The 112,120-nt window shown below is 39.0% G+C and overlaps 2 protein-coding genes across 2 annotated transcripts; both read left to right on the top strand.

The window, feature by feature from the left end:
- Positions 1–45,341: 45,341 nt before the first annotated feature.
- Positions 45,342–107,256, top strand: LOC120867543 (serine/threonine-protein kinase MRCK alpha-like). Its single transcript, XM_040245949.1, has 11 exons — positions 45,342–45,412; positions 52,907–53,000; positions 53,375–53,505; positions 55,112–55,176; positions 59,826–59,902; positions 70,853–70,963; positions 85,432–85,515; positions 86,841–86,946; positions 88,506–88,642; positions 89,302–89,438; positions 107,199–107,256. Exons 1-11 carry the CDS (start codon positions 45,342–45,344, stop codon positions 107,254–107,256), a joined length of 1,071 nt encoding a protein of 356 aa, XP_040101883.1.
- On the top strand, positions 94,864–96,201 carry LOC120867559 (60S ribosomal protein L4-like). Its single transcript, XM_040245950.1, has one exon. The coding sequence runs from the start codon at positions 95,275–95,277 to the stop codon at positions 96,121–96,123; it is 849 nt and encodes a 282-aa protein (XP_040101884.1). The 5' UTR covers positions 94,864–95,274; the 3' UTR covers positions 96,124–96,201.
- Positions 107,257–112,120: the final 4,864 nt, after the last annotated feature.

Genomic DNA, 112,120 nt, shown 5'->3' with positions numbered 1-112,120 from the left:
CAGAAATAGATGTTTTTCTGGAACTCTCTTGATTTTTCCATGATCCAGGGGATGTTAGCAATTTGATCTCTGGTTCCTCTGCCTTTTCTAAAACCAGCTTGAACATCTGGAAGTTCACGGTTCACGTATTGCTGAAGCCTAGTTTGGAGAATTTTGAGCATTACTTTACTAGCATGTGAGATGAGTGCAATTGTGCAGTAGTTTGAGCATTCTTTGACATTGCCTTTCTTTGGGATTGGAATGAAAACTGACCTCTTCCAGTCCTGTGGCCACTGCTGAGGTTTCCAAATTTGCTGGCATATTGAGTGCAGCACTTTCACAGCATCATCTTTCAGGATTTGAAATAGCTCAGCTGGAATTCTATCACCTCCACTAGCTTTGTTCATAGTGTTTCTCTAAGGCCCACTTGACTTCTCATTCCAGGATATCTGGCTCTAGGTAAGTGATCACACCATCGTGATTATCTTGGTCATGAAGATCTTTTTTGTACAGTTCTTCTGTGTATTCTTGCCACCTCTTCTTAATATCTTCTGCTTCTGTTAGGTCCATACCATTTTTGTCCTTTATCGAGCCCATCTTTACATGAAATGTTCCCTTGGTATCTCTAATTTTCTTGAAGAGATCTCTAGTCTTTCCCATTCTGTTGTTTTCCTCTATTTCTTTGCATTGATTGCTGAAGAAGGCTTTCTTATCTCTCCTTGCTATTCTTTGGAACTCTGCATTTAGATGCTTATATCTTTCTTTTTCTCCTTTGCTTTTTGCTTCTCTTCTTTTCACAGCTATTTGCAAGGCCTACTCAGACAGCCATTTTGCTTTTTTGCATTTCTTTTTCTTGGGGATGGTCTTGATCCCTGTCTCCTATACAATGTCAAGGACCTCCGTCTAGCAAATCTAATTTAGTAGGGAAGGAAAAAAGAGTGAAGAGTTCATGTGAGGTCTGAGGAATCAAATTTAACAAAGAAGCTGCTTGTAGGAAACTTGAAAATGAATATGAACCACTAAAATGAATATGCTCAAGAAAAAAATCCCTGTTGATAGTATCTGTTGCACTCTGGTGTTGTGTCTTTGTGTTGAGTGGTGGGAAATGTGTTGCTTAGAGGGAAGTCCCAGGAACACTGACTTCTCAGCTCTGCTGCTCATAAAAACAGACCCCTGAGCTTAAAACCACCAGGGGCCTTAGGCTTGGACAAAAAGAAGTTCTATTTTAGATGCAAACTATGGTGACTGCAGCCATGAAATTAAAAGACGCTTACTCTTTGGAAGAAAAGTTATGACCAACCTAGATAGCATATTCAAAAGCAGAGATATTACTTTACCAGCAAAGGTCCATCTAGTCAGGCTATGATTTTTCCAGTGGTCATGTATAGATGTGAGAGTTGGACTGTGAAGAAAGCTGAGCGCCGAAGAATTGATGCTTTTGAACTTCTGTGCTGGAGAAGACTCTTGAGAGTCCCTTGGACTGCAAGGAGATCCAAACAGTCCATTCTAAAGGAGATCAGTCCTGGGTGTTCTTTGGAAGGAATGGTGCTAAAGCTGAAACTCCAGTACTTTGGCCACCTCATGCGAAGAGTTGACTCATTGGAAAAGACTGTGATGCTGGGAGGGATTGGGGGCAGGAGGAGAAGGGGACGACAGAGGATGAGATGGCTGGATGGCATCACTGACTCGATGGATGTGAGTTTGAATGAACTCCGGGAGTTGGTGATGGACAGGGAGGCCTGGCGTGCTGCGATTCATTGGGTCACAAAGAGTCAGACATGACTGAGCGACTGAACTGAACTGAACTGATTATATCTAAGATGGATAAACAACAAAATCCTACTTTTAGCACAGGGAACTTGGGTTGACCAGAGAAGTTGTTTTGAGTTTTCTATGTTACAGGAAAATCCGAACAAACTTTTGGCCAACCCAGGATACGTACTGTCCTATGATAAACTATAATGGAAAAGAATATGCAAAAGAATATTTATATGTATAACTGAGTCACTTTGCTGTACAGCAGAAATTAAAGTTTGGGGGGAAAAGGAAGCTTACCCAACACTGTAAATCAACAAAATTTTAAAAAATATTTTTAAAAAGAAGAGGCTATTTTGCAAATGAGGCTTCTGACCTTTTAAGATCTATGCTTAGTGTTGGGGAGAGAAAAAGGGTGCAGGGTGGTTAGGAGAAGGAGTTAAGCCCCACATATACCCTTCCTAGCTGTGTGCCTCACTTTCTTATCTGTCAAGCTGGGATGATGGTGGAAATCATTTCCATGGGTGACAATGGAATAATAAACAGTACAGAACAAGACCAAACATGCTAAGTGCTCAGAACTGTGCCTGGCACATAACCTAAGTTCACTTAGACCCTTACGGTCACTCTGCAACAGTAACAGTTTTTGAGTACCTGTCATGTTTTAGACTTAGTGCTGGGAGCTTACCTCCAAACTCCTCATAGCAACCTCAACAGTAACAGTAGAGAAGAGCTCATTGTATAGAGTTTCAGACAAGAGAAGAATAGTGAGGCTTGTGTTGATCAGGGAAAATATTCCTGGAGTAGGAAGACTTAAGCTGGGCCACTTAATGAGAAAGAGGATGAACTGAGGGGTTGAGTAGGGAGTTGGTGATGAGGTTTTCAGGAAATGGGAACACCATGGGCAGCGGCACAGGGACTGGGATAGGGCACTTCCCACCCAGCACAGTTAGAGACATTCCTTGATGACAGGAAAGAAGAGAAGTCAGAGCTACTCAGATCCCACCAGGTGGTCACAGGATGCACAAGCATCCTCTCTTCCAGTTCTACTGGTTGAGATGGATGACTTACATTTGTCATTCAGGAAGCATCTTTTCACATGCATTTAGTTTCAGTGACTCACAATCATGTACAACCAATCCTTACCAGTTTTATACATTAGAAACAAATATATATATTCAGTTCAGTTCAGTTCAGTCTCTCAGTCGTGTCCGACTCTTTGCGACGCCATGAATCGCAGCTCGCCAGGCCTCCCTGTTCATCACCATCTCCCGGAGTTCACTCAGACTCACGTCCATCGAGTCCGTATTGTCATCCAGCCGTCTCATCCTTGGTCATCCCCTTCTCCTCCTGCCCCCAATCCCTCCCAGCTTCAGAGTTTTTTCCAATGAGTCAACTCTTCTCATGAGGTGGCCAAAGTACTTCAGTTTCAGCTTTAGCATCATTCCTTCCAAAGAAATCCCAGGGTTGATCTCCTTCTACCACACAGTTGCACTCATCTCACATGCTAATAAATTAATGCTCAAAATTCTCCAAGCCAGGCTTCAGCAATACGTGAACCGTGAACTTCCAGATGTTCAGGCTGGTTTTACAAAAGGCAGAGGAACCAGAGATCAAATTGCCAACATCCCCTGGATCATGGAAAAAGCAAGAGAGTTCCAGAAAAACATCTACTTCTGCTTTATTCACTATGCCAAAGCCTTTGACTGTGTGGATCACAATAAACTGTGGAAAATTCTGAAAGAGATGGGAATACCAGACCACCTGACCTGCCTCTTGAGAAACCTGTATGCAGGTCAGGAGGCAACAGTTAGAACTGGACATGGAACAACAGACTGGTTCCAAATAGGAAAAGGAGTCCGTCAAGGCTGTATATTGTCACCCTGCTTATTTAACTTATATGCATAGTACATCATGAGAAACGCTGGACTGGAAGAAACACAAGGTGGAATCAAGATTGCCGGGAGAAATCTCAATCACCTCAGATATACAGATGACACCACCCTTATGGCAGAAAGTGAAGAGGAACTAAAAAGCCTCTTGATGAAAGTGAAAGAGGAGAGCGAAAAAGTTGGCTTAAAGCTCAACATTCAGAAAACGAAGATCATGGCATGTGGTCCCATCACTTCATGGGAAATAGATGGGGAAACAGTGGAAACAATGTCAGGCTTTATTTTTTGGGGCTCCAAAATCACTGCAGATGGTGATTGCAGCCATGAAATTAAAAGACACTTACTCCTTGGAAGAAAAGTTATGACCAACCTGGATAGTATATTCAAAAGCAGAGACATTACTTTGCCGACTAAGGTCCATCTAGTCAAGACTATGATTTTTCCTGTGGTCATGTATGGATGTGAGAGTTGGACTGTGAAGAAGGCTGAGCACCGAAGAATTGATGCATCTGAACTGTGGTGTTGGAGAAGACTCTTGAGAGTCCCTTGGACTGCAAGGAGATCCAACCAGTCCATTCTGAAGGAGATCAGCCCTGGGATTTCTTTGGAAGGAATGATGCTAAAGCTGAAGCTCCAGTACTTTGGCCACCTCCTGCAAAGAGTTCACTCATTGGAAAAGACTCTGATGCTGGGAGGGATTGGGGGCAGGAGGAGAAGGGGACAACCGAGGATGAGATGGCTGGATGACATCACGGACTCGATGGACGTGAGTCTGAGTGAACTCCGGGAGATGGTGATGGACAGGGAGGCCTGGCGTGCTGTGATTCATGGGGTCGCAAAGAGTCGGACATGACTGAGTGACTGAACTGAACTGAAACTATATATTTATGTCTGCACAGCCCTGCATATATACATTCATTTGTGTGTATGTGTGTGTGTATGCATGTATATATCGATCCACTACTTTGCGTTACTTTGAATACCCCCAGGGTAGTGAGATAAGCAGTGTAGTATCTTTCTCTCTCCCTTCCTCACTTCTTTCTTCTGTTTTTCATCTATTACATTCTTTTATTAGATGAAGACTTGGAACCAAGAAATCATATCAGTCCTCTCTATTAGACAGTCAAGGATCCTTAGGCTGTGAATCCAGCTTGGGTTTCATGTGTGATGTGTTCATTGAATAAAAAATGATTTAAGTTTGATTCTTTGGGAGGGCTGCAGGCACATGTTTGAGAACTGGAATGGGGACAGGAAGTGACAGTCCACAGAATAGGGGAATGACTAAGTACCCAGCCCAGTTGAATGGATCTGGTCTCCTGTCTTAGCTTTCACGCTCTCAGCACATTGAAACAAATTCCTCTGCTTTCTTAATTTTCTTATCTGTACCATGGGGATAGTAATTTCCTCTTAGATTGTCAGAAAGATAAGACGGTTTCATAAATATGAATCATCTAGCATAGTAATAGACAGTAATAACTGACATTTGCTATCATCACTGAGGAAGTTCCAGTTTCAGTGGGGACAGAGGGGACCCTTTACCAGGAAGTTGAAGTCTACATTCAGAGCCAATTTAGAGAGCGACCAGGTGACTTGCCAGGATTCCCAGCTGAGATGGACCAAACACATATACCTATAGCTTCATCTGGGTCATCTAGGGTGAAAAAAGCATTCACATGTACCCTGAACAAAAATATAATCAGGGCATAAGGCAAACAGACTCTCCAAGCCATGCTTATGATTTCACCTCCTTTCTTCCTCCCACGTCAACCACCAAAGTTAAAGGAAAGAGTCAGAGAATTGACACAATTCATCTTGGCACAGTGAACAAGGGTGACCTATTGGTGACTGACCTCCATTCTGTTCAGTTCAGTTCAGTCACTCAGTCGTGTCCTACTCTGCGACTCCATGGACTGCAGCACGCCAGGCTTCCCTGTCCATCACCAGCTCCTGGAGCTTGCTCAAACTCATGTCCATCAAAGTCAGTGATGCCTTCCAACCATCTCATCCTCTGTCGTCCCCTTCTCCTCCTGCCTTCAATCTTTCCCAGCATAGGGTCTTTTCCAGTGAGTTAGTTCTTTGCATCAGGTGGCCAAAGTACTGGAGTTTCAGCTTCAGCATCAGTCCTTCCAATGAATACTCAGGACTGATTTCCTTTAGGATGAACTGGTTGGATCTCCTTACAGTCCAAGGGACTCTCAAGAGTCTTCTCCAACACCATTTCCAACAACATTCCCTTCTGTACTTGCCACTTATTCACTTGATGTCCTCAGGTGAGTCATTCTGCCTTTCCTGACCTCAGTTTCCTAATATGTACGCAAAAGGGTTTGACAAGGTGCTTACTATGATTGCTGGGGTCAATGGAAATAATGAATAAACAAATTTATGATAAGAATAGAGAAGAGTTTTATTCAACTCAAACTGGGACAATAGCTCAGAAGACATTTTCTCAAATTGCTCTGAGCAAATCCTCCACGGAAACGTAGTTTTCAGGACAGTTTTATATTTTGTCAGAACAAAACATCAGGCATGACGGGGGTATATTTCCTCAAGGTTTCAAAAAAGGCTGGCACATACACAGTGAGTCAGTATGACCTCAGCGTCTGGGAAGGGAGAGCCCATCATGAGCTGCCATTGGTCCATGTGCTAGGGACTCAGAGAGGAGCTCACAAAGGAGATGGTGAAATCAGGGCAGTGCCAAGTGGAGGCCAAGGGGGGCGCTAAACTCCTTAGAGTCCCTATTCCCCTCACTTCTCATCATTACTTGATTTGAAAGTCAGCTAGTTCTCCACCTTGTACAAAGTGCCCTCCAAATTTATGGTCCAGAACCTCCTAGGTGGAACACGAAACCCTTCCTTCACCCAAATTCTGGACCAAGTTAGGTTTAGTTAGATTTTTAAGATGAAATCCTATTGTGCTTTTTGTCTGCAACTTCAAGCTCTCAAACTGAGTTTGTTTGTTTTTTAATGTCACAGACTGGAGACCATTAATAACCACTCTTTCTTTATTTTAAACATATAAGAGTTCAAGTGTATGGTAATGCTAATCCTGAGCCCAGAGTGCATCTTGTTTTGGTGGAAAATGGTGACAGCCAAGGAAAGTAGGCATGTTCTGTGTCTTCCTGAAAATCTTGATTAAAATTAAGTGCCAGGTTTCTGGAGTCAAGCATTCAGGATCCACAAGAAGTAGGACAAGTTTGACAACATGTTGATCTCCTTTGCTGGATTTCTCTTAGCTGGATTTCTCAATGATAGGCTTGCACAATAGCATATCAGAGGTATACCAGGCTACCCACTTTAATGCTGTGTTCCTTTTTATTTCTGTGATTAAATGTGGATTTAAGTCCTAAAACTATTTTGATGAAGAGAAAGTAGGTTTCCCAATGAGTTATAAAATCCCAAGGGAATGAGCAGGTGGTTAGAAATTTATTAATATATCTAAAACACGTCTTCATTCTCTATAAGGAAAATCAGCAATGTAATCACCATACAGATAACAGCAGAACACTGTTGTTCATGTCTTTGCTACTTATGTGGTTGTTTTTGTTTGTTTTTTCAAGGAATACGCTATTTTTTAGAGTAGTTTTAGGTTCACAGCAAAACTGAGCAGAAAGTACAGAAATTTCACATTTACTCTCTACCCATACAAGGCACAGTCTACTCCACTGTAAAAATCGACTATTAACACCCCCACCAGATAGATATGTTTGTTGTAATGAATGAACCTACGTGGATATATCCTTATCACACAAAGCCAACAGGCTATATTAGGGTTCATTTTTTATGTTGTACATTCTATGGGTTTTGACAAATTTATAATGACATGTATACAGCATTATAGTATCATATAGAATAGCTTTACTGCTCTAAAAGTCTCTTGTGCTCAAAACTGTTCATCCCTTGCTCTCTTCTAACCTTGGGCAGTTCCAGTTCAGTCGCTCAACTCCCAGAGTCCACCCAAACCCATGTCCATTGAGTTGATGATGCCATCCAACTACCTCATCCTCTGTCATCCCCTTCTCCTGCTGCCCTCAATCTTTCCCAGCATCAGGGTCTTTTCAAATGAGTCAGCTCTTTGCATCAGGTAGCCAAAGTACTGGAGTTTCAGCTCCATAGTTTTACATTTCCAGAATGTCATAAAGTTGGAATCGTCGGGTTTGTAGCCTTTTCAGATTGCCTCCTTTCATTCAGTGATACGCATTCAGGGTTCCTCCCCATCTTTTCATAGCTTCATACTTCATTTGTCTTTAGTGATGAATAATATTCCATTATCTGGATGTATCACAGTTTATTTATCTGTTCTCTTTCTTGAGGATGTCTTCATTGCTTCCACGTTTCGGCAATTATGAATGACGGCCTTAGAAAGCATCACTACGAACAAAGCTAGTGGAGGTGATGGAATTCCAGTTGAGCTGTTTCAAATCCTGAAAGATGATGCTGTGAAAGTGCTCCACTCAATATGCCAACAAATTTGGAAACCTCAGCAGTGGCCACAGGACTGGAAAAGGTCAGTTTTCATTCCAATCCCAAAGAAAGGCAATGTCAAAGAATGCTCAAACTACCACACAATTGCACTCATCTCACACGCTAGTAAACTAATGCTCAAAATTCTCCAAGCCAGGCTTCAGCAATACGTGAACCGAGAACTCCCTGATGTTCAAGCTGGTTTTAGAAAAGGCAGAGGAACCAGAGATCAAATTGCCAACATCCCCTGGATCATGGAAAAAGCAAGAGAGTTCCAGAAAAACATCTACTTCTGCTTTATTGACTATGCCAAAGCCTTTGACTGTGTGGATCACATAAACTGTAGAAAATTCTGAAAGGGATGGGAATAACAGACCACCTGACCTGCCTCTTGAGAAATCTGTATGCAGGTTAGGAAGCAACAGTTAGAACTGGACATGAAATAACAAACTGGTTCCAAATAGGGAAAGGAGTCCGTCAAGTCTGTATATTGTCACTCTGCTTATTTAACTTATATGCAAAGTACATCATGAGAAATGCTGGGCTGGATGAAGCACAAAGTGAAATCAAGATTGCCGGGAGAAATATCAATAACCTCAAATATGCAGATGACACCACCCTTATGGCAGAAAGAAAAGAAGAACTAAAGAGCCTCTTGATGAAACTGAAAGAGGAGAGTGAACAAGTTGCCTAAAGTTCAACATTCAGAAAACTAAGATCTTGGCATCTGGTCCCATCACTTTATGGCAAATAGATAGGGAAACAGTGGAAACCGTGTCAGACTTTATTTTGGGGGCTCCAAAGTCACTGCAGATGGTGACTGCAGCCATGAAATTAAAAGATGCTTACTCTTTGAAAGAAAAGCTATGACCAACCTAGATAGCATATTAAAAAGCAGAGACATTACTTTGCCAACAAAGGTCTGTCTAGTCAAGGCTATGATTTTTCCAGTGGTCGTGTATGGATATGAGAGTTGGACTTTGAAGAAAGCTGAGTGCCAAAGAATTGATGCTTTTGAACTGTGGTGTTGGAGAAGACTCTTGAGAGTCCCTTGGACTGCAAGGAGATCCAACCAGTCCATCCTAAAGGAAATCAGTCCTGAGTGTTCATTGGAAGGACTGATTTTGAAGCTGAAACTCCAATATTTTGGCCACTTGATGTGAAGAAGTGATTCATTGAAAAAGACCCTGATGCTGGGAAAGATTGAAGGTGCGAGGAGAAGTGGATGATAGAGGATGAGATGATTGGATGACATCACTGATTCAATGGACATGAGTTTGAGTAAACTCTGGGAGTTGCTGATGAACAGGGAGACCTGGCATGCTGCAGTCCATTGGGTCGCAAAGAGCTGGACACAACTGAGCGGCTGAACTGAACTGAGATGATATGTGGTAGGAAAAAGCTAAGGTCTGTCTAAAGGGGAATGATTGTGAATGATGCTGTAGCAAAGGCTGTTTGTACCTCCTCCCCACTCCACAACACCCCTGCACTTACCATTTCTCTGCCAGCACCTGTGGGACTTCATCTGGTCTGCTTTGCCTGTGTTCAGGGCAGGCAAGAAGTGCCACAGAAGGAACTGATTTGGCAACATGCCCTTCACCAACTTCCTTCTCTCCCTTGCAATCTTCCCCACTGCAATCAGGGGTTTATAGGGGTCATCTCCTAAATGAGCCACTTGAACCCTCATTCTGAGATGCAATCACACCTCAGGGTCTCCCTTGCAGGGATCTTCAATAAGACAGATGCATACTAGAATCTCACTTGTGAGAGGGTAACAGGCAGGAAGGCCAGGGGTCTCCAAACGGAGGAAATAGCCTGCAAGTGTCAGACATTTTTATTTCTCTTAAGCTGCAGGAGGAAACAAAAGCGGCAGGAGGAAACCTAGCGATATTTTTTCCGTATCTATACAAATTTAAAAGAAAGTTTCTCTTAAAATTCTGTGTTGCCATAGTGACACCTGGTTTCACCTGAAGTTAACCAATGGCTTTTTCTTATGGAAATGTTTATCTTAAGCTAGGCTAATGTACTACAGATTTACCCCAAACTCTGTCTTCAAGTCAGTTCCACCTTTTGGCTCAGAACCTACTTGATAAACCAGTATGTTATACTCAGATATTGTTCCTCTAATCTATGTAAATGAAACTATTTGTATGGTGATCTGCCCTTCTTCAAGATTCAAGTTAATCATTTTATGGCCCAAGATAAATCATTTGGTGCCAAGATTATCCCAAAATGCATCTTATGGGTGAGGGGCCTGGTGCCATTCTGAGTTTTAAGACATTCCTTTCTTTCATTACCAGACTGCTGGTGACTATATAACATCCAGCTGAAGACTAGCAGGGAGGTACTCCTTCTGCCCCCTTCTGATGCCTATGTCAGAAGCTTTCTCTCTCTCCTTTATACTTTAATAAAACCTTATTACACAAAAGCTTTGAGCGATCAAGCCTCGTCTCTGGCCCCAGATTGAATTCTTCTCCTCTGGGGGCCAAGAATCCCGGCATCGTTATTCAACAACAACCATTCACTTGGTTGCTAAAATATCCCCCCTCCACACACACTCAACATGGATATAACTTTAAAACTAAGTACTAGATGGTAAAAGTAGGACATAAAACAAACTTTAGAAGCACATGCCATTTGTATAAACAAAAAAAAAATCTTACAGGTAAAACTAAAAAATAGGATATACTTTTTGAGACTACATATATAAATAACTGCGAAGAGTCGGACACGACTGAGCGACTTTCACTTTTCACTTTCATGCATTGGAGAAGGAAATGGCAACCCACTCCAGTGTTTTTGCCTGGAGAATCCCTGGGACGGGGGAGCCTGGTGAGCTGCCGTCTATGGGGTCGCACAGAGTCGGACACAACTGAAGCGACTTAGCAGCAACAGTAGCAGCATATAACCAAAGACTTATACTAAACACATTATAGAAAGAAACAGGAGTAAGCTATCAGGAATGAAATTTAAACACCATGCTGTGAACTGAAATTTACACACACACACACATATACATATTTCTGTAAATATAAGTTTCATATAGGGCTTCCTGGTGGTACAGTGGTAAAGAATCCACCTGCCAATGAGGAGACACAAAAGACACAGGTTTGATCCCTGGGTCGAGAAGATCTCCTGGAGAAGAAAATAGCAATCCACTCCAATATTCTTGCCTGGAAAATTTCAGGGACAGAGGAGCCTAGTGGGCTACAGTCCATGGGATCACAAAGAGTTGGACACAACTGAGCTACACACACACACGTTTTATATAATACATATATTTATATTTTCTGCAACAAGGGAGGTGTCATCTGCATATCTGAGGAGATTGAGATTTCTCCCGGCAATCTTGATTCCAGCTTGTGTTTCTTCCAGTCCAGCATTTCTCATGATGTACTCTGCATATAAGTTAAATAAGCAGGGTGACAATATACAGCCTTGACGGACTCCTTTTCCTATTTGAAACCAGTCTGTTGTTCCATGTCCAGTTCTAACTGTTGCCTCCTCACCTGCATACAGATTTCTCAGGAGGCAGGTCAGGTGGTCTGGTATTCCCATTTCTTGAAGAATTTTCCACAGTTTATTGTGATCCACTCAGTCAGAGGCTTTGGCATAGTCAATAAAGCAGAAATAGATGTTTTTCTGGAACTCTCTTGCTTTTTCCATGATCCAGGGGATGTTGGCAATTTGATCTCTGGTTCCTCTGCCTTTTCTAAAACCAGCTTGAACATCAGGGAGTTCTCGGTTCACGTATTGCTGAAGCCTGGCTTGGAGAATTTTGAGCATTACTTTACTAGCATGTGAGATGAGTGCAATTGTGCAGTAGTTTGAGCATTCTTTGACATTGCCTTTCTTTGGGATTGGAATGAAAACTGACCTCTTCCAGTCCTGTGGCCACTGCTGAGTTTTCCAAATTTGTTGGCATATTGAGTGCAGCACTTTCACAGCATCATCTTCCAGGATTTGAAATAGCTCAACTGGAATTCCATCACCTCCACTAGCTTTGTTCGTAGTGATGCTTTCTAAGGCCCACTTGACTTCACTTTCCAAGATGTCTGGCTCTAGATTAGTGATCACATCATCATGATTATCTGGGTCATGAAGATCTTTTTTGTACAGTTCTTCTATGTATTCTTGCTACCTCTTCGTAATATCTTCTGCTTCTGTTAGGTCCATACCATTTCTGTCCTTTATTGAGCCCATCTTTGCATGAAATGTTCCCTTGGTATCTCTAATTTTCTTGAAGAGATCTCTAGTCTTTCCCATTCTGTTGTTTTCCTCTATTTCTTTGCATTGATCACTGAAGAAGGCTTTCTTATCTCTTCTTGCTATTCTTTGAAACTCTGCATTCAGATGCTTATATCTTTCCTTTTCTCCTTTGCTTTTTGCTTCTCTTCTTTTCACAGCTATTTGTAAGGCCTCCCCAGACAGCCATTTTGCTTTTTTGCATTTCTTTACCGTGGGAATGGTCTTGATCCCTGTCTCACGAACCTCATTCTATAGTTCATCAGGCACTCTATCTATCATATCTAGGCCCTTAAATCTATTTCTCACTTCCACTGTAAAATCATAAGGGATTTGATTTAGGTCATACCTGAATGATCTAGTGGGAGAAATATCAATAACCTCAGATATGCAGATGACACCACCCTTATGGCAGAAAGTGAAGAGGAACTAAAAAGCCTCTTGATGAAAGTGGAAGAGGAGAATGAAAAGGTTGGCTTAAAGCTCAACATTCAGAAAACGAAGATCATGGCATCCGGTCCCATCACTTCATGGCAAATAGATGGGGAAACAGTGGAAACAGTGTCAGACTTTATTTTGGGGGGCTCCAAAATCACTGCAGATGGTGATTGCAGCCATGAAATTAAAAGACACTTACTCCTTGGAAGAAAAGTTATGACCAACCTAGATAGCATATTCAAAAGCAGAGACATTACTTTGCCAACTAAGGTCCGTCTAGTCAAGGCTATGATTTTTCCTGTGGTCATGTATGGATGTGAGAGTTGGACTGTGAAGAAGGCTGAGCACAAAGAATTGATGCTTTTGAACTGTGGTGTTGGAGAAGACTCTTGAGAGTCCCTTGGACTGCAAGGAGATCCAACCAGTCCATTCTGAAGGAGATCAACCTTGGGATTTCTTTAGAAGGAATGATGCTAAAGCTGAAGCTCTAGTACTTTGGCCACCTCATGGGAAGAGTTGACTCATTGGAAAAGACTGTTATGCTGGGAGGGATTGGGGGCAGGAGGAGAAGGGGACGACTGAGGATGAGATGACTGGATGGCATCACTGACTCCACGGACGTGAGTCTGAGTGAACTCCAGGAGATGGTGATGAACAGGGAGGCCTGGCATGCTGCGATTCATGGGGTCGCAAAGAGTCGGACACAACTGAGCAACTGAACTGAACTGAACTGAACTGATATTTATATTTTATATTAATATACATTTATATACCATATTATATTTACATAATACAAACTATTGTACATTTATATATAATATAAATGTATTTGTGGCTTCGTTGATAGCTCAGTTGGTAAAGAATCTGCCTGCAATGCAGGAGACCCTGGTTCAATTCTTGGATTTCCCTTGTTGGCTCAGCTGGTAAAGAATCTGCCTGCAATGCAGGAGACCCTGGTTCAATTCCTGGGTTGGGAAGATCCCCTGGAGAAGGAAAAGGCTACCCGCTTCAGTATTCTGGCTTGGAGAATTCCATATACTGTATAGTCCATGGGGTTGCAGAGTCAGACACGACTGAGCGACTTTCACTTTCATAAATTTATTCATATAAAACATATTTTATGTTATGGATTGGTATATTATATACATTTGCATTTATGTATATTATGTATTCCCACATAAATAAACTTTTAATTTTTCAAGGGCTAAAGAAAAGATAAAATGCAAAACATATATCCTTTCTCTAGTTTCGTGGTCTCTTTGGTGATCAGCCTACTCTGCTGCTCTGACCCTTAATGCCCGTGTCTCAGACACATATTCCAAACATGCAGCTTAGCACACAGCATAATTGCTTTAGTTCTGACTTAGGAGCCTGAGGGCTTCCCTGGTGGCTTGGATGGTAAAGAATCTGCCTGCAGTGCAGGAGACCTGGGTTCAGTCCCTGAGTTAGGAAGATTGCCTGGAGAAGGGAATGGCTACCCACTCCAGTATTCTTGCCTGGAGAATTCCATGGACAGAAGAGCCTGGCGGGCTACAATTTATGGGGTTGCAAAAGAGTCGGACATGACTGAGCGACTTGTGCTTTCACTTTGGAAGCCTGTGGGCTGTGTTGTTTCACCATCCCTCCTTGGCTCCTTGGATCTGCTTTACATGGCAGGTCACACTAACATTTTAGGGCTCCAGGGATCTAGTCCTCCAGCTCATCCTGCCATGTTATGCATGACAAAATTGGGGTTCTGGTCTCCCCCATGTTGCCAACTCTGGGCAAATGGAGGGTTGGAGGAGACTTTGGATGCAGTTTCCCGAGTGGCCTGTGTAAGTTCAAGTCCTGATTCCACCTCTTTCTAGTTGAACAGATGTGGTTAGCTAATTAACCCTGTGTCCCTTAGAAGATCTGGGGAGTCTGTATGTTCTACTACCCAGGGTAGCTGTGGGGATAGAACAAAACTAGCCTTGTAAAGGGTTTCCTGGTGCATGATACATGCTCAATAATACTCACCTCTTAGCCCAGGGCTTCTGAGATGTTCGCACTGCTCTAGCCAATGCTTGGCCTGGGCCCTGATCTGTTCTTGTTCTAACAAAGGTTTGCCTCAGTTTTTGTTACATGCACTCTGTAAGGAAAGGCTGAAAATGCTAACAGTGCCATAAACTGGTTAGGCCAGTGGGTACAGAACATTCTTTCATCCATTTTGGCTTCAGTTTGGAAAATCACAGTGGAAGTCCTAGGTTTTCTTTCTTTCTTTCTTTCTTTTTTCAGGTTCCTAGTTTTTAAAATGGGAAATTAAGGATCTGCCTTCTTCCCAGAGTGACTGTGAGGTCCAAGCAAAATCATCCATGTGAAAGCACACAGAAGAATACACTCCAGAGTGCACACTTCCCAGCTCTGAAGCTTGCGCAGTCCCATCACCCACACACCTATTTTCAGGAACTCAGCTACTCCCCTGCCCCTTTTTCATTATGGTAAAATGCACATTATATAATTTTTGCCATCTTAGCCATTTTTGAAGTGTACCGCAGTCCAAAACTCTTTTCATCTTGCAAAATCAAAACTCTGTACCTACTAAACAATAACTCCTCATTCCTCCTTTGTCTCAGGCCCCAAAGAACCCCATTCTACCTTCTGTTTTTATGAATTTGACTGCTCTAGATACTTCGTATGAGTGGAATCACACAGAATTTGTCTTTTTGTGGCTGGTTTATTTCACTTAGAATAATGTCCTCCAGGTTCATCTATGTTGGAGCCTGTGTTAATATTTCCTTTTTAAGGCTGAAGAATTCCATTGTACGCAAATACTGTGTTTTGTTTATCCATTCATCTTTCAGTGATCACAGTTGTGTTTCTTTCATGTTCTGTTTTCTTTGTGATTACCATGGTGATTATACTTTAAACCCTCACATTAAATCACTCTAATTTGAATTTGCATGTGTGCCTGCCAAGTCACTTCAGTTGTGTCCAACTCTTTGTGACCCTGTGGACCTTAGCCCACCAGACTCCTCTGTCTATAGTATTCTCCAAGAAGACTGGAGTAGGTTGCCATGCCCTCCTCCAGGGGATCTTCTCCACTCAGGGATCAAATGGTTCTTTACCATTAGTACCACCTGGGAACGCTTAATTTGAATTTGTCAGCTTTAATTCAATAGCATAAAATAACTCTACTCCTTTACAGCTCTGTCCCCACTATTTTCAGTTACTGATGTGAAAAAAATGTGTTAAAATACTTGTGATGTAAAATTTACCATCTTGACTACTTTTAAATGTACAGAGAAGTGGTATTAAATCACATTCACACTGATGTGTAACCATCACATTATCCATTCCCACAAATCTTACAAATCTGAAACTCTGTGCCTATTAAATAACAGCTCCCTCTTTTCCCTTCCCTCTAGCCCCTGCCAACCACTATTCTACTTTCTCTATGATTTTGATGACTTTTATGTACTTCATATGGGCTTCCCTGGTAGCTCAGCAGTAAAGAATCCACCTGCCAATGCAGGAGACCCAGACTGGGATTTCCATAAATCCCAGTTGTCTGCTATTACTTTTGTTGCCTGTTCCTTTGGATCCCTAGGTCAGGAAGATACCCTGGAGAAGGCAGTGGCAACCCACTCCAGTATTCTTGCATGGGAAATCCCACTGGACAGAGGAGCCTGGTGGGCTACAGTCCATGGGGTTGCATAAGAGTTGGACATGACTTTAGTGACTAAATAACAACTACCTTATGTAGGTGGAATTCTATGTTTAATTTTTTGTGACTGGCTTATTTCACTTAGCATAATATCCTTAACGTTCATCCATGTTGTAGCATATTGCAGAAGTTTCTTCCTTTTTAAGGCTGAAAAATATTTCACTGCATGTATATACCACATTTTGCTTATCTATTCATTGGTAATGGACATTTGAATTTCTTCCATATTTTAGCTATTGTGAATGGCGCTGCTGTGTACATGGATGTAAAAATATTCCTTTGAGACTCTGCTTTCATTTCTTTGGGGTATATACCCAAATGTGGTATTACCAGATCATATGCTAATTCTATTTTTAATTTTTTGAAGTACCCCCATAGTGTTTTCCACAGTAACTTTACGATTTTGCCCTCCCAGCAACACTGCATATGGCTATAACTTTTCTACTTCACCACCAAAGTGTTGTCATTGTTGTTTTAGATCGTAGCCATCTTAATGAGTGTGGGGTGGCATCTTGTTGCAGTTTTTACTTGCATTTCCTGAATGATTAGTGAAGTTGATCACGTTTTCAGATGCTTATTGACCTTTTGTATAGCTTCTTCAGAGAAATATCTGTTAAAGTCCTTTGCCCATTTTAAAATCACGTTTGTTTTTAGTTGTTGAGTTTTAAGAGTTATACATGTATTCTGGATAATTATCCCTTATCAGATATATAATTTGCAAATATTTTCTCGGAATCTGTAGGCTGCCTTTTTACTCTGTGAATAGTGTCTCTTGATATACAAATAAAAATAATTTAACATTTTCATAAATCCCAGTTGTCTGCTATTACTTGTGTTGCCTGTGCCTTTGGTGTCATATCCAAGAAATCATTGACAAATCTAATGTTGTGAAGCTTTTATGCTATATATTTTTTCAGAGTTTCATTGTTTTGGGTCTTATATTAAATGTTTGATCCATTTGGAACTAATTTTTATATATGGTGTTGAGTAAGGATCCAACTTTCCAACTTTATTCTTTTGCACATGGATATCCAGTTTTCCCAGGACTTTTAGTTGAAAAGACTTTCCTTTATTGGATGATTGGCACCATGGTCAAAAATCATTTGGCCAAATATACAAGAGCTTATTTCTGGGTCGTTATTCTATTACATTGACCTGTATGTCTGTGTTTATGACAGTGTCACAGTGTTTGATTACCACAGCTTTGTCGTAAGTATTGAAATTAGGATGTGTGAGTTCTCTAGTTTTGTTGTTTTTTTCAATATTGTTTTTTGGTTATTTGGGCTCCGTTGAAATTCGATATGAATTTTAGGGTGAGTTTATCTAATTCTATGAACAATATCTTTGGAATTTAAATAGGGATTGCATTGAATTTGGGGAATACTGACATTTTAAAAATATTAAGTCTTCTAATCCATGAACATAGAATGGGTTTCCATTTATTTTGTCATCTTCATTTCTATTAGCAATATTTTGCAGTTTTTCTCATATAAGTTTTTCACTTCCTTGGTGAAGATAGTTCCTAAGTATTTAATTCTTTTTGATGTTAGTATAAATTTGCCTTTGTAATTTCCTTTTCATATTATTCCTTCTTTGTATGTAGAGATGCAGTTAATTTTGTGTGTTGACTTTGTATCACTTTATTGAATTCATTTATTCTAACAACTTTTTAGGAGAATCTTTAGGATTTTCTACATAAGATCATATCATCTGCAAACAGAGATAATTTTAATTTTCCCATTCCAATTTAGATGTCTTTTCTTTCTTTTTCTTGCCTATTTGCTCTAGCTAGAACTTCTAGTACTCTGTTGAATAGAAGTGGTGAAAGAGGGTGTCTTTGTCTTGTTTCTGATCTTGGAGAGAGCTTTCAGTCTTTAACCACATGTTTGCTGTGAGTTTTTCATATGTGGCTTTTATCATGTGGAGGTAGTTTCCTTATTTTGTTGAGGGTTTTTTTAATCACAAAAGAATGTTCAATTATTTCCAAATAAATTTTCTGCATCAAATTAAATGATCATGTTTTTTCCTTCATTTTGTAATGTGGCATATTACATTGATTGATTTTCATGTTTTGAGCCATTCTTTTATTCCAGGGATAAATTTTGCCTGGTTAAGGTGTATAATCCATTTAGTGTGCTGCTGAATTGTGTTTGGTAGTATTTTGTTGACGATTTTCCATCAAGTTTCATAAGGGATATTGGTCTATATTTTTCTCTTCTTGTAGTATGTTTGTCTTGCTTTTGTGTCAAAGTTATGTTGTCCTCATAGAATGAGTTAGGAATTGTTCCCTCCTCTTTAATATTCCAATAAATTTGAGAAGGATTGGTATTAGTGCTTTCTTAAATGTTTGGCAGAATTCACAGTGGAGCCATAAGATCCAGGGCTTTTATTTATTGGGAGATTTTTGTTGCAGTCTCCTTACTAGTTACAGGTCTAATCTATTTCTATTACTTTGTGATTCAGTCTTGGTAGATTTTGTGTTTCTAGGAATTTTTATTTTAGGTTATTCAGTATTTTGGGGTATAATCATTCACAATACAATCTTTTTTATTTCTATAGAATTGGTAGTGATGTCTATATTTTCACTTCTGATTTTAGTAATTTGAGTTTTTTCTCTTTTTTAGTGGCCCATATAGTTAGATCTTGCCAATTTTGTTGCTCTTGTCAAAGAATCAACTTTTCGTTTTATTAATTTTCTTCATTGTTTATATGTACTATATTTCATTTCTCTCACCTAATCTTTATTATTTCCTTCCTTCTGTTAGCTTTAATTTCAGCTTGTTCTGTTGATCTTAGATCTTTCTTGTTTTTAATGTAAGAACTTATAGCTATACATTTCCCCCTTAACACCACTTTTGTTGGGAACTATAAGTTTAAGTATGTTATGTTTCTGTTTTCATCTACCTCTAATTATTTTTGAATATCTCTTGTGATTTCTTATTTTATCCACTGGTTGTTTAAAAGCTTGTTTAATTTCCAGAGTTTTGTGAATTTTCCAACTTTGTTATTGATTTCTAACTTCATCCTTTTGCATTAGTCTCTAAATGTATAGAAAACAAAAAGTAAAGTTACAAACCAATGTTACAATAATACTAGCTTTTATATTTGTCCTTGTATTTTATGTTTATTCATACAGCTTTGTGTTATGGTCTTTGTCCTTTCATTTTACCTCGCAGGACTCCCTTGACCATTTCTTGCAGGGCAGGTCCTGTGGTCACAAACTTGCTAAGCTTTACTTTCTCTGGGAAGGTCTTGATTGTCCTCTCATTCATGAAGAACATTGTGCTTGAGAGATTTTTTTGGGTCCCCCCCCCCTTTTAACCCACTTTCTTCGGGCCTCCAGAGTTTCTGATGGGAAATCTGCTTATAAACTTATTGAGGATGACTTGGAACTGATGCTTCATTTCTCTGTTGCTGCTTTCAAGAGTTGCTTTTTATTTTTAGCTCTTGAAAATTTGGTTATCGTATATCTTGGTGCAGGTCTCTTTGTGTTCATATTAGTTGTAGTTTAGCATATTCTTGCCTTTCCTCAAATTTGAGATCTCAGTGATTCTTTCTTCAAGAATTCTCTGTTCATTTCTCTCTATTCTACTTCTTCCTCTAAGACTTCCCTGATATTAACATTTGTTATTTTGATGATGTTCCTATTTCTCCTAGGCTCTGTTTAATCTTTTTTTCTTTTTCTCCTCAGTCTTGATAATTTCCATTGTTCTGTTTTTAAGTTTACTGATTCTTTTTTCTGCCTGATCAAAACTGTCTTTGAATCCTTCTAGTAAATTTTTAAATTTTAATTTTTGTACTGTTCATTTCCAGAATTTCTTTTTGGTTTCTTTTAGATTTTCTCTTTATTAATATTTTTATTTTGTTCATACTTTGTTTTCTTGACTTTCTCCACATTTTCCTTTAGTTTTTTAAGCATCTTTAAAACTATTATTCTGAGGTCTTTGTCTAGTGTATCTTCTGTTAAATCTTTTTCAGGGACAAATTTTCTTGAACTTTTTTTTTTGAAGGGGCCATACTTTCTCATTTCTTTGTATGCTTTGTGGTTTTTTTTCAACACTGGACATTTGAATTTGCTCTGGAAATCATGGTTTCCACATTTCCCCAGAGTTTGCTATTTTTGTCATTGTTTTCATCTATTGGTTTTGTTTTCATTGACTATTGTAGCCTCTCTGCTGAGCATCAGCCTATGGTGTAAACTTAATGCATTCTGTCTTTTCTATCTTTGGGCATCCGCAGCTACTTTCTAATTTTTTCCTGTATGTACACTTGTTTTCAAATGTTCTAGTCTTTAATGTCTGACTTCTGATTGAGGAAAAGCAAAATATGTAGGGGTAGTAAAATGGCACCTGCCTTTGAAATCTCCTGAAAATCACATTAGTCAAAGGAGGGTTTTGCAACAATGGGAAGAGGTACAACAATGATGACTTGTGCCTATTCATCTGTGCCTATGTGATCAGAAGCAGCAATCAATAATCAGAGCACAAATTACCCTATATTTGGAGAATATAAACCTTTTTGCACATCCCATATCCCACAAGCTATGTTCAGGTTGCTCAAAGAATACCTGCACAGCTGCCTGCCACATGGCTGGAGTTGGGGGGATGGGTAACTGCTACTGTGTTAAAAGCTGAAATTGGCCCAAATTGACTGCAATTTACTGTCCAAGACTTTCCATGGAAGTTGCAAGCCTTCAATAGTCTCCAGATTTCCAAAATAGTTACATCAGACAGATTCTGTCAGTGTAATTTTTGTCTAGATAGAGAGACAGATTCCTGGCACACCCTAATTCTCTGTGTTCCCTGAAATCCCTCCTGCCAGAATTTTTTCTCCGGCTGCACCATTGCATATCCCCACCAGCAATGTATGAAGGTTCCAGTTTCTTCACATCCTTGCCAACACTTGTTATTGTCTCTCTCAACAAATGTCTTTTGGTAAATGACCAAGTGATGGGGGGAACTAGAGAAACAGAAAAGAACTGTTGAGAAGAAAAAGGGTTGAGTGAAAATTCTGAAAAAATTGAGCAGGGGAAATAGGGAGAAGTGCTAGAGACTGGGTAGGAAAAAGGTTGGAGGAAACCTAGTATGAACCCACTCCCACAAATATGAAGTAAGGAGAAAGACAAAAGCAAATATGTGGGCTGGAAAAGGCCACAAAAGTGGGAATCACTGGGCAGATGTGAGTGTATGGGGTGCCAGCTGGGGGACTATGAGGACAGAGGCCAAGGCTGTAGCTGAATTTAGCTGTAGCTACACTGGCAATGGTTTGGGACTTTATTAAGGAAACTCGAACCTGCTCTGTGTTCAATTCCTTGGAAAATACCTCTTTACAGGACAAGATTTTTGGCCATTTGTGATGTAACAATTCTTTTATTACTGAAAAGATAGCTCTGCTAAGCTGTCAGTTGAGAATTCCATGAGGCTGGACCATTGTTTTCCCCAAAGGCAATTTACATGAGTTGCAAGAGGGAATAAAACCATAAGAGGCCTGATGAAGCCTGTGTATCTGTTCTATGCTCTGTAAACTTTTATATGCTTCATTCAGTTCAGTTCAGTCGCTCAGTCATGTCCAACTCTTTGTGACCCAATGGACTGCAGTATGCCAGGCTTCCCTGTTAATCACCAACTCCTGGAGCCAACTCAAACTCATGTCCATAGCATCGGTGATGCCATCCAACCATCTCATCCTCTGTCATCCACTTCTCCTCCAGCCTTCAATTTTTCCCAGCATCAGGGTCTTTTCCAATGAGTCTGTTCTTCAGGTGGCCAAAGTATTGGAGTTTCAGCTTCAGCATCAGTCCTTCCAATGAATATTCAGGACTGATTTCCTTTAGGATGGGCTGGTTGGGTCATGAAGATATTTTTTGTATAGTTCTTCTGTGTATTCTTGCCACCTCTTCTTAATATTTTCTGCTGCTGTTAGGTCCATACCATTTCTGTCTTTTATTGTGCTCTTTTTTGCATGAAATGTGCCCTTGGTATCTCTAACTTTCTTGAAGAGATCTCCAGTCTTTCCCATTCTATTGTTTTCCTCTATTTCTTTGCATTGATCACTGAGGAAGGCTTTCTTATCTCTCCTTTCTATTCTTTGGGACTCTGCATTCAAATGGGTTTATCTTTCCTTTTCTCCTTTACCTTTCACTTCTCTTCTTTTCTCAGCTATTTATAAGGCCTCCTCAGACAACCATTTTGCCTTTTTGCATTTCTTCTTCTTAGGGATGATCGCGATCTCTGCCTCCTGTGCAATGTCACGAACCTCCACCCATGGTTCTTCAGGCACTCTGTCTATCAGATCTAATCTCTTGAGTCTATTTGTCACTTCCACTGTATAATCATAAGGGATTTGATTTAGGTCATACCTGAATGGTATAGTGGTTTTCCCTACTTTCTTAAATTTAAGTCTGAATTTGGTAATAAGGAATTCATGATCTGAGCCCCAATAAGCTCCCAGTCTTGTTTTTGCTGTCTGTATAAAGCTTCTCCATCTTTGGCTGGAAAGAATATAATCAATCTGATTTTGGTATTGACCATCTGGTGATGCTTCCTACTTGGTGATATTTCTTTAATAGATGGCCCACTTTCCTGAGTGCCAAATGAGAAAGGAGTTAGAATCAGATGTCATTACTGTTTGTCATCTCAGACATGAATGAGTGAGGCAAGGGCCTGGTCTCCTCATCATGCTTACAAAGTTGTGTCAACACAGTCTGCCTCTTTGCCTGTCTCAGGATAGGTGAGTGGTGACTTTTACCATAAACCATTCAAAGGAGGAAATATCACCAATAGACTATCTGATGATTACTAATGTTGAGTTGAAAATTAAAGAAAGTTTACTGAAAAATTCTTGTGACACTGCCTGTCCTTTGCTGTACTTCATCTTTCACTCCTTATCTTACCGGGAGAAATGAAACTCTCTTACATATAGTCAGTTGATCTCGAACCTTCTGGTACAGTTGGATTGCAGCGAAAGGCTCTGAGAGACCTTAGCACCTTAGCTCTGGGACTGGCCCTTCTATAAGTTGATGTTAGTGTGTAAAATACGGTGAGTGCACAGGTTAGTATGTTTCTTTTTTCTCCTTTCTTGTATTTAGTTTTCTTTTAGCATAGTAAAAATGTAAGACATTGGACAAGGTGAAAAGGAAAGTCCAATGAGAATTTTCTAGTGGTCATTATGAGATTGTTCACTGAAACAGAAATGAGCCAAAAGGAGAAAGATTCCTAGTTTACTCACAAGTGTAGGGATATTTCTTTTTAAAGAATTCAGAGAAGGACCAGGACAAAACATACCCTATCAATTGAAAAGTCTTCAAAGAATCCTTGTACTTCTTGGCTACAACTGCATTTGCATTATTTATTTTAATTTATGCTATTAAAAAATTTACATATAGTAAGTTAACTTTCTTTTGTGTACAGTTGTATGAGTTTGAATACTTGTAGAGTACAGTAAAAATGGAATCATATAGTATGTGATTTTTTGATGTTGGATTTTTGCACTCAGTGTAATGTCCTTAAGCTTTATCAAAGTTCTTTTTTTAATATAAATTCATTTAATTTTAATTGGAGGCTAATTACTTTACAATATTGTATTGGTTTTGCCATACATCAACATGAATCCGTCACGGGTGTACATGTGTTCCCCATCCTGAACCCCCCTCCCACCTCCCTCCCCATATCATCCCTCTGGGTCATCCCAGTGCACCAGCCCCGAGCATCCTGTATCATGCATCGAACCTGGACTGGCGATTCGTTTCACATATGATAATATACATGTTTCTATGCCATTCTCCCAAATCATCCCACCCTCGCCCTCTCCCACAGAGTCCAAAAGACTGTTCTATACATCTATGTCTCTGTCTCTTTTGCTGTCTCATATACAGGGTTATCATTACCATCTTTCTAAATTCCATATATATGCATTAGTATACTGTATTGGTGTTTTTCTTTTTGGCTTACTTCACTCTGTGTAATAGGCTCCAGTTTCATCCACCTCATTAGAACTGATTCAAATGTATTCTTTTTAATGGCTGAGTAATACTCCATTGTGTATATGTACCACAGCTTTCTTATCTATTCGCCTGCTGATGGACATCTAGGTTGTTTCCATGTCCTGGCTATTATAAACAGTGCTCTGATGAACATTGTGGTACACGTGTCTCTTTCAATTCTGGTTTCCTCAGTGTGTATGCCTAGCAGTGGGATTGCTGGGTCATATGACGGTTCTATTTCCAGTGTTTTAAGGAATCTCCACACTGTTCTCCACAGTGGCTGTACTAGTTTGCATTCCCACCAACAGTGTAAGAGGGTTCCCTTTTCTCCACATCCTCTCCAGCATTTATTGCTTGTAGACTTTTGGATCGCAGCCATTCCGACTGGTGTGAAATGGTACCTCATTGTGGTTTTGATTTGCAATTCTCTGATAATGAGTAATGTTGAGCATCTTTTCATGTGTTTGTTAGCCATCTGTATGTCTTTGGAGAAATGTCTGCTTAGTTCTTTGGCCCATTTTTTGATTGGGTTGTTTATTTTTCTGGAATTGAGCTGCAGGAGTTGCTTGTATATTTTTGAGATTAATTCCTTGTCAATTGCTTCATTTGCTATTATTTTCTCCAATTCTGACGGCTGTCTTTTCACCTTGCTTATAGTTTCCTTTGTTGTGCAGAAGCTTTTCATTTTAATTAGATCCCATTTGTTTATTTTTGCTTTTATTTCCAATATTCTGGGAGGTGCGTCATAGAGGATTCTGCTGTGATTTATGTCAGAGAATGTTTTGCCTATGTTCTCCTCTAGGAGTTTTATAGTTTCTGGCCTTAGGTTTAGATCTTTAATCCATTTTGAGTTTATTTTTGTGTATGGTGTTAGAAAGTGTTCTAGTTTCATTCTTTTACAAGTGGTTGACCAGTTTTCCCTGGTTAAAAAGATTGCCTTTTCTCCATTGTATATTCTTGCCTCCTTTGTCAAAGATAAGGTGTTCATAGGTGTGTGGGTTTATCTCTGGGCTTTCTATTTTGTTCCACTGATCTATATTACTGTCTTTGTGCCAGTACCATACTGTCTTGATGACTGTGGCTTTGTAGTAGAGCCTGAAGTCAGGCAAGTTGATTCCTCCAGTTCCATTTTTCTTTCTCAAGATTGCCTTGGCTATTCGAGTTTTTTGTATTTCCATACAAATTGTGAAATTATTTGTTCTAGCTCTGTGAAAAATAGCTTGATAGGGATTGCGTTGAATCTATAGATTGCTTGGGTAGTATACTCATTTTCACTATATTGATTCTTCCGATCCATGAACACGGTATATTTTTCCATCTATTAGTGTCCTTTTTGATTTCTTTCACCAGTGTTTTATAGTTTCCTCTATAGGTCTTTTGTTTCTTTAGGTAGATATATTCCTAAGTATTTATTCTTTTTGTTGCAATGGTGAATAGAATTGTTTCCTTAATTTCTCTATTTTCTCATTATTAGTGTATAGGAATGCAATGGATTTCTGTGTGTTGATTTTATATCCTGCAACTTTACTATGTTCATTGATAAGCTCTAGTAATTTTCTGGTGGAGTCTTTAGGGTTTTCTATAGCTAGGCTATAGATAGGCTAGGAGCCACTAGGCTCCTTTATCCCTGGGATTCTCCAGGCAAGAACACTGGAGTGGGTTGCCATTGCCTTCTCCAATGCATGAAAGTGAAAAGTGAAAGTGAAGTCACTTAGTTGTGCCCGACTCTTAGCAACACCATGGACTGAAGCCTACCAGGCTCCTCCATCCATGGGATTTTCCAGGCAAGAGTACTGGAGTGGGTTGCCATTGACTTAGCAGCAATAGCAGAGGATCATGTCATCTGCAAACAGTGAGTTTTACTTCTTATTTTCCAATTTGGATTCCTTTTATTTCTTTTTCTGCTCTGATAGCTGTGGCCAAAACTTCCAAAACTATGTTGAATAGTAGTGGTGAAAGTGGGCACCCTTGCCCTGTTCTTGACTTTAGGGGAAATGCTTTCAGTTTTTCACCACTGAGGATAATGTTTGCTGTGGGTTTGTCATATATAGCTTTTTTTATGTTGAGGTATGTTCCTTCTATTCCTGCTTTCTGGAGAGTTTTGACCATAAATGGATGTTGAATTTTGTCAAAGGCTTTCTCTGCATCTATTGATATAATCATATGGCTTTTATTTTTCAATTTGTTAATGTGGTGTATTACATTGACTGATTTGTGGATATTGAAGAATCCTTGCATCCCTGGGATAAAGCCCACTTGGTCATGATGTATGATCTTTTTAATGCGTTGTTGGATTCTGATTGCTAGAATTTTGTTAAGGTTTTTTGCATCTATGTTCATCAGTGATATTGGCCTGTAGTTTTCTTTTTTTGTGGCATCTTTGTCAGGTTTTGGTATTAGGGTGATGGTGGCCTCATAGAATGAGTTTGGAAGTTTACCTTCCTTTGCAATTTTCTGGAAGAGTTTGAGTAGGATAGGTGTTAGCTCTTCTCTAAATTTTTGGTAGAATTCAGCTGTGAAGCCGTCTGGACCTGGGCTTTTGTTTGCTGGAAGATTTTTGATTACAGTTTCAATTTCCGTGCTTGTGATGAGTCTGTTAAGATTTTCTATTTTTTCCTGGTTCAGTTTTGGAAAGTTGTACTTTTCTAGGAATTTGTCCATTTCTTCCATGTTGTCCATTTTATTGGCATATAATTGCTGATAGTAGTCTCTTATGATCCTTTGTATTTCTGTGTTGTCTGTTGTGATCTCTCCATTTTCATTTCTAATTTTATTGATTTGGTTTTTCTCCCTTTGTTTCTTGACGAGTCTGGCTAATGGTTTGTCAATTTTATTTATCCTTTCAAAGAACCAGCTTTTGGCTTTGTTGATTTTTGCTATGGTCTCTTTTGCATTTATTTCTGCCCTAATTTTTAAGATTTCTTTCCTTCTACTAACTCTGGGGTTCCTCATTTCTTCCTTTTCTAGTTGCTTTAGGTGTAGAGTTAGGTTATTTATCTGACTTTTTTCTTGTTTCTTGAGGTATGCCTGTATTGCTATGAACCTTCCCCTTAGCACTGTCCCACAGGTTTTGGGTTGTTGTGTTTTCATTTTCATTCATTTCTATGCATATTTTGATTTCTTTTTTGATTTCTTCTGTGATTTGTTGGTTATTCAGCAGCGTGTTGTTCAGCCTCCCTATGTTGGAATTTTTAATAGTTTTTATCCTGTTCAGTTCAGTTGCTTAGTTGTGTCCGATCCTTTGTGACCCCATGAATCGCAGCACACCAGTCCTCCCTGTCCATCACCAACTCCCAGAGTTCACTCAAACTCATGTCCATCGAGTTGGTGATGCCATCCAGCCATCTCATCCTCTGTCATCCCCTTTTCCTCCTGCCCCCAATCCCTCTTGGCATCAGAGTCCTTTCCAATGAGTCAACTCTTCACATGAGGTGGCCAGAGTACTGGAGTTTCAGCTTTAGCATCATTCCTTCCAAAGAAATCCCAGGGCTGATCTCCTTTAGGATGGACTGGTTGGATCTTCTTGGAGTCCAAGGGACGCTCAAGAGTCTTCTCCAACACCACAGTTCAAAAGCATCAATTCTTCAGCACTCAGCTTTCTTCACAGTCCAACTCTCACATCCATACATGACCACAGGAAAAACCATAGCCTTGACTAGACAGACCTTTGTTGGCAAAGTAATGTCTCTACACTGTGGTCAGAAAAGATGCTTGGAATGATTTCAATTTTTTTGAATTTACCAAGGCTAGATTTATGGTCCAGGATGTGATCTATCCTTGAGAAGGTCTGTGTGCACTTGAGAAAAAGGTGAAATTCATTGTTTTGGGGTGAAATGTACTATAGATATCAATTAGGTCTAACTGGTCTATTGTATCATTTAAAGTTTGTGTTTCCTTGTTAATTTTCTGTTTAGTTGATCTATCCATAGGTGTGAGTGGGGTATCAAAATCTCCCACTATTATTGTGTTATTGTTAATTTCCCCTTTCATACTTGTTAGCATTTGTCTTACATAATGCGGAGCTCCTATGTTGGGTGCGTATACATTTATAATTGTTATATCTTCTTGGATTGATCCTTTGATCATTATGTAGTGTCCTTCTTTGTCTCTTTTGCCAGCCTTTGTTTTAAAGTCTATTTTATCTGATATGAGTATAGCTACTCCTGCTTTCTTTTGGTCTCTATTTGCATGGAATATCTTTTACCAGCTCTTCACTTTCAGTCTGTATGCATCCCTTGTTTTGAGGTGGGTCTCTTGTAGACAACATGTTATAGGGGTCTTGTTTTTGTATCTATTCAGCCAGTCTTTGTCTTTTGGTTGGGGCATTCAACCCATTTACGTTTAAGGTAATTATTGATAAGTACAATCCCATTGCCATTTACTTTATTGTTTTGAGTTCGAGTTTATACTTCCTTTTTGTGTTTCCTCTCTAGAGAAGATCCTTTAGCATTTGTTGGAGAGCTGGTTTGGTGGTGCTGAATTCTCTCAGCTTTTGCTTGTCTGTAAACCTTTTTATTTCTCCTTCATATTTAAATGAGATCCTTGCTGGGTACAGTAATCTGGGCTGTAGGTTATTTTCTTTCATCACTTTAAGTATGTCCTGCCATTCCCTCCTGGCCTGAAGAGTTTCTATTGAAAGATCAGCTGTTATCCTTATGGGAATCCCCTTGTGTCTTATTTGTTGTTTTTCCCTTGCTGCTTTTAATATTTGTTCTTTGTGTTTGATCTTTGTTAATTTGATTAATATGTGTCTTGAGGTGTTTCGCCTTGGGTTTATCCTGTTTGGGACTCTCTGTGTTTCTCGGACTTGGGTGATTATTTCCTTCCCCATTTTAGGTAAGTTTTCAACTATTATCTCCTTAAGTCTTTTCTCATGGTCTTTCTTTTTGTCTTCTTCTGGGACTACTATGATTCAAATGTTGGGGTATTTAACATTGTCCCAGAGGTCTCTGAGATTGTCCTCATTTCTTTTAATTCATTTTTCTTTTTTCCTCTCTGATTCATTTATTTCTACCATTCTATCTTCTACCTCACTAATCTTATCTTCTTCCTCCCTTATTCTACTATTTGTTCCCTCCAGAGTGTTTTTGATCTCATTTATTGCATTATTCCTTATATATTGACTCTTTTTTATTTCTTCTAGGTCTTTGTTAAACCTTTCTTGCATCTTCTCAATCCTTGTCTCCAGGCTATTTATCTGTGATTCCATTTTGTTTTCAAGATTTTGGATCATTTTCACTATCATTATTTGGAATTCTTTATCAGGTAGATTCCCTATCTCTTCCTTTTTTGTTTGGTTTGGTGGGCATTTACCCTGTTCCTTTACCTGCTTGGTATTCCTCTGTCTCTTCATCCTGTTTATATTGCTGTTTGGTGTGGCCTTTCCGCATTCTGGCAGTTTGTGGAGTTCTCTTTATTGTGGAGTTTCCTCATTGTGGGTGGGGTTGTGTGGGTGGCTTGTCAAGGTTTCCTGGTTAGGGAACCTTGTGTCAGTGTTCTGGTGGGTGGAGCTGGATTTCTTCTCTCTGGAATGCAATGAAGTGTCCAGTAATGAGTTATGAGATGTCAGTGGGTTTGGAGTGACTTTGGGCAGCCTTATATTGAAGCTCAGGGCTATGTTCCTGTGTTGCTGGAGAATTTGCATGGTATGTCTTGCTCTGGAACTTGTTGGCCCTTGGGTGGTGCTTGATTTCAGTGTAGGTAAGGAGGCTTTTGATGAGCTCCTGTCAATTAATGTTCCCTGGAGTCAGGAGTTCTCTGGTGTTCTCAGGATTTGGACTTAAGCCTCCTGCTTCTGGTTTTCAGTCTTATTTTTACAGTCGTCTCAAGACTTCTCCATCTATACAGCACCGTTGATAAAACATCTAGGTTAAAGATGAAAAGTTTCTCCACAGTGAGGGACACCCAGAGAGGGTCACAGAGTTACATGGAGATGAGAAGAGGGAGGAGGGAGATAGAGGTGGCCAGGATGAGATGAGGTGGAATCAAAAGAGGAGAGAGCAAGCTAGCCAGTAATCACTTCCTTATGTGGGCTCCACAGTCTGGACCGCTCAGAGATGTTCACGGAGTTATACAGAGAAGAGAATAGGGAGGAAGGAAACAGAGGTGGCCAGGAAGATAAAGTGGGGAATCAAAACGAGAGAGACAGATCCAGCCAGTAATTAGTTCCCTAAGTGTTCTCCACCATCTGGAACACACAAAGAGATTCACAGAGTTGGGCAGAGAAGAGAAGGGGGAGGGAGGAGATAGAGGTGACCTGGTGGAGAAAAAGGAGAGTCCAAAGGAAGAGAGAGCAATCAGGCCAGTAATCTCGCTCCCAAGTAAAAGTGGGTACTGAAGATTGGGTTCTTAAAGGTACAAAATTGATAACAAATACCAAAAAGCAAAGATTAAAAATCTAGAGTAGAGGTTGAATTTTCAAAAATTCAATATTAAATGAAAAAAAGTCACAAAATTAGCAAAAATATATATATATATATATATATGAAGTTTGCTTTAAAAAATAGGGTCTCCCGCTCTCTCTCTCTCTTTTTTTTTTTGTGTGCAAAGTAATAGTATGTTATAAAAATGAAAATTAAAGGAGCAATAGAGGACTTGAAATTTTTTAAAAAGATTTAAAAAAAAGAATGATAGTAAAAATAGTAAAAATATATCTAGGACTTTCTCTGGTGGTGTTGTGGACAGTGTGGTGTCAGTTCATTTTCGGATAGTTCCTTGATTTGGCTTATATTTCTCAAGATCTATAGGCCCCTTCCTATGTAGTCAGTACTAACTACAGGATTTTAATCTATTGCACCTGTCACTTCCAAGGAGGTTCCCTCTGATTTGGCTTCTTCTGTGTGCTGGTCTCTTCAGTGTCTAATTTCCGCCCTGACACAAGGGGGTGGTGGTAGACACTTTTTAAGGCTCACTTGTTCAGTCTTGCTGTGGGGAGGGAGGGACGCTGCAAACAAATAACACTGGCATGTGTTCGCACTGTCTCAGCCACACTGGGCCTGTCCCCGCTCATGGCATGTGTGTTTTCCCTGTCTACACTGCTTAGGCTCTAGGTTGCTCTGCTGGGGCCAGCCCTGGGTTGTATGCACTTCCCACTTCTAAGCTGCTCAGGTTCAGGTACTCAGGTACTCCTCAAGGGCACAGACTCGGTTGGGCCTGCGTTTTGTGCCCTTCCCAGGTCCAAGTGGCTCAGGTGACCTAGTGTTTGGCGAGCGCAGTCGCTGCGACTTATCGCATCCCCTATCCCTGCTGCTCGGTTTCCTGGGTATACAACCGGCACACCTTCTCAGGCGGATGTTGACCGTCCAGAATCCCAAGAAGTCTTGGTTAGCAACGAAGCCTGCCTGCAGTTTGGTAAATAATGCCTCTCTGGGGCCGTGATTGCCCTCTTCCAACTCTGGCTGCCCTCACCTGCCTGTCACTGGAGGGGGATGGGCTGGCCTGCAGCCGGCTAGCTCTGCTCAATCCTTTGCTCTGTAAGCGGCCCTGGTGGTGTCTTAGGTTAAGGCTTTTCACGTGATACTATCCCACAGTCTGGTTTGCTATCCCACAGTCTGGTTTGCTATCCCAAGTTAGTTTCCTCAAATTGCCCTTGGGGCATTCAGGCCTGGTTCCTACTCTAAGCAATGCAGCCCTTGCCTCTCTGCCCAGCTCCCACTTGCTAGTGGCGGATGCAGGCGTCTGTGCTGCTTCTCTGCTGGGGGAGTTACCGTTGGGCAGGTAATCTGTGGGTTTTAATTATTTATTTACTTTTCCTCCCAGCAGTGAGAGTGTTTCCCGGTGTTTGGAAACTTCTCTCTTTTGTAAGACTTCCTTCCCGGGATGGAGATCCGTCCCTATCTCTTTTGTCTCTCTTTTTATCTTTTATATTTTTTCCTACCTCCTTTCAAAGACAATGGCCTGCTTTTCTGGGTGCCTGATGTCCTCTGCCAGCATTCAGAAGTTGTTTTGTGGAATTTACTCAGCGTTCAAATGTTCTTTTGATGAATTTGTGGGGGAGAAAGTGGTCTCCCTGTCCTATTCCTCCACCATCTTAGGACCGCCTCTATCAAAGTTCTATATTTTATAGCTTGTTTTCTTATCGCTATGCAATATTATATTATATGAATGTACCAGAATTTACTGAATAACCCATTAAAGGATATTTTACTAGTTGACAGCTTTTGATGATTTATAAAGAGTCCTGTTATAGACAACTGCGTGTAGATTTTCTGTCAACATGAATTTATTTATCAAGAGCGAATACATAGGAGTAGGATTATCAGGTCATATGGTGTGTGTATATTTAATTTCTTGAACTTGCCCAGCGATTTTCCACTGTGGTTGCACTATTTTTCATTCTTGCTAACAATGTATGAGAGTTCCAGTTACTCAGTATTCTTGCCAGACAAGGTACTGACTATTAAAAATATTTAAGCTATTATAATGTGTGAAATTGTATCTCATTATGATTCTAATTTGCATTTCCCAAATAGCTAATGGCTAATGCATTGAGCATCTTTTCATGAGCTTATTTGACAACAATACATCTTCTTTGGTGAAATGTCTGTTCAAATGTTTTTCCATTTTAAAAAGTTCCTTTGTTTTCTTACTGTTGAGATTTGGGGATTCTGGATACAAGTTCATTGTCAGATAAGTGTTTTGCAAATGTTTATCCCAGCCTGTACCTTGTTTCTTCATTCTCTTAATAGTGTCTTTAACAGGTTTTAATTTTGATGAAGTCGAGCTTATTTTTTTTCTTTTGAAACATGCCAGGTATACTTTGCTTAACCAAGGTAATTAAAATTTATCCTGTTTTCTTCTGTAAGTTTTATAATTTTATACCTTACAGTTAAATCTGTGTTGCATTTTTTAGTTAATTTTGTATAAGGTGTGAAGTTTAGTTTGAGTCTTTTTTCTTTTGCATACAGATAAGGAATTGCTTTGGAACCATTTATTTATAAAGATGTGTTTCTTCATTAACGATTTGATAGAATTTTCCAGTGAAATTATTGGGACCTGCAGTTTTCTTTGGGGATATTTTTAAAGTATACTTTTAACTTCCTTGCTAGATATAGTACTCTTTGACTTGTTTATTTTTTCTTGGATAATCTTTGGTATAGTTTATGGCTTTCAGGGAATTGGTCCATTTTATCTAAGTCTAATTTATGTGTCTAGAATTGTTATAGTTCTCTCTTATTATCCTTTTAATGTCTGTGAGGTCTGAGGTGATATCTTTTTTTTTTTTTTCCATTTCTGATATTGGTAATTTATGTCTTTGTTTTTCTGGCTAGAGTTTTATGAAGTTATTAATTTGAGATTTTACTTCTTTTCTTATATAAGCAGTTAAATCTATAAATTTCTCTCTACTGCTTTAGATCACAAATATTGATGAGCTATATTTTCATCTTCATTCAGTTCAAAATATTTTCTAATTTCCCTTGAGACTTCCTTTTTGGCACATATCTATTTGAAAGTATGGCTTTTGTTTCTAAGTATTTAGGTATTTTTAATTTATCTTTTTGTAAGTGATTTCTAGTTTAGTTTCACTATGGTCAAAGAACACATTCTGTTTGAATTTATTCTTTTTAAATTTGTCAAGGCTTGTTTTATGACCTAGGATATGACCTCTCTTGACAAATTATTCCATGTGTATTTGAAAACAATATGAATTCTGCTTCTCTTGAATGAAGTGTTCTATAAATACTAGATGAAGTTGGTAGATGATGTTGTTCAGTTCTTTTGTATTCATACTGATTTTCTACCTGCCCATTGTATTGAGTATTGAGAACAGAATATTGAGGTTTTCAACTATAACTGTTGCTGCAGATCTGCCCATTCTTTCAGTTTCACTTCATGTAGTTTGAATCTCTGTTGTTTGATGCATATACATTTAGAACTGTTATGTATCCTTGTTATTTGACACTTTCATCATTGCGTAATGTTCTTTTCTATCCACACTATTTTATATTGCTCAGAGAGCTAATTTGTCTGATGTCAGTGTAATGACTTCTGCTTTCACCAGTGTTGGCAAGGCTTATATTTTTCCATCCTTTTCCATTTAACCTGTGTGTATCATTCATTTAAAGTGCACTTCTTGCTAGCAGCATAAAGTCATTGAAAATCCATTCTAACAATCTCTCTTTTAATATGTGTGTTTATACTATTAACATTTAACATAATATTGATAAGTGTGTATTTAGACCTACAATCCTATTACTTATTTTCTGTTTTTTCACTCTGTTTTCTGTTCCTGTTTACTCTTTTTTTTTTTTTTACTTCTTTTGGAGTATTTGAATTGTTTTTAGACTTCCATTTTAAATTATTTATTGATTTAAAAAATAACACTTCTGTAGTTTTAAAATTGGTTGCTCTAGGTATCATGATGGGCTTCCCTAGTGGCCCAGATGGTAAAGAATCTGCTGCAATACAGGAGACCTGGGTTCGATCCCTGGATTGGGAAGATCCCCTGGAGAAGGGAATGGCTACTCACTCCAGGATTATGATATACATATTTACCTTTTCATATTATGCTAAAACTTTAATATTTCAACACTTCAAATTGAATATAGAAACTCTTTACCACCATATAAGCCCATTAACTCTCCCTATTTATATTATTGACATCATCAAAATTCTTTAAGACAATGTTATAATTTCTGATTTGAATTGTCACACATATTTAAAAGAACTTGAGAAAATATTTTAAAGTATTTAAATAGATACTATTTATTTTTCTCTTTTTTGTATTCCTGAAATTCTACCCTTTTTGTTGGTTATTATTTCATAAAAATTTCTTTTAGCATTTATTTTAGAGCAACCTGCTAGAATGGATTCTCTTAGTTTTCCTTCATCTCAGAATATGTCTATGTTGCCTTTATTCCTGAATAACATTTTAAATGCACATAGACTTTTTTTTCTCCCAGTATAACATATGTTCTACTTTCTGACCTCCATGGTTTTTGACAAAAAGCATCTCCTGATCCTGATTCAAATTACTATTCCTCTCCATGTAATGCCTGCTTTTTTTTTTTTTAGCATTTTGCTTATGATGTATTTGGACATGGATTTATTTGGATTCACTGAGATTCTTGAATGTGGAAGTTTATGTTTTTGCCAATGTTGGGAAGGTTTTACTATTAAAATTTTTTTTCCTCACACAGTCTCTTCTATGAATAAAGTGACACAAACTTTTAACATTAAAGGCTTTGATGTATCCAATAAGTCTGAAGCTCTGTTCCTTTTTTGTTTTCCAATCTATTTTTTCTCTGTTATTCGGCACACTTCATTCCACTATGTTCAGTTTTCTATTTCTGCATAACCAATGGCCGTAAGTTTAGGGGCTAAAAAACCACGTACATTTATTATCTCAGAGGTCATGTGAGTCAGAGGAATCTGGACACAATTTAGATGGGTCTTTGGCTTAGTGTCTTACACATTTAATTTGTCTTGGCTTCTATTTTTTTGGTAGGCCACAGTAACACTAAATCTTTTTAAAATCCCAGTTTACTTTTATCTACCTGTCATATTTTATATATCTTCTTGAGCATGTGATGTGTACCCAGATTCCCTGTTCACTGAAACATTTTTTGGCTCCACTGCTGGGAATTCTGTCAGCAGACAACATTCAGCTCTCAGCAACTCCAGGGATTACCTCAGCTCCAGAAAGTCACTTTGTCAAGGTCTTGACCCTTTTAGGGTAGCCCACATCTATTGACTAATGAAGAGCATAAAGCCTACCCTTCTTTGCCCAAGGTGACATACATTGGAAAGCTCATTCTTGCTCTAGAGTTCTTCATGTTGTCAGTTTAGACTATCATCAGGGCTTCTTGCTGACTCAACCTCTCTCTCTTCCCAGTTCTGACCCTGTACCCTTCCTTCTGTAAGTATTACTCACAAGTGCATCTGAGTAAACTCTGACTCACAGTTGGCTTCTGGGAGATCCAGGGCATGACAGGGTATGGTTTACCTGTGGGTTTTTGCTCTTGTCTGATTTTACTTTTGTATTTTTGATTACCTGATCATGTTTCCTGAATTTTTAGTGTACTAAATTTTCATTAAATGGCAGAAATTTTGATAAGCAATTATATAGGCTCAGGATGAAGTTGGTTTTCTTTAGATAGGTTTCTCTACTGGTAGGCAGACAGAAAGTGAGTAATTCCTCTGAATCTTGTTCAGATAGTATTTCCAACATTGCTAAAACTGGTCTTTCTGGTTTGTTCCGAGTTCCATGGTGAAGACTTTCTGAAGTCTCAAATGAAAGCTTAGAATGTTAACCAGGATTTCTGCTCTTTGATAGGCTCTGAATTCCAGCTTCTATTACTCCAGCAATATTAGATAGCTGAAACTTTGCTTTTGTTTTATTAATCTCTTAAAACTCCTTTTCTGCTTGTCTTATGTGAGACAGCAAAAGAGATGCAGATGTATAAAACAGTCTTTTGGACTCTGTGGGAGAGGGTGAGGGTTGGATGATTTGGGAGAATGGCATTGAAACATGTATATTATCACATGTGAAATGAATCACCAGTTCACGTTCAATGCGTGATATAGGATGCTTGGGGCTGGTGTACTGTATGACCCAGAGGGATAGTATGGGGAGGGAGGTGGGTGGGGGTTCAAGATGGGGAACACATGTACACCCATGGTGGATTCATGTCAATGTATGGCAAAACCAATACAATATTGTAAAGTAATTAGCCTCCAATTAAAATAAATAAATTTATACTAAAAAAAAAAATGAAAGGGGGAAAAAAAACCCTGCTTTTCTGCTTGTCTTTTCATATGGGTGCATCCAGCCTGTTTTGTTCAGTTGCCAACTCTTAGTGACCGCATGGACTGCAGCACGCCGGGCTTCCCTATCCCTCACCATCTACTGGAGTTTGCCCAAGTTCATGTTCATTGAATCGGTGATGCTATCCAATCATCTCATATTCTGTTGCCCTATTCTCCTTCTGCCTTCAATCTTTCACAGTGTCAGGATCTTTTCCAATGAGTTGGCTCTTCACATCAGGTGGACAAAGTATTGGAGCTTCAGCATCAGACCTTCCAAAGAGTATTCAGGGTTGATTTCTTTAAGATTGACTGGTTTGATCTTCTTGCTTTCCAAGGGACTCTCAAGAATCTTTTCCAGCACCACAGTCCAAAAGCATTAATTATTCAGCGTCTGCTTTCTTTATTGTCCGGTTTTCACATCATACATGACTACTGGAGAGACAGTAGCCTTGGCTATATAGACCTTTGTTGGCAAAGTGATATCTTTGCTTTTTAACACACTATTGTTGCTCAGATGGTAAAGAGTATGCCTGCAATGCAGGAGACCTGGGTTCAATCCCTGGGTTGAAAAGATCTCCTGGAGAAGATTTGGTAACCTACTCCAGCATTCTTGCCTAGAGAAGTCCATGGACAGAGGAGTTTGGAGGGCTGCAGTCCATGGGGTCACAAATAGTCGAACATGACTCAGTGACTTTCACTTTCATGTTTGTTATAGCTGTCCTGCCAAGAGCAGTCATCTTCTAATTTCATGGCTGCCGTCACCATCTGCAGTGATTTTAGAGTCCAAGAAGAGGAAATGGGTCACTGGTTCTATCTTTTCCCCTTCTATTTGCCATGAAGTGATGTGACCGGATGCCATGATCTTAGTATTTTTAATATTTAGTTTTAAACCAGCTTTTTCACTCTCCTCTTTCACCCTCATCAGGAGGCTCTTTAGTTCCTCTTCACTTTCTCCCATTAGGGTGGTATCATTCACATATCTGAAGTTGTTGATATTTCTCCTGGCAATCTTGATTCCACTTTTTAACTCATCCAGCCTGGAATTTCACATGATGTGCTCTGTGTGTAAGTTAAATAAATACAGTGACAGTAACAGCCTTGTCATACTCCTTTCTCAATTCTGAACCAGTCAGTTGTTCCATACAGGATTCTAACTCTTGCTTCTTGACCCCCATATAGGTTTCTCTGGAGACAGATAAGATAGTCTGGTGTTCCCATCTCCTTAAAAATTTTCCACAGTTTGTTATGATCCACACAGTCAAAGGCTTTATGTCAATGAAACAGAGGTAGATGTTATTCTGGAATTCCTTTGCTTTCTCTATGATCCAGCAAATGTTGGCAATTTGATCTATGGTTCCTCTGACTTTTCCTAATTCCTAAGAAGGGCAATACTAAAGAATGTTCAAACTACTGGACAATTGCACTCATCTCCCATGCTAGTAAGGTTATGCTCAAAATCCTCCAAGCTAGGCTTCAACATTACATGAACCAAGAACTTCCAGATACTCAACCTGGGTTTAGAAAAGGCATCCAGCTTAAGAATTAACAAGTGCCCTCGTACCTTGGTAAAGAATCCGCCTGCAATTCAGGAGACCTGGGTTCAGTTCCTGGGTTGGGAAGATCTCCTGGAGAAGGAAATGGCAACCCACTCCAGTATTCTAGCCTGGGAAATCCCATGGACAGAGGAGCCTGGCAGGCTACAGTCCATGGGGTCTCAAGAGTTGGACACAACTTAGCTACTAAACTAACTAGCTAACTAACTATGAAGAAGGAAGTTGCAATGCAGAGTGTCAGGTCCTTTTTGGTTCCCTTTCTTCTCAAATTTTGGCCGTCATCTCCTTCAGTCCAGTGAGATTGCTATAAGCTCTGGGCTGCTAACTTTTTGTTCCGTGTGTGGCCAGCATGGCAAACTAACAAATTCTCTGAAGGGAAATGTTGTGGTGAACATAAGCCCCACTCTATGTATTTCCCTTTACTCTGGCATGTTGGTGGCCTTGGTTGACCTTCAAAGACCTAGGTTTTTGTTTTAGATTATTTTAGTCTTATTTTATAGTCATTCTGGGTAAACTTAGCTGAGAACTGAAGTCTTATCATTTTTCTTTTTGGTTTAAGATGGGAAGAAGCTTGAGCTTGTTGGAAGAGTTTAAAGGAATTTGTATCAGATTTCTATACAGGTCCTCTTATCCAGATGTGTTAGTGAAGACAGGATTCTGAAAAGAAGGATTTTTAAATTTTTTTCAATAGTATTATGTACGTGTGTGTGGTCCTTTGTTAATAACAAAAGTTCACATGGAGATACACAATCAGTTATCTTCCTTGAATTAAATTAAACTTTTCTAAAACAGTTTGGTGTGTATAGAATATTTTCCAATTACACTTTCAAACTAGCTGATCCTTATTTACCCTTGTCTTGGAAAACATCATCTGAAATGTCCCTGATCATCCAATGCCCACACTGGATGATCCCATTGATCCATCATTCAGCAAGCCTTGATACAGTATTCTGCCAAACTGCCTTCTAGTATTCTCTTGGCATATTTCAGGAAATCCAATAAAACTCTATGAGTGTATCTATCCTGCTCTCAAAGGTTACATTAAGAGTTATAATATAGAATACTTCCTATTAATTTAATGTAACTAGGAGAATTGAATGAACTGATATAATTTTCATATAGCTGAGAATTTCTACATGGTCCAGAGTTGAGATTAAGAGATTTGTTTGTGCCTTGTGGAGCCTTGCCTTCCCTTTGCCCCCTGCTTGCTTTTTTCTGCATCGTTCTAAATGTTGTTGTTTAGTCGCTGTAGTGTCTGACGATTTGCCACCCCATGGACTGCAGCATGCCAGGCTTCCCTGTTCTTCTCTATCTCCCAGAGTTTGCTCAAACTCATGTCCATTGAGTCAGTGATTGTTCAGTATGAGTCCAACAAAATGAGGGCCCTGCAGCCTTTTTAATGAATGATGCTGGGAAACTGGACAGCTACATGTAAAAGAATGAAATTAGAACACTTCCTAACATCATACACAAAGATAACTCAAAATGGATTAAAGACCTAAATGTAAGACCAGAAACTATAAAACTCTTAGAGGAAAATATAGGCAGAACACTCGATGACATAAATCAAAGCAAGATCCTCTATGACCCACCTCCTAGAGTAATGGAAATAAAAGTGAAAGTAAACAAGTGGGACCTGATTAAACTTAAAAACTTTTGCACAGAAAAGGAAACTATAAACAAGGTGAAAAGACAACCCCCAGAATGGGAGAAAATAATAGCAAATGAAGCAACTGACAAAAGATTAATTTCCAAAACATACAAGCAGCTCATACAACTCAATACCAGAAAAACAAACAACCCAATCAAAAAGTGAGAAAAAGACCTAAACAGACATTTCTCCAAAGAAGACATACAGATAGCTAACAAACACATGAAAAGATGCTCAACATTGCTCATTAGTAGAGAAAAGCAAATCAAAACTACAGTGAGATATCACACCAGTCAGAATGGCCATCATCAAAAAGTATATAAACAATAAATGCTGGAGAGGGTGTGGAGAAAAGGGAACACCCTTGCAATATTGATGGGAATGTAAATTGATACAGGCACTATAGAAGATGGTATGGAAATTCCTTTAAAAAATCAGAATAAAACCACCATATGATCCAGCAATCCCACTCTTAGGCAAATACCCAGAGGAAACCAAAATTGAAAAAGACACATGTATCCCATTGTACATTGTGGCACTGTTTACAATAGCTAGAACATGGAAGCAACTTAGATGTCCATCAACAGATGAATGGATAAAGAAGTTGTGGTACATATACACGATGGAATATTTCTCAGCCATAAAGAGGAACACATTTGAGTCAGTTCTAATGAAGTGGATGAACCTAGTACCTATTATACAGAGTGAAGTAAGTCAGAAAGAGAAAGATAAATATTGTATTCTAACACATATATACAGAATCTAGAAAAATGGTACTGAAGAATTTATTTACAGGGCAGCAATGGAGAAACAGACATAAAGAATAGACTTATGGGCATGAGGTGAGGGGAGAGGGTGAGATGTATGGAAAGAGTAACAAGGAAACTTACATTGCCATGTGTAAAATAGATAGCCAGCAGGAATTTGCTGTATGGCTCAGGAAACTCAAATAGTGGCTCTGTATCAACCTAGAGGGGTGGGGTGGGGAGGGAGATGGGAGGGAGGTTCAAATGGGAGAGGATATATGTATACCTATGGCTGATTCATGTTGAGGTTTGACAGAAAACAACAAAATTCTGTAAAGCAATTATCCTTCCCTTAATAAATTAAAACATAGTGGGGGAAAAAATGAAGGCCCTGAATAGCAAAGTCCTCATGGAAAGCAGGTATTCATCTCTGTTTTACAAACTAAGAATTGTTATTATATTTATTTGTATTTACTCCTACATTAGAGCAAATGTGTATGATCTTTGCGACTTTAGGAACAGAGATTTTGAACACAGCACATTTAGGACTCAAGCTATTGCTCAGAGATACAGCAGTCACTCAGTTTAGCATGCCTCATGGCCGTTTCTCAGGTGAACAGGTATGTAACAGGCTGTAACTCCTGATTCTCAGAGCTTTGTCTGCTGTGTTCCTTGACTCTTATTCCATTTCCTAAAAGGTAAGGTTCTGTGATGTGTCAGGCATAAGAATATTAAAAATGTCTATTTTGTGTATTTTATTATTTTTACAAAGCTTATATACATGTATATATGTTTGTGCCTCTGTGTCTATGGACGTACGTGTGTGTTCATATGTAGTATGTTTATAGGCACGTGTGTGAAGCATATGTGTATTTGTGTGGTATGTGGATGTGTATACGTATGTATGTATGTATATATGTGTGTATGTGTCTATATGTTCATTTAGTTCTTTCTGCCGAGAGGTCCTAGAAGCACTTATAAGCCAGTAGCAATGAGCACATAGCAGCATGCTGGTTTCTAAATACCACTCCGCATAAAATAAAAACAAAGGTCCTTGGAAAATTCTTGATTCCATGTTTCAGACAGTGAAAGAACAAGATGACCTTGGTACATCTAATGCCAGAAAGCAAAAAAGTCTTCAAGTAATATTGGAGCTTGTGAAAAGGACTTAAGAGTTGTTTAGAAGTCTTTCCCTTTGGCCAACAGGAGATGATTGCCCAGATGGAATGAACATTTTATCCCCTCCTAAATTCTTATGTGGAAATTCTAATCACCAACGAGATGGGCTTGGAAGTGGGGCTTTTGAGAGGCAACTAGGTTTGATGAGATTGTGAGAGGAAAGCACTTGCAAGAGACATCACACATTAAGTGCACATTAAGAAGAGCCCATATGAGCACACAGTGAGACAGCAGCCACCTATAAGTCCAGAGAAGGCCTACGATGAAACCTGCCTTTATAATGCCTTGTTCCTGAACTTGTAACTTCCAGAACTGTGAGAAATACATTTGCGTCATCCAAGTCAACCACTCTATGGTGTTTTGTTATAGCAATCTGCACTGACTAATAAAGGAGACAACTGAGCTTCAAAATAACAAAGGAATAAAATTAAATAGGAGCACTTGAGTATATACTGATGTAAATAAATTAATGAATACATAATAAGTGAGAGAAAAGGAAAAGCTGTTTCTTACAGTGAATGCTAATTAACAAATGTAGAAGAAATGATGGCATTGAAGATGTGTATTCAGAACATCAGGCTTCCCAGGTGGCACTAGTGGTAAAGAACCTTCCTGCCAATGCAGGAGTTCTAAGAGACTCAAGTTCGATCCTTGGGTCAGAAAGATCCCCTGGAGAAGAGCATGGCAACCCACTCCAGTATTCTTACCTGGAGAATCCCTTGGACAGAGCAGCCTGGCGGGCTACAGTCCATAGTGTCTCACAGAGTCAGAGACAATTGAAGCAACTTAGCATGTACACTTACTTCAGAGCATATTAAGAATAACCAATGAGTGAAAGTTTGATGAAGAACAGAATAACTGCTTAGTATTGAAATATTTTCCCTACCAAACAGCTTATTAGTTAGAAATGGAGACAATAAAATTTATAGTCAAGGAACAATCTGCTTACCCAAAAAATGTTGATATCACCAACAATGAAGCAAATGGCCATCAAGTGTCCCTGGGGTTCTTGGTGTTGGAGTATGTGCCATCCTACTACTACAGGACATAACATCACTTTTATGGAATTCCTCCCCAAGCTGCTAATTTGTATCTAATCATGTGGAAACCAAACTAAAAATAATCAGTCCACCTTTTTCAAAGTTTCCAGGTCATGAAAGACAAAGACAGACTGAGGAAAGTCTCCAGATTAAAGATATATGACCTAAATGAAATGAGCAGTCCCAGATTCTATCCTGAACCTAGAGCAACATAATTATGAAGGACATTATTAGGGCAAATAACAAAATTTGAATATAGGATATGTTTTAGTTAAGTGTTGTGATGATGATGAATGTCCAGGTTTTTTAATTCTGTGGTTATGTAATAAGTGTATTCTTAAATGTTTTAGTTCAGTTCAGTTCAGTCACTTAGTCGTGTCTGACTCTTTGTGACCCCATGAACCACAGCACACCAGGCCTCCCTGTCCATCACTAACTCCCGGAGTCCACCCAAACCCATGTCCGTTGAGTTAGTGATGCCATCCAACCATCTCATCCTCTGTCATCCCCTTCTCCTCCTGCCCTCAATCTTTCCCAGCATCAGGGTCTTTCCCAATGAGTCAGTTCTTCCCATCAGGTGGTCAAATATTGGAGTTTCAGCTTCAGCATCAGTCCTTCCAATGAACACCCAGGACTGATTTCCTTTAGGATGGACTGGTTGGATCTCCTTGCAGTCCAAGGGACTCTCAAGAGTCTTTTCCAACACCACAGTTCAAAAGCCTCAATTCTTCGGTGCTCAGCTTTCTTTATAGTCCAACTCTCACATCTATACATGACCACTGGAAAAACCATAGCCTGACTAGATGGACCTTTGTTGGCAAAGTAATGACTCTGCTTTTTAACATGCTGTCTAGGTTGGTCATAACTTTCCTTCCAAGGAGTAAGCATCTTTTAATAAAGTCTAGTGTCTTTGACTTATTTTCAGATGATTCAGGAAAAAAAAATGGAGAAAAAGAGAGTGAAAGAGAGATAAAGTATGTGGGACAAAATATTTAAAATGTTAAATTTGATAATTTACAGTACCTCTTTGTCTAGTCTTATGATTTTCTATAAGTTTCAAATTTTATCAAAATTGACAATTACCTAAAGGAAGTATCTCAACAAAACAAAACAGAATAAAAAATTGTAAAACAACTTATAACAATTCCTACTTGTCATATATATATTTGTGGGCTTCCCAGGTAGCGCTAGTGGTAAAGAACTCACCTGCCAATGCAGGAGACATAAGAAACGCATGTTGATCCCTGGGTTGGGAAGATCCCCTGGAGGAAGGGCAAGGCAACCCACTCCAGTATTCTTGCCTGGAGAATCCCATGGACAGAGGAGCCTGGTGAGCTACAGTCCATAGGGTCACAAAGAGTTGGACACAACTGAAATGACTTAGCACGCATACATATATATATTCATATATATATATAAGGGCAGGAGGTGAAGAGGGCAACAGAGTATGAGAGGGTTGGATAACATCACTGATTCAGTGGACATGAGTTTGAGCAGACTCTGGGAGACAGTGAAGGACAGGACAGTCTGGAGTGCTGCAGTCCACGGGGTCACAAAGAATCAGACACAACTTAGTGACTGAACAGCAACAATATAAATTCATATCTATTTCATATATGTGTGTTATATATGAAAGTTCAAGTCAAAGATTATGTCTAATGATCTAGTATCACAATGTCATCACCAGAATACCCTCCTGGATGGCTCTCATTCTGTGTTCCAGGGAATGATTTCCTTCTTTCTCACAAGCTGAACCATTACACATGGATGCCCATCAAGCCTGCACAGTTGAGTCTTCTCACTCAACTGCCACTGAAGTCAGAACTGACCTTGGAACCCTAGAGCCCAACCCTTCCAGTCCCAGGGAGCAGCAGTTGGCCTCACACCGGCAGATCTTTTGGACAATTGGATGACTTAGAGCTAGACTTTTCGGCCTTCCTTCTCCACCAAGATCTCCAGGAAGGGAAACCCTGGGACTGTTCATGTCACTATGAGCAAAGACAGAACTTCCTTATTCTATAGGCTGAATGATTATAAGCCTTTAAAGAATGCATCAGGAAGGTATGTCAGGCCCATCTACAATTTTTTTTTTTTTTTACAATTTTTTTCCTGTTAATTTAACAACTGTTGCTGAATCACTAAGTCATGTCCAGTTCTTTGCAACCACATGGATGGTAGCATGCCAGACTCTATGGGGTTATCAAGGCAAGAGTATTGGAGTGGGCTGCCATTTCCTTCTCCAAATTTACCAGTAATAACTCAATTATACTTTAAAAAAATATACACCAAATAGCATTTATACTTAGAGCTGGATCTCTGGACTTCTGCTTTCAAAATATTTTTTAAGCTAAATTTCTCATTTCTTTTCTCACTAATTATAGCAAGAAATGGTGCTTAGAAATACAGCTCACACTATTTTAAAATACATCATGAAATTAATGAACTAGGCAATGAACTGTTTATCAAACATCCTTCAATTTACTTTCTTGATTTATCAAGTTTAAGGTTTTGAATGAGACTTAAAATTATGACACTTTCTGTGAACTCTTTTTTGGTGTATGTTTAAAAATAACAACAAAAAAGTTGTGTGTCCACAATATGCATATATAAATATGTATACACACATATACGTATGTGTGTATATACAAACATATGTAAATATATATTAGAACAATTTTTTAAAATTTGAATATAGTCTGTATTTTAGTTAATAGTGTGTCAATGTTTAATTTCTAATTTTTTATTTTTGTACTGTGGTTATATAAGAAGTGTTCTTATATTTAAGTATTTAAGGGTAATAAATCCTTGTGTCTGCAACTTATTTTGAAATAAGTTAGAAAAAAATATGGAGAGAGAGTGAGTGATAGACAAAGTAAATGGGGAAAAATTATATATATATATACACACACACACACACACACACACACACACATACGCATGTATATATGTATCCATATATCTTTTGAGGTTTGGGTATATTATTGTTCAGTTGTTAAGTCATGTCTGACTCTTTGCAACTCCATGAACTGCAGCATGCCAGGCTTCCCTGTCCTTCACTATCTCCTGGAGTTTGCTCAAACTCATGTCTATTGAGTCATTGATGTCATCCAACCATCTCATCCCTGTCATCCCCTTCTCTTCTTGCCCTTAATCTTTCCCAGCATCAAGGTCTTTTCTAATGAGTCGGCTCTTCGCATCAGGTGGCCAAAGTATTGGTGCTTTAGCTTTGGCATCAGTCTTTCCAGTGAATATTCAGGGTTGATTTCCCATAGGATTGAATGGTTTGATCTCCTTGCTGTCCAAGGGACTCTCAAGAGTCTTCTCCAGCACCACAGTTTGAAAGTATCAATTTGGCGCTCAGCCTTCTTTATGGTCCAGCTCTCACATCCGTTCATGACTACTAGCAAAAGCCATAGCTTTGACTATATGGACCTTTATTGGCAAAGTAATGTCTCTGTTTTTTAATATGCTATCTGAGTTTGTCATAGCTTTTCTTCCAAGGAGCAAATGTCTTTTCGTTTCGTGGCTACAGTCACTGTTCTCAGTGATTTTAGAGCCCAAGAAAATGAAATCTGTCACTGTTTCCACTTTCCCCCCTATTTATTTGCCATGATGTTTTGAATGTATATATTTCCAGATGCTTCTAACTCCTCTGCCAGCTAAATAAATAACAATTTTCCATTTTGTGTCTTAATTCTCAGATGCTTTTAATATATTTAGACTCATATTAGTCCTAGGAGGTAGAACCAAATTGATTCCCGGGAATATGTGACCAATGCCTACATTGGTCTCACTGTTATGTTTCTTCCTTGCACATATTTTGGTTTGTGTGTTCTGTCTAAACTCTTTTCATTATGATTTGTCATTAGGCAATTATTTCCTTTTAATTTCCCTAAGAATTTGTTCAAACATTGCATCCAGTTTGCTTCTTTGATTATTAACATGCAGGAAAGCCACACTAGAAAATATTTTTTTTCTCTTAAAAGCCCTTCATATATGTATCATGTATCATATGTAAGTATATATGAGATGCATGCTTGTTTCAAAAATTCCACTATAATTACACTTAATATAAAAGCATCATAATTGAGCCTAACAAACTTTCTGGAGATCAGACTCAAGCAAATGTATTTTTCAGTACATTAAATTCAGAATCTTTGATATTACCTCTTATGGTTCGGATACAAGGTGCTCTAAGTATTTGTTAACAATTAAAATATTCAAAATTGTGTCATTTTTTTTCTATACAGCATATATTTTCTAAGGTGTTAAGAAAATTTGCCTATTTACTGGTAGGAATTGATTTAATCCAGCAGAGTCGTTATTCTATGAGAACTATTGCTTCATAAAGATTGAATTGGAGACAGTGGAGGCAGTGGAGACACTGAGAGTAGGGCTTTTGTATTCTTTCTGCATTTGGTTAAGAATTCTGATAGTTCCTGGAGGAATCAACCTGCCTGACTTCAGACTATACTACAAAGCTCCAGTCATCAAGACAGTATGGTACTGGCACAAAGACAGAAATATAGATCAATGGAACAAATTAGAAAGCACAGAAATAAATCCATGCACCTAGGGACACATTATCTTTGACAAAGGAGGCAAGAATATATAATAGAGAAAAGACAATCTATTTAACATGTGGTGCTGGGAAAACTGGTCAACTACCTGTAAAAGTAGGAAACTAGAACACTTTCTTACACCATACACAAAAAGAAACTCAAATGAATTAAAGATATAAATGTAAGACCAGAAACTATAAAACTCCCAGAGGAAAACATGAGCAAACCACTCTCTGACAAAAATCACAGCAGGATCCTCTATGACCCACTTCCCAGACTAATGGAAATAAAAGCAAAAATAAACAAATGGGACCTAATTAAACTTAAAAGCTTTTGCCCAACAAAGGAAACTCTAAGCAAGGTGAAAAGACAGCTTTCAGAATGGGAGAAAATAATAGCAAATGAAGCAACTGACAAAGAATTAATCTCAAAAATATACAAGCAGCTCATGCAGCTCAATACCAGAAAAATAAATGACCCAATCAAAAAATGGGCCAAAGAACTAAACAGACATTTCTCCAAAGAAGACATACAGATGGCTAACAAACACATGAAAAGATGCTCAACATCACTCATTGTCAGAGAAATGCAAATCAAAACTACAATGAGGTACCATCTCACGCTGGTCAGAATGGCTGCTATCAAAAAGTTTATAAACAATAAATGCTGGAGAGGGTGCAGAGAAAAGGGAACCCTCTTACACTGTTGGAGGGAGTGCAAACTAGTAGAGCCACTATGGAGAACAGTGTGGAGATTCCTTAAAACCCTGGAAACAGAACTGCCATACAACCCAGCAATCCCACTGCTGGACATACACACCGAGGAAACCAAAATTGAAAGAGACACGTGTATCCCAGTGTTCATTGCAGCACTGTCTATAATAACTAAGACATAGAAGCAACCTAGATGTCCACCAGCAGGCGAATGGATAAGAAAACGATGGTACATATACACTATGGAATATCACTCAGCTATTAAAAAGAACGCATTTGAATCAATTCTACTGAGGTGGATGAAACTGGAGCCTATTATACAAAGTGAAGTAAGTCAGAAAGAAAAACACTGATACAGTATATTAATGCATATATATGGAATTTAGAAAAAATGGTAATGATAACCCTATATGCGAGACAGGAAAAGAAACACAGATAGAAAAAACAGACTTTTGGACTCTGTGGGAGAGGGCAAAGGAGGGATGATTTGAGAGAATAGCACTGAAACGTGTATATTACCATAAGTGAAATAGATCACCAGTCCAAGTTTGATGCATGAAACAGGGAACCGAAAGCTGGTACACTGGGACAACCCTGAGGGATGGGCTGGGGAGGGAGATAGGAGGGGGGTTCAGGATGGGGACACATGTACACCCATGGCTGATTCATGTCAATGTATGGCAAAACCCACCATAATATTGTAAAATAAAGCAACTGACAAAGAATTAATCTCCAAAATATACAAGCAGCTCATGCAGCTGAATACCAGAAAAGTAAATTAGCCTCCAATTAAAATAAATTAATTAATTTTTTAAAAATAATTTTTAATAATTTTTAAAAAAATAATTCTGATAGTTTCACTCCAGTTCTAACTCTGGCATTATACGGGAGTTTAGATCCAGTTTATTATTTACTGACAATATTTTAGATGTAATCGTAAGTTACTAATTATGTGTCCGTGTTCTTGTGTTTCCTGTCTTCCCTTTCTCTTGAATTCAGTGTCTGTCTTGCACTAGAGAACATCCTGGAGGACTTCTTTCAGAAAAGTCTGTGTCGTACGCTTCCTACATCTTTGTATGTCCAAAATTTTCTTTCATTTGGTTTTATATTTGCATTTTTTATTTGCCAGCCTCAGAATTAAATGGCAACCCACTCCAGTGTTCCTGCCTGGAGAATCCCAGGGATGGCAGAGCCTGGTGGGCTGCCGTCTACGGGGTCTCACAGAGTTGGACACGACTGAAGTGACTTAGCAGCAGCAGCAGCAGCCACTGTTAGAGGAGGCAATGGCAACCCATTCCACTGTTCTTGACTGGAGAACCCCAGGGATGGGGGAGCCTGGTGGGCTGCCATCTATGGGGTCGCACAGAGTTGGACACTGCCGGGGTCCAGCCCTGGTGGATCCAGGGAATTCGAAGCGGGGACGGCGTTGGCGAGGAAAAAGCTTATTTATTTATTAATATAAGATTAGGAAATAATAGTATAGTAGGAAAATTAAGTGGAGAAAAGGAGGCTAAATAACTTGGTTTACGTGGAAAGCCAATAAAGTTCCAGACAAGGAGCTTGCACCATCTACATTAGGCCACCAGCATCCTCTTGAATATTGGAGGGTGCCCCACCTTGGACTCCCTCTTGCATGGATCTTAGAAGCCAGGACAAGTAAGTAGACATGGCGAGCCTCCACGCCCCAGATGGGAGTTTAGAGTAAAGAGGAGACACGGGGGAAACCAGTCCTTCCAATGACTGGCCCAGCCTCTATTGTCTAGAAAGGCCTTTATACCTTTTTGATTGTACATAGAGATCAATGGGTAATGCAAAGTTATGCAGCGTTAGCAGCCCAGACTCTTATCAAAACCAGGTTTTTCTCTCTGCATACCTAGTTGTATACCCAAGTCTTAGGTGATTTATATCATCGTCTGGCCAAAAGTGCCAATTAACATTTTACAGCCTTTTTTTTGATAAGGGTTTGTCAACCAGAAGACTTATTTGTGTTGTTCTTCTCAAAGTCTGGTGCCACTCTCAGAAAACACTAAATAAAGTTACATTCTTACATAGCAAAGATACAGCAATTTATAACAAGTAAAAGGAGTACAGTGATTTATAACAAAAGAAAAGTAATTAACTCAAAAGTCTAGTGTTGCTAACATCAAAACTATTATATACCTTTTTTCATATCCCATTTAATTGATTAATGTCCTCCCAGGTGCCTAAAAGATAAAGAATATGGAGGCCTGGCAGCAATCATTGAGTCAACAGTGAAAACCCATCACCAATATGATTTTTAGCTCTTTAGAAAAGGCTCTGTATCTTTAAGATGCTTTTAAGCTTTGTGCCTCTCGTGGTTGGGGGGCTGTAAGCAATGCACAAGCTGTAAGAGGTCCGGGAGAACCTATTAGGCAAGCTAGAGAGTTATCAGAGGGGGTTTAACTGAAACTTCCCTTTCAAATGCAGAAGACTAAAGCCCTGAGTTGACTTTTTTCCAGAGTGTGTCAGAAGAGTGGAAAAGCAGAGTACAAAGGCCAGAAGATTTTTGGTTTTGGGGTACATGCTCAGGAAATACCAGGGGGACACCCTGAGATCTGATTTGCCTTGCCCATCAGATCTCTGCCGAATGACCTTGTCATGGGTGGGATTCCTCATGCTGGCTCCCAGCAGGACATGACTGAAGCGACTTAGCAGCAGCAGCAGAGTTTCCTAGGGAGTGATAGGACTAATTATCCCATTAACTGAGTGATCATCTAGGAATGGAGGTGTAATGCTGGTATATTAATAAAGTAGTGTAGACTGTATATAATGCATGTGTGTGTGTGTGCATGTTCAGTCGTGTCTGACTCTTTGTGACTCCATGGACTGTAGTCTGCCAGGCTTTCTGTCCCTGGAATTTTCCAGTCAAGAATACTGGAGCAGGTTGCCATTTCTTTCTCCAAGGTATCTGCTTGACCCAGGGATCAAATCTGTGTCTTTTGTGTCTCTTGCATTAGCGGGCAGGTTCCTTACCAGCTGAGCTAGCAAGGGACCCATACACTATGCTTGAAAGTGAAAGTGAAATCGCTGAGTCGTGTTCGACTCTTTGTCGACCCCATGCACCAGGCTCCTCTGTCCATGGGATTCTCCAGGCAAGAGTACTGGAGTGGGTTGCCATTTCCTTCCTCCAGGGGATCTTCTTGACCCAGGGATCAAACCCAGGTCTCCCACCTTGTAGGCAGATGCTTTACCCTTTGAGCCACCAGAGAAGCTTAACACTATGCTTACCAGTAAGCTATTTTACATATGGGCATAGTGTGGATTTTCAATGGTGACATTAATATTTAAATTAGTCTGTAAGAAGAAACAGTTTGGAATAGTGACCTTCCTTAATTAAGTCAGTAAAACTATAAGCTGAGCGCCGAAGAATTGATGCTTTTGAACTGTGGTGTTGAAGACTCTTGAGAGTCCCTTATTCTGCAAGGAGATCAAACCAGTCCATCCTAAAAGAAATCAGTCCGGAATATTCATTGGAAGGACTGATGCTGAAGCTGAAACTCCAATACTTTGGCCACTTTGGCAAATAACTGACTCATTTGAAAAGATCCTGATGCTGGGAAAGATTGAAGGCGGGAGGAGAAGGAGATGACAGGGGATGAGATGGCTGGATGGCATCACCAACTCAATTGACATGAGTTTGAGAAAACTTGGGAGTTGGTGATGGACAGGGAGGCCTGGCATGCTGCAGTCCGTGGGGTCACAAAGAGTCAGACACGACTGAGCGACTGAACTGAACTGACTGAAAACTATCTTTGCCTTGAATTAATGATTTCTCCAACTACATGATCTGAACCTGGAAGTAGTCTACTCTTGTCCAGTGTGGCCTAAATCTGGTCAACCATTTCACATGTTCTATGAGCATTATGAAAATCCAGGATAATATATATTTTAGAGGTATCTTTAGATTTTTACTCTTTTCTGTTGGTCAGAAATTATTTGTTATTAAACTCCAACAATGTGTATGCTGCTGCTGCTGCTAAGTCACTTCAGTCGTGTCCGACTCTGTGCGACTCCATAGACAGCAGCCCACCAGGCTCCCCCATCCCTGGGATTCTCCAGGCAAGAACAATGTGTATGACAATATGATAATCATACAAATAGACAGTAAACATAGCTAATAAATACATCAGTGTATTTATTACATCCTTAAATACTTCATGCTAAGATTTGCTCTCCTGTATCTTTCTTTATCCTCATTTAGGTTGATTAATTTTTTTTCCATGTTTGCCTTTATCTGTCTTTTACTTTATATTTTATAGCATCAAGGATGAAAAAGAGTCTCAGGACTTGGTGTTAGAAAAAAACAAAGAAGAGGAGTCTTTAAGAAGTTCCAGCTTGGTTTTAGGAGCAAGAGTGAGTGTCAGTCCCAGCCCAGGAAGGCTCATAAAATGGAAAAAAGGAAAGCTAAAATGATGATAATAAACTTGCTGAATAATCTCAGCTCATTGGATTTCAACCTGAAAAATGCCTTTTCATAAGAGATCAGCCCTACTTTTTTTGGATAGGGAGGCATTTATCAGAATTATAAGAATAAAAATGAGACTGTTCACAGGAATTTTTAATACTATCCCCAAATTTATTGAAAAACAATACATTTTAACAATCAGTTTTCTGTTTACTATTCAAGAAAACTAATAGTCCCCAGCATCTCCTAACTTTTTCTAGAGGTGATTTAAAGTTTTGTAAACTTAAGATGGAACTCAAAACCTACTTACCTGATTTTGTAGAAAATGCCAGGGGCAATGGAGCCATGTGATAAACTGGATATGTCAGCTCTGATTATGTTGGAGTCAGCTTTGGACAGAGAGCAAATTTCCAGAAAGATCCTCCCAGAGGCTGTGCCAGTCGCTCTAAACTGGTGAGACCAACTGATACCATTTTTAAAATGATTGTTTTATAATCTGGTTGCAAAGTGTTGTGTTTAGTTTCTTCCTAAGACATAAAGTATGGGTTTTTTTAAAAAAAGAATTAGATTTATTTGTATGAAAAATGATGAAAGTTTGAAAGCAGTTAGTTACTTTTAACATATGTACTTTCAATAGGCTTTAATTGATTCCAGTATCTCTACAAAATGATATCAATAATACTAAAAACTAAATCATCTGTGAATGAAATTTCTGTTGTTTTCTCCTTATTTGCAAAATGTCCTTGATTCACAGGTACCCCAAATCCTCTAGTAAAAAATACCTTGTATATGTAGAAAAAAATGTTTTGAATAGTAATAGAATGAGGTAAACTCAAAATGTGGCATATTTCCCATGGACCTTTAACTATTAAATGACCTTTAACTTCTACTGAGGTTAATTTCCATATATTTTTAATTATAGCTGTAACTTGCACATGGCAATATGTGTATTTTTTAAAGGGTGCCTCTCTCCATTCTGTTTGCTGGTCAGTAAAGCAGTTTGTTTCATTCTTACCACAAACATAGAGCAAATTAAACTCCAACAATGTGTATGCTGCTGCTGCTGCTAAGTCACTTCAGTCGTGTCCAACTCTGTGCGACTCCATAGACAGCAGCCCACCAGGCTCCCCCATCCCTGGGATTCTCCAGGCAAGAACAGTGTGTATGACAATATGATAATCATACAAATAGACAGTAAACATAGCTAATAAATACATCAGTGTATTTGAAGTGGTATAGTATCACAGAGTAAAAGGGAAAAAAGCAAGAAAATTCAAAGCCAGTGTGAAAATATAAACATGACAGCTGTTTCCTACATCAGTGTGCTCCAAAAGAGTCATTTTAATGAGTCAAGAAGAAATGTAAGCCTCTGAGGGCCTCTTTCAGGCTTAAAGACTAATTCACTTGACTGTAATTATTAACATTTGAATCAACTTCAGTGTAAATGTTGAAATACTTAAAGCCAAAAGCTTCATATGTTACAAATGATCCAGTTATACAGTATACTTCATCTAAACATGAAAAAGACATTGCTCAGTGTGTGGATGATACAATATAAACAGCTATCTGTATAATCTTTCAGAAAAAAGCACATTATTTCCTCTTATGCACAGAGCATCTCAGTTCACACATTTGCTTAAAAGTAGGCATGTAAATCAGACAGAAACTTTCACTTTTCACTTTCATGCATTGGAGAAGGAAATGGCAACCCACTCCAGTGTTCTTGCCTGGAGAATCCCAGGGATAGGGGAGCCTGGTGGGCTGCTGTCTCTGGGGTTGCACAGAGTTGGACACAACTGAAGCAACTTAGCAGCAGCAGCAGACATGTAAATCAGACAGAAAATAGTATATGTATATACATTTATTTGTTCCATTATTTCAATTCCCTATGGAACAAATCCTGACACATTTTATTTGGAATGTTATAAGTAATAAATTCAGCTTGACTGAAGTCTCTAACTGCATTAGCCCTACATTCCAGCTAAGTGAGATCCACTTATAGGTCAGTCTCCTGCACTTTGCATTTAATGGTGTCTTCCCTTTTCTCTGCCTCTTTTAGTAAAAGGAAAGCCAGAGAGAAGTACCAATCTGACCTGTGGTTAGAAACTGAACACCTGAATAAAGGTGAGATACTCAGATCTAAAAGTGTATGGAGCTAACTGTTGCCTAAATCAGTACCTATTGAGTTCCATGTCCATAAGTCCAGTTAACTACAAGGGAACCAGTTTACTATGCAGGTGGAAGATTAGCTCTCATAAGCCAGCTTGGAGCCAAGGTTAAGGTTTGTGTGTATGTCTACTCTTGTTTGATAAAATGTTCAAAGAGTCGTTTTGTTTGGTTTTATTTTATACAACTTAGAGATTTTTCTATCACAGTGGAAGCAAAGTATTTTACTTTAAGTGGAATTACCTTTTACAAAGACCTTTCGTAATTAAATTTTTTCAATTTGTACCAGTCACATCCCAGTTTTGGGAAGCTCCCATGTGTCACAGCATAAGGCAAAGCCTCTCTGGCAACGGGAAAATCTGCTATTCAAATTAGACAGAGTCGAGGCAGTGCGTGTCTGTGTGTTCAGAGCTGTAGGAGTCAAAGTGGGGATATCGCGAAGTGCAGCTGAGGAGACATCATCATGGGAGATGCCTCAGATTTGCATCAGGATGCTCCTGATCCTCCTCCACTTTTTTCCATGGTGCATTTTTAAAAAATCTTTAATTGGAGGATAATTGCTTTATAATGTTATATATTGGTTTCTGCCAAATAACGATGTGAATCAGCCATAAGTATCTCCGGTTCCTCTGCCTTTTCTAAAACCAGCTTGAACATCTGGAAATTCACGGTTTACGTGTTGCTGAAGCCTAGCTTGGAGAATTTTGAGCATTACTTTACTAGCGTGTGAGATGAGTGCAATTGTGTGGTAGTTTGAGCATTCTTTGGCATTGCCTTTCTTTGGGATTGGAATGAAAACTGACGTTTTCCAGTCCTGTGGCCACTGCTGAGTTTTCAAATTTTGCTGACATATTGAGTGAAGCACTTTCACAGCATCATCTTTCAGGATTTGAAATAGCTCAACTGGAATTCCATCACCTCCACTAGCTTTGTTTGTAGTGATACTTCCTAAGGCCCACTTGACTTCACATTCCAGGATGGCTGGCTCTAGGTGAGTGCAGAAGAATCGATGCTTTTGAACTGTGGTGTTGGAGAAGATTCTTGAGAGTTCCTTGGACTGTAAGGAGATCCAACCAGCCCATCCTAAAGGAAATCAGTCCTGGGTGTTCATTGGAAGGACTGATGTTGAAGCTGAAACTCCAATATTTTGGCCATCTGATGCAAAGAGCTGACTCATTTGAAAAGACCCTGATATTGGGAAAGATTGAAGGCAGGTGGAGAAGGGAATGACAGAGGATGTTATGGTCAGATGGCATCACCGACTCAATGCACATGAGTTTGGGTAAACTCCAGGAGTTGGTGATGGACAGGGAGGCCTGGCATGCTGCGATTCATGGGGTTACAAAGAGTCAGACATGACTGAGCAACTGAACTGAACTCAACTGAACTGTTACGTAAGGGCCTTTCCTCTTAAACCTCCCTCCCACTCCCCACCCCTCTAGGTTGTTACAGACCATCAGGTTGAGCTCCCTGTGTTATACAGCAACTTCCCACTAGCTACCTATTTTATACATAGAAGTGTATAATGTCAATGCTACTCTCTTAGTTCATCCCACCCTCTTCTTCCCCTGCTGTGTCATCAAGTCTATTCTCTATAGACATAGAGAATCTCTATTCCTGCCCTGAAACTAGGTTCATCAGTGCCATTTTTCTAGATTTCATATATATGCATTAATATATATTTGCTTTTCTCTTTCTGACTTACTTCACTCTGTATGACAGACTCTGGATTCATCCACATCACTACAAATGACCCAATTTCATTATTTTTTATGGCTGAGTAATACTTCATTTATAAAGAATTTATTGAAAAAATAAACTGTGGGTGTTACCTTTAACGCTTTGAAGGGGTATTTCATTTTCTCAACAGAGCTGCTTCTTAAGCAAACATGTTAGCGGAGCTTCCGCCTGTCTGAGTTCACCATTCCTTTCATTCCACAGTTTTTTGGTTCACATTGGACTGTATCAGAGTGGGATGAACCTGCAAGAGCTGATCAGCATTCTGGAGTTGAAAGGATAGGTGAATCAGGAATTCAAGATAGGCAAACTCTAGAAGTAAATATTTGTCTAATAAATATTTGTGGGTTGACTTTTTATGGACAATAGAAGAAACAATTAAAAAGAACTTGAGTATCCTTACAAAGACAAGAACCAAGATAGGTCCTAATTCAAGAGAGAGGTAGAATAAGTGATGCACTGAATATAGAATAAGTGACATAGCAAGTTCAGATGGTGGTGGCCTCAAGGCAGATGCTCTAGCAAAGCAATCAAGGCCAGGGTATTGCTCACTACAGAGCACCAGTAGATCGGGTCCTTTGGGACCCCAAAACCTTGATAAGTGGGAGTAGTGCTAAGCTTGACATTTTTTTGAAGGAACCTAAAAACAAAGACTATATATTATCACAATACTTTATCAAGCTAACATTTTAAGCTTTTCACATGAAGTTTTATTTTTCAGTTCAGTTCAGTTCAGTTGCTCAGTCTTGTCCGATTCTTTGTGACCCCATGGACTGCAGCACACCAGGCCTCCCTGTCCATCACCAACTCCCAGAGTTCACCCAAACCCATGACCATCAAGTCGGTGATGCCATCCAACCATCTCATCCTCTGTCATCCCCTTCTCCTCCTGCCCTCAATATTTCCCAGCATCAGAGTCTTTTCAAATGAGTCAGCTCTTCATATCAGGTAGCCAAAGTATTGGTTTCAGCTTCAACATCAGTCCCTCTAATGAATATTCAGGACTGATTTCCTTTAGGATGGACTGGTTGGATCTCCTTGCAGTCCCAGGGACTCTCAAGAGTCTTCTTCAACACCACAGTTCAAAAGCATCAATTCTTCAGCACTCAGCTTTCTTTATAGTCCAACTCTCACATCCATACATAACTACTGGAAAAACCATAGCCTTGACCAGACAGACCTTTGTTGGCAAAGTAATGTCTCTGCTTTTCAATATGCTGTCTAGATTGGTTATAACTTTTCTTCCAAGGAGGAAACGTCTTTTAATTTCATGGCTGCAGTCGCCATCTGCAGTGATTTTGAAGCCCCCCAAAATGAAGTCTATCACTGTTTCATTTTTATTTGTCACAGTTTTATTTTTACCATTATTTTTTCCCCTGAATGGTGTAGAGCAGTACAATCTTTATGCAGTATTATGTGACATTTCTGAACACATTTCCTTATTTGACTATTAAGAAATTGTGTTAGCAATTAAGAGCTGGAAAATTCAAACTTATGGCAATATCAGTTGTTAAATGTATGCTTACTGGAGAAGGTCTAAATTCCTACTTTTTTTCTCTTGTACTTAAATAAAGGTATACTCATACCATGAGATTTTATTTTTTAATATATTTAAAGTTCATACAATTGCTAAATGATAATGTATGGAATTTCTTTAAAATTCCTTTAAGGAAAAAAAGAAACTTGTAGTTGGCTATTTTATTTTGTCTAAATAAATAAAGCCTTGATACTACCATAAAAGTTTTAAGTATAATTAATATTTGTTTTATATCTGCCTGTGTTCTTCTTATAGATAACTTAGGCTAAGAAATGCATACATTTGACCCTGCATATCTGTGAGTTCCATGTCTGTGGATTTACCCAAACTCAGATAAAAAATACAAAATCAAAGATTTATGGAAAGTTCCAAAAAGGAAAACTTGACTTTGCTGTGCACCCTTCTATTTACATAGAATTTGTATTGAATTTGCCAGCTTCCAGCAACTATTAACATAGCATTTACATTGCATTCAGTACTATAAGTAACCTAGAGATGATTTAAAGTATAGAGGAGGATGTGGGTACGTTATTACATGCAAATACTACATTACTTCATGTAAAGAACTCGAGCATCGGAGGATTTTGGTATCCGCAAGGGGTACTGGAAGCCATATCCTGTGGATACTAACAGATAATTGTACCAGGTACCTCGGAGGAATAATTTGAAATTGATTCCTGCTGTAGGAAGAAGCTAACATAGAAAAAGCATCTATCATTGGCATGATCATATTGCTGAAATCCCCTTGAGTCTTCTAAAAATTTTTCAAATTTTATTTAAATGTAATACTATTAAGGAAAAGAAAGCAATGACTTGACACACAGGAGTTAATTCATGAAAACTTACATAATTTATTTATATAGTTTCATTATAAGTTTATATAAATTTGCTAAAATTATTTCACTTGAGATGCATAATTCTCAGATATATTTAATATATAAAAATAAATATAAACCTATTTTGATTTAAATATGTATACAAGGACTTCCCAGGTGGCACTAGTTTTAAAGAACCTGCCTGCTAATGCAGAAGATGTAAGAGACATGGTTTCCTATTCTGGGTCAGGAAGATCCCCTGGAGGAGGGCATGGCAACCCACTCCAGTATTCTTGCCTGGAGAATTCCTTGGACAGAGGAACCTGGTGGGCTACAGTTCATAGGGTCGCACAGAGTCAGACACAACTGAAGCAACTTAGCACGCACACACACACATAATAAGTCAGGTTATCTCAAAAAATGTGGTCTGAAAACAATTTTAAAGAGATTAAGGTTGAAAAAGGCATGAATGTTGGTTTCAGTTTTCTTATTTTAAACTGCTTGCTGTTGTCTTCCAGGTTTCGTGTTACAAGACCCAAGTTCATCTTCCTTGGCACTTTTCAATACAACTTCTAATGCCGTGGCTCAGTGGGAAGTAAGTACTAAACTTCTTGGGTATGTGCTGCAGCCACTTCAGAAGTCACTCATGCTTTCAGAGTAGCACTTCCCTTTGCAATAAAACTCTTTTAATATTCCATGGGAGAGAACTGGAGGCTTGACATAAGCACATAACAAAGAAACAGTTTTCATGGAAATAAGGCTGCAAGTTTATGTAGGCTATAAAGTCATCTATATTAGAATTAAAATAACAAAATATTTTACATCGTGAATTCTGACACACATAGAGAAAGGTACGTAAAACACCTCTGTTACCTGCTCTCAGGTGAAAATCAGAAAGATGATTGATGTCCCACAAGGGTGCCCATCCTCAGAAACAGCAAGCCCTCTCTTTCTGCTGGGGGCAATTGCCACTCTGCTGCTCACCTTGCTTTTTGTTATGTTTTTACATCTAGTGAATGTATGCATCCCTAAACAAGAGGATTTAATTTTAGTATGTAAGTAGAATCACACTGTACAGGTTCTTTTGTATCACAGCTTTGCGTGGGTGAGTCTCATTTATGTGTAGTAAAGGCAAGAATACTGGAGTGGGTTGCCATTTCCTTAACCGACGCTTTACCATCTGAGCCACCAGGGAAGCTCAATAATATGTTCAACTGTATTTCAATATATGTGATCACCTATTATGTGAATATACAACAGTTTATTTATCCATTCTGTTTCTGGGGACTCCTTGGATATGTGTCTGGTTCCAGTCAGGAAACTAAGAACTATAAGAGTTAATAGAGATGTTTCATTTTATTTATTTATTTTTTAAAACTTTATATAGGTGCAATTGATTTACAACTGATGTACATATTTAATGTATACTATTTGATGACTTTGTACATACTCATACACCCCTGAAACTATCACCACAATCAAAGTAATAGATCTATCCATTACCTCCAAAAATTTCCTTGTGCTTCTTTTTATTGTTGTAGAAACACTTTTGTCCTTCACATTGCTTATTGGATCTTAGTTCTCCGACCAGGGACTGAACCGAGGCCCTCAGCAGTGGAAGCAGGGAGTCCTAACTACTGGACTGCCATCCCTGGCAGAAATATGGTCTCTTCCTGCCATTCCTGTAAGAACACTTAACATAAACCCTCTTAACAAGTTTTCAAGTACACAATGCAATATGGTTAGCTATTGGCACAACTTTGTACAGCAGATCTCCAGAATTTATTCATCTTGCATAAGTGAAACTTTGTACTCATTGACAGATGTTTCCCCATTTTTCCTCTCCTCTAGTCATCGGCAACCAGCATTCCACTCTCTACCTCTATGAGTTTGACTACTTTAGATTTTTCCCATAAGTGGAATCATGTAGTATTTGTCTTCTGTAACTGGCTTATTTCACCTACCATAATGTCCTATGGGCTCATTCATGTGAAGTGGAAGTGTTAGTCACTCAGTCGTGTCTGACTCTTTGTGACCCCACGGAATATGAAGGTCCAGGATTCATTTCCTTTAGAATTGACTGGTTTGATCTCCTTGTGGTCCAGGGGCCTCTCAAGAGTCTTCTCCAAGAACACAGTTCAAAAGCATCAATTCTTTGGTGCTCAGCCTTCTTTATGGTCCAACTCTCACATCCATACATGACTACTGGAAAAACCATAGCTTTGACTATATGGACCATTGTCGGTAATATCTCTACTTTTTAATATGTTGTCTAGGTTTGTCATAGCTTTTCTTTCAAAGAGCAATTGTCTTTTAATTTCATGGCTGCAGTCACCATCTGCAGTGATTTTGGAGCCCCCCAAAATAAAATCTCTCACTGTTTCCATTGTTTCCCCATCTATTTGCCAGGAAGTGATGGGACTGGATGCCATGATCTTAGTTTTTTGAATGCTGAGTTTTAAGCCAGTTTTTTCACTCTCCTCTTTCACCTTCATCAAGAAGCTCTTTAGTTCCTATTCATTTTCTGCCATAATCGTGATGTCATCTGCATATCTGAGGTTATTGATATTTCTCCCGGCAATCTTGATTCCAGCTTGTGCTTCATCCAGATGAGAATTTTGCATAATGTACTCTGCATAAAAGTTAAATAAGCAGGGTAACAATATACAGCCTTGACATACTTCTTTCCCAATTTGGAACCAGTCTTTTCTCAGCACCAAAATCTGGTTTAGGTTTCTCCAGAGGAACAGAACCAACAGGAATTTATATCACTATCTATTTGTGTATCAATATCTCCTTCTGGTTATGTTGCATAATTATGTGAGCCAATTCCTTATAATATCTGTATCTTTTTATATGTCCTTATGTTTATATATTTTATATGTTTTAATCTTTCATTTAAGGAAATTATTTATGATCTATTTATGTGAGACAATTTCTTACAATGTCTGTATCTTTTATCTATCTTTATGTATATTTATGGGCTTCCCAGGTGATATTAGTGGTAAAGAACCCACTCACCAATGCAGTAACCATTAAGAGATGAGTGTTTGATCCCTGGGTCAGAAAGATCCTCTGGAGGAGGGCATGGCAACCCACTCCAGTATTCTTGCCAGGACAATCCCATAGACAGAGGAGCCTGGCAGACTATAGTCCATAAGATCAGAAAGAATTGAACACGACTAGCGACTAAACAGTTAAATGAGATTGTAAGAGTGAGACCCTTGTCTGATAGTATTGGTGGCCTCTTCTATATGAATGCACAGTGAGGAGCTGGCTGTCTGCAAGCTAGAAGGAAAATTCTCACCAGAAGCCAACCACACTGGCACCCTGATCTAAAACATCCAGCCTCCAGGACTATGAGAAATACATGCCTGCTGTTTAGTCACCTAATCCATGGTATTTTGTTTTGGCAGCTGTAGTTGACTAAGACACTCTCCGAATTATTTTACGTGATTAGTGTAACCTGATACCTAAACCTGATAATGAATATTTTAGAAGGAAGAAGTCTAATCTTACTGGTGAACATACAGAATTCTACTTTTGACATTAATGAGTATTTTGTTGGTTCTATACCTGTTATGAACAATACAGGTTTTGTCTTAACTGAAAACACAGCTTTAAATTTTAGCCACTCATTAAAAGATTATTGAGGGTAAGGCTAGGATAATGATGCTCATGTGTTTGTTAAAGAGAAAGGTATACAATCCACAATTTTGGCTGAAGTTACAGAAGCATTCTTTGAACTTTAGTTTGAAATTTAACAAGAACATCCACGGCTTCAGCTGTGCTGATTGCCATGGTATTCCTTGGAACAGATCAAAGATTATATACACTGTTTTCAGTATACTTCATCACTATTGCCCAGTGATAGAACATCTGCACCATACACTTACCAAATTTGACCTTTTGTATACTCTTAGCTGTACAGTGGGAATTCTCATGAAATCCTGAAATTGTTGAAAAAATTTTAAGTCTTTAAAACAAGTTGCTAAACAGAATAAAAAGAATAACTCAGCATGACCAATTTGGTATTATAAGACCCTGATGCTGGAAAAGATTGAAGGCAGAAGGAGAAGGGGATGACAAAGGATGAGATGGTTGGATGGCATCACCAACTCAATGGACATGAGTTTGAGCAAGCTCCGGGAGTTGATGTTGGACAGGGCCTGGCATGCTGCAGTCCATGGGGTTGCAAAGAGTCAGACACAGCAAAGTGACTGAACTGAACTGAACAGATACACAAAGTTTCACTTTCAGTTCAGTTCAGTTCAGTTCAGTTCAGTTCAGTTCAGTTCAGTCGCTCAGTCGTGTCGGACTCTTTGTGACCCCATGAACTGCAGCACGCCAGGCCTCCCTGTCCATCACCAACTCCTGGAGTTCACTCAGACTCACATCCATCGAGTTGGTGATGCCATCCAGCCATCTCATCCTCTGTCGTCCCCTTTTCCTCCTGGAAAATGAATCAACATAACACAGTAACACATTAAAAATATAACACAGTAACAGATTAAAAATATTAAAAGTCTGGCTTAGTCTCTTGTGGGGTCACTGCTCCTTTCTCCTGGGTCCTGGTGCACAAAAGGTTTTGTTTGGCCCTCCAAGTCTGTTTCCCCAGTCCTACGGAAGTTCTGTAATCAAATCCTGCTGCTGCTAAGTCGCTTCAGTCGTGTCCGACTCTGTGCGACCCCATAGACGGCAGCCCACCATGCTTCGCCATCCCTGGGATTCTCCAGGCAAGAACACTGGAGTGGGCTGCCATGTCCTTCTCCAATGCATGAAAGTGAAAAGTGAAAGTGAAGTCACTGAGTCATGTCCAACTCTCAGCGACCCCATGGACCGCAGCCTACCAGACTCCTCTGTCCATGGGATTTTCCAGGCAAGAATACTGGAGTGGGGTGCCATTGCCTTCTCTGGGGTGCCATTCTACTGCCCTTCAAAGTCAAATTCCCAGAGGGTTCTCAGATCCCCAGGTTGGAAAGTCTGTTTTGAGCCCTAGAACTTTTGCAACAGTGCAAGAACTTCTTTGGTATAATTGTTCTCCAGTTTGTAGGCTCAGTGGCTCTATGGTGGGGCTAATGGCAACCTCCTCCAAGATGACTTATGCTACACACTGTGCCTCCTAGGTCTGAGGCAGCCAGAACCCCTGTCCCCACAGCAGGCCATTGCTGATCTGTGCCTCCACAGGAGACCCTCAAACACTCAAAGGCAAGTCTGGTTCAGTCTCTTGTGGGGGTCACTGCACCTTTCCCTGGGTCCTGCTGAGCATGAGGTTTTATTTGTACCCTCTGAGCATCTCTTGCAGTTATGAGATTTGATTCTAAATGTGATTACACCTCTCATACCATCTTGTTGGGACTTCTTTGCCCTTGGACATGGGGTATCTTTCTTTTGTGGGATCCAACATTCTCCTGTTGATAGTTGTTTAGCAGCTAGTTGCAATTTTGGTGTTCTTGCAGGAGAAGATGAGCACACATCCCTCTACTCCACCATCTTGATTTTCATGGATTAAAAATATAAATCATATCATTTCAATAAAAGCATAAGAACATCTGAAAAAATTCAACAGCCTTTTATAATGGAAAAGCAAAACGCTTCTTCCCAATCTAGAAATAGAAAACAACTTTCTTTATCTGATCAAAGATATCAGCACCAGCAACAAAAGTCATATATAATAATAATATTTAATATTATATAATAATTATTATATGTTATATAATATTATTATCCTCCATCCTAAGTCATTTCAGTCATGTCTGACTCTGCAACCCTATCGACCAAAGTCCACCAGACTCCTCTGTCCATGGGATTCTCCAGGCAAGAATACTGGAGTGGGTTGCCATGCCCTCCTCCAGGGGCTCTTCCCAACCCAGGCATCAAGCCCATGTCTCTTAATATCTCCTGCATTGGCAGGTGGGTTCTTTACCACTAGCACCACCTGGGAAGCCCTCTTTACCACTAGTGCCACCATTATATATAATAATTATATATGTATATAACTGTATAATGGTGAAATACTGAAGCTTTCCTATTTTTATATTTATGAACAAAGCAAAAAATGAAAAGTATGAAGTGCAAAAAAGTATAAAAATTAAAAAATTAAAAAATTTATGTTTCCGAGTATAAAATTCATTATGAAATTGAGGATCTTTTCAATAAATTATTAGAATTATTAATAGTTTAGCAAGGTGGTTGACTACCATATCAGTATATAAAAATCAATATGCAGAGTATATTATATGTGCAGAATATGTTGATTACAATGTCAATATACAGAAACAAATATATGTCACATCAATATACTCAAATCAAATGCATCTCTCTATATGACTATTAAATAATATGAAGTAATTATATTAGAATATTAAATAATTACCTTTTAAACATACACCATTTACAATAACATAAGGAATCAATCAAATATTTAGAAGCAAATCTAACAATAGCTAGAAGGCTTCTAGGAAGAAATATGATAAAATTTAAAGAGGGATATTTTAAAAGGCCTAAGTTAAATAGTCTATAACACTAGATTGAAAGACTCACTATTATAAAGATATTAATTCTTCATTTTTTAATTAATTTATTTTTTACTGAATTAATTTATTAATTATTTAATTTTTTACAGAATTTTGTCATTTTTTGTCAAGCCTCAACATGAATCAGCCATAGATATACATATATCCCCTTTCTTTTGAACCTCCCTCCCATTTCCTTCCCCAGCCCATCCCTCTAGGTTGATACAGAGCCCCTGTTTGAGTTTACTGATAATATATCAATTCAATCAAGATTCCATCTAGATTAAAGATTTAATATAAAATACCAAGACTAAATATAATCCTGATTAAATTCTATTCTCTTCATGAAATTTGCAATGTGGTCACACATCTCTTCTCTGTCTGCATGTCAGTTCCTTCCCTGCAAATAGGTTCATCAATACTATTTTTCTAGATTCCATATATATGCATTAACATACTATATTTGTTTTTCTCTTTCTGACTTACTTCACACTATATAGCAGGCTCTGGGTTCATCTACCTCACTACAACTGATTCAAATTTGTTCCTTTTTATGGTTGAGAAATAGTCCATTATATATATTATATATATATATATATGTATGCATATATGTATCACATGTTCTTTATCCATTCATCTGTCAATGGACATCTAGGTTGCTTACATGCCCTGGCTATTATAAATAGTGTTGCAGTAAACACTGGGGTACATGTGTCTTTCTGAATTGTGGTTTTCTCAGAGTATATGCCCATAGTGGGATTGCTGGGTGATATGGTAATTTTATTTCTAGTTTGTTAAGGAATATCCATATTGTTCTCTGATGTTATTGATGTGGACCATTTTTAAAGTCCTTACTGAATTTGTTACAATATTGCTTCTATTTAATGTTTCTGGTTTTTTGGCCACAAGGCTTGTGGGATCTTAGCTGCTCAGCCAGAGATGGAATAGGCACCTCTTGCACTAGAAGGTGAAGTCTTCACCACTGGACTGCCAGAGAAGTCCCAGAAATTCAAGACTTATTATAAAACTACAATCTGTAAATTAAAACAGTACGATATTTGCAAAAACATAAATACATAGACCAGTGGTGTTTGACAGTGCCCAGAAAAATTTTTATTCGAAATACTTAATTTATTGTAAAACTGGGACTATAGAACAGTGAAAAATGATCATCCAAACACAAGCCTTAGAGTAGAAATAGATGTTTACAACACTACAAATAACAAAAGCTCATATCTAGAATATATAAGGAGTTTATAAATCAATAAGAAAAAGACAGTGAACCTGATGGGAAAGTGGCAAGAAATTTAACAGACTGTTCATAAAAGAGGAAATCCAAATAGACAATGAACATATTAAAAGTTCTAAACCTCATGAGATGCCACTAGTGAAAATAAATAGCTAACACAGAATGATTACAAAAGCAAGTGTTGGTGAGCATTTGAAGAAATATTAATCTGCATATTGTGTCCAGTTCTAGAAATATATCCTGTAGGAATGCTTGCATATTTTATGCCAAGATGTATGTAGAAGAATGATTGTAATAGCTAAAACACAAATGTCCATCAAAATGAATGAATAAAGGAATTAGGCTATATTAATGTAATGAAATACACTATAGCAATAAAAATGAATAAATTACAGCTATACACAACACCATGAGTGAATCTCATTAGCATAATGTTGAGTGAAAAAAGTCAAGCACAAAAGACAACACACTATGAGCAAGATTAAACTCTGTTTTGTAGTCTCAGCTGGTTGGTAGTGATGCTCTTGGTTAGGAATGCCCAGGGCATTCACCTAAGCCGTAGTACTTGTAGTGAGTGCCACACACAATCCTCTCCATCACCACAGGGACCACTGTGTGTCTGGTCCGAGCCTTGTGATTCTTATTATGATAGCAGGATGCACTTAAGTAAAAACTGTAAGGGAAACTTGAGGAACACGATTGATCACTCACAGGCCCTGGAGGGTACATGGCACACCCAAGGGCCACACAACAAGGTGGCAGATAGAGAGAATGGGAGAGAAAGGAGACTGAGGGCTCTGATTTTACTAGCATAGAGGGTGGAGTGTCTTGAGTTTCAGGGTTTCACTCTACATTGCCTAATTTAAAGCTTAAAAATGAGATTCCGGGGATGGGAGAGGACAGATGGGTCTCTCCAGTAGTCAGTTACCTAGGTTACTGAGAACTTTCAGAAGGGAATCTTCATTGGTAGGAGTAAATTAACTCCTTATCTGCTTGTTTTGCTGATAGCTGTGTCATGTAGCTAGCTTGCTTATGCCCACAGTAATGGTCATGGCCCTCCCAGGGAACAAGTCTATTAGCAATGTTGTTCAATCACACAGTCGTATCCAACTCTTTGCAACCCCATGGACTGCAGCACACCAGGCTTCCCTGTCCCTCACCATCTCCCAAAGTTTGCCCAAGTTCATACCCATTGCATCGGTAATGCCATCTAGCCATCTCATCCTCTGATGCCCTCTTCTCTTTCTGCTTTCAATCTTTCCCAGCATCAGGGACTCTTCCAATGAGTTGACTCTTCACATCAGATGACCAAAATACTGGAGCTTCGGCTTCAGCATAAGTCCTTCCAATGAGTATTCAGGATTGATTTCCTCTAAGATTGACTGGTTTGAGTTCCCTGCTGTCCAAAGGACTCTCGGGCATCTTCTCCAGCACCACAGTTCAAAGGTGTCAATTCTCTAGCACTCTGCCTTCTTTATGGGCCAACTCTCACAACCATATGTGACCACTGGGAAGACCGTAGCCTTGATTATATTATTAGCAATAAGTGACAGCCAATCTTGCAGCTTTTAAGTTTCCAGCCTGGTGCCTCAGATGGTAAAGAATCTGCCTGCAGTTCAGGAGACCCGAGGTTTGATCCCCAGGTCAGGAAGATCCCCTGGAGATGGGAATGGCTACCCACTCCAGTATTCTTGCCTGGAGAATTCCATGGACAGAGTTGCCTGGTGGGCTACAGTCCATGGGGTTGCAAAGAGTTGGACAGGAGTGAGCGACTAACACTTACAGTGTTAGGCTCAAGTATTTTGTTGGGAGCCTTGTTGATCTCTAAATTATTAACCACATAGAAAACTGTGTATGCTTGCTCTGTTGCTCAATCGTGGCCAACTCTTTGTGACCCCATGGTCTGTAACTGACGGGCTCTGTACATGGAATCTTCCAGGCAAGAATACTGGAGTGGGTTGCCATTTCCTACTCCAGGGAATCTTCCTGATCAAGGGATCAAACTCACATCTCTTGGGTCTTCTGCATTGACAAGTGGATTCTTTGTGCCACATAGAAAATTGTACCTGGAATCGATCTAAAAGACAGACTTTTAAATTCTCCACACCAAAAAAAAAAAAAAATCAATAAAATATACAAACAATAAGTCATATTTCACAGCAGTGGTCACATGAGTTAACAATGGAAGATACTGTATCCAGCCTGAGAAAATGAACAGGGCATTTGGGGATTTAAGCCACATGTCTGAATTTGCCTTGAACTGAAAACAAGCTTAAGATGTAATTTACTAATCAAAGCTCTTTGCTTTGCACATTGTCAGTTATTTCTGCTGTTTATTATTTGGCTTTATTTTCTGAAGAGAGTTTATTCTGTTACCCCCAAAACGTGCTCATACAAATGCCTGGGACATTTTGACGATTGTGACTCTTGAGACTAAGGGGGGTGCTCAGGCAGGTTGGCCTTTCAATAATCTCTACCAGCTTTCCTACCCCTAAATCCCAGTTACTACTGCTATCACCACCACAACCACCACCACCATCATATCATGGATATTAAACATTATGTGTAAAGAAAACAGCAAAACACTCTCTAGTGCCATGTGAAATACTCACTGTGTGTATGCAACCCCAGGAAGGCTGACCTATAGCTTTACCTCATCTTCTGATTGAGCCTCACTTATATAAAAATCCTGGAGCTGCCTCTGCATTTTAAGAAACTTTATAACTTTGGAAATCACTAAATTATGCACTACATGATCTTCCAAAGTAAAGTCACAAAGAATTCTGACGATAATAGATGTTGACCCCTGGGTGCCAGTATTTCTATGCTATTAAATAAGCAGAGGTTTACATTGGTGCAGTTAGTCATACAACCATGATCAGTTTCATTTACTTTCATTTAATGCCTAATTCACTGTGGGTGGGAAAAATTCTTGTCTTCCTTCTATTGGTCATAAGACAGAATAACAGGAGAAAAGCATCACATCTTATTTATTTTTTACATGTACATGGGAGCCTTCCCAAGAGAAAGAAGACGTTAAGTGACCAGAGAAAGGAAGATTTTATACTTTTTTAGGCAAAGGTACAATATATTTGTGAAGAAACGATAAGACAAAGGGGTTTGGGTTATGAGTTACAAATGGTGAAGTAACAAGTAAAATATGGGTAGTTTAACAATCATATCTTTTTTATGCAGCCTTCCTAGCCTTGAATTCCATGTTTCTGGTGATAAAGTTTTTCCCTCCTCCTGGCACAGGAAGGGTGATTTTCGCAGGGAAGATTTGTATCCTTCTTCCTTCAGGAGAACAAAGGAGGGCCAGAGTAACCTTGCATGGCTGTTTCTCAAGTAGTTTAATTCAAGTAATCAGTATGCCAAAGTGACATACTTGGGGGTGACATATTCTGATCCTCTTCTCTAGGTGCCCTCAGTGACAGAGTTATCTGTAGTTTCTGATTCATTTCTCTATAACCCACTGTGAATGGAATCCACCTGCTCTTTTTTTTGTTTTTTAATGTCACGGTACTTCCACATGGAATGGAATGATGGATGTGAAACAGCACGTAAGAGAAGTGCTCAGAGGTGAGGTAGGAGCAGCTGTGTCCACCATTGAAGGATCATGGCTACAGTTTTGAGTGTTGACATACTTCTTACAAAAATACTAAAGTTACAGTTTTATCACCCATTATTGGAAAGTAGTGTTATGCTCATGACTTATGTTAAGAGTGCTGAATTCTATACAGTGATCTCTTGAATTTTTGTTTTCCTTAACTTGTTTTTCTAGGGCGATCCAGTTGACAATATATTTGAACAGAATCTAAAGATCAAGTTTTACATCAGTTCCAGGTCCACATCTCCATCATCATATAGTGGAGACGAAGCAGACACAGTGAAGGTACCTCTCTGGGGTAGACTTGCTTCAGAACTTTTCACTTGTACCAAACAAAAGGAGACTGAATCCTGTTCAGAAACAGTGCCCTTTCTCTCTAATCAGATGCATTGCTTAGATAGGAACAGTCTATAGAGAATATAAAGTTTATCAGGTGATAGTTAATATTAAGTTTAACTGATAACCATGTCCATGAGGGGACATGGTCTGGCAGGGAGAGAGCTCTCATTATTTGCATTGCTTTAATTAACATCAAGGAGTTAAGCTGTAACAGGAATATTTTACATAATCTTATCACAACATAAAGTCTGGTATTAGGTAAGGCATAAAAATACATTTGCTAAACAGACTCACAGACTTTGAAAAGAAACTTATGGTTACCAAACGGAAACTTGGGCAGGGCAGAGAGGGATAAACTAGGAGTTTGGGATTAACAATACATGTGCTGTGCTGTGCTTAGTCGCTCAGTTTTGTCCAACCCTTTGCAATGACATAAACTGTAGCCCACGAGGCTCCTCTGTCCATGGGGATTCTCCAGGCAGGAATACTGGAGTGGGTTGCCATGCCCTCCTCTAGGGGATCTTCCCAGCCCAGGGATCCAACCCAGGTCCCGCATTTCAGGCAGATTCTTTACCATCTGAGGCACCATGGAAGCCCAAAAATACTGGAGTGGGTATTTATCCCTTCTCCAGGGGAATCTTCCCAACCCAGGAGTCAAGCTAGGGTCTCCTGCACTGCAGGCAGATTCTATATCAGCTGAGTTACCAGGGAAACCCATAAATCACTATATTCTAACAAATTAAAACACAACTGCAAATAGTCCTCCTGAGGCCATCCAACAAAAAGAACCCACAAACAAAACGAGACAAAAAATACTTTGCTACTGTTCTTACTAAAATGTAAGATAATTTTATGTCTCACATAATGGCACACAAAATAGCTCTTTGTGGCCCTTTATGATAATCAGAGAACATGATTCTCTGCAAAAGTTTCCTCCAGAAATCAAAGGGTTTGGTGTCTCCCAGCTCATATTTTCCATCTTCAGAAATGCTATTTCCCTCCTCTGCATCTCACTCACTCTGGTTAATCTGGGTAGGGTTTCTTGCTACCCACTTTGGAATCCTGGGGACTAGGTGGCGAGTTCTCCCAGAGATACATGGTTTAGTTCGGAAAATTTCATTGTGGTTTATAGCCAGGTCAGACATTATTTTCAAATTCTGCTCAGAGCATTTAAAATTTTGATAACAATTTTATTTTATTGTTTTAAAATTTTAATATCTCTCATGGAGGAAGAAGGTACAAGGAATAATGTATCACAAGCGCATATACCGATTACCCACAAATTAAGACAACAGTTTGCCATTTTTGTTCAGATAAAAAGAAAATTGGAATGATACCGAACAGTTGAGCCCATCTAACTGCATTCTTTTGTCCTGGGAGGTGATCGGATATTTTGAAATGGTGTGCATTCTTCTGTCCACTCTCTTATATTTTATATCCTAGGCATGTGTTCTTCAATTTCAAAGGATTGTTTGGTCTGCTCAAAAATCACAAGTAATATCTCTCTTGTGAAAATAATCTACTATTTTCACAGTTTTTATTCATGTCAAGACAGTTCATCTTTAACTGCTGTGTAGTATTCCAGATTATAAATATACTTATTTATACATAACCATGATTTATGTAATTATGTTCCTTTTTATGTATTGATGTCTTTTTTTTTCCTTATTACAATTTCTCTATTTCAAAGAGCCTATTGAGACCTGTTTGGCTATATACATATGGGAGAATTTGTTAGCTACTAGCTAGTAGAAATGCATATTTTCAATGCATAATTTTGCCAACTGTTTTAATTTTTTGAAACAGTCACACATTTTACAGAAATACTATAAGTGTGGTATATATTTATTTTTCCTAGACTATTTGAAAGTTGTCACTTGATTTTCCATCACCTTGAATACATAATCTTGTACTTCTTACAAATAAGAATGTTCTCCTACATCTTATACATATACAGTACAACCATCATCACTAACATTGATACATCACTATCGGCTATCTAATTCTCAGACCGCTTCAGGTGTCACCAACTGCTCCTTCGTGTCCATTATTGCAAAAAAAAAAAAAGGCAGTTCAAAATTTATCTTTGCTTTTGGTTGTCATCTCTCATTAGTTTCTTGCCATATGGAAGTCTCTTGCCATATTAGTCTCTTGCTAAAGTCTTTCTTTGACTTCATTACCTTGATACTCTCAAAAGTCACACGCTGGTTTAGAATAGAATATCCCTCATGTTACAAAGGCTTTCTCATGGCTTGATTCAGGTTATGCATGTTTGTCAAAAATATCACAGAAGTGATGCTGTGGTCTTCTCCTTATATGCTATCAGGTGGTTCGTGATTTTGATATTTTCCATGCTTACTTGACCTCTGCGCTAAGGTGGGAATTTCCAGGCCTGTCCACTGTGAAATTACTTTTTTTCCTTTGTAATTAATAAGTATTTTGAATAGAGGTACTTTGAAGCAGTAAGTACCACGTTTCTTAACAATTTGCGATTTACTTATATCTGTATGGACACATAGTTTTTCATTTTACTTCATTGTTTACAATCCATTATAGTCATAATTTATTCTAGTATTCAAATGGTTGTATAGCTTATCTTGTATTTTGCCAGCCATGGATTTAGCCATCTCTCCAAGGAGCACTGATTGCTTTCAGTGGAAAATGGTATTTAGAAGACAAGATCTGGGTGTTAGGTATGTGCGTTGCTATGGGATGTCACTATTCTAGAATGCTTGTTGGATAGAGAAAGAGAAAAATATATCTATATATCAGTCTCTATGTAGAAAATCTATGTATCTGTGTATTGTCATCTCTCTGTTCATCTATCATCTCTACTGTCCTACTCACCTACCTACTTATCTAACTACTTACCTATAAAAACTATGAGTTCATACACACATTTATACCTCTAATTCCAAACCAACATTATAGGTTTCATTCTAGTTTTCTCCTTTTCTATATTGGAAACTTCCTTCTGTGACAGTGAGAAACTTGCCTCTTTATACTCTCAGTGAAGTGAAGTGAAGTCGCTCAGTCATGTCCGACTCTTTGTGACCCCATGGACTGTAGCCTATCAGGCTCCTCCGTCCATGGGATTTTCCAGGCAAGAGTGCTGGAGGGGATTGCCATTTCCTTTCCCAGAGGATCTTCCTGACCCAGGAATCGAACCCGGGTCTCCCACACTGCAGGCAGAGGCTTTACCGTCTGAGCCACCAGGGAAGCTATTCTGTCACCTCTGTTCTCTGTGAGCAATCTACCATCTCTGCAGCTACTTCATTACTTCCCACACTGCATGGGCTCTGTGTTGCTATCTTAGATTACCCTCCTTGTGCACACTCATCTCACCTTGCTGGGAATAGAGTTTTTAAAAACCAATTTCTACTCTCACTTAGCAGCACATAAGAGTTCTCATTTCCTTATACCTATGTTGACACTTGCCACTACTAGACCACTGAAATTTTGTAATTCTGACGAGTATGAAGTGGTATCTAATTATTGCTTTCATTTTGTCATGTAGAGGTTTTTCATTCTATTAGTAAAATATATCTCCTTTTACTGCTTGAGGTTTTTAATTGTTTTCTAAGAATTCCATTTCTATCCTATTCTTCTGTCCTCGAAGTGCCAAAAAGATTTAAAGTTTTGCTTTTTGCATTTAGGTCTTTAATCAACAGGAAATTATATCTTTGTTTGCTCTGAAGTAGCAATCTGACTTTTGCCACCATGATACCATGATAGTTAGTTGTCCCAGGCCCAATTCACTGACTAGTCTATCAACTCCTAATAATTTGTAACATCACTTCTATCATATATCAGCTTTATTTAGTTATTTACTTACTTATTTGGTTGTAAAATATACCTGCTTTTGAACTGTGGTGTTCAAGAAGACTCTTGCAAGTCCCTTGGACTGCAAGGAGATCCAACCAGTCAATCTTAAAGTATATCAGTCCTGAATCTTCATTGGAAGGACTGATGCTGAAGCTGAAGCTCTAATACTTTGGCCACCTGATGCAAAGACCTGACTCATTGGAAAAGAATCTGGTGCTGGGAAATATTGAAGGCAGGAAGAGAAGGGGGCTACAGAGGATGAGATGTTTGGACGGCATCACTGACTCAATGGACATGAGTTTGAGCAAGCTTCAGGAGTTGGTGATGGACAGGGAAGCCTGGCGTGCTGCAGTCCATGGGGTTGCAGAGTTGGACACGACTGAGTAACTGAACTGAAAATATACATAAGGGCTTCCCAGGTGGCTCAGTGGTAAAGAATTTGCCTGCCAATTCAGGAGACATGAGTTCAATCTCTGGGTGCAAAAGATCTCCTGGAGAAGAAAATGACAACCCGCTCTGGTATTTATGCCTGGGAAGTCCCATGGATAGAGGAGCTTGGCAGGCATAGTCCGTGGGGTCACAAATGAATTGGACACAACTTAGTTAAAAACAACCACAAAATTGGCATAACATAAAATATTCCATTTATTCATTTTTAAGTGTAGAGTTCAGTGGAATAAATTACTTTCACAGTGTTCTGCAAATGTAACTATTACAGTATTTATTTCTCAAATTTTTCCATCTCCACAAACAGAAGTTTTATCCTCATTAAACCATAATTTGACATTTCCTTTCCCTTTGGTCCCTGGTAAACTCTCATCTACTTTGCATCTCTATGAATTTGCCTATTCTATATATTTGATATAAGTAGAGTCGTATAACATTTGCCCCTTTTTGTCTGGCTAATTTCACTTGGCATATTATCTTCATATTTCATCCATGTTATCGTGTGTGCCAGAATTTCAATTGTTTTTAAGGCAAAGAATGGACAAATAGACCAATGAAATATAATAAAATGCCCAGAACCATACAGAGGAACAAAGATAGTCTCTTCAACAAATGGTGCTTGAAGAACTGGACTTGCACATGCAAAAAATATAAACTTTAGACACAGACCTTACACTCTTCAAAAAATTAATTCAAAATGGATCATAATCCTACATTTAAAATGCAAAACATAGGTGAAAGTCTCAGCAACCTTGCGTTAGATAATGACTTCGGATCATAAGCCTGTATTTAAAACGCAAAACTACAACATAGGTGAAAGTCTCAGCAAACTTGCATTAGATAATAACTTCTTAAATATAAAGTCAAAAGCAAGAGCCACAAAATAAATTTCTGATAAGTTGCACTTCATTAAAATTAAAAAATTTGCTCTGTAAAAGAGACTAAGACGACTAGCCACAGACAGGGAGAAAATATTTGCAAAAGACAAATATGATAAAAAAAAAAAGTCACCCAAAATATATAAAAACTGTTAAAACTCAAGAAGAAACTCATAAGAAAACAAAAAACTTGATTAAAAATGGATCAAAGACTAAACAGAGACCTCAATAAAAAGAAGATACATAGATTGCAAATAAGCACAGGAAAAAATGTCCGTATATATGTCATCAGAAAATGCAAGTTAAAACGATGAGATACCTCTACACATCAAAATCTGGGACATGGACAACATCCAGTGCTGGCAAAATGTAGAACAATAGGAGCTCTCATTCATTGCTGGTGCAAATGCAAAATGGTTCAGCTACTTTGGAACAGAGTTTAGACATTTCTTACAAAATTAAATACTCTTTCAATACAGTCCTGGAATCATGTACCTTGATATTATTCAAAAGAAATGAAAACTTATCTCCACACAAAATGCTGTACATGGATATATTTAGAAACTTTATTAAACTGCCCAAGCTTGGAAGCAACCTTCTTCAGTTCAGTTCAGATCAGTCGCTCAGTTGTGTCCGACTCTTTGCGACCCCATGGACTTGCAGCATGCCAGGCCTCTCGGTCCATCGCCAACTCCTGGAGTTCACTCAAACTCACGTCCATTGAGTTGGTGATGCCATCCAACCATCTCATCCTCTGTCGTCCGCTTCTCCTCCTGTCTTCAGTCTTTCCCAGCATCAGGGTCTTTTCAAATGAGTCAGCTCTTCATATCAGGTTGCCAAATATTAGAGTTTCAGCTTCAGCATCAGTCCTTCCAGTGAATATTCCACTGATTTCTTTTAGGATGGACTGGTTGGATTTCCTTGCAATAAAGAGACTCTCAAGAGTCTTCTCCAACACCATAGTTCAAAAGCATCAATTCTTCAGTGCTCAGCTTTCTTTATAGTCCAACTCTCATATCCATACGGAAAATCATAGCTTTGACTAGAGGGACCTCTGTTGGCAAAGTAATGTCTCTGCTTTTTAACATGATGTCAAGGTGGGTCACAACTTTTCTTCCAAGAAGCAAGCGTCTTTCAATTTCATCGCTGCAGTCACCATCTGCAGTGATTTTGGAGCCCCCCAAAATAAAGTCAGCCGCTGTTTCCACTGTTTCCCCATCTATTTGCCATGAAGTGACAGGACCAGTTCATCAGACACTCTGTCTATCAGATCTAGTCCCTTAAATCTATTTCCCACTTCCACTGTATAATCATAAGGGATTTGATTTAGGTCATGCCTGAATGGTCTAGTGGTTTTCCACACTTTCTTGCATTTCAGTCTGAATTTGGAAATAAGGAGTTCATGATCTGAGCCACAGTCAGCTCCTGGTCTTGTTTTTGCTGACTGTATAGAGCTTCTCCATCTTTGGCTGCAAAGAATATAATCAATCTGATTTCGGTGTTGACCATCTGGTGATGTCCACGTGTAGAGTCTTCATTGTGTTGTTGGAAGAGGGTGTTTGCTATGACCAGTGTGTTCTCTTGGCAAAACTCTATTAGTCTTTGCCTTGCTTCATTCCGTACCCCATGTGCAAATTTGCCTGTTACTCCAGGTGTTTCTTGGCTTTTGCATTCCAGTCCCCTATAATGAAAAGGACATCTTTTTTGGGTGTTAGTTCTAAAAGGTCTTGTAGTTCTTCACAGAAACGTTCAACTTCAGCTTCTTCAGCATTACTGGTAGAGGCATAGGCTTGGATTACTGTGATACTGAATGGTTTGCCTTGGAAACGAACAGAGATCATTCTGTTGTTTTTGAGATTGCATCTAAGTACTGCATTTTGGACTCTTTCGTTGACCATGACGGCCCTTATGATTATACAGTGGAAGTGAGAAATAGATTTAAGGGACTAGATCTGATAGACAGAGTGCCTGATGAACTATGCACAGAGGTCTGTGACATTGTACAGGAGACAGGGATCAAGACCATCCCCATAGAAAAGAAATGCAAAAAAGCAAAATGGCTGTCTGGGGTGGCCTTACAAATAGCTGTGAATAAGAGAAGCAAAAAGCAAAGAATAAAAGGAAAGATATAAGCATCTGAATGGAGAGTTCCAAAGAATAGCAAGGAGAGATAAGAAAGCCTTCCTCAGTGATCAATGGAAAGATACAGAGGAAAACAACAGAATGGGAAAGACTAGAGACCTCTTCAAGAAAATTAGAGATACCTAGGGAACATTTCATGCAAAGATGGGCTCAATAAAGGACAGAAATGTTATGGGCCTAACAGAAGCAGAAGATATTAAGAAAAGGTGGCAAGAATACACAGAAGAACTGTACAAAAAAGATCTTCACGACCCAGATAATCATTATGGTGTGATTACTCACCTAGAGTCAGACATCTATGAAGTCAAGTGGGCCTTAGAAAGCATCAATATGAACAAAGCTAGTGGAGGTGATGGAATTCCAGTCGAGCTATTTCAAATCCTGAAAGATGATGCTGTGAAAGTGCTACACTCAATATGCCAGCAAATTAGGAAAACTCAGCAGTGGCCACAGGACTGGAAAAGGTGTTTTCATTACAATCCCAAAGAAAGGCAATGTCAAGGAATGTTCAAACTACCACACAATTGCACGTATCTCACATGCTAGCAAAGTAATGTTCAAAATTCTCCAAGCCAGGCTTCAGCAATATGTGAACCGTGAACTTCCAGATGTTCAAGCCGGTTTTAGAAAAGGCAGAAGAACCAGAGATCAAATTGCCAACATCTACTGGATCATCGAAAAAGCAAGAGAGTTCCAGAAAAACACCTATTTCTGCATTATTGACTATGCCAAAGCCTTTGATTCTGTGGATCACAGTAAACTGTGGAAAATTCTTCAAGAGATGGGAATACCAGACCACTTGACCTGCCTCTTGAGAAACCTATATGCAGGATAGGAAGCTAGAACTGGACATGGAACAGACTGGTTCTAAATAGGAAAAGGAGTATGTCAAGGCTGTATATTGTCACCCTGCTTATTTAACTTATATGCAGAGTACATCATGTGAAATGCTGGGCTGGATGAAGCACATGCTGGAATCAAGATTGCAGGGAGAAATATTAATAACCTCAGATATGCAGATGACATCACCCTTATGGCAGAAAGCGAAGAACTAAAAAGCCTCTTGATGAAAGTGAAAGAGGAGAGTGAAAAAGTTGGCTTAAAGCTCAACATTCAGAAAACGAAGATGATGGCATCTGGTCCCATCACTTCATGGGAAATAGATGGGGAAACAGTGGAAATAGTGAGAGACTTTATTTTTTGGGCTCCCAAATCACTGCAGATGGTGACTGCAGCCATGAAATTAAAAGACACTTACTCTTTGGAAGAAAAGTTAGGACCAACCTAGACAGCATTACTTTGCCAACAAAGGTTTGTCTAGTCAAGGCTATGGTTTTTCCTGTGGTCATGTATGGATGTGAGAGTTGGACTGTGAAGAAAGCTGAGCACTGAAGAGTTGATGCTTTTGAACTGTGGTACTGGAGTAAACTCTTGAGAGTCTCTTGGACTGCAAGGAGATGCAACCAGTCCATCCTAAAGGAGATAAGTCCTGGGTGTTCATTGGAAGGACTGATGCTGAAGCTGAAACTCCAATACTTTGGCCACTTCATGCAAAGAGTTGATTCATTGGAAAAGATCCTGATGCTGGGAGGGATTGGGAGCAGGAGGAAAAGGGGATGAGATGGCTGGATGACATCACCGACTCAATGGACATGAGTTGGGTAAGCTCTGGGAGTTGGTGATGGACAGGGAGGTCTGGCGTGCTGTGATTCATGGGGTCGCAAAGATTCGGACATGACTGAGTGACTGAACTGAACTGACAGGACCAGATGCCATGATCTTAGTTTTCTGAATGTTGAGTTTTAAGCCAACTTTTTCACTCTCCTCTTTCACTTTCATCAAGAAGCTCTTTAGTTCCTCTTCATTTTCTGCCATAAGGATGGTGTCATCTGCATATCTGAGGTTATTGATATTTTCCCAGCAATCTTGATTCCAGCTTGTTCTTCATCCAGCCCAGCCTTTGTCATGATGTACTCTGCATATAAGTTAAATAAGCAGGGTGACAACATACAGCCTTGACATACTCCTTTCCCTATTTGGAACCAATCACTGTCCATGTCCAGTTCAAACTGTTGCTTCCTGAAGAGCATATAGATTTCTCAAGAGGCAGATCAGGTGGTTTGGTATTCCCATCTCTTTAAGAATTTTCCACAGTTTGTTGTGACCAACACAGTCAAAGGCTTTGCAAGGTCAATAATGCAGAAGTAGATGTTTTTCTGGAACTCTCTTGTTTTTTTGATAATACAATGGATGTTGGCAATTTGATCTCTGGTTCCTCTGCCCTTTCTGAAACCAGCTTAAACATCTGGAATTTCATGGTTCACGTACTGTTGAAGCCTGGCTTGGAGAATTTTAAGCATTACTTTGCTAGTGTTCGCTGCTGCTGCTGCTGCTAAGTCTCTTCAAGCATGTCCGACTCTGTGCAACCCCATAGATGGCAGCCCACCATGCTCCCCCGTCCCTGGGATTCTCCAGGCAAGAACACTGGAGTGGGTTGCCATTTCCTTCTCCAATGCATGAAAGTGAAAAGTGAAAGTGAAGTCTCTCCATCATGTCCAACTCTTAGTGACCCCATGGACTGCAACCCACTAGTCTCTTCCATCCATGGGATTTTCCGGGCAAGAATACTGGAATGGGGTGCCATTGCCTTCTCCATGCTAGTGTGTGAGATGAGTGCAATTGTGTGGTAGTTTGTGCACTCTTTGGCATTACCTTTCTTTGGGATTGGAATGAAATTGGCCTTTTCCAGTCCTGCGGCCACTGCTGAGTTTTCCAAATTTGCTGGCATATTGAGTGTAACACTTTCATAGCATCGTCTTTTAGGATTTGAAATAGCTCAACTGGAATTCCATTGCCTCCATTAGCTTTGTTCATAGTGATGCTTCCTAAGGCCCACTTGACTTCACATTCCAGGATGTCTAACTCTTGGTTGGTGATCACACCATCATGATTTCTGGTTCATGTAGGTGTCTAGATAAATAAACTGTGGTACATGAAGACAATGGAACATTACTCAGCCATAAAGATAAGTGAGTTATAGAGCCATTAAAAGACATGGAAGAATCTAAAATGCATCTTACCAAGTAAAAGACACCAATTTAAAAGGGCTACATACCGTTTGATTCCAAGTATATGACATTTTAGAAATGGCAAAACTATGTACTGTAAAAATCATGTAGTTTCCAGAGGTTGGGGTGAGGAAATGAACAGGTAGAGCACCACGGACTTTCACAGGAGTGAAACTCCTTTTCTTGGTACCATCCTGATAAATACATGTTATCAAACATTTGTCTAAACCCATAGAATGCATAACAGTGACAGTAAACCTTAATGTAAACTATGGACTTTGGACAATTAGGATGCATCAGTGTACTTTCATCAAGTGTAACAAATGTACCACTCTGGTGGGGGATTTTGATGATGGAGGTGCCTATGCTTATCTAAGAGGCTGTGTGGGAAATCTCCGTACTCTCCCCTCAGTTTTGTTGTGAATCCTTCAGTGTTCTAAAAAATTAAGTCTTAGTTCAATTGCTCAGTCATGTCTGACTCGTTGCAACCCCATGGACTGCAGCATGCCAGGCCTCCCTGTCCATCACCAACTCCCGGAGTTTACTCAAATTCATGTCCATTGAGTCAGTGATGCCATCCAACCATCTCATCCTCTGTTGTCCCCTTCTCCTCCTGCCCTCAATCTTTCCCAGCATCAGGGTCTTTTCAAATGAGTCAACTCTTCATATCAGGTGGCCAAAGTATTGAAGTTTCAGCTTCAGCATCAGTCCTTCTAATGAATATTCAGGACTGATTTCCTTTAGGATGGACTGGTTGGATCTCCTTGCAGTCCAAGAGACTCTCAAGAGTCTTCTCCAACACCACAGTTCAAAAGCATCAATTCTTGAGCGCTCAGCTTTCTTCACAGTCCAACTCTCACATCCATACATGACTACTGGAAAAACAATAGCCTTGACTAGACGGACCTCTGTTGGCAAAGTAATGTCTCTGGTTTTTAATATGGTGTCAAGTTTGGTCATAACTTTCCTTCCAAGGAGTAAGCATCTTTTTATTTCATCGCTGCAGTGACCATCTGCAGTGATTTTGGAGGCCAAAAAAGTAAAATCTCTCACTATTTCCACTGTTTCCCCATCGATTTGCCATGAAGTGATGGGACCAGATGCCATGATCTTAGTTTTCTGAATGCTGAGCTTTAAGCCAACTTTTTCACTCTCTTCTTTCACTTTCATCAAAAGGCTCTTTAGTTCTTCTTTGTTTTCTGCCATAAGGGTGGTGTCATCTGCATATATGAGGTTATTGATATTTCTCCTGGCAATCTTGATTCCAGTTTGTGCTTCATCCAGCCCAGCATTTTTCATAATGTACTCTGCATAGAAGTTAAATAAGCAGGGTTAAGTCTCAGCAGAAAAAGTCAATTTCCAATTATGTTTTCCTATTATGTATAAATATGATTAATTTTTGTGTTAATCTTGTTTCATGTGTCTTTGTCAAATTCATTTAATAGTTCAGGATTTTATTTTTACTTGACATTCCTAGGCATTTTCTATGCAGATTATCATGTCATCTGCAAATAAGATGACTTCTATTCTGGTCTGTATGCCTATTATTTTTCATTCTGCCTGTTGTCCTGGCTAGAACTTTCAGGTTGAGTTGAATCAAAGAAGTAGTACTGGAGATCCTTGCCTTGTTTCCATTCTTAGGAGAAAGTATTTGGTTTTTCATTAGTAGTAGTGCTTGCCTTTGTTTTCTTATAAATCATTTTCTTATAAGTCATTAATAAATTGCCTCATATGAAGGAATCTTTATTATAGTTATTTAATAAATCCATATAAAAGTCTATTTATTGGGATGCATAGTAAAGAGGCAATTTTTTCTTAATGTCTTTGAAAATTTTGCAAGTGTCCTGAATTCCCTGCATTTCCTATCAGTTTCTTAGAGTATTTTTTTCTCCATGGTTATTTACCGTTTTGCAAATCTATGTACTTATAAGCTCTGCTTAACTGTGTACCATCTTTGCTTACAGTGAGATTTTATTCTCCAGGAAGATATGTAAGCATCCAATTCTTTCCATTTCAAAATGTGTTTTCTACTATGTCCTAGGAAAGAAAAATTTTATATCACATCAGTTCAGTTCAGTCACTCAGTCGTGTCCAACTCTTTGTGACCCCATGAACCTCAGCATGCCAGGCCTCCTTGTCCATCACCAACTCCCTGAGTCTACCCAAACTCATGTCCATTGAGTTGGTGATGCCATCCAAACATCTCATTCTCTGTCATCCCCTTCTCCTCCTGCCCTCAATCTCTCCCAGCATCAGGCTCTTTTCAAATGAGTCAGCTCTTTGTATCAGGTGGCCAAAGTATTGGAGTTTCAGCTACAACATCAGTCTTTCCAATGAACACCCAGGACTAATCTCCTTTAGGATTGACTGGTTGGATCTCCTTGCAGTCCAAGAGACTCTCAAGAGTCTTCTCCAACACCACAGTTCAAAAGCATCAATTCTTTGGCACTCAGCTTTCTTCACAGTCCAATTCTCACATCCATACATGACTACTGGAAAAACAATAGCCTTGACTAGACAGACCTTTGTTGGCAAAGTAATGTCTCTGCTTTTTAATATGGTTTCAAGGTTGGTCATAACTTTCCTTCCAAGGAGTAAGCATCTTTTTATTTCATCACTGCAGACACCATCTGCAGTGATTTTGGAGGCCAGAAAAATAAAGTCAGCCACTGTTTCCACTGTTTCCCCATCTATTTCCCATGAAGTGATAGGACCGGATGCCATGATATTAGTTTTCTGAATGTTGAGTTTTAAGCCAAAATTTTCACTCTCCTCTTTCACTTTCATCAAGAAGCTCTTTAGTTCTTCTTTGTTTTCTGCCATAAGGATGCTGTCATCTCCATATCTGAGGTTATTGTTATTTCTCCCAGCAATCTTGATTCCAGCTTGTGCTTCACCTAGCCCAGCATTTCTCATGATGTACTCTGCATATACATTAAATAAGCAGGGTGACAATCTACAGCCTTGACATATTCCTTTTCCTATTTGGAACCAGTCTGTTGTTCCACGTCCTGGTCTACCTGTTGCTTCCTGAACTGCATACAGGTTTCTCAAGGGCAGGTCAGGTGGTCTGGTATTCCCATCTCTTTCAGAATCTTCCACAGTTTATTGTGATCCACACAGTCAAAGGCTTTGGCATAGTCAATAAAGCAGAAATAGATGTTTTTCTGGAACTCTCTTGAATTTTTCCATGATCCAGTGGATGTTGGCAATTTGATCTCTGGTTCCTCTGCCTTTTCTAAAACCAGCTTGAACATCTGGAAGTTCACGGTTCACATATTGCTGAAGCCTGGCTTGGAGAATTTTGAGCATTACTTTACTAGCGTGTGAGATGAGTGCAATTGTGCAGTAGTTTGAGCATTCCTTGGCTTTACCTTTCTCTAGGATTGGAATGAAAACTTACCTTTTCCAGTCACATAGGCAGCTGTATTTTCTATGATTTTGAAGTCTGTTTAAGATACGTAATCTAAATTATCTGAGCCTATTTTTAGATTATGAGTATTCACATGATCTTGCGCAACCCTCTATAATTGTTTTAGTATATTTCTACAGATTTCAAATCATAAATTACTTCTACATTTATAAAACTAGTAGTTCAAAAATCTTGTGAAGATTCTGATCATGTATCTACTTGTTAACATTATCTGTCCAATATGTTTAGGATTACTATTCTTCTTTCGGACTTCCCAGGTAGCCCAGTGGTTAAGACTCCATGCTTCCACTGCAGTTGTCATATGTTCAGTACATGCTAGAGGAAGTTCCACATGCATGCAAAAAATAAAATTCTTCTTTAATATAGTCTACCTGTTATGACATACATTTTAAAATAGCCAAATTGAAATATAGTATATGAAATAAGTAGATTTTTAATAGAAACTAAAAGCAGAGATTTAAACTACTTAAAATATATATTTCGCCCTGTGAGAATTTTATTTTTACTGTCTTTTTGTATAGCAAATATCATTCTTTTGCTTTACTTGAGAAATCATTTAATTCTTATAATTTTGGTGATATGGCTGACTTACCTATCTTTATTTTTGTCTTTTTGTTCCAGATCACAGATTCTGCTCACCTTCCAGTCCACACACCAACAATAAAGAGAAAGGAATGTCATAGTAGAATCCTCTTTCCAACTAAGGTACTTGATTTAGTTATAAATTTAGCAAGTCTTTGAAAAATGACAAGTTGGTTTTGGTCTCTAACCTACCCCTTACCTTCCCTTCTTTTCCCTTCCTTCCTTCCTTCTTATTTTCCTTGGAGACTTCTGGTTAAACATAGCAGATTCAAAAATGCATACTTTTTTTTTTTTTTTTTGCTTTCTAATGAAACTTACTAACCCAACCAAAGAGAGAGAAAAAGCAGACAAGTCAATGTAATTTTGGAAGATGGAAGAACCTGAGTGAGAGGTTAGGAAGGCTGAAAAATCTGAATGTCAAGGGCTTAGAAAGGTCTTGCTAAGTCACAAGATAATTAAGATTTTGCACACATAGAAGCATTCAGGAACTAGAGACACCAGATTCTTCAGGAGGCAGGGGTGACTTGCAGTGCTGAAGAGAGGAATAAATTGATCATCTGAGAAAGAGCAAGTAGCTCCTGTACACACACCACCCATGGCACATGGCAGGGAGTGCCAGTCTGTCCCCCTGACAGATTAGGAAACAGACACAAGGAAGGTGAGAAAACTGGCCAACTAATGTTTAGGAAAACCAGATTTTGTTATAATTTTGTTATACATATTGCTATTTTATGACAATAATTTCAGGTCAGAAAGACATGATACAGAAATGGAAAATCTACAGTGGGTTGTCAACTTGATAATTCTGTGAAAAGATCTACAATTTTAGTTATTGGGGTTTCAGTGAGAAATTTCAGGGTGCCTTCTGTCTTGAAGGTATAATAGGTCTTGCTTAACTTAATGGGAGTGTTCCATTTCCTGGAGCACATTTTTTTTTTATTGGTAGTAGAAAGTGAAACACATAATTTGCTGCAGAGATAAAATTTTGAAATTACTCTCTCTTCTAAAGAAGGTTTTAAAAACCATAATATTTTTGCTACCCCTCCCTGATAAAAATATTTATACATCGGCAGTTTTGACTCCATTTGTTATAAAGGAATGATTTGAAGAATTTGTCAGTCTAGAATTTTTTAAATGTTCAGAGCATATCAGCTCAAATAAAAGTCAAACTTTATTGCTACTACTTCCAAGTAGTAATAATGTATGTTTGATCACCACTTAAATAGTTCTCTTTCTTCTTCTCCTCCTCTGCACCCCCTTTCTCTTCTTGGTATTTTTTTAAATCAGAATTTTCCAATTATGAAGTACTTAGGGGCAAGAATCTTAAATGCTGGTGAGAAAAGGGAAAGCTGCTTTTCTTTGTCTGGGGCAGGATGGGTTGAAGGAATCACCAGAATCACCTATTCAAAGTTGTTTAACAATGTGCATTTGGTCTCTTTGTTTTATAGCATAAGGCCCACCGGTTTTTCCTCACATCCTTTACTGCTCCCACCAAGTGTCACCAGTGCACATCTCTGATGGTGGGTTTAATAAGACAAGGCTGCACCTGTGACGGTGAGATCTGAATAAGGGATACATGGAGTCAGACTCATAATACTTGTATCTAAGTGTTTTAGTCAACTCAGTGTCATAACAAAGTCCAGAGACTGGGTGACTTCCAAACACAGTCATATGTTCCTCACTGGCTGGAAGTCTCAGATCAGAATGTCAGTATGGCCCAGTTCTGGGGAGGCCTTCTTGCAGGCTGCAGATGGCTGCCTGCTTGCTGTGTCTTCAACTGGTGGAGGAGACAAGGAGCTCTGTGCGGTCTTTTTTCTAACGGCGCTGATCCCATTCTCGAGGGCTCCACTCCCACGTCCTCATACGGACCCCATCTCCAAACACCCTCACATGGGGATTACGATTTTGATACATCGTTTATGAAGGAACACAAACATTCAGTCAGAAATTTCGTTCTCTTTGAATTGTGGAAACACAACAGTGAACTGATCGCGTTACTAAAAATCCCTCTGGATCTATTTCATATGGGGGCTTCTGAAGAGACCTCTGCACTGTGCAGCTCCAAACAGCCTCATCCCCTCACAGCCCGCGTGAAAGCACCCCAGGGAGGTGTGCTGTGTTGTCTTCAGGCAGGGCCACAGTTATTAGGAAAATGTGTTTAGATACATTTTGTTGTTTATAGCAATAGTAGAGTGTGAGGACTACATTCACCATTATGTGACAGGAAAATAGAATGCTAGCCTTGAGTTGTAATCTTTTTATTTTACTCATTGAATTTATTAAGACATCACTGAAAGAAAGAAATATAGTTTTGGAAGTATCAAACAGTATATCACAGTGCTGCACTGACACCTCATACCTCATCCTAGGAAACAGACTCTGTATTAATAGCCAGTCTCTCAAGTGCCCACTCAGGAACACACGGTGCGGAGTAGGACAGCTTTCCTGTCCTCAGCACTGTGACAATCAGAGATGCCTTAACCATAAATGCACCCCAGCATATTCAACAAAGTGCGACTTTACATGGGGAATTATGTGCCCATGCGATCCTCCCAGGGCAGCAGAGGCAGCTTCTGAGCTGAGCTCCCAGAGCATTTCCTGCTGCCAACATCTCTGTCTCTGCTGAGCCTGGCACAGCTCCCACCAGTGTCAGAAAGATGGTGAATCTGGAAGCTGCCACTATGCTGCAGCCCTCAAGACCTGCAGCGTCTGCCAGAGTCAAGAAACTCCCTGCTGCCGTGGAGTTAAGAGAGCTCCCATCGAATTCAGAAGCCATTCCTGCAGCTGTCACCCCCTGTCCATTTCCAAGCCAGTAAAATCGATGTGCTGCATTTTGCAGCTCTCCTCAGTTCAGTTCAGTCGCTCAGTCGTGTCCAACTCTTTGCGACCCCATGAATCGCAGCACGCCAGGCCTCCCCGACTCAATTCAGTCTCACAGGTTATCTTACCAGTAGAACTTATATCAGGTCCAAAACTTAATTCCAAGGGAGTCTGGGACAGGTAGTTTTTAGCATTTTGATCTCTAGGATAGAGTAGACAGAAATGCAGTGGGGGTTGAGGGAGTCAACCCATTTTACCCCCTACAATCATATCTCTCTATTTCCTTCAAAAAGCATGTGGGTTCTCATGTCACACAGCCTGTGTAGAAAAAGCTCCAAGAGCTTGTCCGGTGCCTTTTCATCAGAAGAAAGGTGCCTTCTGTCTAGACCCACAGAAAGGCTTGGGAACAGCCTATGAAGGCCATGTCTGGGTAAGTGGCAATGTTCTGGGTTCCCATGAACTCTTAAAGAGTTTATTAATCACTTTACAAAATGCATGTACAATATTTGTCAGAAGTATTTATGATATGTTATACAATATTAATTATATTAAATTGAAAATATTGTTTGCATCCTAAGAATATGATTTCAAAACTAAGTGTAGCTGCTCCCAATAGGATATTTTCAAGTTTCCCAAGGTTTTCTGTTTCGACATTACCTTGCAATGAACAAATGCTAAAATCTGTCCTAATGATGTAACTTTGATTTCCAGTCAGCAATAATAACTTATGAGATTAAAAGTGAAAAAAACTTCCTGAGAAATATTTAAAATCTGAGGTGATTTTGGAGTTACCAAATTTGAATTTAATGTAACCTTAGAGGCAAAGCTGTGACTGTTATTTAAATGAATTGCTTGTGTTAATTGAAATAGTATTAATATATTTTTCACACACATGAATTATTCAGTAATCAAAATAACTGCCTTGCTTTTAAATTTCAATCATGTTATGTCATTGGGTTCCAATCTTTTAACAAGAAAAGTGTTTGTAACACACTTGTATTGTTTTAATTTTGTATGCAATAATTGTGTAGTGTTTGATGTTTCAGCTTGGATTGCTTTTATTTGTTTCTTGAAAAATAAAAACTAAAGATTCCAAAGAAAGCAGGCAGGAAAAAAGGATGGCAGAGGGCATTGGCCGTAATTTGTGACTTCAAACTCTTCCTGTATGATATGAACGAAGAAGACTCAAAACCCAATGTTGTAGTGAGTCAAGTAATTGACATGAGGTAAGCTTTGAAAGGGAGAATGTTTTTATCAAAACAAGATCTGGAATAAAAGTGGTTTCTGATATTCTTTTAAGTAGTGTTATCACAACTTACGTTCCCAATTTTCACCATTGCCATGAGGACTTTAAAAAAGATTTTTGCCTAAAGTTTGCATCATTACCTCTTAGATGTGGATTATAACTGTGTAATATTTGTAAGCTTTTTTTTTTTTTTTTTAGTCAGAAGTTTATTTTCCTATTATGTTTGCATGTATTTATAGTGGGGCTTCCCTGTTAGCCCAGCAGTAAAGAATCTGCCTGCAATGCAGGAGCTGTGGGTTCGATCTCTGGGTCGGGAAGATCCCCTGGAGGAGGGCATGGCAATCCACTCCAGTATTCTTATCTGGAGAATCTCATGGACAAAGGAGCCTGGTAGGCTACAGTCCATGGGGTCACAAAGAGTCGGACATGACTGAAGAGACTTAGCACAGAACAGCACATGTGTATAGCAGGAAAGGAAATACAACCTCAAAACCAAAAGTTCTTTACATTGAGATATTATTTATGTATTATAAAATTCACCATTTAAAAATGTGCAATCCACTGGTTTTTAGTATATCACAAGCTTGTAAAACCATCACCATAAACTAATTTTAGATTTTCATCACAACAACAACAAAAAACCCTTATTAATTAGCAGTGGCTCTCTACATTCACCACTGCTCCCAGCCCCATTAACCTGGTTCCATCTCTATGGATTTGCCTATTTTAAATTTTTATATAATTGAAATCATAAAATATGTGGAATTTTGTGACTGGCTTCTTTCACTAAGCATAATTTTTCAAGACTCACCCATGGAGCATCTATCAGTACTTCATTTTTCATGGCTGATGCCCTTTGTCAGGTTGAGAAACTGGCCTTCTCTTCCTGGTTTGTTGAGTCTTTTTATCTGGAAAGGTGTTGTTGGATATTGACATGGTTTTTTGGGTCTCTTGAGATCATTGTTGTTTTCCCCTTAACTCCCATAATTTATTACATTATTTTTTTAATTTATTTTTTAATTGGAGGAAAATTGCTTAACAAAGTTGTGTTGATGTATGACAACATAAATCAACCATAATTATATATATTTACCTTCCCTCTTGAGCCTCCTTCTTCCCTGCCCCGACCAATCCCACCCCTCTAGGTTGTCATAGAGCACCAGACTGGGTTTCCTGTGTTATACAGCAACTTCTCACCAGTTACCTATGTTACACACAAGAGTGTATATATGTTGACACTACTTCCTCCATTCATCCCACTCTGTCCCCACTGTGTCCACAAGTCCATTTTCTACATCTGTGTCTCCATTCAGTTCAGTTTATTTCAGTTGCTCAGTCATGTCCAATTCTTTGAGACCCCATGAACTGCAGCGCGCCAGGCCTCCCTGTCCATCACCAGCTCCCTGAGTTCACTCAGACTCACGTCCATCGAGTCAGTGGTGCCATCCAGCTATCTCATCCTCTGTCGTCCCCTTCTCCTCCTGCCCCCAATCCCTCCCAGCATCAGTCTTTTCCAGTGAGTCAACTCTTTGCATGAAGTGGCCAAAGTACTGGAGTTTCAGCTTTAGCATTATTCCTTCCAAAGAAATCCCAGGGCTGATCTCCTTTAGAATGGACTGGTTGGATCTCCTTGCAGTCCAAGGGACTCTCAAGAGTCTTCTCCAATACCACAGTTCAAAAGCATCAATTCTTCGGCGCTCAATCTTCTTCACGGTCCAACTCTCACATCCATACATGACTACTGGAAAAACCATAGCCTTGACTAGATGGACCTTAGTTGGCAAAGTAATGTCTCTGCTTTTGAATATGCTATCTAAGTTGGTCATAACTTTTCTTCCAAGGAGTAAGCGTCTTTTAATTTCATGGCTGCAATCACCATCTGCAGTGATTTTGGAGCCCCCTGAAATGAAGTCTGACACTGTTTCCACTGTTTCCCCATCTACTTCCCATGAAGTGATGGGACCGGATGCCATGATCTTCGTTTTCTGAATGTTGAGCTTTAAGCCAACTTTTTCACTCTCCTCTTTTACTTTCATCAAGAGGCTTTTTAGTTCCTCTTCACTTTCTGCCCTAAGGGTGGTATCATCTGCATATCTGAGGTGATTGAGATTTCTCCCAGCAATCTTGATTCCAGCTTGTGCTTCCTCCAGCCCAGAGTTTCTCATGATGTACTCTGCATAGAAGTTAAATAAGCAGGGAGACAATATACAGTCTTGACGGACTCCTTTTCCTATTTCTCCCAGCAGTCTTGATTCCAGCTTGTGCTTCTTCTAGCCCAGCGTGTCTCCACTGGTTCCCTGCAAATAGGTTGATCAATAACATATTTCTAGATTCCATATATAAGTGGTATTTGTTGTTGTTCAGTCACTAAGTCATGTCCAACTTTTTGCGACTCTATGGACTGCAGCATGTCAGGCTTTCCTGTCCTTCATTATCTCTTGGAGTTTGCTCAAACTCCTGTCTATTGAGTTGGTGATGCCATCCAACCATCTCATCTTCTGTTGCCCCCTTCATTTTTGGCCCAGCTTCTTCATTCTTTCTGGAGATATTTCTCTGCTCTTCCCTAGTAGCATATTGGACACCTACCGACGTGGCGGTTAATCTCCCGGTGTCGTATCTTTTATATTTTCATACTGTTAATGGGATTCTTTTTTTTTTTTTTTTAGGTCATAATGGGAACATGATTGACTTAACAATATAAAATAATTATGTACAATTTAGGGGGTTGAGCAGAGTCATGTGCTAAGCGGAAGTGCACGCATGCACATGTTTTCATCCACACAGCCAGTCTATGTCTTTTGTAGTACATTTAATCCATTTGCATTTCAGGTAATTATCGACATGTATGATCCTATTACCATTTTCCTAATGGTTTTAGATTTATTTTCTGTAGGTCTTTTCTTTTTCTTGTGTTTCTTGCCTAGAGAAGTTCCTTTAGCATTTGTTGTAAAGCTGGTTTGTTGGTGCAGAATTCTCTTAACTTTTGCTTGTCTGGAAAGCGTTTGATTTCTCCATCAAATCAGAAAGAGAGTCTTACTGGGTAGAGTGTTCCTGGTTGTAGATTTTTCCCTTTCATCACTTTAAATATATTGTTCCATTCCCTTCTGCCTTGTAGTTTCTGTTGAGAAATCAGCTGATTACCTGATGGGAGCTTCCTTGTATGTCATTTGTTGTTTTCCCATGTTGCTTTTGATACTTTATCTTTGTCTGTAATATTTGTCAGTTTGATTACTGTGTGTCTTGGTGTTTCCCTCTTTGGGTTTATCCTGCCTGGGAATCTCTGTGCTTCCTAAACTTGACTATTTCTTTTCCCATGTTAGGGAAGTTTTCAGCTATTTTCAAATATTTTCTCAGGTCTTTTCTCTTTCTTGTCTCCTTCTGAGACTCCTATAATGTGAATGTTGGTGCATTTAATGTTGTCCCAGAAGTCTCAGACTGTCTTCATTTCTTTTCATTCTGTTTTCTATATTCTGTTCTGTGCCAGTGATTTCCACCATTGTGTCTTCCAGGTCATTTATCCCTTCTTCTGCCTCAGTAATTCTGCTATTGATTCCTTCTAGTAGCATCTCTGTTTGTTTGTTCTTTAGTTCCTGTAGGTCTTTGGTAAACACTTCTTGCATCCTCTCCATTGTTTTCCTGAGATCCTGGCTCATCTTCACTATCCTTATTCTGAATTCTTTTTCTGGAAGTTTGCCTATCTCTACTTCATTTAGCTGTTTTCTGGGGTTTTATCTTGTCCCTTCATCTAGGACATGAATTTCTCCTTTTTCATCATGACTGATTTTCTGTAATATGATTTTTGTTTTAGCTGCTGTGGGACTGTGCTTCTTCTTGCTTCTTCTGTCTGCTCTCTGATGGATGAGGCTAAGAGGCTTGTGTAAGCTTCTTGAAGGAGGGCCTGACAGTGGGAAAAACTAAGTCTTGCTCTGGTGGGCAGAGCCTTGCTCAGTAAAACTGTAATCCAAATATCTGCTGATGGATGGGGTTGCACTCCCTCTCTGTTAGTTGTTTGGCCTGAGGTAACCCAGCCCTAGGCTCTAAGGTAGGGTTAAATCCAAGAGAGTTTGTGTCAAGGGGGACTTTCCCAGCCTGCTGCTGCCAGTACTCCTGTCCCGGTGATGAGCGCTTGCTGACCCATGCCTCCACAGGGGGCCCTCCAACACTAGCAGGTAGTTTTGGTTCAGTCTCTTGTAAGATCACTGCTCCTTTCCTCTGGGTCTTGGTGCATGAAAGATTTTGTTTTTTCCCTTCTAAAACTGGAGTCTCTGTTTCCCCCAGTCCTGTGGAAACCCTATAATCAAATCCACTGGCCTCCAAGGCCACATTCCCTAGGGATTCTCATCCCTTTGTTGGATCCCAAGGCTGGGATGCCTGACGTGGGGTTCAGAACCTTCGCAACAGTGGCAGAACTTCTTTTATACTATTCTCCACTTTGTGGGTCACCTACCAGAGGGTATGGGATTTGATTTTATCGTGATTGCACCCCACCTACTGTCTCACTGTGGCCTCTTCTTTGTCTTTGGATGTGAAGTATCGATTTTTTTTTGGTGGGTTCCAGTGTCCTCTTGCCGCTGGTTGTTCAACAGCTAGTTGCAATCTTGGTTCTCTCACAGGAGATGAATGCACATCCTTCTACTCTGCTATCTGAGCATGTCTCTTGTTCATGGGGTTCTTGAGGCAAAAATACTGAGGTGATCTGTTATTCCCTTCTCCAGTGATATAAGCATTAATATATGATATTTGTTTTTCTCCTTCTGACTTACCTGTATAATAGGCTCTAGGTTCATCCATCTCACTAGAACTGATTCAAATTCGTTCATTTTTATGGTAGAGTAATATTCCATTGTATATACATACCACATCTTCTTTATCCATTCATCTATCAGTGGACATCTAGGTTGGTTCCATGTCTTAGCTATTGTAAATAGTGTTGCAATGAACACTGGGGTATATGTGTCTTTTAGAACTGTGGCTTCCTCAGGATATATAACTTTGGAGTATTTTTATTATTCTTTTTCTAGTTGTTTTACAAGTGTAGTTAGGTTGTTTACTTGATGGTTCTTTTGTTTCTTGAGGTAGGCTTGTATTACTATAAACTTCTCTCTTAGCCAGCTTTTACTGCATCTGATAGGTTTTGAGTTGTCACGTTTTCATTCTCATTTGCTTCCAGGTATTTTTTTTTTTGTCCTCTTTGGGTTCTTTAGTGACATCTTCATTCTTCAGAAGCATATGATTTAGCCTCCATGTGTTTGTGTTTTTTATAGTTTTTTTCCCTGAGATAATATCTAATCTTATAGCATGTGGTCAGAAAGTATACTTGAAATAATTTCAATTTTTAAAAAATTTACCCTTTTCCTGTGGGAACTGCCGGGGTGAGAGGAGCGTGGCCTTCTCCTCTCCCCGCCATGGCGTGTGCTCATCCACTGATATCAGTGTACTCCGAAAAGGGGGAGTCATCTGGCAAAAATGTCACTTTGCCTGCTGTGTTCAAGGCTCCCATTCGACCCAATATTGTTAACTTTGTTCACACCAACTTGCGCAAAAACAACAGACAGCCCTATGCTGTCAGTAAATTAGCAGGTCATCAAACCAGTGCTGAGTCTTGGGGTACCGGCAAAGCTGTGGCTCGAATTCCCAGGGTTCGAGGTGGTGGGACTCACCATTCTGGTCAGGGTGCTTTTGGAAATATGTGTCGTGGGGGCCGCATGTTTGCACCAACCAAGACCTGGCGACGTTGGCACCGCAGAGTGAATACAACGCAGAAGCAATAGGCCATCTGCTCTGCACTGGCTGTCTCAGCCTTACCGGCGCTGGTCATGTCTAAAGGTCATCGTATAGAGGAAGTTCCTGAACTTCCTTTGGTGGTGGAAGATAAAGTTGAAGGCTACAAGAAGACCAAGGAGGCTGTTTTGCTTCTGAAGAAACCTAAGGCCTGGATTCGCTGGAATGCCTCTCAGCGAATGAGAGCCGGCAAAGGCAAAATGAGAAACCGGCGCCGCATCCAGCGCAGGGGACCTTGCATCATCTATAATGAGGAAAATGGGATCATCAAGGCCTTCAGAAACATCCCTGGAATTACTCTGCTTAATGTAAGCAAGCTGAACATTTTGAAACTTGCTCCTGGTGGTCATGTGGGACATTTCTGCATTTGGACTGAAAGTGCTTTCCGAAAGTTAGATGAGCTGTATGGCACTTGGCATAAAGCAGCTTCCCTCAAGAGTAACTACAACCTCCCCATGCACAAGATGCTCAATACAGACCTTAGCAGAATCTTGAAAAGCCCAGAAATCCAAAAAGCACTCCGACAACCACGCAAGAAGATTCATCGCAGAGTCCTGAAGAAGAATCCACTGAAAAACCTGAGAATCATGTTGAAGCTTAACCCGTACGCAAAGACCATGTGCCGGAACACCATTCTTCGGCAGGCCAAGAATCACAAAATCCGCATGGATAAGGCAGCAGCAGCACTAGAAGCCAAATCAGATCAGAAAGGGGTTCACGGCAAGAAACCTGTGGTAGGAAACAAAGAAAAGAAGGCTGTTGGCGATAAGAAGCTGAAGAAGCCTGTGGTGGGAAAAAAGGCTGCAGGGACCAAGAAACCAGCAGCTGAAAAGAAGCCCACAGAAAAGAAACCCACCTCAGAGGAGGAGAAGGCTGCTGCATAAACTTAAATTTGTTTATTCCATAAACGCCAAATCATTTTGGACAGCTAATTTTGAATAAAGACCTGAACAAAGAGGCAAAAAAAAAAAAAAAAATTTACCAATGCTTGATTTGTGATCTATCATTGAGAATGTTCCACATGCACTTTAGAAAAAAGTGAAATTTACTATTTTTGGATGGAATGCTCTGTAAATATCAATTTAGGTACAAATGTCCCAATATATCATTCATTTTCTGTCTGGTTGATCTGTCCATTGGTGTGGATGAGGTGTTAAAGTCTCCCGCGATTATTGCCAAATTAACTGCCAATGTCCCTTAATAGTTGTTAGCATTTGCCTTACATATTGATTTGATGTGCTTCTATGTTGGGTGCATATACATTTATAATGGTTATAGTTATTATATCTTCTTCTTGGATTGATCTCTTGATGATTATGTAGTGTCTTTGCTTTTCTAGTTTTTATTTAAAAATCTATTTTATCTGATAAAATAGAGCTTTGAATAAGTTTCAAGTTTATGCATAAGTTTATGCCCACCCCCCCCCAAATTAAACAGTTCTAACTGAAATAAGAAACTGCTTTCTTTTGATTTCAATTTACATGGAATATATTTTGCCAGCCTCTCATTTTGAGTCACAATGTGTCCCTAAGTCTAAAAAGTGTCCCTTGTAGACAGCATATAGAGGGGTCTTGTTTTTGTATCTATTCAGCCAATCAATATCTTTTTTTCTGGAACATTTAATATATTTACATTAAGGTAATTTTTGATATGTATGATCCCATTATCATTTATGTTATTGTTTTGGGTTTGTTTTTGTAGGCCTTTTCTTTCTCTTGTGTTATCTGTCTAGAGAAGTTCCTTTAGCATTTGTTGTAAAGCTGGTTTGTTGGTGCAGAATTCTCTGAACTTTTGCTTATCTGTAAAGCTTTTGATTTCTCCTTTGAATCTGAATGAGATCCTTGTTGCTTAAAGTAATCTTGGTAGTAAGTTTTTTTTTTTTTCCTTTCATCACTTTAAGTTATCCTGCTACCCGCTTTTGGCCTACAGAGTTTCTGTTGAAAGATCAGCTGTTAGCCTTATAGGGATCCCCTGATATGTTATCTGTTGCTTTTCCCTTGATGCTTTTAATCTTTTTTCCTTTGCTTTTAATTTTTGTTAGTTTGATTCATATGTTTCTTGGCATGTTTCTCTCTTATCCTGTATGGGACTCTCTTGGCTTTCTGCACCTGGGTGGCTATTTCCATTCCCTTGTTAGGAAATTTTTGACTACAATCTCTGCAAATGTTTTCTCATCCTTTTTTTTTTTTTTTCTCTTCTTTTTCTGAGATTCCTATCATTCAAATGTTGGTGCACTTAATGGTGTCCTCATTTCTTCTCATTCTCTTAATTTTAGAGTCTGCTCTCCTTCGGTGGGGTTGGACCAGTGTGCGTTGTGAAAGTTTCCTGGCTGGGGGGACTTGTGTTTCTATTTCAGTTAGAACTGTTTAATTTGGGGGGGGTGGGCATAAACTTATTCATAGTATTTCCTTATGCTTTCTTTTAAACTTCTGGAAGATCAGAAGTAATGTAACCACTTTATTTTTCTTTCCTACTTTATTTTTGAGTTTAGTAATTTGAGGTTTCTCTGATTTTTTCTTGGTTGTTTAGCTAAAAGTTTGTCAATTTTGTTTGGTTTTCTTCATTTTCTCTTATTTTTCTACTATCTGTTTTATTAATTTCTACTCTGAAAATTATATTTCCTTCATTCTGTTTGATCTGAGTTTAGTTTGCTCTTCTTTTCCTAGTTTCTTAAGATGGGAAGTTAGATTATAAATTGATTTGAGATTTTCACTGAATTGTTTTTTTCTACCCCATCTTCTCTCCTTTCCTTCTGGAACTTCTATTAAACATATTTTAACATTCTTTAGGTTTCCCAAAGGATGCTGATGCTCTGTTTATTTTTCTTCATTCTCTTTTCTTTCTTTTCCTCAGATTGGATAGTATTATTTGTCCTATCTTCCAGTTCAATGGTTCTCGTTTCTGCCTGCTCAGATCTGTTGTTGAGCCCTTCTGGTAAATTTTTCATTTCAGTTATTGTAGTCTTCAACCTCAGAATTTCTGTCTGGTTCTATTTTATAATTTATATTTCCTTATTTATATTTCTTGTTTGTTGAGTCATCATTATCATACTTTTATTTCTTTAGACATGGATTCATTTAGGTCTTCAAATGTATTTAAAATAGCTGATTCTTTGTTTGGTAAATCCAACATCTGGCATTCCTCAGAGATACTCTTTTTCCTTGTGTATTGGTCATACTTTTGTGCCTCAACTAATCTGTAAAGTCTATTCTTAGTCATATATGGTTATTGAAGTTTCCCCTTTGTTAACTTAGTAGTCAGCTAATGATTTTGCAGAGATTTCTTCAAACATTTGGAACTGATGAATCTCCTAGACTTTGCTGAAGGGCTCTGTGTGCAAATGGGAACACTTCTTCAACGCTCCACCAGGCAGTTTACAACACTTTCTTCTTGTGCAAATGGTCAAGAATGTTGCAAGAAATAATGGCTGAAAGCCTCCAAAGTCTGATGAAAACCATTTATGTACACATCCAGTGTCAGAGGTGAGAATGTGTGTCCTTCTCTGGTCTCTCTGGAGCATTTACATAACCCTAAGTATGTTCCCAGTTCTATGCATGTGCATGATGACCAAGATTCTTAGCAATATGTCAGAACTTTTCAGAGCCCTTACGGATATCTCAGTTTCTGTCTAAGAGTTTTGGTTAATGTGTAATTCTTGTCTGACTGCTAAATACTGGGTAGGCAGCTATGCAGTTAAAATACTTGTATGAAATTGTTTTCTTTCAGTGCCCCTTGGGGAACAGACCTTTCCCATGGAGAGCTCTGAATCAAGTCATACACCAACTCCTTTCTCCTTCTTTCTCCTCTTTCCAGCTTCCTTAGGTGTCTAGTGGCTTCTAGGATGTAGTGTGAACACAGACTTCCATTTTTCAAGTCTACTGAGGAGGTGGAAATAGAGCATAGCACTAGGGCAAGTTAAACTACCACAAAGCTCATAATTCTTACCAAGGTTTGGTTGTTTTTCTAAAAAATTAATTCTTCTCAGGTTGCCACAAAACTTGGTTAATTTATAAGTTCTGCAAAGGTTGTTTCTGATGAATTTTGATAGTTTTTTTTTTTTTATGAAGGAGAGAACATTCAGAGACCCTTACTTTGCCGTTTTTGACTTCACTCCAGACACTGTTTAAGTGCTTAATAAAAAATACTGAATCAGTGAAATTATAGCAAGTGTATCCAATTCAGGAAAATGCAGTATGTTCTCTGCTCCCCCTAACTTTTCTGAATCTTTTTGGCTCCTCTAACTTTCCTCTTAGTATCTCAGAGCATCTGCCCTTGGCCTTCTTTCCTTCCTTTTCTGCACACTCCCTGGGTGGTTCCTTCACTTCCTATGGTTCAGGTAATGAGTAACTTGTTCATATTATTCCTTTATACCACTTTATCAGGTGTAACCTGTACTATGATGGCTGTATGCTTGCTCAGCCTGAATTTTCTGCTTATTACAGATTCTGTGGGTCTGCATATTCATCCTATCTTATTTTGATTCCTTAGCAACAAACACTTTTCTATATTCTTTACCTCAGCTAATAGCTTTGTCAGAAATTTGGTAGTACATTGAATAACTGATATAGGAAAGAAGATAATCTTGAAGGTGACTTTAGTAAGGTTAGTCTGGAAGTAGATTTTTAATCAAAAGTTAGTTTAGGAGAGTGTGTGTGTGTGTGTATGTTTGATGCTGGGCACAGAGAAAATGAAAGCAGTGCTGGAGCCAAGAAGTCCAGTCTGCAACTGTCCATCCTTCAGATCAGATGAGCGTCTGCATTAAAATGGTGGATGCAGGAATTACCAAAGAAAAATGGGTGCAGGAAATATTACTGAAGTTACCTCATGGGACATGGTGAGTGGCAGAAAAAAGAAAGATGAAGAAAAGAGTAACAATACCAGATGGTACTGAGGTTTTTAAGTCATCAAGACTGAAAAACTGAGGGTCACATTGACAGATGTAAGGTGTCTAAGATGGAGCATTAGGGGAAGGAAATGAGTTTGTTCAAAGTGTGGCAGAAGTCGAAAATTATCAAGTAAGCTAGATCAAACAGACTTCTACTTTCACCCAAGATGGAGTAACAGGGGCCATATTTATGTCTAACCTTTCCTCTGAAATAACAAGGAAAAAATGATTCAAGGTGTGAAACATCAGACAATGAAGGGAAACAAGTGAGGTGAGCTCTATACTTGCCCTAGGTTACTGCCTTATGAGAGTTTCCAATACATAAAATGGGAATTCCAGGCAAACCCAGGTGAACTCCCTGTATTGAAGTGATATAACTGAGAGTCCAGAGGGGCCCAGAGTCCTGAGTTGACAGGACAGAGTATCAGAGATGAGAAAGAGGGAGAGAGAGAGAGAGAGAGAGGGAGAGGGGGAGGGAGAGAAATAGGGATTGATAAAGATCGTGCACTAGCTCTGCAAGGCCCTACAGAGGATCTGGCTTGATTCAGCAAGATATTGATCAGCAAATGCATGTGAGGAAAGCTACAAAATGTTAGTAAATAGAATTCAATATTATGTAAAAATTATTTTGCATCTTGAACAAATGTAGTGTATCTCAGGAAGGCTGGTTTACATTAAAAAATTAATGTATTTTATCATATAAACAAATGGAAACAATCATGTCAAAAGATACAATAAAGACATCTGATGAAATGTGTTTATATATTCTTGATGGACACTTAGAAGGGACTTTCTTCATCCTGATAAGGGACATCTATGAAAATCCCATAGCTGACATCATAATTAGTGGCAAAAGAGTGAATACTTTCTCCCTAAGATCAGGAAAAAGACAAAGATATTTGATCTCACCACTCTTAGTTAACACTGTATTGGATATCTAGGCCAGGGAAGAAAAAACTACAAAATACATCCAGGTTGGAAAGAGGGAAGGAAAACTATTCATAGACAAAATAAGTATCTATGCAGAAAATTCAATGTGGTCTAAAAAATACTTTTAGAACTAATAAAGGAACTTATCACGTTTGCAGGATACTTGATCAATATACTAAAATAAATTGCATTTCTTTATACTAGCAATAAAGAATGAGAAATCAAAAATAAATAAGTAATACCATTTGCAATCACATCAAAATATTACTTAGAAATAAATCTGGCAAATGCTATGTAAGACTTGTATACTATAAACTATAAAATATTGATGAGAGAAATTAATGAAGACTTAAAACTCAGTATTTTTAAAAATGTGAGTGTCCCCAAAGTTGATCTATAGTTTCACACAGTCTTAATCAAAATCCAAGTAAGCTTCTTAATTCTTTTTATAGAAACTGACAAGCTTCAATCCAACTCCTAGAGTACACTAATGAAAATAAAAGCAAAAATAAACAAATTAGACCTAATTAAACTGTGAAGATTTTGCATAGCAAAGGAAGCCATAAACAAAAGAAAAGACAACCCTCAAAATGGGAGAAAATATTTGTAAGTGAAGCAACCAACAAGGGGTTATTCTCTAAAATATACAAACAGCTCATGCAGCTCTCTCTCTCTCTCTCTCTATATATATATATATATATATATATATATATATAAACACTAAACAACCCAATCAAAAAATGGACAGAAGATCTAAAGAGACATTTCTCCAAAGAAGACATATAGATGGTTTAAAAGCATGTGAAAAGATGCTCAACATCACTAATGATTAGAGAAAAGCAAATCAGAACTACAATAAGGTATCACCTCACACCAGTCAGAATGGCCATCACAGAAAAATCTGCAAACAATAAATGCTGGAGAGGGTATGGAGAGAAGGGAACCCTTATACACTGCTAGTGGCAACAGTATGGATAGAACAGTATGGAGAGAACAGTATGGAGGTTCCTCTAAAAACTAAAACTAGAGCAACCATATGATCCAGGAATCCCACTCCTGGGCATATTGTTGTTGTTGGTTAGTCACTAAGTTGTGTCCAACTCTGAGATCCCATAGACTACAGCATGCCAGCCTTTCCTGTCCTTCACTGTCTCCTGGAGTTTGCTTAAACTAATGTCCATTGAGTCAATGATGCCATCCAACCATCTCATCCTCTGTTACCCTCTCCTCTTCCTGCCTTCCATCTTTCCCAGCATTAGGGTCTTTTCCAGTGAGTCAGCTCTTTGCATCAGGTGGTCAAAGGATTGGAGCTTCAGCATCAGTCCTTCCAATGAACATTCGGGTTTGATATCTTTTACGATTCATTGGTTTGATCTCCTTGCCATCCAAACGACTCTCAAGAGTCTTCTCCAGCACCACAATGCAAAAACCTGAGTTCTTTGGCACTCAGCCTTTTTTATGGTCCAGCTCTTCCATCTGTGCAAGACTACTGATAAAACCATAGCTTTAGCACTATGGACTCCTGGGCATATATCCAGAGAAAATTCTAATTTGAAAAGATACATGCACTCCAATGTTTGCAACAGCACTATTTACAATAGCCAAGACATAGAAGCAACCTAGATATCTATCAATAGAGGAGTGGATGAAGAAATTGTGGTACATATATAGAATGGAATACTACTTACTCAGCCATGAAAAAGATGAAATCATGCCATTTGCAGCAACGTAGATGGTCCTAGAGATCGTTTTACTGAGTGAAGTAGTCAGACAAGAAAGATAAATATCATATGGTATCACTTATATGTGGACTGTAAAGAAAAGGCTATAGATGAACTTATCTACAAAACAGAAAAGAGTTACAGATGTAGAAAATAAACTTATGGTCACTGAGAGGTAAGTGGGGAGAGGGATAAATTGGAAGATTGGGACTGACACATATACACTTCAGTTCAGTTCATTTCATGTCAATTGCTCAGTCATGTCCGACTTTTGGGAACCCATGGACTGCAGCACGCCAGGCCTCCCTGTCCTTCACCAACTCCCAGAGTTTATTCAAACTCACGTCCATTGAGTCAAGTCAACAATGCCATCCAACCATCTTATCCTCTGTCATTTCCTTCTCCTCTCACCTTCAATCTTTCCCAGCATCAGGGTCTTTTCAAATGAGTCAGTTCTTCCCATCAGGTGGCCAAAGTATTGGAGTTCCAGCTTCAGCATCAGCCCTTCCAATGAATATTCAGGACTGATTTCCTTTAGAATGGACTGGTTGGATCTCCCTTTTTGTCCAAGGGACTCTCAAGAGTCTTCTCCAACACCACAGTTCAAAGCATCAATTATTCAGTGCTCAGCTTTCTTTATGATCCAACTTTCACATCCATACATGACTACCGGAAAAACCATAGCTTTCACTAGACACACCTTTGTTGGCAAAGTAATGTCTCTGCTTTTTAATATGCTGTCTAGGCTGGTCATAACTTTTCTTCCAAGGAGTAAGCATCTTTTTATTTCATTGCTGCAGTCACCATCTGCAGTGATTTTGGAGCCCCCCAAAATAAAGTCTCTCACTGTTTCCATTGTTTCCCCATCTATTTGCCATGAAGTGATGGGACCAGATGCCATGATCTTCGTTTTCTGAATGTTGAGCTTTAAGCCAACTTTTTCACTCTCCTCTTTCACTTTCATCAAGAGGCTTTTTAGTTCTTCGCTTTCTGCCCTAAGGGTGGTGTCATCTGCATATCTGAGGTTATTAATATTTCTCCCGGCAATCTTGATTCCAGCTTGTGCTTCATCCAGCCCAGCATTTCACATGATGTACTTTGCATAAGTTAAATAAGCAGGGTGACAATATACAGCCTTGACATACTCCTTTTCCTATTTGGAACCATTCTGTTGTTCCATGTCCAGTTCTAACTGTTGCTTCCTGACCTGCATACATGTTTTTCAAGAGGCAGGTCAGGTGGTCTAGTATTCCCATCTCTTGAAGAATTTTCCACAGTTTATTGTGATCCACACAGTCAAAGGCTTTGGCATAGTCAATAAAGCAGAAATAGATGTTTTTCTGGAACTCTCTTGCTTTTTCAATGGTCCAGTAGATGTTGGCAATTTGATCTCTGGTTCCTCTGCCTTTTCTAAAACCAGCTTGAACATCTGGAAGGTCACCGTTCACGTATTGCTGAAGCCTGGCTTGGAGAATTTTGAGCATTACTTTACTAGTGTGTGAGATGAATGCAATTGTGTGGTAGTTTGAGCATGCTTTGGCATTGCCTTGCTTTGGGATTGGAATGAAAACATATACACTACTATATATAAGATAGATAACTAATAAGGACTGGCTGTATATCCCAGGGAACTCTACTCAATATTCTGTATGGAAAAAGAATCTAGAAAAGAGTGAATATGTGTATATGTAAAAAAATTTATTGGAGAGTGTTTAATATAAAAAAAGAAATTGACAAGTTAATTCTAAAATTCATAGGGAAATGCAGAAGAGCTAGAAAAGCCAAAACAATTTTGAAATAAAGAACAAATTAATAAATATACCCAAATATATAGGATATATAATACACATATAAACCATATATATTTATAATATATGTATAACATATATAAATATATGTAAATTTATTTCTATATTTTCTATTCTGTTACTTTAATATGTACAGTATTTTCAACATCTTACAATAGCTACCAACAAATGGTATGGAATTTTAGATATCCATATATTTAAAAATCAACTTTGATCTGTACTTTTTGCTATGTGTAAAAATTAACTCAAAATATACCTTAGAACGAAATGTAAATCTTAAAGCTGTAATGTACCTAGAAATAAACTTAGAAGAAAGCCTTTCTGATCTTGTATAAGACAAATAATTTTTAGATATAACATCAAAGCACAACAGATAAAATTTAAACATTGATAAATTGGACTTCATCAAATTTAAAACTTCTGCTCTTTGAAATACTCTGTTAAGAGAAGTAATAGAAACAGTGGACTGGTGGCAAATCAAATATCTGAAAAAGAACTTACATACCAAATACGTGAAAGTATTCTTTAAACTCAATAATAAGAAAATAGCTCAATTTTTAAAAAGGGCAAAGAATTTGGAAAGATACTTCAATAGAGAAGATGACACATATGTCAAATAAGCACATTAACAGATGCTCAATGTCATTAATTATTCCGTTCAGTTCAGTTCAGTTCAGTTCAGCTGCTCAGTCGTGTCTGATTCTTTGCGACCCCATGAATCGCAGCACACCAGGCCTCCCTGTCCATCACCACCTCCCGGAGTTCACCCAAACTCATGTGCATCGAGTCGGTGATGCCATCCAGCCATCTCATCCTCGGTTGTCCCCTTCTCCTCCTGCCTCCAATCCCTTCCAGCATCAGGGTCTTTTCCAATGGAAATTCAAATAAAACAACCATGAGATATCACTTTATATCCATAAGAAAAGCTAAAATTAAAGACTATTTCAAGCACTGGAGGACCTAGATGTGGAAGACCTAAATCTCTCATACATTGCTTTGTAAATCATATAATCACTTTGAAAAATATTTAAAAAGTTAAACGCACACCTAATATATAAAAGAGGAGACTGAAAAAGTTGACTTAAAGCTCAACATTCAGAAAACAAAGATCATGGCATCTGGTCCCATCACTTCATGGGAAATAGATATAGAAATAGTGGAAACAGTGACAGACTTTATTTTGGGGGGCTGCAAAATCACTGCAGATGGTGACTGCAGCCATGAAATAAAGACACTTACTCCTTGGAAGAAAAATTATGACCAACCTAGACAGCGTATTAAAAAACAGAAACATTACTTTGCCAACAAAGGTCCATCTAATCAATGCTATGGTTTTTCTGGTAGTCATGTATGGATGTGAGAGTTGGACTATAAAGAAAGCTGAGCACCAGAGAATTGATGCTTTTGAACTGTGGTGTTGGAGAAGACTCTTGAGAGTCCCTTGGACGGCAAGAAAATCTAACCAGTCCATCCTAAAGGAAATCAGCCCTGAATATTCATTGGAAGGACTGATGTTGAAGCTGAAACTCTGATACTTTGGCCACCTGATGCTAAGAGCTGACTCATTTGAAAAGACCCTGATATTGGGAAAGATTGAAGGCGAGAGGAGACAGAGGGTGAGGTGGTTGGATGGCATCACCGACTCAATCAACATGATTTTGAATAAACTCTGGGAGTTGGTGATGGACAGAAGGCCTGGCGTGCTGCAGTCCATGGGGTTGCAAAGAGTCGGACACGACTGAGCAACTGAACTGAACTGAATATATAATCTAGTCATTCTACTGCTAGGTATTTCCCCAAAAGAACACATATGTCCACAAAGACAGACATGAACATACATAACACCTTTATTTAAAACACTCAAAACTTGAAATAAGCCAAATGTTCACTAATGGGTGAATGGATACACTGTGGCATATCCATACAATGAAATATTATTCATCAATAAATAGAAATGAAGTATTCATCCATGCAGCAACACTAATGCACTCAAAATTATTATGCTAAGAAAAAGTCAGACAAAAAGAATATATAGTGTACTTTTCCATTTCTATAAAGTGCTAGAAAATGCAAATTAACCTAGAGCGACAGGAAGCCGATCAGTGGGGGAATGAGGAAGAGTTCCAAGGAAGGAGAAGGGTAAGGGTTACACAGCTATTCCAAGAAACTTGGGGGTGATGGGTACATTCATTATCTCCATTGTGGTGATGGTCTCACAGGTGTATACATAAATCAAAACTTATCTAACTGTCTACTGTAAATATGCACAGTTTATTACATGCCAAGTGTATCTCAGTAACATTGACAAAATACACAAGCAAGCTGATCTGAGGGCATATGGCCCATACTCTAGGTCCAATGGCTTTGCAGTTAGACATGTGCTCCTTTCTTAGTTCCCTGTGAATAGGGAGTCACAGGGAGTTGACTTCTCCATGAACAGCCCAGAGTTAACTTGGGTTTTCTGATAATATGTAACTGGCTGAGAACTGCTGTTACAATATTTTGATCACTGTCAGTTCCTACAGAAAAGAATGTTAAAAGTTAGGGAAATTAAGTTTGAGGATTATGTTTTTGTATCATTTTACTCACTTTCAGGCAATTCTACTCACTCCCAGAGTCTTGCTTTTCCTTCAGGGATGGAGCATTTTCTGTCAGTTCAGTCTGGCCCTCTGATCTTGTTCCTGCAAGGAGAAAGGAAATGCCTCGTATGTTTAAGGTAAGTGTCTGTGCTGCTGTTTGGATCCCTTATACATTTTGTTTCATCCTTTTCTTGTCTGTTCATAGGGATCAAGCCTCTTTGGGCTGGTAAAGGTATTAGTACCTGGAGGTTAAGATTTTAGAAGGGCTGTGGAATTGTTCCCCACTCCATCCCACTTGCCACAAGAAATCTAGCCCCCTTATTCTTATTTAAACATGCTATACATAGGTTTTCACAAGTATCATGGTCTTTCATCCTATAGTTAAACTTATGATTTAAAATACAAATATTCCATAGGGTGTCCATTCACTCCACTCTAAGGTAATCAGACAGATATGATTCACAGCTGAAAACAGGGAAAGCTTACAAAACAGAACAGTGCTGGGGCAGAGGATGTGAAAGAATAGAGGTAAACAAAGACAGAGGAAGAGTGATAATATTCTTCCATTTCAGATGTGCAGGGAGGTCAGTTCATGGACCTGCAGTAACATGAGTGTGCGGCTTCTAAAACTATAGTCACTTTGTAAAATAAGTCTTCTCTGAGGCAACATTTTGAAGCCATAATTAGATTCAAGCCAAGAGTACAAAACAGAAAAATTGGGTGAAGATGTTATTTTGCAATCTAAAAAATAGACAGTCTGTTCTTTAAAACTCATGTAAAAATTAAAGTGATTCTGGGATGGGTACAATAAGGTGACAGAAAGAGCAAAGGTTTGTTATTCCCTTGAGACCCTTGTGGTTAGTCAGCCTAGAAATCTTGGCCTTAACAAAGGCCACACAGGAGTATTCTTAGTTCCTTAACCCAAAGATAGACATTTATTTAGATGTTACTCAACTAACAAGAGCCCCTACAGAGATCTAGCTATTTGGAACTGACTTAGAGTGGTAGCTTAGTATATCACTAATGCTTACTTGATGATCACAAAAGAAGGTTTTATATAGAAATGTAGACTTTGAGCTTAATTATACATCTTAAAATTTAAATTTGATTTGTCATTTAATACTTTGGCCACCTGATGCGAAGAGCTGACTCATTTGAAAAGACCCTGATGCTGGGAAAGATTGAGTGCAGGAGGAGAAGGGGACGACAGAGGATGAGATGGTTGGATGGCATCACCGACCCAATGGACATGGGTTTGGGTGGACTCCGGGAGTTGGTGATGGACAGGGAGGCCTGGTGTGCTGTGGTTCATGGGGTCACAAAGAGTCAGACACGACTGAGCGACTGAACTGACTGAGTAATGATATAAATTATACACATGTAGCAGTCAGGAAAGCATGAGTGTTTCTGAATATTTCTAATGTAACAACAAAAAGCTACTGAGCATTCTGTAGCATCACAACTGATTGTGATGATTGCAATTGCACAAAACATTGCCATTTCAGAGATAAAGGTGCAAAGGTGTGTGTTAGAATTGAAGAAATAGAGGCTCAGAGCGGAGGTTCTGGCATCAGATTGCCAGCATTCTACCCAGCTGTGCTCTTGTCCTCGCACCCATAAAATGGAGAGAAGAGTCCTAACTACCCACTGAGTTTTCTGTGAGGATTCATTCAATTAGCACATGTAAATTTCTTACAGCAGTTCCTGGTACAGTGACAGCATACAATGAATGTGAAGGTGTTAGTCACTCAAGCATGTCAGACTCTTTGCCACGATCCCATGGACTGTACCCAGTCCATGGAATACCCCAGGCAAGAATACCAGAGTAGGTTGCCATTTCCTCCTCCAGGGAATCTTCCCAACCCAGGAATGGAATCCATGTCTCCTGCATTGCAGGCAGATTCCCTACAGTCTGAGCCACCAAGGAATAAATAGTAGTTATTTTCATTTGATGAAGTAAAAGATCTTAGGTAGTCAGATAACACTGGTGGTTTTATGAGGATCGAAATAGAAGTGATTCTGACGTTTTCCTTCTGGCCTGCCTCTGATGGCTCATATCGCCTATTTTACTACTGCTGCTGCTGCTAAGTCGCTTCGGTCGTGTCCGACTCTGTGTGACCCCATAGATGGCAGCTCACCAGGCTCCCCGTCCCTGGGATTCTCCAGGCAAGAACACTGGAGTGGGTTGCCATTTCCTTCTCCAATGCATGAAAGTGAAAAGTGAAAGTGAAGTCGCTCAATTGTGTCCGACTCTTCGCGACCCCATGGACTGCAGCCTACCAGGCTCCTCCGCCCATGGGATTTTCCAGGCAAGAGTATCACTAGGAAGAGGGTAATATTAGAAGTGTCATTTACCAGTCGTGAGTGTAATGAGAAAATGCTAGACAGACTGGCATAGACAATGTCTGCTTTCTTATAACCTAGATATTCCTTACATCGTTCTAGGTCACAGCTTCCCAGCTCTCAGCACCTAGTAACAGATATTCAATCCCAATCTTGGCAGATAGCGAGAATAAGAAGAGTGAGTGGGTGGGCGTGCTGAGTGAACTGCACAAGATATTGAGAAAAAGTCATTCCAGAGACAGGTCAATCTATGTTCTGAAAGAGGCTTATGACAGCAATCTACCCCTGATCAAAACCACCAAGACAGCTGCAATCATAGGTATGGATTTATAACATTTTTCCACTAGGTTCACACCCCTCACCACAGTCCCAGTGTTGAAATCTGAAAACATTAAGTTTATCCACAACTCATCTGTCAGCAAAACCTGATTGAATGAGGCTCTATGGGTGGCAGGGGGTGGGGTGAGGGGAGAGGTCCTTCTTCCTCCATCCCATGGCTATTCAGCAGATTCTCTGCAAAAATATATTTGATTATATTATGGTTCTCTGCCTAAAGGGGTGTTTCTTTAATCTACAGCTATACCTTTTCAGGTCTGAAAAATTCTTAGTTTCCAAACACTTCTGGCCCCAAACACACAAAGAGTGTGACCCTGTGTGTAACTGTAAACTACTTCCCTTGAGGGCAGAGACTGTCCTTCAAATCCCAACACCCAATACTCAATCTGCTGCTAAGTCACTTCAGTCGTGTCCGACTCTGTGCGATCCCATAGACGGCACCCCACCAGGCTCCCCCGTCCCTGGGATTCTCCAGGCAAGAACACTGGAGTGGGTTGCCATTTCCTTCTCCAATGCAGGAAAGTGAAAAGTGAAAGTGAAGTCGCTGAGTCGTGTCCGACCCTCAGCGACCCCATGGACTGCAGCCTTCCAGGCTACTCCATCCATGAGATTTTCCAGGCAAGAGTACTGGAGTGGGGTGCCATTGCCAATACTCAATAAATAAGTGAAAAGCAAAGGAATCTATGAATGAATTGCCAAGATTGATACTGAAAGTTTCATCAGTAAACAAGAATACTTGCCTTTCTTAAACAGCTTATTTCTGCATTAGATAATGGTGACAATAAGAGCCACTTAGCTATTGCCTCCTTGGTGACATGGAGCTAGTTACTAAGCTTTTATGTGTTAAATGCAGATAATTCCAGTTTTTCAGTTATGGAGAGGATTAAATGAACTTGTATATGTTAGTTCTGTGCTCTGTATTCAAAGCCTTCATTTAACGTGATATCTGCATTTTTTTAGTTCTCACTGTGTTCTGACACACACCCCCAAGCTGTTGTAGCTCAAGTCATGGTCACTGACAAATTATTTTATAAATTTTTTTCATTTGTGTAACATCAGTTATAGCAAATCTGAAAGTGTATCATTACTTGACTATTATGCTTTCTTCAAGTATTCATAAAGATTACCTTATAAAATGGAATTTTTATTGAGAAAAACCATGTTTTATTGTGCTTACTTGTGTAATCTGAAAGAATCATAGTATAAATTATTGGTTCTTATTATGTTTCTTTTCATTGAATATTTCTAATTATATATTTAATTTGACTTCTAAAATTTTTCAACATTGATAAATTGATTCACTTAGTTTGCCCCCAAATTCCTTGATGTTTTTATTTATGTGTCAAATATAGATCACAAAAGAATTGCTCTGGGAAATGAAGAAGGGTTATTTGTTGTCCACGTTATCATAGATGGTAAGGAGAGTCTTTAATGTTCTGGAATAACTTTAAAGTTTAATAATAATATTATCAAATTTGTTCTCTTTTGTCCACATATGGTTTGATGTGTTTTCAAGTCACAGGATGACTTGCCTACTTTCAGAGATCCGTAATCCTCCAGAGTTGAAACATGTTTTCAAAAAATTTCTTACTGGAGTATAACTGACTTACAATGTTGTGTTAGTTTCAGGTGTCCTGTGAAGTGATTCAATTATACCTATTCATTCTTTTTCAGATTATTTATCCATGTAATTATTACAGAATATTAAATAGAGTTCCCTGTACTATACCATAGGCCCTTGTTAATTATTTTATATGTAGTAGGGTGTCCATATATATTCACAAGGGATTTTACCTAATAAGTGTGCTGTAAGAACTTAATGTACCATCTTCTGGTTGATGCATGGAGGAAAACACTTCTGCTTTAATGCCCCTGCCCTCACTAGTACACTGGCACCATGAAGAGTAACCACATAAATTTAATCTTTCTCAGAGAAGATAGCAGAATTCTCTGTTTTGTTTGTTTGTTTTTGTTTGGTTCTCAGAGTTGCTTGAGGGAGAAGTTGGTGAATAGCGGACATGAAGAGGAGGCGTTCTAATGCAGCTGTTCCGGTGAATGTCTTGCATTCAAACAATGAGTTAGATAAAGGAAAACCTGCATTTGAAGGACATTAGCTATTCTTAATGAAAGGCTCCCCAGTCCTGGTGAGGAGACCCATGAAAGGCCACCAGGCGCCCCTTTGACAGCAGGGCCTTGTGTCTTTTTGTTCAGCACTATACCCCATGCACTTAAAAGTGCCTGGCACATAGTGGTCACTCAACAAATATTTGTGCAATAAA

This window comes from Oryx dammah, unplaced genomic scaffold, assembly GCF_014754425.2.
Source record: "Oryx dammah isolate SB20612 unplaced genomic scaffold, SCBI_Odam_1.1 HiC_scaffold_1, whole genome shotgun sequence".
Classification (NCBI taxonomy): Eukaryota; Metazoa; Chordata; class Mammalia; order Artiodactyla; family Bovidae; genus Oryx; species Oryx dammah.
This window is presented reverse-complemented; position numbering and strand designations above follow the sequence as displayed.

Excerpts from the sequence above, each read along its gene's own strand:
- LOC120867559 (XM_040245950.1), top strand. The coding sequence starts at position 95,275 with ATGTCTAAAGGTCATCGTATAGAGGAAGTTCCTGAACTTCCTTTGGTG.
- LOC120867543 (XM_040245949.1), top strand. The coding sequence starts at position 45,342 with ATGAGCAAAGACAGAACTTCCTTATTCTATAGGCTGAATGATTATAAG. Across the intron at positions 55,177-59,825 it reads AACTGAACACCTGAATAAAG|GTTTCGTGTTACAAGACCCA; the intron begins GTGAGATACTCA and ends GTTGTCTTCCAG. Across the intron at positions 88,643-89,301 it reads CCTATGAAGGCCATGTCTGG|ATTCCAAAGAAAGCAGGCAG; the intron begins GTAAGTGGCAAT and ends TAAAAACTAAAG.